General features: G+C 47.8%; 2 protein-coding genes and 1 pseudogene across 2 annotated transcripts in view; 2 read left to right on the plus strand and 1 right to left on the minus strand.

Moving 5' to 3' along the window:
- The window catches only part of LOC142259299 (uncharacterized), a 7,966-nt gene extending 1,811 nt beyond the window's left edge, over positions 1 to 6,155 (plus strand). The window contains exon 3 of the mRNA XM_075331771.1: positions 4,138 to 6,155. Coding sequence (XP_075187886.1) covers positions 4,138 to 5,243 — 1,106 coding nt within the window. The 3' untranslated portion in view covers positions 5,244 to 6,155. The remainder of the gene's footprint in view (positions 1 to 4,137) is intronic.
- Positions 6,156 to 24,624: 18,469 nt separating this feature from the next.
- LOC142259300 (uncharacterized) lies at positions 24,625 to 121,033 on the minus strand (annotated as a pseudogene).
- On the plus strand, positions 84,364 to 87,744 carry LOC142259287 (uncharacterized). Its single transcript, XM_075331766.1, has one exon. It carries the CDS (start codon positions 85,880 to 85,882, stop codon positions 86,828 to 86,830), a length of 951 nt encoding a protein of 316 aa, XP_075187881.1. The 5' UTR covers positions 84,364 to 85,879; the 3' UTR covers positions 86,831 to 87,744.
- Positions 121,034 to 121,896: the final 863 nt, after the last annotated feature.

Raw genomic sequence — 121,896 nt, forward strand, 5'->3', positions numbered from 1 at the left:
ACCCTTAGACCGGCCTAAAGGATACCTGGTTCCACCTGGTCTAATCTCGCTCAGGTACCTCACAAAACATCAAAAGTGAGTAAACAAGTTGAAAGACTCCTTGGACTGAGACTGAGTTATTCTGAGACCTGTTGTTCTATACACCCGAGCCCCAGGGCCAGCCTCACTCACGGGAGGCCACACCACCCGACTGCAGACTCCATCAGCCCCAGACGCTCGTTAAACCTGCAGTGGCGGTCACCCATAACCCTGACCGCAAACCGTGAGTGGTGGCACGACTCCTATACATATACAACTGACATACCTGTTGCCAGAGATAACCAAGTGAAGACCCTGTGGCGTCCCTGGAGGTGGAGTGATGTCCCGGAGGCGACCACTACGGGTGGGCGTCACAAGAGCAAACTGGACAAATTCACAGGCCCCCATTCTCCTAGGGCCCGGTGTTTATATGATGATTATAGGACTGCTTAAGGACCCTGTTGACATCATGTCATGTGATCAAAGATCTCTTAAAGGGAAACACACCAGTTTTTTGACTGTTAAACCAAAAGTGTCACCTTCTGCAGCTCCTGGGCTGCATTCTATGAAGGTGCACCTTGTTGCTGTCCCCACTTGCAGACCACAAAAAGAACTTTATAAAATATAACCGTTTTGTATGCTAATGAGCTTTGTTGGCCAGATGGGAGGGCTCTATTTTGGCTCCTGTCTTTACTTTTGGCCTTGCTCGCCGGCCTCCTGTCATTATTGACACGCCGCAGTCATCATGCACGCTGCTGGCCAAGTCTCGCGCAGGCTCAGTTCGCTCTGCCCATATCGCGGGCCAAGCAAAAAACAGTTTCCCTCACGTGCCGGTGATGTATCTGTGCCAGCGCGAGACTTGGCCAGCGGCGTGTATGATGACGGCGACGTGTCAATCATGACAGGAGGACGGCAAGCAAGGCCAAAAGGAGGGACAGGAGCCAAATAGAGCCTGCCCATCTGGCCAACACAGATCATTAGCATACAAAACAGTAAGATTTTATAAATTTCTTTTTGTGGTCTGCAAGTGGGGACAGCAACAAGGTGCACCTTCATAGAATGCAGCCCAGGAGCTGCAGAAGGTGACACTTTTGGTTTAATAATCAAAAAACTGGTGACAGGTTCCCTTTAATTACAGAAGTCTAAAGCTGAAAAGTCGACAGGCTGGTGTCTGTGTGTATTAACGCCAATTTTAACCAGCTTTGCCAAAATGGGCAGAGCACGGCCAGAAGAAGGGTGTGATGCCACCGCTTCTCTAATAACAAAATTATTATAATTATTATTATGATGCCACCGCTTCTCTAATTTGTAACAAACTGTGGCATTCCATATTACAGAAATCTCACTCCAGTCCCTGACATCATTTTTCAGTGTCTATGGCCGGTCTTGATGATTTGGAGCCCTAATGTTTATCTGCAGAGACCGCAAGACCCTGCTACCTACTTTGGCGTCGAACCACAGGCTTGAAAATAAGACATTAGTGTGCACACACTTAGAATTATAAGAATGGGGGAGGTGCTGGTGTAAGAGGATCAAAAATCCCTGAAAAATGCAGGAAGATCCTTGAAGTAATTAATGCATATATCTTATGAGTGGGCTCATAAAATGAATATGTGCTCCAGATGCATTAATTACTTCAAGGATCTTCCTGCATTTCTATACAGGCGATTCATTTTCCCTAACTGCCCAGGAAGGACAGGATATTCCTACCCTGAACTCCACTGTGTGTAATACTTATTATATGTTCTGAGGATTTCGATAGCGTAGGGCAATGATCAGCAGAGACGAGTTTTTGATACAAGATGTTTTATAATCTGTAACCACGGTAGATAACAACGGAACAAACACAGCAGTACAAATACACAAAATACCTTCCCGAAACGGAGCGGAGGGAATTCCCGGGGCCACGCACCGGACTCCCCCAGGGAGACCACCAGAGCGAACCCCTATACAGGGACTGTCCGGCAATCACCCCGGAAGGCCTAAATGCGCAGCAGCCGGGACACAAGGGGCAAGCGGTAAAAGTCCAGGAGTGTCCGTACGGGATGATTGTCCAGAGTGGTTACGAACCAGAGAGAACCAGGCAGAGTGCTGACCGAAGATGGCAGACGGAATCCGGGCACAGCTTGAGAAACCGGGTAAGGTCCAGAGTCGGTCGGTCGGTAGTCTTTAGGAGGATCCAAAAGCAATCAGGATTAGCAGCAGCAAAGCAGGAGCACACAGCAAGCAGTATACTCAGGCACTGGACTGGGCTGAGAGGCGGCCTTTTAAGCAGCTGGACAGGAAGTAGGGCAACAGAACCTTAAACTCCATGTTAACTGAGGGCAAGCTCATTCAAAAGAGAACTGGAAAACCTGGAAACCTGACACTGTGGAGGGAACAGGAAAAACCTCACCGTATTGCCATTTTTTTTTATTAATGCGATTAATGTGATCAAGGTCCTGGAGGACCAAAACGTTAATTGTCGCAAGTGTCGCATGTCTTTCATTTGTTGCTATCTTGCCTTCTGTATTAAAAATCTATTAGCATTGAGAAAAAGAGTTATATCTTTATTCATTCTTGCCCATTGAGAGTGCAGTGTTATATTTATGTATGAACTACAGGCTTGGGCAGGGTAACAAGAGTTATTCTCTGCTGGGCTGCTTGTTACTGTCCTTGATCACATGCTGTAGTGGAGCCAGTGTCATTTGCTCCCCTTCTGTATATGCTGGCTGGACTTTTCTATTAATGCCAGGTATAGGTTACCTATACTAGTCTGGTGAGGTGTTGTGATCCAGACTTACGGGTGGTTGTTGTGTGGTATTGCTGTGAGCTGTTCTGGTGTTAACCCTTGTTGTCTTTTTGTTGCTGCCTTCATTCTCTTGCTTTTCTCCTTAGTCTCTCACTGTTTATTTCTGTGAGTTTGCAATGTGTCCCGTCTGTCTTAGGCTGTGTCCGCACTTTGCGTTTCCACCTGCGTTTTAGGTGCTTTTTAGGTCCGTTTGAACTGCAGCGTTTTCATGCCAAAAGGCATGCGTTTTGATTTTCCAGCAAAGTCTATGGAAAATGTGGATTTCCTGTCTGCACTTTGTGTTTAAAAACGCAGCGTTTATTTTGTGGAAAAAACCATGCGTTCAAAGAAGCAGCATGTCAATTGTTTTTGCCATTTTGGGTGCGTTTTGCTAACATTGAAGTCAATGAGAAATGGCAAAAACCAAGAAACATCAAAATTCCAGCGTTTTACCTGCTTTTCAAGTGCAGAAATCATGCGTTTTGAACTTTAAAAACGCATGCTTTTTGAACATTTAAATAATGAAATCATAAGTCCCTTTACACACACACACAGTCCGACAATTTAATTAAAGAAAATTATTATTTTTTGGCTATTTTTGCGATAAATTTAATATTACCACAATAATTATATGAAATATATCTATTTCCTTTTTTTCCTTAAAAATATAGATTTTTCTTTTTTTTCCTTTTTTTCATTAAGTTTGACTGTTTCAACTTTATTAAGCAGTGTCTTTATGTTCAAAATGCATCTATCAAAACGCAATTGAAAAGCATCTAAAAAGCGCTAAAAACGCATCAAAAACGCGGTAAATACGCATGCGTTTTTAGCGCAATTTTGTGGTCAAAAGCAACTTTGGGCAAAATCAATTATTGCCAGAGGGTGCGTTTTGACATGCGTTTTGGATGACGCAAAGTGCGGACATAGCCTTAATCTGTGTTTCCATCACATGCCTGCCCCTTCCTTCCCCAGGGGTATAACAGATTAGATCTGGTCAGGAGAGTAGTAAGGCATGGGACTCCGCCATCTCCAACTTCAGGGGTAATCCAGAGGTTAGGAATAGCTTAGAGTCCCCTAGTATGAAAGACAGTATAGGAGCCCCCTGTCCCTCATTATCCTGCAGTCACATTGTGACAATCAATCAGATTACTGTAGCACATTCCAGAGAACTGGTGATAAGAATGGGAGATCCAAATTAACGAAGATGTAACTCTTAGATGTCGAAATTGGAAAACAGATTCAGAATACATGTTTTGCTAATTTAATTTCTGATGTTATGGTTTAAAAAAATAAGTGTACTTTCAAGATAATATTATTATAAACTAATAACATTGTGTTTATTTTCGCAGATGACTGTATTGGGAGTTTACATGGACCTCTAATATCTTCAGAATTTAAAACAGATGAAGAAAGTATCACACATAATACATATGAAGAGCATGCTGTTGTCCCAAATATACCTCCAGCCCTTCCTTGGAAAGCGCTATCATCTGATCTTTTCAAACAAGTCCAAAATTCCGATTTATCACAGAATTGTAAGCAAAATAAAAGTTACAGAAGAGATGTGGAACATGAAATGGCTCCTACAAGAGAGAAACCATTTTCATGTTCTCAGTGTGGGAACTGTTTTATTAAGAAATCACACCTTACTAGACATCAGAAAATTCACACAGGGGAGAAACCATTTTCATGTTCAGAATGTGGGAAATGTTTTACCAGGAAATCAAATCTTGTTGCCCATCAAAAAACTCACACAGGTGAGAAGCCATTTTCATGTTCAGAATGTGGGAAATGTTTTACTGGGAAATCAAATCTCGTTGCCCATCAAAAGGTTCACACACATGAAAATCTGTTTTCATGTCCAGAATGTGAGAAATGTTTTGCTCAAAAATCAAACCTTATTTATCATCAAAAATATCACAAAGGGGAGAAGCCATTTTCATGTTCAGAGTGTGGGAAATGTTTTATTTACAAATCAGACCTTCTTAGACATCAGAAAACTCACACAGGGGAGAAACCATTTTCATGTTCAGAGTGTGGGAAATGTTTTATTCATAAATCAAAACTTGTTAGACATCAGAAAACTCACACAGGGGAGAAGCCATATTCATGTTCAGAATGTGGGAAATGTTTTATTCTCAAATCAGAACTTGTTAGACATCAGAAAACTCACACAGGGGAGAAGCCATTTTCATGTTCAGAGTGTGGGAAATGTTTTGTTTGGAAATCAGATCTTGTTACGCATGAAATATCTCACACAGGGGAGAAGCCATTTTCATGCCTGGAATGTGGTAAATGTTTTACTAGGAAATCAACTCTTGTTAACCATGGAAAGGCTCACACAGGGGATAAACCATTTTTATGTTCTGAATGTGGAAAATGTTATTCTCAGAAATCAGATCTCATTAAACATCTGAAGAAGCCGCACAGGGAAGGAACCTTTATCATGTTGTGAATAATTGAAATGTTTAACTGGTAAATCAATTCTTATTGACCATGAGAAAACCCACACAGTAGAGGAGCCATTCTTGCATTCAGAATTGTGCAAATGTTTTTATCATTAGTCAGGTTCTGTTGTCAGATGAGTATAATGGGAGAAGCCATCATGATGTACCATAATTCAAAGGGTTTTATCCTAAAATCAATTGCTCAAGTAAGAATTGGTCAGGGAAAGCACCATTTTCTTTCTTTTTAAACTTACTGTATTATTATGACCATAAAACACACCTAGGTTTTAGAGGAGGAAAATAGGGAAAAGTATGTAGCAAAAAATATAGTCATGATGCACTTATGGCGGGGAATCTGCTGCTAACTATTATGGGGGCAATATCCCCCAATTCTATACTAATGTCCCCCATCCTGGGCCACTTTCAGTTCCATGTGTCGATCATTCTGGTGTATATGTGGTTCTTCCTGGTAAATATGTTCCCTATCTTTGTCTTCTCCTGGTGTATATGGCTCGCATCCTGGTATATCTGGCGCTTATCCTGGGCTCATCCTGGTATATAAGATCCCTATCCTGGTATATATGCCTCACATCCTGGTATGTATAGCTCTCATCCTGGTATATATGGCAATCATCATGGTATATATAGCCTTCCTTCTGGGCTCATCCTGGTATATATGATCCCCATCCTGGTATATATGGTGCTCATCCTGGTATGTATAGCTCTCATCCTGGTAAATAAGGCCCTAATCCTGGGCTCATGCTGGTGCATATGGTCCCCATCCTGGGCCCATTCTGGAATATGTCATTTACAGTGCCTACAAGTAGTATTCAACCCCCTGCAGATTTAGCAGGTTTATACATTCGGAATTAACTTGGCATTGTGACATTTGGACTGTAGATCAGCCTGGAAGTGTGAAATGCACTGCAGCAAAAAAAAATGTTATTTCTTTTTTTTTTTTTTTTTTTTTTTTTTTTTTTAAATTGTGAAAAGTTTATTCAGAGGGTCATTTATTATTCAACCCCTCAAACCACAAGAATTCTGTTTGGTTCCCCTAAAGTATTAAGAAGTATTTCAGGCACAAAGAACAATGAGCTTCACATGTTTGGATTAATTATCTCTTTTTCCAGCCTTTTCTGACTAATTAAGACCCTCCCCAAACTTGTGAACAGCACTCATACTTGGTCAACATGGGAAAGACAAAGGATCATTCCAAGGCCATCAGAGACAAGATCGTGGAGGGTCACAAGGCTGGCAAGGGGTACAAAACCCTTTCCAAGGAGTTGGGCCTACCTGTCTCCACTGTTGGGAGCATCATCCGGCAGTGGAAGGCTTATGGAACTACTGTTAGCCTTCCACGGCCTGGACAGCCTTTGAAAGTTTCCACCCGTGCCGAGGCCAGGCTTGTCCGAAGAGTCAAGGCTAACCCAAGGACAACAAGGAAGGAGCTCCGGGAAGATCTCATGGCAGTGGGGACATTGGTTTCAGTCAATACCATAAGTAACGTACTCCACCGCAATGGTCTCCGTTCCAGACGAGCCCGTAAGGTACCTTTACTTTCAAAGCGTCATGTCAAGGCTCGTCTACAGTTTGCTCATGATCACTTGGAGGACTCTGAGACAGACTGGCTCAAGGTTCTCTGGTCTGATGAGACCAAGATCGAGATCTTTGGTGCCAACCACACACGTGACGTTTCGAGACTGGATGGCACTGCATACGACCCCAAGAATACCATCCCTACAGTCAAGCATGGTGGTGGCAGCATCATGCTGTGGGGCTGTTTCTCAGCCAAGGGGCCTGGCCATCTGGTCCGCATCCATGGGAAGATGGCTAGCACGGCCTACCTGGAGATTTTGGCCAAGAACCTCTGCTCCTCCATCAAGGAACTTAAGATGGGTCATCACTTCATCTTCCAACAAGACAATGACCCAAAGCACACAGCCAAGAAAACCAAGGCCTGGTTCAAGAGGGAAAAAATCAAGGTGTTGCAGTGGCCTAGTCAGTCTCCTGACCTTAACCCAATTGAAAACTTGTGGAAGGAGCTCAAGATTAAAGTCCACATGAGACACCCAAAGAACCTAGATAACTTGGAGAAGATCTGCATGGAGGAGTGGGCCAAGATAACTCCAGAGACCTGTGCCGGCCTGATCAGGTCTTATAAAAGACGATTATTAGCTGTAATTGCAAACAAGGGTTATTCCACAAAATATTAAACCTAGGGGTTGAATAATAATTGACCCACACTTTTATGTTGAATATTTATTAAAATTTAACTGAGCAACATAACTTGTTGGTTTGTAAGATTTATGCATCTGTTAATAAATTCTGCTCTTGTTTGAAGTTTGCAGGCTCTAACTTATTTGCATCTTATCAAACCTGCTAAATCTGCAGGGGGTTGGATACTACTTGTAGGCACTGTATATATGATTCCCATCTAGTTATGTACAGGTGAAAATGGGCCCCTTACCTCTTGGGCTGCAGGTTGCACGAATGATCTATCTCCCCATGCTGTCATCCAGGTATATATCCCTCATCACACTGCAGACAAAAAAAAAATGATTATACTCACCATCCCTCTGCTCCCCCAGTGTGCGGTGTTGTCTTTGGTGACGGCAAGTGAATTCAGTGTGTAAGCGGTGCGTTGCTTGACGTCACTGCCATGCACCTGCAGTTACACACAGACATCAGCTACCGGAATATTCACTGCTCCCCACACCCAGAATTATGGACTGGAGGATCAGTGAATATTCATTCTCTAATAGCAGACACACGTAATCACCCAACTGCAGCATTAAGTTGGCGGCTGGGTGATCATGTGTGCATGCTATTAAAGAGGATGAATATTCACTGCTCCCCACACACAATTCTACCCACCCCTCGATGCCGGCTTCAGTGCTCAGAGGTAGACGGGATAATGGGAGTGAGGAGCAGTGAATATTGAAGAGTGAGTATTGAAGTATATCGCATTGTATATAATTGCATTTCAAAGCTTGTTGTTTTGTTAATAAATGCTTGTAAATATATATTCTTCATGCCTGGCTTTCTGTTGTTTAGATGTGATGATTTTGCCTCAGAACCTCGAGTTGAGGCAGAGCTGTAGACATTTCACACAAAAATGGGGAGGGGAGAATTTAATCACACTGTATCCTAGTGTCACGCTAGGTACAGAGATGTACCAAGCGCACGGCGGAAGGGAATGGAAGGGAAACCCTGTGTCTAGGAAGAAGGTGATCCCTGACTGAACCTACTGCTGCTCCCTGGGGTCCCTTATCACCCGAAATAGGTTCAGCACCTATGTGCCAAGCCGGATACCTGACCCTAGGTATCCTAATGCTGGGCCCTAAAGAGGGAACAGATGGGATGAGCTCTTTGTCAACCCCACTAAACAACTATAGAAGACACAGGGGGGACGGGACACGAGGAAATGCATGATCTACTTATCATTAATGTGTCAGGAAGGAGTTCAGCAGAGCTTTCAGCAACAACACCACAGAGGAGAACAAGCCACCTGCTTGCAACCTCGGTTTGAAGGAACTGAAAATATCGCCAGCACAATCCAACGGAAGGAATGGGAATTTAAACACAAAGGGAATACTGATAATCAACAGGTAGGTGGAAGTCGAGCTCCTGCTGGGTCCAAAAGGGAGAGAGATAAATCCAGCAGGAATGCATTCTGTACGGATACTGTGAGCATTGATGGCAAGAAACCACATGACTGTCTGTCAACCGTGACACCTAGCTATGTGGAAGATATTAAGACATTCCGGTCCCAATTCATCACACTTTTATACCAAGAAAGGTCACACAAACTTTGAAAAGTCTCACATACTTGGCTTAACTCAGAGTCGGTGAAGAGCAAGTAACATTTATGATACCTATGCTGGGGTTTTCGAAATTAATGGGGTTCTGTCACTAAGTGTTTAACTCATAATTAAATGGCAGAATAATATAAAGACAGGGACTCTGATTCCAATGATGTGTCACTTACTGGGTTGCTTGCTGTAGTTTTGATAAAACACTGTATTACCGCTAGGGAATTATCACTAGAGAACTAGTAAACCTGCTGCCATGAAAACAGAGAAGATCCAGCACTCGTGTTCAATATATATAAAACTTGACTTTTATTTATATTCCATTAAAAATCCAATATCAATCACATCCAGGATATAAAATCCCCATGAATGATGAGATGTGGTGATGGTACGCGTTTCGAGCTGACACCCTCTTAATCTCAATCCAAGTAAACCTGCTGCCATGTATTCTCTTTCTCCATAAGCTCTGTATGACCCCACCCCACCCCTGATTGGCAGCTTTCTGTCAAAGCCCATTGTACACAGCTGCCAATCAGTGGTGTGGGTGGGGTTATACACAAGAGCATTTCAAGAACTGGTAGATCTTAAGCAGATAAAACTGATTTTTATCAAAACTTCAGCAAGCAGCCAAGTAAGTGACACATCGCTGGAATAAGGGTCTCTGCTTATACAGGTCGATTGGACATACGTTACAAGTAGCTTTGTTCCTCTTAATCTATAAATCACATCCTGAAGCCATACACTATTAATTTTATATATTTAATCTGAAAAGTAAGCAGTGTTTACCTCAGAAGTGGGGAACCTCAGGCCCGCGGGAAGCATGCGGCCCGCCATGACCTTTTCTGAGGCCCCTGGGCAGATTGCGGGGGACAGCAGTGTTCAAGCCGCCACTGCTGTCTTGCAGTCCACAGGCCCTTTAAATCCCCACATGCTCTGCTTCTGCATACCAGTGGGTTCTCCCGCTGTCCAGTGCCAGCTTGCTCAGGACTTATTTTGTGGGCAGGTTTAGCGCTCTGCGCTTCCATCCCACAGCAGCTTCATAGCTTCCAGCGGCGTGTGCCCGCCCTCTGGTGGTGTGCCTCCTCTCCGGTGCTGTGAGTCTGGCGCTGCTGTGTGCCCAGCGTCTGCCCTCTGCTGCTCTGTGCCCCGTCCAGTGCTTTGTGTCCCGCCCCCCCCAGTTCTGTGTACCATCCTCCCCTCAGAGTTGCGTGCAACCCTCAATGATGTGTATCCCCCCCAGGTTTGTGTCCCCCCAGTGATGTCAGGGCTCCTCAAGAGCTGTGTGCAGCCCCCCAGTGATGTCTGTGCTCCCCCCAGTAATGTCTGTGCTCTCCCCAGTGATGTCTGTGCTCCCCAGTGATGTTTGTGCTCCCCCCAGTGATTTCTGTGCCTTCCCCCCCAGTGATGTCTGTGCCCTCCCCAGCAATGTCTGTACCCTGCAGTGATGTCTGTGCCATTCCCAGTGATTTCAAATATATAGGTGTACGGCACTCCTGGGGTTATGATTGGTGCTCAGATAGGGTCCAACTCCGTATTCATATAGAAAGAAGAATCCGGCACTCAATATTGTAGCGGAAAAAAGATGATCCCTTTAATTGGTATAATGTCAATATCATCGACGTTTCGGTCTATATGAACTTCCTCATGTATACACTGTCAAAACGTGCCGGACACAAAGAAAACAGATAATCAGCTGTGAAATGCTGTGCACAGCAGGTGAGGGATATGTGATGAGAAAGAGGCACAATGGTAAATACATTATGTTAAAAAGTATAAGCCAACCATGAATAATCAGGAGTCACTGGAGGGAAAACACCTGACCAGGTGGAGAAAGTGAATACTGCACGCCTGCGGATAGCGGTGTTGCTGTGGTGAATGGCGTGACTGAGCTGTGAAAGGGCGGGCTTTTTAAACCTCCAAGTGAGTGGTGATAGGTGCCGCGGGACCGGAAGTGATGCGGATCCTAATGGCGGCGCGCATATACATCTCGCTGAAATTTTTTTTTTTAAAAAAAAAAAAAAGATAGGTGCAAAATATATACATATAAAATTTTCAATATTATATAAACAAATACATAGGTATACTAATGGATAAAATGTGTTAACTTTAGTTAAAATCAAGAAACTCAAAGTCATTGTTTAATCCATAAGGCTTAAGAGTATTTAATTCAAATATCCATTGGCATTCTGCTCTCGACATTTTTTAATAACCCCCCCCTCTCCAGTCTTCCATTATTTTTTGGATCCCCCAAACTTGTGAACCAGAGAAGGATCCTCCATGTGTTTTCATATAATGTATAGAGAGGGGGTGTTTAGTACACTTTTTCTTCACATTTCTAATATGTTTTTATTTACAAATACAATTCGATATAGATATATATATATATATATATATATATATATAGGGTCAAAAATTATCTCAAAGAATATTGAAAACCCCAGAATTATAAAATTATCCTTTATTATAACAAAGCTAAAATTGACTCACAATAAACACATTCAATGTCTCAACTGGGTTCAGCAGTTAGGGGGTAAGTGAACAAATAGCAGTGCACAATTTATAAAGATATTCACATTATAGATATTAGAGGGTTTGTGTACAATTCATACTAATATTCGATTTTTGCCCTCCAAACCCCTGCTAAGCTCACTGTCAATCAATGGTATAGGAGCTGACTATAGAGACAAAAAGATTTTTCGTCTCTATGTCCAGTTCCAACCTTTACCCAGTTATAGACCTATAATATATAACCACAGATATCCAGATATCACCCCTAGTAACCCCTATTGATGTTTTCATTGACTGCTATTCAATATCCATATCACAGTCTTAATTAAAAAAAAAACAACACAGAGGAAAAACAGGGATGATCTTCAAAATTGGGTGCACCCTGGAATACCTTCAGGTTATTCCCAACAGAACCAAAACCCAACATATAGTGCAAACCCATCCATTGAACTGTTGATTTAAATATCGTGCACACCATGAAATGCCAAAAGAGGTCACTCCCTACAGGACAGAGACTTAATATCGGCCTAAGACCGTCATCTGAACTGTTAACTTAGAAAAATTTCCATAGTAAAACAAACACACACATATATGCCACAGATGGTATAAAATAAAAAGTCCAATAACCACAACTTGTTCCTTGATAGGATTCTTGATAAATTATTCATCTATCACACCTCCACTGGAAATTATTCTGAAGGGAAATATTTTTAAAAATATCCTTCTTCACAGAGGTAGTTGATTTCAGAAGCGTGATATGTCGCAGGTTCCTTCTGGTAATGGTTAGACACTCTGTGCTTGATAGCTTCACACTCTTTAGGATACAATTTACACCTTACACCTCGACGCGTTTCCCCCCTTGTATGATAGAGCCAAAGGGTTCATCAGGAGGTTTTATTGATCCATGAGTTTAATATCAATATTCAATATGGATCTAGAAAAGGGAGAGAGAAATATATACAGTCTCTCAGTATAGATGAAACATACTTCTTAATATATACATAAGAAGACTAATCCATTAAGGTCTTTAGCTATATAAAGCTATAAAATAGTCCCACTATTTTAGTGTTTAGGGAAAAAGATAGAAATTCCTGAAAATCAGGATAGTCCCCAAACCATTAGATACTGTGATTATCCCACTTCACATATATAAATGATCACTTCACCATTATAGGTCTACTCCATATAAAATAAAATGGAGAGCCCAAAGATACATTTATATATACCACTGTCGCCCCAAAACTACATAGGATAAACCCAGTCAGCTGATTCCAAATACACAAACAAGTACAACCAATGTCACTTACCCCAAACACCTCAGATAAAGTGTAGAGTGCCGGATAGGACCACTACATCGATAGTTCAGGGGTCACTTTATCTGAGGTGTTTGGGGTAAGTGACATGCTTGGAGTAGCAAAATCAACAGTCGGGTACATTCTGAGAAAAAAGGAATTGACTGGTGAGCTTGGGAACTCAAAAAGGCCTGGGCGTCCACGGATGACAACAGTGGTGGATGATCGCCGCATACTTTCTTTGGTGAAGAAGAACCCGTTCACAACATCAACTGAAGTCCAGAACACTCTCAGTGAAGTAGGTGTATCTGTCTCTAAGTCAACAGTAAAGAGAAGACTCCATGAAAGTAAATACAAAGGGTTCACATCTAGATGCAAACCATTCATCAATTCCAAAAATAGACAGGCCAGAGTTAAATTTGCTGAAAAACACCTCATGAAGCCAGCTCAGTTCTGGAAAAGTATTCTATGGACAGATGAGACCAAGATCAACCTGTACCAGAATGATGGGAAGAAAAAAGTTTGGAGAAGAAAGGGAACGGCACATGATCCAAGGCACACCACATCCTCTGTAAAACATGGTGGAGGCAACGTGATGGCATGGGCATGCATGGCTTTCAATGGCACTGGGTCACTTGTGTTTATTGATGACATAACAGCAGACAAGAGTAGCCGGATGAATTCTGAAGTGTACCGGGATATACTTTCAGCCCAGATTCAGCCAAATGCCGCAAAGTTGATCGGACGGCGCTTCATAGTACAGATGGACAATGACCCAAAGCATACAGCCAAAGCTACCCAGGAGTTCATGAGTGCAAAAAAGTGGAACATTCTGCAATGGCCAAGTCAATCACCAGATCTTAACCCAATTGAGCATGCATTTCACTTGCTCAAATCCAGACTTAAGACGGAAAGACCCACAAACAAGCAAGACCTGAAGGCTGCGGCTGTAAAGGCCTGGCAAAGCATTAAGAAGGAGGAAACCCAGCGTTTGGTGATGTCCATGGGTTCCAGACTTAAGGCAGTGATTGCCTCCAAAGGATTCGCAACAAAATATTGAAAATAAAAATATTTTGTTTGGGTTTGGTTTATTTGTCCAATTACTTTTGACCTCCTAAAATGTGGAGTGTTTGTAAAGAAATGTGTACAATTCCTACAATTTCTATCAGATATTTTTGTTCAAACCTTCAAATTAAACGTTACAATCTGCACTTGAATTCTGTTGTAGAGGTTTCATTTTAAATCCAATGTGGTGGCATGCAGAGCCCAACTCGCGAAAATTGTGTCACTGTCCAAATATTTCTGGACCTAACTGTATATATATAGATGTTGTTCTGTGTAGTTACCAAGTGTTTGTGTAGGAGCTGTACATGTTCTGGGTGTTGTCTGGGTGTGGCGGGGGGTGAGAGCGGTGTTGTGTGTGTGTTGCGTGTGTTGCGTTGTTTGTTGAGCGCTGTGTGTCTGTAGCGTTGTGTGTGTGTGTGTTGCGCGGTTTGTGTGGGTGTGGTGTGTTTTGGGGGGAGGTATGTTTTGTGTAATGTGTGTGTTGCATGATATGTGCGTATATTTATGTATGCCGCGGTGTTTGTGTGTTGGGTGTTGTGTTTGTGCAGCGTTGTCTGTGTGTGTGGGTGTCTGTGTAGGGCGGTGTTTGTGGTTCCCAGTGTGTGTGTGGTGTGTTGTGTGTGTTGGGGGAGGTGTGCACCTCCCATCGTGCTCCATCCGCCATGCTGCGCACCCCCCATCGTGCTCCATCCGCCATGCTGCGCACTCCCAAACGTGCTCCATCCGCCATGCTGCGCACTCCCAAACGTGGTCCATCCGCCATGCTGCGCACTCCCAAACGTGCTCCATCCCCCATGCTGCGCACTCCTCATCGTGCTCCATCCCCCATGCTGCGCACCCCCCATCGTGCACCATCCCCCATGCTGCACCAGCATCAGCCTCTCTCCTCCCAGCATCAGCCTCTCTCCTCCCAGCATCAGCCTCTCTCCTCCCAGCATCAGCCTCTCTCCTCCCAGCCTCAGCCTCCCCCAGCATCAGCCTCCCTCTCCCAGCCTTCCCAAGGATCAGCCTCTCTCCTCCCAGCCTCCGTCCTCCCAGCCTTCCCCAGCATCAGCTTTCCCCTCCCAGCCTCCCTCAGCATCAGCCTCTCTCCTCCCAGCCTCAGCCTCTCTCCTTCCAGCCTCCCCCAGCATCAGCCTCTCTCCTTCCAGCCTCCCTCAGCATCAGCCTCCCCTTCCCAGCCTTCCCCAGGATCAGCCTCTCTCCTCCCAGCCTCCTTCCTCCCAGCCTCCCCCTCCCAGCCTCCCTCAGCATCAGCCTTCCCCTCCCAGTCTCCCCCAGCATCAGCCTCCCCAAGCATCAGCCTCCACCAGCATCAACCTCTCTCCTTCCAGCCTCCCCCAGCATCAGCCTCCCCAAGCATCAGCCTCCACCAGCATCAGCCTCCCTCGTCCCAGCCTCCCCCAGCATCAGCCTCCCCCAGCATCAGCCTCCCCCTCCCAGCCTCCCCCAGCATCAGCCTCTCTCCTCCCAGCATCAGCCTCTCTCCTCCCAGCATCAGCCTCTCCTCTCTGTCCCCAGCATCAGCCTCTCTCCTCCCAGCCTTCCCCAGCATCAGCCTCTCTCCTCCCAGCCTCCCCCAGCATCAGCCTCCCCCAGCATAAGCGTCTCTTCTTCCAGCCTCCCCCAGCATCAGCCTCTCTCCTTCCAGCCTCCCCCAGCATCAGCCTCCCTCTCCCAGCCTTCCCCAGGATCAGCCTCTCTCCTCCCAGCCTCCGTCCTCCCAGCCTTCCCCAGCATCAGCTTTCCCCTCCCAGCCTCCCTCAGCATCAGCCTTCCCCAGCATCAGCCTCTCTCCTCCCAGCCTCAGCCTCTCTCCTTCCAGCCTCTCGCAGCATCAGCCTCTCTCCTTCCAGCCTCCCTCAGCATCAGCCTCCCCTTTCCAGCCTTCCCCAGGATCAGCCTCTCTCCTCCCAGCCTCCTTCCTCCCAGCCTCCCCCTCCCAGCCTCCTTCAGCATCAGCCTCCCCCTCCCAGCCTTCCCCAAGATCAGCCTCTCTGCTCCCAGCCTCCTCCAGCACGCCGTGCTCCTCTGCCGACACTCACACACCCGATCGCATACACTCACACACACCCGATCGCATACACTCACACACACCCGATCGCATACACTCACACACACCCGATCGCATACACTCACACACACAGACACTGACGATATCGCACATACGCGCTCACACTCACAACATCCGGAGATACCACATGCTTCTGGCCATGTGATCCTCCGTCAGGTCCTGGAAGGTCACAACAGCACAGTATCGAGGCCGAGAAGCAAGGGATATCGCCGGATACTGTGAGTGTGTGGATGCGATGTGATGTGTATGTGAGGTGTGTGTGAGGTGTGTGTGAGAGTGAGTGTGATCTGATGTGTGTGTATGTGTGTGTGTGTGCTGTTATGTGTGTGCGTGTGGATCTTCCGCCGCTGCAGGACCTTGATGCGCTTGTAACCAGCTGGTAACTATGCTAGCATGGTTACCAACGTATCCACACCACTCCCATGCGAGCGGGGGGCGGGGGGGGGGGAAGTACAGTACTCACCTTCGTGACAGCCGTGTCAGTTCGGGGAATGCGCGGGGGGGAGGGGGGCGGGGCCAGAGCTAGCGTGCATTGTGTGAGGGGGGCGGGGCGTGGCGTGGCCGAATTGCCAATGCCTGCAGGGTGCCGGGGCGAGAGGCCAATCTGTGGGGGGGTGGAGCCTGGGCGAGCGGCTGGCCAATCCGTGTGGGGGCGCAGCCTGGGCGAGCGGCCAATCCGTGGGGGGGCGGGGCCATGGCGAGCCCAGCGGCCAATCAGCTTTGTGTCACCGTAAGGACACAATTTTGGAGCATGACAGACAGACAGACAGACAGACAGAATAAGGCAATTATATATATAGATAGGTCTATAACTGGGTAAAGGTTGGAACTGGACATAGAGACGAAAAATCTTTTTGTCTCCTTAGTCAGCTCCTATACCATTGATTGGCAGTGAGCTTAGCAGGGGTTTTGAGGGCAAAAATCGAATATTAGTATGAATTGTACACAAACCCTCTAATATCTATAATGTGAATATCTTTATAAATTGTGCACTGCTATTTGTTCGCTTACCCCCTAACTGCTGAACCCAGTTGAGACATTGAATGTGTTTATTGTGTCTGTGAGTCAATTTTAGCTTTGTTATAATAAAGGATAATTTTATAATTCCGGGGTTTTCAATATTCTTTGAGATAATTTTTGACCCCATATATATATATATATATATATATATATATATATATATACTAGAAGGTGGCCCGATTCTACGCATCGGGTATTCTAGAATTTACGTATTGTGTAGTTAATGTATGATTTTTATTATATATATCTATATATATATATAGATGTTGTTGTGTGTAATTACCAAGTGTTTGTGTAGGGGCTGTACATGTTCTGGGTGTTGTCTGGGTGTGGCGGGGGGTGAGAGCGGTGTTGTGTGTGTGTTGCGTGTGTTGCGTTGTTTGTTGAGCGCTGTGTGTCTGTAGCGTTGTGTGTGTGTGTGTTGCGGGGTTTGTGTGGGTGTGGTGTGTTTTGGGGGAGGTATGTTTTGTGCAATGTGTGTGTTGCATGATATGTGCGTATATTTATGTATGCCGCGGTGTTTGTGTGTTGGGTGTTGTGTGTGTGCAGCGTTGTCTGTGTGTGTGGGTGTCTGTGTAGGGCGGTGTTTGTGGTTCCCAGTGTGTGTGTGGTGTGTTGTGTGTGTTGGGGGAGGTGTGCACCTCCCATCGTGCTCCATCCGCCATGCTGCGCACCCCCCATCGTGCTCCATCCGCCATGCTGCGCACTCCCAAACGTGCTCCATCCGCCATGCTGCGCACTCCCAAACGTGCTCCATCTGCCATGCTGCGCACTCCCAAACGTGCTCCATCCACCATGCTGCGCACTCCCAAACGTGCTCCATCCGCCATGCTGCGCACTCCCAAACATGCTCCATCCGCCATGCTGCGCACTCCCAAACGTGGTCCATCCGCCATGCTGCGCACTCCCAAACGTGCTCCATCCCCCATGCTGCGCACTCCTCATCGTGCTCCATCCCCCATGCTGCGCACCCCCCATCGTGCACCATCCCCCATGCTGCACCAGCATCAGCCTCTCTGCCCCCAGCATCAGCCTCTCTCCTCCCAGCATCAGCCTCTCTCCTCCCAGCATCAGCCTCTCTCCTCCCAGCATGAGCCTCTCTGTCCCCAGCATCAGCCTCTCTCCTCCCAGCCTCAGCCTCCCCCAGCATCAGCCTCCCTCTCCCAGCCTTCCCAAGGATCAGCCTGTCTCCTCCCAGCCTCCGTCCTCCCAGCCTTCCCCAGCATCAGCTTTCCCCTCCCAGCCTCCCTCAGCATCAGCCTCTCTCCTCCCAGCCTCAGCCTCTCTCCTTCCAGCCTCCCCCAGCATCAGCCTCTCTCCTTCCAGCCTCCCTCAGCATCAGCCTCCCCTTCCCAGCCTTCCCCAGGATCAGCCTCTCTCCTCCCAGCCTCATTCCTCCCAGCCTCCCCCTCCCAGCCTCCCTCAGCATCAGCCTTCCCCTCCCAGTCTCCCCCAGCATCAGCCTCCCCAAGCATCAGCCTCCACCAGCATCAGCCTCTCTCCTTCCAGCCTCCCCCAGCATCAGCCTCCCCAAGCATCAGCCTCCACCAGCATCAGCCTCCCTCGTCCCAGCCTCCCCCAGCATCAGCCTCCCCCAGCATCAGCCTCCCCCTCCCAGCCTCCCCCAGCATCAGCCTCTCTCCTCCCAGCATCAGCCTCTCTCCTCCCAGCATCAGCCTCTCCTCTCTGTCCCCAGCATCAGCCTCTCTCCTCCCAGCCTTCCCCAGCATCAGCCTTTCTCTTCCCAGCCTCCCCCAGCATCAGCCTCCCCCAGCATCAGCGTCTCTTCTTCCAGCCTCCCCCAGCATCAGCCTCTCTCCTTCCAGCCTCCCCCAGCATCAGCCTCCCTCTCCCAGCCTTCCCCAGGATCAGCCTCTCTCCTCCCAGCCTCCGTCCTCCCAGCCTTCCCCAGCATCAGCTTTCCCCTCCCAGCCTCCCTCAGCATCAGCCTTCCCCAGCATCAGCCTCTCTCCTCCCAGCCTCAGCCTCTCTCCTTCCAGCCTCCCGCAGCATCAGCCTCTCTCCTTCCAGCCTCCCTCAGCATCAGCCTCCCCTTCCCAGCCTTCCCCAGGATCAGCCTCTCTCCTCCCAGCCTCCTTCCTCCCAGCCTCCCCCTCCCAGCCTCCTTCAGCATCAGCCTTCCCCTCCCAGTCTCCCCCAGCATCAGCCTCCCCCCTCCCAGCCTTCCCCAAGATCAGCCTCTCTGCTCCCAGCCTCCTCCAGCACGCCGTGCTCCTCTGCCGACACTCACACACCCGATCGCATACACTCACACACACCCGATCACATACACTCACACACACCCGATCGCATACACTCACACACACCCGATCGCATACACTCACACACACCCGATCGCATACACTCACACACACAGACACTGACGATATCGCACATATGCGCTCACACTCACAACATCCGGAGATACCACATGCTTCTGGCCATGTGATCCTCCGTCAGGTCCTGGAAGGTCACAACAGCACAGTATCGAGGCCGAGAAGCAAGGGATATCGCCGGATGCTGTGAGTGTGTGGATGCGATGTGATGTGTATGTGAGGTGTGTGTGAGGTGTGTGTGAGAGTGAGTGTGATCTGATGTGTGTGTATGTGTGTGTGTGTGCTGTTATGTGTGTGCGTGTGGATCTTCCGCCGCTGCAGGACCTTGATGCGCTTGTAACCAGCTGGTAACTATGCTAGCATGGTTACCAACGTATCCACACCACTCCCGTGCGAGCGGGGGGCGGGGGGGAGTACAGTACTCACCACCGTGACAGCCGTGTCAGTTCGGGGAATGCGCGGGGGGGGGCGGGGCCAGAGCTAGCGTGCATTGCGTGAGGGGGGTGGGGCGTGGCCGAATTGCCAATGCCTGCAGGGTGCCGGGGCGAGAGGCCAATCTGTGGGGGGGCGGAGCCTGGGCGAGCGGCTGGCCAATCCGAATCCGTGTGGGGGCGCAGCCTGGGCGAGCGGCCAATCCGTGGGGGGGCGGGGCCATGGCGAGCCCAGCGGCCAATCAGCTTTGTGTCACCGTAAGGACACAATTTTGGAGCATGACAGACAGACAGACAGACAGACAGACAGAATAAGGCAATTATATATAGATATCGAATTGTATTTGTAAATAAAAACATATTAGAAATGTGAAGAAAAAGTGTACTAAACACCCCCTCTCTATACATTATATGAAAACACATGGAGGATCCTTCTCTGGTTCACAAGTTTGGGGGATCCAAAAAATAATGGAAGACTGGAGAGGGGGGGTTATTAAAAAATGTCGAGAGTAGAAAGCCAATGGATGTTTGAATGAAATACTCTTAAACCTTATGGATTAAACAATGACATTGAGTTTCTAGCTTTTAACTAAAGTTAATACATTTTATCCATTAGTATACCTATGTATTTGTTTATATAATATTGAAAATTTTTATATATATATTTTGCACCTATCTTTTTTTTTTTTAAAAAAAAAAATTTCAGCGAGATGTATATGCGCGCCGCCATTAGGATCCGCATCACTTCCGGTCCCGCGGCACCTATCACCACTCACTTGGAGGTTTAAAAAGCCCGCCCTTTCATAGCTCAGTCGCGCCATTCACCACAGCGACTCCGCTATCCGCAGGCGTGCAGTATTCACTTTCTCCACCTGGTCAGGTGTTTTCCCTCCAGTGACTCCTGATTAATCATAGTTGGCTTATACTTTTTAACATAATGTATTCACCATTGTGCCTCTTTCTCATCTCAGATCCCTCACCTGCTGTACACAGCATTTCACAGCTGATTATCTGTTTTCTTTGTGTCCAGCACGTTTTGACAGTGTATACATGAGGAAGGTCATAGACCGAAACGTCGATGATATTGACATTATACCAATTAAAGGGATCATCTTTTTTCCGCTACAATATTGAGTGCCGGATTCTTCTTTCTATATGAATACGGAGTTGGACCCTATCTGAGCACCAATCATAACCCCAGGAGTGCCGTACACCTATATATTTGAAATCACTGGGAATGGCACAGACATCACTGCAGGGTACAGACATTGCTGGGGAGGGCACAGACATCACTGGGGGGGAAGGCACAGAAACACTGGGGGGAGCACAGACATTACTGGGGGGAGCACAGACATCACTGGGGGGAGCACAGACATTACTGGGGAGAGCACAGACATCACTGCAGGGTACAGACATCACTGGGAATGGCACAGACATCACTGCAGGGTACAGACATTGCTGGGGAGGGCACAGACATCACTGGGGGAAAAGGCACAGAAATCACTGGGGGGAGCACAAACATCACTGGGGAGCACAGACATCACTGGGGAGAGCACAGACATTACTGGGGGGAGCACAGACATCACTGGGGGGCTGCACACAGCTCTTGAGGAGCCCTGACATCACTGGGGGGACACAAACCTGGGGAGGATACACAGCATTGAGGGTTGCACGCAACTCTGAGGGGAGGATGGTACACAGAACTGGGGGGGCGGGACACAAAGCACTGGACGGGGCACACAGCAGCAGAGGGCAGGCGCTGGACACACAGCAGCGCCAGACTCACAGCACCGGAGAGGAGGCACACCACCAGAGGGCGGGCACACGCCGCTGGAAGCTATGAAGCTGCTGTGGGATGGAAGCGCAGAGCGCTAAACCTGCCCACAAAATAAGTCCTGAGCAAGCTGGCACTGGACAGCGGGAGAACCCACTGGTATGCAGAAGCAGAGCATGTGGGGATTTAAAGGGCCGGTGGACTGCAAGACAGCAGTGGCGGCTTGAACACTGCTGTCCCCCGCAATCTGCCCAGGGGCCGCAGAGAAGGTCATGGCGGGCCGCATGCTTCCCGCAGGCCTGAGGTTCCCCACCCCTGAGGTAAACACTGCCTACTTTTCAGATTAAATATATAAAATTCATAGTGTATGGCTTCATGATGTGATTTATAGATTAAGAGGAACAAAGCTACTTGTAACGTGTGTCCAATCGACCTGTATAAGCAGAGACCCTTATTCCAGCGATGTGTCACTTACTTGGCTGCTTGCTGAAGTTTTGATAAAAATAAGTTTTATCTGCTTAAGATCTACCAGTTCTCGAAATGCTCCTCTGTGTATAACCCCGCCCACACCACTGATTGGCTGCTGTGTACAATAAGCATAGACAGAAAGCTGCCAATCAGGGGTGGGGTAGGGTTATACAGAGCTTATGGAGAACGAGAATACATGGCAGCAGGTTTACTTGGATTGAGATTAAGAGGGTGTCAGCTCGAAACGCGTACCATCACCACATGTCATCATTCATGGGGATTTTATATCCTGGATGTGATTGACATTGGATTTTTAATGGAATATAAATAAAAGTCAAGTTTTATATATATTGAACACGAGTGCTGGATCTTCTCTGTTTTCATGGCAGCAGGTTTACTAGTTCTCTAGTGATAATTCCCTAGCGGTAATATAGTGTTTTATCAAAACTACAGAAAGCAGCCCAGTAAGTGACACATCATTGGAATCAGAGTCCCTGTCTTTATATTATTCTGACGTTTAATTATGAGTTAAACACTTAGTGACAGAACCCCATTAATTCCGAAAACCCCAGCATAGGTATCACACATGTTACTTGCTCTTCACCGACTCTGAGTTAAGTCAAGTATGTGAGACTTTTCAAAGTTTGTGTGACCTTTCTTGGTATAAAAGTGTGATGAATTGGGACCGGAGTGTCTTAATAACTTCCACATATCTAGGTGTCACGGGTGACAGACAGTCATGTGGTTTCTTGCCATCAATGGTCACAGCGTCCGTACAGAATGCATTCCTGCTGGATTTATCTCTCTCCCTTTTGGACCCAGCAGGAGCTCGACTTCCACCCACCTGTTGATTATCAGTATTCCCTTTGTGTTTAAATTTCCATTCCTTCCTTTGGATTGTGCTGGTGATATTTTCAGGTCCTTCGAACCGAGGTTGCAAGCAGGTGGCTTGTTCTCCTCTGTGGTGTTGTTGCTTAAAACTCTGCTGAACTCCTTCCTGACACATTAATGATAAGTAGATCATGCATTTCCTCGTGTCCCGTCCCCCTTGTGTCTTCTATAGTTCTTTAGTGGGGTTGACAAAGAGCTCATCCCATCTGTTCCCTATTTAGGGCCCAGCATTAGGGATACCTAGGGTCAGGTATCCGGCTTGGCACATAGGTGCAAAACCTATTTCGGGTAATGAGGGACCTCGGGGACCAGCAGTAGGTTTAGTCAGGGGTCATCATCTTCCTAGACACAGGGTTTCCCTTCCATTCCCTTCCTCCGTGCGCTTGGTACTTCCCCGTACCTAGCGTGACACTAAGATACAGTGTGATTCAATTCTCCCCTCCCTATTTTTGTGTGAAATGTCTACAGCTCTGCCTCAACTCCAGAGGTTCTGAGGCAAAATCATCACATCTAAACAACAGAAAGACAGGCATGAAGAATATATATTTATAAGTATTTATTAACAAAACAGCAAGTTTTGAAATGCAATTATATACAATGTGATATACTTCAATACTCACTCTTCAATATTCACTGCTCCTCACTCCCATAATCGCGTCTACCTCTCGGCACTGAAGCCAGCATCGAGGGGTGCGTAGAATTGTGTGTGGAGAGCAGTGAATATTCATCCTCTTTAATAGCATGCACACATGATCACCCAACCGCCAACTTAATGCTGCAGCTGGGTGATCACGCGTGTCTGCTATTAGAGAATGAATATTCACTGATCCTCAAGTCCATAATTCCGGGTGTGGGGAGCAGTGAATATTCCGGTAGCTGAAGTCTGTGTGTAACTGCAGGTGCATGGCAGTGACGTCAAGCAACGCACCGCTTACACACTGAATTCACTTGCCGTCAAAGACGAGACCGCACACTGGGGGAGCAGAGGGATGATGAGTATAATCATTTTTTTTTATGTCTGCAGCATGATGAGGGATATATATACCAGGATGACGGCAGAAGCAGACACATCATTGGTGCAACCTGCATCCCAAGAAGTAAGGGGGCCCATTTTAACCTGTAAATACCAAGATGAGGAACATATATACGAGGATAAAAGATATATTCCAGAATGGGCCCAGGATGGGGATCATATACACCAGGATGAGCCCAGGATGAAGGCCATGTATACCATGATGATTGCCATATATACCAGGATGAGAGCCATATATACCAGGATAGGGATCATATATACCAGGATGAGCCCAGGATGAGGGCCATATATACCAGGATGCGAGCCATATACACCAGGATAGGACAAATATAGGGAACATATTTACCAGGAAGAATGACATATGCACCAGAATGATCGACATATATAACTCAAAGGGGCCCAGGATGGGGGACACTAATACAGAATTGGGGGATATTGCCCCCATAACAGTGTTAGCAGCACATTCCCCCCCATAAGTGCGTAATGACTACATTTTTTCCTACAATATTTTTCCCTATTTTCCTCCACTAAAACCTAGGTGCGGCTTATGGTCATAATAATACAGTAAGTTTAAAAAGAAAGAAAATGGTGCTTTCCCTGACCAATTCTTAGTGGACCAATTGATTTTTGGATAAAACCCATTGAATCGCGGTACATCATGATGATTTCTCCTATGTGACTCATCTCACAACAGGACCTGATTATTGATAAAAAAATATCTGCCAAATTCTGAATACAAGAATGATTCCTCTACTGTGTGGGTTTTCTCATAGTCGACAAGAATTGATTTACCAGTTACACATTTCAATTATTCACAACATGAAAAAGGTTTCTTTCCTGTGCAGCCTCTTCACATGTTTAACGAGATCTGATTTCTGAGAAAAACATTTCCCACATTCAGAACATAAAAATGGGTTATCTCCTGTGTGAACCATTTCATGGTCAAAAAGAGATGATTTCCTAGTAAAACATTTACCACATTCCAGGCATGAAAATGGCTTTTCCCCTGTGTGAGATCTTTGATGCGTAACAAGATGTGATTTTAGAATAAAACATTTCCCACATTCTGTACATGAAAATGGCTTCTCCCCTGTGTGAGATCTTTGATGCTCAACAAGGTATGATTTCTGGTAAAAATATTTCCCACATTCTGAACATAAAAATGGCTTCTCCCCTGTGTGATATTTTTGATGCCTAACAAGTTGTGACTTCTCGTAAAAACATTTCCCACACTCTAAACATAAAAATGGCTTCTCCCCTGTGTGAGATCTTTGATGCTTAACAAGTTTTGATTTCTGGTTAAAACATTTCCCACATTCTGAACATAAAAATAGCTTCTCCCCTGTGTGAATTCTTTGATGCCTAACAAGTTCTGATTTAGGGTTAAAACATTTCCCACATTCTGAACATGAAAATGGCTTCTCCCCTGTGTGAGTTTTCAGATGTCTAACAAGTTCTGATTTCCGAACAAAAGATTTCTCACACTCTGAACAAGACAATGGCTTCTCCCCTGTGTGATATTTTTGATGATAAATAAGGTTTGATTTTCGAGCAAAACATTTCTCACATTCTGGGCATGAAAAGGGTTTCTCCCTTGTAGGAGCGGTTTCATGTTCCATATCACTTCTGTAACTTTTATTTTGCTTACAATTCTCTGATAAATCGGAATTTTGGACTTGTTTGAAAAGATCATGTGATAAAGCTTTCCGAGGAAGGACTGGAGGTATATCTGGGACAGCAGCATGCTCTTCATATGTATCATGTGTGATACTGTCATCATCTGTTATAAATTCTGAAGATATTAGATTTCCATCTGAACCACCAATACAGTCATCTGCTAAAAATAAACACAATGTTATTATTTTTAATGATATTATCTCGAAAGTACATTTATTTTTTTAAACCATAACATCAGAAATTAAAATGAGGAAAAAAAGTATTCTGAATCTGTTTTCCAATTTCAACATCTAAGAGCTACATCTTCGTTAATTCGGATCTCCCATTCCTAGCACCAGTTCTCTGGAATGTGCTGCAGTAAATAATGTTATGGATTATCACAATGTGACTGCAGGATTATCAGGGACAGGTGGCTCCTATACTGTCCCTCATGCTAGGAGACCTTAAGCTATTCCTAACCTCTGGATTACCACTGAAGTTGGACATGGCGGAGTCCCATGCCTTACTACTCCCCTGACCAGATCAAATATGTTATAGCCCTGGGGAAGGAAGGGGCAGCAATATGATGGAAACATAGATTAAGACAGATGGGACACATTGCAAACTCACAGAAATAAGCAGTGAGGGACTAAGGAGAAAAGCAAGAGCAGGAAGGCAGCAACAAAAAGACAAAAAGGGTTAACACCAAAACAGCTCACAGCAATAATACACAACAACCACCAGTATGTCTGGAGAATAACTCTTGCTAGCCTGCCCAAGCCTGTGGTTCGACGTAAAAGCAGGTAGCAGGGTCTTGCGGGCTGTGCAGATAACCATTAGGGCTCCAGTTCATCAAGACCAGAGATGGACACTGAAAAATGATGTTAGGGACTAGAGTAAGATTTCTGGCATAGCGAATGCCACAGTTTGTTATGAATTAAAGAAGCCGTGGCATCACACCCTTCTTCTGGTCATGCTCTGCCTATTTTGGCAAAGCTGGTTAAAACTGGCGTGAACACACACACACACACACACACACACACACCAGCCTGTCTCCTCTTCAGCTTTAGACTTCTGTAAATAAGAGATCTTTGGTCACATGACATGTTGTCAAAAACGTCCTTAAGCAGTCCTAAAATCGACATATAAACACTGGGGCCCTTAGGAGAATGGGGGTCCTTTGAAATTGTCCAGTTTGCTCTCCCTTTCCTCTAATGCCAGTCCTGCATGCCAGCCTGTCTTTTGTTCAGTTCTTTTAGACTCCTGCAATTAAGAGACCTTTGGTTACATCATGTCACATGACTTTGAAATCATCAAAGGTCCTTAAACAATCAACCTTAGAATACTACTGATGGGGTCACTAAGAGAGTGGGGTTCCAGTGAAATTGCGCAATTTGACTCCTCCCAACGTTGGCTCTGACTGTAACTAGGGCTTATTTTTGGAGTAGGGCTTATATTTCAAGCATTCTCCAAAAATCCCATAAAATCATGCTAGGTCTTATTTTTGGTGTAGGTCGTATTTTTGAGGAAACAGGGTATTCATGAACCCTTTGCAGGTCTTTTAGTTGCCTTCATAATGACATAGAGAAGGCAATAGAAACAAACAGCAGAAGAAGCAGAAGCAAAGAAAATACAGCTGAAAAAACCCAGAGCAGAAAGTCTAAAAATGTAAACACAAAATTAGTGCAGAAAGTACATGAGTAGATATCTCTTACTGGATAGAGCTGGAGGAAACACATCCTGAGGAACATCGGGGTCTTCTTGTTTACAGTCAGGGCCGTATTTGCCATTAGGCACTTGAGGGCACGTGCCTAGGGCGGCGCCTTCCAGGGGGGCGGCGCCCAAACCAAAATTTAAAAAAAAAAAAAAAATTTTTTTTTTTAAATCTTCCTCCCTCCCTCTTCCAAACTCTTTATTAAATCCGGGGCCTTTTTGGAGGAGGGAGGGAGCGCACAGTCATTTATAGTCGCGTCTATAACACGCGACTATAAATGACACTGTGAGCGTGCCGGCACTTACTTCCGGGGTCAGAGGAGCTGTAATCAGCTCCCCGCCCCGACGTGCTGCCGTGCGCTCACTGTGCAGAGGTCACAGCAGCGTGAGGCCGAGCAGAGGAGGATGGGAGCCGCCGCCGAAGATGGAGCCGCCGCCGGAGATGGAGCCGCCGCCGGAGATGGAGCCGCCGCCGGAGATGGAGCCGCCGAGCAAGATGTCAGATGCCGCCGCCGCCGCCACCGCCACCGTGGAGAACGGGAGATGCAGCCTGGAGCAGGTAAGCGCTTTACAGCCGAAGACAGCGCCGAACAAGCAACCCGGGGGGGGGGCGCAACATGGAGGATGGGGGGATGGAACATGATATGGGGGCGCAACATGGAGGATGGGGGGGATGGAACATGATATGGGGGCGCAACATGGAGGATGGGGGGATGGAACATGATATGGGGGCGCAACATGGAGGATGGGGGGGATGGAACATATGGGGGCGCAACATGGAGGATGGGGGGGGTGGAACATATGGGGGCGCAACATGGAGGATGGGGGGGATGGAACATGATATGGGGGCGCAACATGGAGGATGGGGGGATGGAACATGATATGGGGGCGCAACATGGAGGATGGGGGGGATGGAACATGATATGGGGGCGCAACATGGAGGATGGGGGGATGGAACATGATATGGGGGCGCAACATGGAGGATGGGGGGGATGGAACATGATATGGGGGCGCAACATGGAGGATGGGGGGATGGAACATGATATGGGGGCGCAACATGGAGGATGGGGGGATGGAACATGATATGGGGGCGCAACATGGAGGATGGGGGGATGGAACATGATATGGGGGCGCAACATGGAGGATGGGGGGATGGAACATGATATGGGGGCGCAACATGGAGGATGGGGGGGATGGAACATGATATGGGGGCGCAACATGGAGGATGGGGGGGATGGAACATGATATGGGGGCGCAACATGGAGGATGGGGGGGATGGAACTTGATATGGGGGCGTAACATGGAGGATGGGGGGGATGGAACATGATATGGGGGCGCAACATGGAGGATGGGGGGGATGGAACATGATATGGGGGCGCAACATGGAGGATGGGGGGATGGAACATGATATGGGGGCGCAACATGGAGGATGGGGGGATGGAACATGATATGGGGGCGCAACATGGAGGATGGGGGGATGGAACATGATATGGGGGCGCAACATGGAGGATGGGGGGGATGGAACATGATGTGGGGGTGCAACATGGAGGCTGGGGGGGGATGGAACATGATATGGGGGCGCAACATGGAGGATGGGGGGGATGGAACATGATATGGGGGCGCAACATGGAGGATGGGGGATGGAACATGATATGGGGGCGCAACATGAAGGATGGGGGGATGGAACATGATATGGGGGCGCAACATGAAGGATGGGGGGATGGAACATGATATGGGGGAGCAACATGGAGGATGGGGGGATGGAACATGATATGGGGGCGCAACATGGAGGATGGGGGGATGGAACATGATATGGGGGCGCAACATGAAGGATGGGGGGATGGAACATGATATGGGGGCGCAACATGGAGGATGGGGGGATGGAACATGATATGGGGGCGCAACATGGAGGATGGGGGGATGGAACATGATATGGGGGCGCAGCATGGAGGATGGGGGGATGGAACATGATATGGGGGCGCAACATGGAGGATGGGGGGATGGAACATGATATGGGGGCGCAACATGGAGGATGGGGGGATGGAACATGATATGGGGGCGCAACATGGAGGATGGGGGGATGGAACATGATATGGGGGCGCAACATGGAGGATGGGGGGGGGGATGCAGCATGATATGGGGGTGCAACATGGAGGATGGGGGGGGGATGCAGCATGATGTGGGGGCGCAACATGGAGGATGGGGGGGATGCAGCATGATGTGGGGGCGCAACATGGAGGATGGGGGGGATGCAGCATGATGTGGGGGCGCAACATGGAGGATGGGGGGGATGCAGCATGATGTGGGGGCGCAACATGGAGGATGGGGGGGATGCCGCATAATGTGGGGGTGCAACATGGAGGATGGGGGGGATGCCGCATGATGTGGGGGCGCAACATGGAGGATGGGGGGGATGCCGCATGATGTGGGGGTGCAACATGGAGGCTGGGGGGGATGCCGCATGATATGGGGGCGCAACATGGGGGATGGAACATGATGTGGGGGCGCAGCGTGGAGGATGGGGGGGATGCCGCATGATGTGGGGGTGCAACATGGGGGATGGAACATGATGTGGGGGCGCAACATGGAGGATGGGGGGGATGCCGCATAATGTGGGGGTGCAACATGGAGGATGGGGGGGATGCCGCATGATGTGGGGGCGCAACATGGAGGATGGGGGGGATGCCGCATGATGTGGGGGTGCAACATGGGGGATGGAACATGATGTGGGGGCGCAACATGGAGGATGGGGGGGATGCCGCATAATGTGGGGGTGCAACATGGAGGATGGGGGGGATGCCGCATGATGTGGGGGCGCAACATGGAGGATGGGGGGGATGCCGCATGATGTGGGGGTGCAACATGGAGGCTGGGGGGGATGCCGCATGATATGGGGGCGCAACATGGGGGATGGAACATGATGTGGGGGCGCAGCGTGGAGGATGGGGGGGATGCCGCATGATGTGGGGGCGCAACATGGAGGATGTGGGGGCGCAACATGGAGGATGGGGGGGATGAAGCATGATGTGGGGGCGCAACATGGAGGATGAAGCATGATGTGGGGCGCAACATGGAGGATGGGGGGGATGAAGCATGATGTGGGGGCGCAGCATGGAGGATGGGGGGGATGAAGCATGATGTGGGGGCGCAGCATGGAGGATGGGGGCGATGAAGCATGATGTGGGGGCGCAGCATGGAGGATGGGGGGGATGAAGCATGATGTGGGGGCGCAACATGGAGGATGGGGGGGATGAAGCATGATGTGGGGGCGCAACATGGAGGATGTGGGGGCGCAACATGGGGATGGAGCATGATGTGGGGGTGCAGCATGGGGGATGGAGCAGAATGGGAAAATGAGGGAGGGTGGTGGACAGTATAGCAAATGGGAGTTACAGTATGGAGAATGAGAGGCATGGTATGGAGAATGGGGTAGCATGGGGGGGGGCATGGTATGGAGAATGGGGTAGCATGGGGGGGGCATGGTATGGAGAATGAGAGGCATGGTATGGAGAATGGGGTAGCACGGGGGGAGGCATGGTATGGAGAATGGGGTAGCATGGGGGGGGCATGGTATGGAGAATGGGGTAGCATGGGGGGGGGGGCATGGTATGGAGAATGGGGTAGCACGGGGGGAGGCATGGTATGGAGAATGGGAAAGCATGGGGGGTACTCTGTATGGAAGGGGAACCATGGTGGGCTTGGTATGGAGGGGGCTTGATATGGAGAAGGGGCAGCATGGGGAGCGCTCAGTTAGGAGCCTGGAAAGGCTGGGTATACATAATGCGAAGCATAAGGCTCATTATAGAGTGGGGACATCATGAGGGGGACAGTGAAGTGGGGGCTGCATGGAGAGGTGGGGACAGTGAAGGTCATAGTTCATAAGTGAGGAAGGTCTGGAGGGTATAATTCAGTGGTGAGGACAGTGGGGTTTTCATTTGAGGGGGCAGTGTAGTGGAAATGTTATAGGAGAGAATGTGGAGGCTGTATACTGTAAGTGACACGGTGTGGGGTCATTCTTTGTGCTGTGAGCTCAGTGATGGGCAGTTATTTATTCTTGGGCACAGCCTTGGGCTTACTTCGGGTGGTTACTCTTTAGTGAGAATTATGAGTCTGTCACCAGGTTTTTGCCACCTAATTTGAGAGCAGCATAATGTAGGGGCAGAGATCCTGATTCCAGTGTTGTCACTTACTGGGCTGCTTAGTGTAGTTTTGATAACATCACTGTTTAATCAGCAGTAGTTATCATTATAGGACTACTTGGTGTGCTGCAGGTAGTCCAGCATATTCATGAGCTCTGTATAACTGCGAGATCTGCAGCAGAGAAAACGACAGCAAACAGCTCAGTAAGTGACACATCGCTGGAATCAGGGGCTCTGTCTCTACATTATGCTGCTCTCAGATGGGGGAGCAAAACCTGGTGACAGATTCCCTATACGGGCACCATTGCAGTGTTTGCTGCAGCAGACCAGACAAGAGGGGAGTCTTGGGAGACGCTGGACAAAGTGTTGCTAAGAGCGATGACATTTTACTTTTACTCCCAAAATGGCAATTAATCTGCAGACACATTTATACAGGGGACGTCGCTCTGGCATATACAGTTTTACCTTAATATTATATATATGCAAACTGTTCTGTCCCCCCTGGTGCGGCCGATGTCTTGGTGCACATGTGCACCCTCCTATTTGCATATTAAAGACAGTCCCTCGCCCTTAGGTGAGTCAGTGCTGTCTAAAATCACTTAGCATTTCTGCACGTGTCCTGACACTGGAGGAGCAGAGTAGCACTCCAAGTGTCAGTGTGTGTGCGCACGCAATGTGACTGCAGTGTCCGCGTGGGTGCGCCTGCAATGTGACTGCAGTGTCCGCGTGGGTGCGCCTGCAATGTGACTGCAGTGTCCGCGTGGGTGCGCCTGCAATGTGACTGCAGTGTCCGCGTGGGTGCGCCTGCAATGTGACTGCAGTGTCCGCGTGGGTGCGCCTGCAATGTGACTGCAGTGTCCGCGTGGGTGCGCCTGCAATGTGACTGCAGTGTCCGCGTGGGTGCGCCTGCAATGTGACTGCAGTGTCCGCGTGGGTGCGCCTGCAATGTGACTGCAGTGTCCGCGTGGGTGCGCCTGCAATGTGACTGCAGTGTCCGCGTGGGTGCGCCTGCAATGTGACTGCAGTGTCCGCGTGGGTGCGCCTGCAATGTGACTGCAGTGTCCGCGTGGGTGCGCCTGCAATGTGACTGCAGTGTCCGCGTGGGTGTGCCTGCAATGTGACTGCAGTGTCCGCGTGGGTGCGCCTGCAATGGGACTGCAGTGTCCGCGTGGGTGCGCCTGCAATGTGACTGCAGTGTCTGCGTGGGTGTGCATGCAATGTGACTGCAGTGTCTGCGTGGGTGCGCCTGCAATGTGACTGCAGTGTCTGCGTGGGTGTGCATGCAATGTGACTGCAGTGTCTGCGTGGGTGCGCCTGCAATGTGACTGCAGTGTCTGCGTGGGTGCGCCTGCAATGTGACTGCAGTGTCTGCGTGGGTGCGCCTGCAATGTGACTGCAGTGTCTGCGTGGGTGCGCCTGCAATGTGACTGCAGTGTCTGCGTGGGTGCGTTTGCAATGTGACTGCAGTGTCCGCGTGGGTGCGCCTGCAATGTGACTGCAGTGTCTGCGTGGGTGCGCCTGCAATGTGACTGCAGTGTCTGCGTGGGTGCGCCTGCAATGTGACTGCAGTGTCCGCGTGGGTGCGCCTGCAATGTGACTGCAGTGTCCGCGTGGGTGCGCCTGCAATGTGACTGCAGTGTCCGCGTGGGTGCGCCTGCAATGTGACTGCAGTGTCCGCGTGGGTGCGCCTGCAATGTGACTGCAGTGTCCGCGTGGGTGCGCCTGCAATGTGACTGCAGTGTCCGCGTGGGTGCGCCTGCAATGTGACTGCAGTGTCCGCGTGGGTGCGCCTGCAATGTGACTGCAGTGTCCGCGTGGGTGCGCCTGCAATGTGACTGCAGTGTCCGCGTGGGTGCGCCTGCAATGTGACTGCAGTGTCCGCGTGGGTGCGCCTGCAATGTGACTGCAGTGTCCGCGTGGGTGCGCCTGCAATGTGACTGCAGTGTCCGCGTGGGTGCGCCTGCAATGTGACTGCAGTGTCCGCGTGGGTGCGCCTGCAATGTGACTGCAGTGTCCGCGTGGGTGCGCCTGCAATGTGACTGCAGTGTCTGCGTGGGTGCGCCTGCAATGTGACTGCAGTGTCTGCGTGGGTGCGTTTGCAATGTGACTGCAGTGTCCGCGTGGGTGCGCCTGCAATGTGACTGCAGTGTCTGCGTGGGTGCGCCTGCAATGTGACTGCAGTGTCTGCGTGGGTGCGCCTGCAATGTGACTGCAGTGTCCGCGTGTGTGCGCATGCAATGTGACTGCAGGCATGTTCTGACACCTGGTTGCTGCCTGTATTTGACTGCCGATTCAATGAGGAAGGTTGTTGAAGTGAGCAGACAGCACATCACAGCGCAGTGTCCCCCCTCCTCACTGTGCTCCTCCTGTGTTGGATGCACACATGCACTGACGCTTGGAGTGTGCCGCTGTGCTCCTCCTGTGTTGGATGCACACATGCACTGACGCTTGGAGTGTGCCGCTGTGCTCCTTCTGTGTTGTGTGCACACCCGCACTGACGCTTGGAGTGTGCCGCAGTGTTGGGTGCGGTGCAGACAGGAGATCTGGTGTTACGGTGCTTACTCCCACCACTGGATCACTATTAATCAAGACACAGGCCTGGCTAGTATTTTCCTATATTCGGTGGTAATGGTGCATCCAGGCTTAGGCCGCGCAGAAATGTCCTCATTTTCATATCAAATGTGGCTTTTTCAGTGAATATTAAAGGGAACCTGTTACACCCTTTTTCAATTTTAAACTGCCCCCAATGTCTTGTTAGTGACGTCGTGTTAAGGTCGTGACCAGTTCCTTTTAAGCTGAACTATATGGGTGGGTTTATTTCTCCACAGATCATGTCCCCCATATAAATATTTTTGCAGTCTAGGTGTCATTTTAGGGTGACCGATTCCCTTTCAGTCAGCTTAAAAATCATCTCACCTGACGAATGAAAGTTTTGCTCGTGCATCGGGTGATGGACACTGTTTAGATAAATCAGTTTCCCATCTTTGGCTGCAGTGTTAATGCTGCTTTAAAGGGGTTTTCTCACATTGGGAACTTACCCCCTATCCTTGGGATGGGGAATAACTTTCCAATCGCTGGGGGTCCGACTACCGTGGCCCCGAGTGTTTCCCAGAACCAGAACATGCAGACAGAATGGATTCCGGGAGTAAAATTTCATAGTCCTGTCTCCTGAGCTGTGCACTTAAGAGGTCTTTTGAGCAATTGTTGGGGGTCTCAAGTCCCACCTCATGATGCCCCTTCTCCCTACTGAGCCCACCTCTGCCCTACTAATCTCCTCAGAATTAATGGACCTAAACCTATAAGATCTCGTCCAAAAGTTAAGTCTACTGCCTGGGACTAATCAGTATTGTGGTTCTTATATGGTCCACAGTCTAATGATGGCTGGTAACAACTACCAGCATCTCCTTACCATTGTTAAGGACATACTGAGAGTTGTACGTTAATGCAATACATAGATGTATATGGGTCTAACCTGACACTGCACTTGATTGCTGTGTGAAGTTGGCAATGTATTCATGTACTGATGGTGGTTTTGGTGATGTATTGTCTTCAGGGTGGGTTTGGTGATGTATTATTGTATTTAGGGTGGTTTTGGTGATATTACTGTATTGACAGTAGTTCTGTTGATGTATTACTGTACTAACTGGGGTTTTGGTTACGTATTCTTGTATTTAGTGTGGTTTTAGTTATGTATTACTGTACTGATGGTGGTTCTGGTGATAGTCATGTGGCTGTTGTAATCTTTACCTTATCAGTCTTGATCCTAAAACATAGGGTCAGCGTGCTGGACTAAAAATACAGCTATCTGCATGTCTGTCAGCCGAATAAGTAATAGACTAAAGCCCCCAGTCTGATTTTTAGGCCGGCAGCTATCTTGCTCGGCTCTCCCATATACAGGAGCACTCATTCTGCCAATTGTTTCTGTGTTCTTTATTAGAGCCGCTGCTGGACATCTCCGGCAGCAGCTTATCATTTAGAGGATAATAGGATCTACACTCCGTAATTGGACATGCTGGATCCTTATTCCCCTGACAATCAGAAGTTAGAGCTCCCATTCACATTGGGCTATCAGCAGAACCTGTCGATATTGGCGGGTTTAGACAACTTTAGGTTAATGTGTATGGATGTCTTAACTACTATCTGAAGGCTCTGGGCTCTATCAGGGAATGTGCACACGTCTTGTAGATGTCTGTGAACCCCCGGAATTATTCAGACAGAAAACACTTAAGGACAGTCATCATTTTATCCTGAAGCAAATATTTATTTTTTTTTTGCTGTGGCTTCTTGGTTGTTTTTTCCAACATCTTTTAGCTACGGGATTTTACTTATTTTTTAAATGAACTAGTAAGCGGCATCCAAGCAGCAGCCGCCATATAATGGCCGGTCACAACTAGTAAGCGGCATCCAAGCAGCAGCCGCCATATAATGGCCGGTCACAACTAGTAAGCGGCATCCAAGCAGCAGCCGCCATATAATGGCCGGTCACAACTAGTAAGCGGCATCCAAGCAGTAGGCGCCATATAATGGCCGGTCACAACTAGTAAGCGGCATCCAAGCAGCAGCCGCCATATAATGGCCGGTCACAACTAGTAAGCGCATCCAAGCAGCAGGCGCCATATAATGGCCGGTCACAACTAGTAAGCGCATCCAAGCAGCAGGCGCCATATAATGGACCGGTCACAACTAGTAAGCGGCATCCAAGCAGTAGGCGCCATATAATGGACCGGTCACTGTCAGCCGCTTCATGTCTGAGGAAACCTGACGCGCTTAAAAAAAACTCCAAAGACTGAACATATGGACAGCAAGTTGTTTTACACTGCAGTGTATGAGTTCATTTCTTTAATATTTAGAGTTTGAGTTTTTTGGGCGGGTTACAGCGCGGATCTGTCTGAAAAAAAAAAAAAAAAAGCTGTGTGCACATAACCGTAATCTGACTGATCAGAAGGGGGCGCCACCACTGACAGTGCCTAGGGCAGCAAAAACCCCAAATACGGCCCTGCGTGGAGAGCAGTGAATATTTTTAGCTGCACACTGTTAGCCTTTTTGAGAGCCTTTAGGAACATTTGTGAAAGCTTTTGATACTGGATTATATTTAAATCACTAATCTCAGGTTTCCCACTGCTTTATTTACTAAAAAGCGCAGCCCCAGATTAGAGATAGGAACTCTGAAGTATATCACATTGTATATAATTGCATTTCAAATCTTGTTGTTTTGTTAATAAATGCTTGTAAATATATATTCTTCATGCCTGTCTTTCTCTATTGTCTAGATGTGATGATTTTGCCTCAGAACCTCTGGAGTTGGCGCAGAACTGTAGACATTTCACACCAAAATAGTGAGGGGAGAATTGAATCGCACTGCAGCCTAGATATGTGGAAGTTGTTAAGACGCTCTGTTCCCAAATTATCAAAGCTTTTATGCCAAAAAAAACTGTCACAAACACTTGGAAAGTTGTGCCAAGATTTGGCATTTTCACTCTAAAATTGGCAGAGCTTAGGTGGGACGGGGGCGTGACAGCACAGCTCCTTTAATTCATGACGAGCTGTGGTGTTCCCTATGCCAGAAATCTCACACCAGTCCCTGAAGGGAGTAATATTTCAAGCATGGCACGAAGAGGCACATGCCGGTGAGCACCATGTGTACCCGAACACAGCGATGCTAGATCGAGTGGTTCGGATACATAATGAACCCGATCTCCGAATTCGAACACTAATTATTTTTTTTTACAAAGTCTGTATTTGATACAAACATCAAACTTTACTATTCAGGTTCACTTATCTCTGCCCACAAACCTTTATTACAGTTTGGATTCTGGGTGTAGAAGAGACCAGAATTAAAAGGGGCCTATCTCTTTGTGAAAAGCAAGAAACATTTATGATGCAATGTACAACAGATTCAGCTCACCGTAATGATCAGTCTCAACCACCTTCTGGAGCCTGGACAAGGTGCTGCCACACCTCAGGCAAAATCCATATGAAAGAAATCCAGCTTCACAGAAAGGCGTGTTAATTTTTTTTCTTTTTTTATTTTCCTTTGGCACAAGTATAACATCACATAGCAGTCAAGGTGATAACATGACTGACGTCAACGACGTTTTTCAAGTGACACCGCACTCTTAATCAGGATGATTAAGAGTGCGGTGTCACTTGAAACGCGTCATTGACGTCGGTCATGTTATCACCTTGACTGCTATGTGCTGTTATACTTGTGTCAAAGGAAAAGAAAAAGAATTGACACGCCTTTCTGTGAAGCTGGATTTCTTTCATAAACATTTATGATAACTATGCTGGGTTTTTGTGAATTTAATAGGTTTCTGTCACTACGTGTTTACCACTTACAGTTAAGTCCAGAAACATTTGGCCAGTGACACAAATTTTGGCATTTTACCAAAACATTTTCAATATACAGTTATGTAATCAATATCTGTTCTTAAGTGCATATTCTCAGCTTTAATTTTAGGGTATTCACATCCTAATTGGAGTCAGGTTTTAGGAATTACAGCCCATAAACATGTAGCTATCTGTTTATAAAGAGACAAAAAAATAACTGGACAATTATCTCAAAAGGTCTTTAATAGTCTACATGGGATATTTCCTCATTAATCCATTATCAATTAAGCAGATAAAAGGTCTGGAGCTGATTCCAGCTGTGACATTTGCATTTGGAAGCTGTTGTTGTGAACTCACAACATGCGGTCAAAGGAGTCCTCAATGGAGGAAGAGCAGACCATCATTGGGATGAAAAAATGAGATCTAGCGGTAATGTTAGGGATGGCCAAATCAACAATTTGGTATATTCTGAAAAAAACATGAGCATACTTGAGAGTATGGGAACTCAAAGAGGTCTGGATATCTAGACAAGACAATAGAGATGGATGATTACAAAATCCTTTCCTTAGTGAAGGAAAATTCCTACACAACATACACCCAAGTGAAAAAACATTCTCAAAAAAGTAGATGTTTCAGTATCTAATAGTACCACAAAAAGAAGACTTCCTGAGTGCAAATACAAAGGATTCACTACAAGGAGCAAACCATTAATCAGCCTTAAAAATAGAAAGGCCAGCTTAGACTTTTTCAAAAAGCATCTAAAGAAGCCGCCCCAGTTCTGGAAACGTTCTATGGACAGATGAGACTAAGATCAACCTGTACCAGAATGATGGGAAGAAGGCTTGGAATGGCTCATGATCCAAAGCACACCATATCTACTGTAAATCATGGTGGAGGCAGTGTGATGGCCGGGCATGCAGGGCTAACCATGGCCCTGGGTCACTATTGTTTATTGATGATGTGACTGAAGATAGAAGGAGGCGGATGAATTCTGAAGTGCACAGGGCAAGTCTGAGTCTTTCTGCTCAGGTTCAACTAAATGCAGCAAAATTGATTGGATGGTGATTCACAGAACAGATGGACAATGACCCAAATATACTGTAAAAGCAACACAGGAGTTTTTTAAGGCAAAGAAGTGGAATATTCTGCAATGGCCGAGTCAATCACCAGATGTGAACCCCATTGAGCTGCATTGCACAAGCTTAATACAAAACTTAAGGCAAAAAGAAACACAAACAAGCAACAACTGAAGTCACTACAGTAAGGGCGGCAAAATATCACAAAGGAGGAAACCCAACGTTTGGGGATGTCCATGGCATCCAGACTTCAGGCCGTCATTGCCTGCAAAGGAATCTCTATGAAGAATTAAAAATGAACATTTTTTTTATGGTAAATAAATTTTTGCAAGTACTTTTGAGTCTCTGAAATGAGGAGGCTTTGGAGAAAAATGACTGCAATTCCTAAATGTTTCAAAGGATATTTTTATTCCAACCCTTTAATTAAACCTGAAAGTCTCCACTTCAATTGCATTTCAGTTCTTTCATTTTAACACTAGAAGTCCCAGAAAGTTCGAGCTTCCCCTGAAGTCCCGAAAGAGGGTCAAATGACAAATATAATATACTGAATAGAACTAACTAGAAACTAAATAGCTAAACTCAATGGAAAACAACAACCTCCTGTGGTGCGACAATAATGGCCTTAATTACAGAACAAAAGACGGTGATTATAGGATGTTAGCTAAAATCCTTCAGGTCATTCGACCCGTCTCTGGGTTCCAAAGGTAGAAATGTTAAATGACCCCTCTCTGGGACTTCTAGTGTTAAACCAAAAATAGCAGCTGCAGAGCTGAAGACACGGAGATTCGATCACTGTCCAGATATTTCTGGACCTAACTGTAATTAAAAATCAGAATTATATAAAGACAGGGACTCTGATTCCAATGATGTGTCACTTACTGGGCTGCTTGCTGTAGTTTTGATAAAATCACAGTACTATCGCTAGCGGATTATCACTAGAGAACTAGTAAACCTGCTGCTATGTTTCCTCCATCTCCATTAGCTCTGTATAACCCCATCCCCACCTGATTGGCAGCTTTTTGTCTATGCTCATTGTACACAGCTGCCAATCAGTGGTGTGGGAGAGTTTATGCACAGACCAGCATTTCAAGAACTGGTAGATCTTAAGCAGATAAAACTGATGTTTATCAAAACTTCAGGAAGCAGCAAAGTAAGTGACACATCCCTGGAATCAGGGTCTCTGCTTATACAGGTCGATTAGACACATGTTACAGGTAGCTTTGTTCTACTTAATCTATAAACCACATCCCGAAGCCATACACTATTAATTGTTATACATTTAACCTGAAAAGTAGGCAGTGTTTACAAAAGACATTACAAAAGGGAACAAAACAATACAGCATATCCAATTACATAAAATAAAAGGAAATATTACACCCACATACTTCCCCTCTGGTGACTCATAGCAGGGCTGAACTTCAGATAACTATAGACTGTATCTAAGGGGTACTTTGCACGCTGCGACGTCACTACTGCGATATCGTCGGGGTCAAATCGAAAGTGACGCACATCCGGCGCCGGTAACGACGTCGCAATGTGCAAAGTCTAGATGCACCGATAAACGATCGCAAAAGCGTCGAAAATCGGTGATCTGTGTAGCGTCGGTCATTTTCGTAATGTCGCACCAATAGGAGCTACGATGTTGTTCCTCGTTCCTGCGGCAGCACACACCGCTGTGTGTAAAGCCGCAGGAGCGAGTAACATCTCCTTAGGGCCGTTTCACATTTGCGCTATTTTGACGAAAACGGGTTCCGTCACACATACAGTACAGTTCATTTATTTACAGTGGAAGCACGACATCATGTGGACACAAGCGGGTACTGCATGAAACACACAAGACGCATTGTATCGCACTTCAAATGCAAATAAATGAACTGTACTACATTAGTGACAGATTCCGTTTGCGTCAAAACGCAAGTGTGAAACTAGCCTTACCTGCCTCCACCGGCTATGCGGAAGGAAGGAAAGAGGTGGGCGGGATGTTTACGTCCCGCTCATCTCTGCCCCTCCACTTCTATTGGCCACCTGCCGTGTGACGTCGCTGTGACGCCGCACGACCTGCCCCCTTATGATGGAGGCGGGTCGCCGGCCAGAGCGATGTCGCAGGGCAGGTAAGTGCTTGTGAAGCTGCCGTAGAGATAATGTTCGCTACGGCAGCTATCACAAGATATCGGATGTGCGATGGGGGCAGGTACTATCGCGCTCGGCATCGCTATCATCGTCTAGCGATGTCGCAGTGTGCGAAGTACCCCTAAGTCTTAGAAAATGATGAGATTCCAAGGCAGGAGATATTACCGTCATCTTTCCTATCACAATTTTATCTGTTCATAGATGGAAGACATTGCATAGATATTTTCATCTCTCTGGCCAATATCCATTTGGCCGGACCCCAGCCATCACCCAATGTTGCAGAACGATGTTTTGCGTTCTCCACTTTATCACAAATTTGAAAATATTACTTTCCTATCTATTATAGTTCGGCTACTTTTACACTTCGTTTTTTTGCATCAGTCACAATCCGTTGCCTTGAGAAAATACAGTATCCTGCAAAATAGTTTGCAGGATTCATTTTTTCCCCCATAGATTTGTATTAACGACAGATTGTGACTGATGGCCTTGCGTTGTATCCGCTGCGCGACGGATCAGTTGTGGAATGACTGACTGTCGGGTGGAAGGAACTGACACTGTTCATTTTTTGGAGCATCAAAAAAACGCACTGCACAGGATTCCGTCGCAATCCGTAAAGAGGTATAATGGTTGTGTATGGTGCTGGATTCCGCTGTAATCCGTCGCACAATGGAATCCAGTGCTGGATTCTGTCCTTTTCTACTGAGCATGCCCAGCATGTCTGGCACTCCCATTGGGCTGTCCCAAAAACAAATGGATCATGACGGATCCGTCGTAAAACAGTTGCAAAACGGATGAAACGGACGCGACGGATCAGTTTTTTCACAGGATTCCAGTGAATGGAATTCTGTGAAATAACTCATCCGTTTCGTCCGTTGACAGCTAAAAATGACGGATCCATTATTCAGTCGCAACGACAGACCTTTTGGATATGAAAAGACTGAAGTGTGAAAGTAGCCTTCAACTTCTGCTCTTATCTCTACCGGTCATAAATCTGTCCTTTTCTAGATTCTTGTGCATTCAAGCTGAGATTGGCCTCACATCTGCTAGAGGATTCTTTTTACTTACCTGTTTCCAAAAGAGGGGGTCAGCTTCATAGGGGTGTTGTTGAGTCTTTATGGATTTTATAACTTCTATACGACACATGACTTCATATTGATGTTTTTCCAAAATCAAGCTTTTAACTCCGTGAAAGCCAAGGTCATATTTTGGACACTTTCCTCAACTTGGTGCTTGAAGCTTTCATTAAAATAAGAAATATTACACTCCCATCTACACAAACTAACTTTAATGAAAAAGAAAACATTGCCCTAGAATCATAATACAATGATTCAGATATAGTAACTATCAGCCAACAAGGGGGATGGAATAGTCATCCAAAAAATGGATGACTATATAAGGAAGCTCAGACTATTCTTTCCAACCCCATACACTAAGGGATTACAATTATGAAGCCTTTTTCTACATTTAAAACAAAATATGTTCTCCTCATAATAAAAACTTTTGAGAAAGGAATCCTAAAGAGAAGCAACCACCATCCAACATATTGTATAATGATTTAGAAGAGACATCAGCTGGATTGACTGCAATCTACGGTAAGTAGTATTAAGGCCGCTTTACATGCAACGACATCGCTAACGTGATGTAGTTGGGGTCACGGAATTCGTGACGCACATTCGGCCTCGTTAGCGACGTTGTTGCGTTTGAAACGCACGAACGACCGTTAAGGAGCAATTTTTCTTACCTTATCATTGATCGTTGACACGCTGTCCAGTTCCCAAATATCGTTGCTGTCGCAGGACGCAGGTTGTTCCTCATTCCTGCGGCAGCACACATCGCTATGTGTGATACGGCAGGAATGAGGAACAACCTCGTACCTGCGGCTGCCCGCAATGAGGAAGGAAGGAGATGGGCAGGATGTTTGTTCCGTTCATCTCCGCCCCTCCACTTCTATTGGGCGGCCGCTTAGTGACGTCGCTGTGACACCGAACAAACCGCCCCCCTTAGAAAGGAGGCGGTTCACCGGCAACAGCGACGTCGCTAGGCAGGTAAGTCCGTGTGACGGGTGTAAGCGAGGTTGTGCGCCACGGGCAGCAATTTGCCCATGACGCACAACCGACGGGGGGCGGGTATGCACGCTAGCGATATCGATATTGCTGCGTGTAAAGCGGTCTTTAGTTTCCAAAATGTCATATTTTAATTTTTCATATAAAGAGGCATCCATTAGCACTATACATGCTGCCTTGTCTGACTTACGTCTAACCAAATAGTTGTTATTTTTTAGTTCACAATCGGCATTAAATTAATTTTTTCGTTAAATTATATACTTTATTTTAATTGGAGGAGACATAACGGTGCAGAGCCAATTGGTCCTTTTCTATCATATTCTGGAACATGTGTAATGATGGTACGTGAGATGTTACTGGATAATAATGAGGGTTTGAGACCTTTGGTTTTACATCATGGTCCCCACCAATTCTTCCAAATTACAATCCTCATCCATTTAGTTTAGCATTACAATGGTCTTCTGTTCAGAGAAGGAGAATCCTTCAAATTCATTAAAGGTTGTAAATTTATTACTAGAGTAATTATAACCTGAAACATTTCTATCCTCAGGAAAAAAATGCCAGTGACAAAATTTAAGCCCCTGTCCAAGACTTCAATCTGCTCAACCGATAAGACTGTGGGTGTCAAAATCAAAACATTATGTCACGCCAGAACGTTCAGACACTCAGCATGCAGCGTAACACAAGGGTAACCATGGAAATGGTAAAAAGGAAGGCCCTGACGATAGGGAGAGGGGACACTTCCTGCAACTCACCTGAGTTTGTACCCTATGCTCCCTAACGTCTCTATACTGGTCCTTCCCCCCATCGTCATAACATACCTAGGCACTCATGCGCCCTGGGTAGTGAGAAGGCTGGGGAGAGCAGTAGTCTCACCACTGCAATATTATAACACAAGGTAAAGGAGACAGAGGGAAAATAGACACAAAGAGGAAAAACACTTCAAGTTCTTCCAATGCAGCTAAACACCACAGCAACAATAGTCACAACTCCTCAGCTTCTTCCAAAAATGTATGGAATGTTTGATCAGTGTTGGACAAAAATAAAATACGTTTTTAGTATAGATTATTACTTATGTTGTGCTCTGATCTGGAAGAACATGGATTTTTAGCACTTTGGGAACTTAGAAAAGTTCAAAGAATGGATTAATAAAGATATAACTTGATTGCTGCCCATTATTTAGAGGAATGTAATATGTACATTGTTACATAGTTACATAGTTACTTAGGTTGAAAAAAGACCTAGGTCCATCTAGTTCAACCTTCCTCCACCAGTTGTACATTTAGTGTAATGTTCAGCAAAGATTTGGGTAACAGAAGAATGACTTTCACTATCTGCAATTATTATTTTACTTGATAAAAATAAATTGTATTCACTGATAAAGGGGAGAATGGATCAATAGAGAATTAATCAATAGATGTAAGGATAAGAAAAATTGAGATTTGTCACAATTTTTTATGGATCATTGTTGGATATTTGGCTGACAACATCCACTTGTTACACGCCTGTCCCGTGTCTGGGATCTGCCCCTTCCCCCGCTCTGTTAAACGTTCTTGTGCCCCATGTTGGGCTTTGCAAGTAGCCGGACACGCTCCATGTGCTGAGCTTAACTGGCCTATATAAGGCTACCAAGATACACACCTGTGTCCTGGTATTAAGACTATTAGTCTGTGCACAGCGACCTGTCTGCAGTCTCCAGAACATCTCCAGACTATCTGTGGCCTCCAGCACCTCAGCTACCAATCTGCCTGTGGCTTCCAGTATGTCTGCACCTGTCTGAGGTCTCCAGAACATCTCCAGACTATCTGTGGCCTCCAGCACCTCAGCTACCAATCTGCCTGTGGCTTCCAGTATGTCTGCACCTGTCTGAGGTCTCCAGAACATCTCCAGACTATCTGTGGCCTCCAGCACCTCAGCTACCAATCTGCCTGTGGCTTCCAGTATGTCTGCACCTGTCTGAGGTCTCCAGGACGTCTGCGGCTTCCAGTACCTCAGTTACCTGTCTGCCTGTGGCTTCCAGTATGTCTGTAACCTGTACCACATTCAAGTTAGTCTGCAGTTAGACTTTAGCTATTAGATGTTTATTCTTCTATGATGCACCAACGTACTGAAACGTACATAAGTTTAATTTGAAAAGAGGTACCCTGGACCACAAGTACTCAAAATGAACATCTTAATGTCCTGAATAATATGTGCCAAACAATAATCAGCTCTATGTATAGTTATTCACGTAAATCTGTGTTACATAATGCTATATGCGCATAATCAAATGTACTCAATCGTACCTACCGTAAGTTTAATTTGAAAAGAGGTACCTGGACCACAAGTATCAAAATGAACGTTGGGAAACTCAAACCTGTTATTTCAATGATGGGTATAGACTCAACCATTGAGACATACTAAAGTCTCTTATCTGCCTTCTATAAATCTTAATGTGACTATGGCTGCTCTTCATACATCAGAACATTCCTAAGACGGCAGCCTACAAATTTTACACGCATTAACATTATCCACTGTATTTAAAATGCATGAATGTTGTACTTTTCACAATGATACAACTCACTTTAGTTGCATTTTATAGATATTACAAGGATTGCAACAACTAAAATGTATGTCTAATTATCATAGTTTACTAAAACCATACTACTAAATCACCAGCCTTGATCAGGTACATAAAGCTTAATAATCCACATATTTTTAAATTATTGTAAGTTACATGATATACCGTATTTTTCGGACTATAAGACGCACCGGACCAAAAGATGCACCCTGGTTTTAGAGGAGGAAAATAGGAAAATGAAATTTTAAGAAAGAAATGTGGTCATGACCCATTGTTATGGGGCGAGGATCTGCTGCTGACACTGTTATGGGTGTAATGTCCCCAAATTCTCTACTAAGGTGCCGCATCCTGGTAATGATCCTCCTGCCTTGTATATGATCCCCATGCTTGTATACATATGTCCCTCATCCTTGTATAGCCCCATCCTGCTCTATACTGCCATCCTGGTATGTGCTCCTATCCTGCTAAATACCCCTTCCTGGCGTCATCCTGCTATATACCTCCATCCTGATGTATGGCCGCATCCTGCTATATACCCCCATCCTGGCATATGGCCACATCCTGCTCATAATATACCCCATCCTGGTGTATGGCTGCATCCTGCTATATATCCTCATCCTACTATACAGTGCCTACAAGTAGTATTCAACCCCCTGCAGATTTAGCAGGTTTACACATTCGGAATTAACTTGGCATTGTGACATTTGGACTGTAGATCAGCCTGGAAGTGTGAAATGCAGCAAAAAAGAATGTTATTTCTTTTTTTCTTTTTTTTTTACATTGTGAAAAGTTTATTCAGAGGGTCATTTATTATTGAACCCCTCAAACCACCAGAATTCTGTTTGGTTCCCGTAAAGTATTAAGAAGTATTTCAGGCACAAAGAACAATGAGCGTCACATGTTTGGATAAATTATCTCTTTTTCCAGCCTTTTCTGACTAATTAAGACCCTCCCCAAACTTGTGAACAGCACTCATACTTGGTCAACATGGGAAAGACAAAGGAGCATTCCAAGGCTATCAGAGACAAGATCGTGGAGGGTCACAAGGCTGGCAAGGGGTACAAAACCCTTTCCAAGGAGTTGAGCCTACCTGTCTCCACTGTTGGGAGCATCATCCGGAAGTGGAGGGCTTATGGAACTACTGTTAGCCTTCCACGGCCTAGACAGCCTTTGAAAGTTTCCACCCGTGCCGAGGCCAGGCTTGTCCGAAGAGTCAAGGCTAACCCAAGGACAACAAGGAAGGAGCTCCGGGAAGATCTCATGGCAGTGGGGACATTGATTTCAGTCAATACCATAAGTAACGTACTCCACCGCAATGTTCTCCGTTCCAGACGAGCCCGTAAGGTACCTTTACTTTCAAAGCGTCATGTCAAGGCTCGTCTACAGTTTGCTCATGATCACTTGGAGGACTCTGAGACAGACTGGTTCAAGGTTCTCTGGTCTGATGAGACCAAGATCGAGATCTTTGGTGCCAACCACACACGTGACGTTTGGAGACTGGATGGCACTGCATACGACCCCAAGAATACCATCCCTACAGTCAAGCATGGTGGTGGCAGCATCATGCTGTGGAGCTGTTTCTCAGCCAAGGGGCCTGGCCATCTGGTCTGCATCCATGGGAAGATGGATAGCACGGCCTACCTGGAGATTTTGGCCAAGAACCTCCGCTCCTCCATCAAGGATCTTAAGATGGGTCATCATTTCATCTTACAACAAGACAACGACCCAAAGCACACAGCCAAGAAAACCAAGGCCTGGTTCAAGAGGGAAAAAATCAAGGTGTTGCAGTGGCCTAGTCAGTCTCCTGACCTTAACCCAATTGAAAACTTGTGGAAGGAGCTCAAGATTAAAGTCCACATGAGACACCCAAAGAACCTAGATAACTTGGAGAAGATCTGCATGGAGGAGTGGGCCAAGAAAACTCCAGAGACCTGTGCCGGCCTGATCAGGTCTAATAAAAGACGATTATTAGCTGTAATTGCAAACAAGGGTTATTCCACAAAATATTAAACCTAGGGGTTGAATAATAATTGACCCACACTTTTATGTTAAAAATTTATTAAAATTTAACTGAGCAACATAACTTGTTGGTTTGTAAGATTTATGCATCTGTTAATAAATCCTGCTCTTGTTTGAAGTTTGCAGGCTCTAACTTATTTGCATCTTATCAAACCTGCTAAATCTGCAGGGGGTTGAATACTACTTGTAGGCACTGTATATCCCATCCTGCTATATACCCCCATCCTGCTATATACCCTCATCCATCCCGCTATATACCCCCATTCTGCTATATGGCCTGCATCCTGTGGCAAACAAAAAATAAACATTCATACTCGCCTTTCCTCACTTCCTGCAGCATCGCTCGTCTCCCTGTCTGTGCCAGCAGCAGTGCCGCTTACCTGTGTGGAGCCGGCCACGCTCCCTGCAGAATCACTTGTCCTCCTGACTGTGCCGGCTGCTACTGTGTGTGTACTGTGGACACATGAGCACAGCGATGACATCATCGCTGTGAGCACCGCTAGTCTCCAAACACAGCCGAGGCTGGCAGAAAGGAGGACGGGCGATGCTGCAGGGATTGTGGCGAGTATACTGATTCATTACACCCTGCGCTGATGATGATGCGCGGGGAGCAGTAAATACAGCCGCACATGATCACTCCAGGCTGTAGTTGCCAGGGGTGATCATGCTGTTTAGTATGCACGCATCCCCCGTCCATCATCCCGCCCACCTGTCAGCGCTGACTTCAGAGCTGAGAGATAATAGGCGGGATGATGGGCGTGCATATTAAATGAGCGGGCCCATGTGGTCACGGTAGGCGTTGCTACAGCCTGCTCATGCCCCAGACGACCTGCTACACCGCAGCACCCTCATTCCCCGCAGCCATACCCTACATTCAGACTATAGGACGCACCCCCCACTTACCCCCAACATTTGGGAGGAAAAAAGTGTGTCTTATAGTCCGAAAAATACGGTAATAAGCATTTATAATATGTAAACTTTCTAATATTATTATCAATTGATTAATTTAATGTCACACAATTTGTGCCTATAAGGCCCGCAACACACATCCGTGTCTCCGGTACGTGTTTGGTACGCTTTTGCACGTACCGGAGACACGTTGACCAATGTTACCCTATGGGTGATGGCACACATGCGTAAAATCACCCGGAACGTGTGTCCATGTGGTAAGTACTTGTGTGCGTTTTCCCGCACGGATGACATGTCCGTTTTTAGCGGTCAGAACGCAGGCACGGACCCGCTAAAGTCAATGGGTCCGTGCCTGCACTTGTGTGCGTTTTTAAACAAACGATGTCTGTTTTTTGTTTTGTTTTTTTGTTAAATGTCAGTATACTTACCTTTTTTTCTACTGTTCTCAGTCATCATCCCTTTGGAGCTCGGTCTTATATCTTCCCCTGTTGCATACTCACCAATCCCCAATCATCAGCGCGGCGAAGAACAGCTATTCCAAAGATACGCGGCTTCAATTAATTTGAAAAGGCCGGACGCTCATTATTCAATCTACTATTCCCTGCTTCCCCCGCCCACAGGCACCTATGATTGGTTGCAGTTAGACACGCCCACACGCTGAGTGACAGCTGTCTCACTGCAACCAATCACAGCCGCCGGTGGGCGTGTATATACTGTGCAGTAAAATAATTAATTAATTAAAAAAACGACGTGCGGTCCACCCCAATTTTGATACCAGCCAGGGTAAAGCCATACGGCTGAAGGCTGGTATTCTCAGGATGGGGAGCTCCACGTTATGGGGAGCCTCGCAGCCTAACAATATCAGTCAGCAGCCGCCCAGATCCATTTGATGCGATAGTTCTGGATCTCTACCCGGCTCTTCCCGATTTGCCCTGGTGCGTTGGCAATCGGGGTAATAAGGAGTTAATGGCAGCAGCCCATAGCTGCCATTAAGTCCTAGATTAATCATTGCAGGCGTCTATGAGACACCCCCAATGATTAACCTGTAATTTAAAGTTAATAAACACACACAACGAAAAATCCTATTTTTGCAATAAAAAAACACTAAAAAATACCCTCGTTCACCACTTTATTAAGCCCCAAAAACCCATCCATGTCCGGCGTAATCCACGGAGGTCCCGCGTCGCTTCCAGCTCTGCTACATGAAGGTGACAGGAGCTGCAGAAGAACACCGCCGCTCCTGTCCGCTCCACACAGCAAGTGAGGTGAGTAGCGTGATAAGCGCTGATGTCACTCAGGTAACTCGCTTCCACCGCTGGATCCTCCAACTGTGACAGCAAGTCGCCCGAGTGACAGCGATAAAGTCACAGGTGAGTTGCGTTTTCGGGGGAGGACTCCAGCTGGCCACTGGTAGCCTGAGTGATAGCAGCGCTAATCGCCCTGCTCACTTCAGTCACTCAGGGGATTAGCGGTCACCGGTGAGTCCTTCATGGGTGACCGCTAATCAGTACGCGACACCCAGAGAGAGCCACGGTATGACAATGAGGTCAGGTGAAGTTCACCCGAGTTCATTCTCATCGCGCAACTCTGTCTGCTGTCAGCCGACATGTAGCAACGACATTGAGCATCACACACGGATCATTTCACACGGACATTACACGTACGCTTACACAGTCATTCCACACGCACACACGGCTAGCATACGCCATCACACGGATGTCATACGTACGGGAGAAACTCCCCTGAAAAACGGAACACGGACCCGAAAAACGGAATGTGAGACACGTACGTTTTTTATGCGGAAGTGTGTTTTTGGCCTAATACATAGTGTATGAATATCCATTAAAGCACTACTTCCTTGCACAACAGATGTAAACAACATCTGAACAAAAACATGTGGGGGAGATTTTTGGTGATCACCACTGATTACCATAACTCCTATATAGGACTAGAGGGGAAATAAATCCCTGGTAGAGACTCAATAAGCATCATAAACCAAAGAAACGAGTCATTAGCACTACCTTAATGCAGAAGGTGTACAAATTTTATTAATCAATTGCATAAAATACACACAAATTAAAAACGATTCAAGGAGTGCTGGCGGAGATACAAAAAGAGAAGCATGCACCCCACTAGCTGAATATGTGTAGAAAACACATCATACCAAGGGCTGGGAATAAGAGTGTCTACAGCAATACTACAAAGAGTTTTCCTCTCTAAAATGAATGCTCCGTGGTTTGTAAGTAGAGACACAAAAATACAAAAAGGTGCCAAATATAAATTAATGCTAGGCACTAAGATCAATTGCCTCATACATAGCGTAAAATACTAAAAAATGATGATAAAGGGGGGAGAAGATGAAACTCACCCCAGGCACCAGAATAACGTAACCAAACAAATGATGCACAACAAGAGGATTAATTAGGACCCATACCCATAATAGCCAAGTCAGCAAAAGAGGGGTGCAGCTCCACAGACCCCAAAGCGTTTCGTGAGGGCTTCTTCAATGGGGGTCACAAAGGCAAAGTGTAATTCCCAGGGTATAAATACCCACCAAACAGCTGTTCCAAATCAAGCGGTAGCGACGCAAGTAACGGCGCATGCGCGGTCGGCTAGAACGAGTCGACCGGAAGCTGCGTCAGCACTCCAGTGTCCGGGTCTGAGAGGGAAAAACCCCTTCCGACGTCATGACCGGCCCGTCACTGAATGGAGGTGTCGGTAGCATGTGCGCGGCGTCATCCACGATTGGACACAGATCCCACAGGAACCATCTTGGGAAGGTCGCATCAACCCTGGATGCAGACCGTCACCATGATGGGAAGGTCAATCAGGGAGCATAGATATCATCAGCCAAAGCTCAATAGAAATAACATCAGTACAGACACATATACAAATATGAAAAGACATAATAAGTCATTACATATAACGAACCAAGAAAAGGACAAAAGATATATACAGGTAAAAATTATACAAATAGACACTAGGTTCAGAAAGCAGGCCGATGTTTATCCATAGTCCCATAGAAAAGGTTGTTGTTTTCATAGTCCATAGAATCAGGAATATATAAATAAGGGGGGGTAGCGTGGAAAAAAGTCCATTGGTAAATAGCCACAGCACTAAAAGGATTAAAAAAAAACAGGAAAAAACACACAAATTAAAAAATGTGGAAAAGAAGAACACATATCACTAATAAAGATGAATCAACAAAGAGGCGCCCTGGTGTTAACACTAGATATAGGATTCCTTTATGAGAAGGGAAAAGGGGGAAGGGGAAAAGGAGGGAGACCCGGGGGGGAGGGGGGGGGGAGAAGGGGGAACAGGAGTTATATATATAACACAGCTTCCTCCTTCCTGTGCAAATGTATTTGCATCTTTCAGACGTAAGTACATTTGAACAGCGCGCCGGGACTGGGCCCCGCCCCCGACGTGCAGCAACGTGATGAGATCAGCACCTTGCTGACGTTTTCACAGTGCTGCGGGCGTCGGCACACAGGAGACATCAGAAAGCGGTAAGCGCTCCATGGAGGAGCCGAAGAGACAGGTTTAATTAATGGGGATGAGTGAGGAGAAGCTGAGGACAAATAATGGGGAACATTTGTGAAGGAACACAGCTTTGTGACAGGCAGAGGGGGAGCGCTGTTTTCCGAGGGAGGGGGGAGGCAGGAGTTTGTAGTGATGGGGAAGTGTAATTTGTGTGTGTAGGGGGTGATGGGGGGTGCATTGTATTGTGTGTGGGGAGGGGGTAATGGAGGGTGCATTGTATTGTGTGTGGGGAGGGGTAATGGGGGGTGCATTGTATTGTGTGTGTGTGTAGTGGGTGATGGGGGTGTAATGTATTGTGTGGGGGGAGGGGTAATGGAGCGTGCATTGTATTTGTGTGTGTTTGGGTAATGGGGGTGAATTGTACTGTGTGTGTGGAGGGGTAATGGGGGTGCATTGTGTGTGTGTGTGGGTGATGGGAGTGCATTGTATTGTATGTGTGTGTATGAGGAGGGGTAATGGGGGTGCATTGTATTGTGTGTGTGTAATGGTGGTGCATTGTATTGTGTGTGGGGGGAGGGGTAATGGGGGTGCATTGTATTGTGTGCGTGTGTAATGGTGGTGCATTGTACTGTGTGTGTGCGCGTGTGTGTGGGGAGGGGTAATGGTGGTGCATTGTATTGTGTGTGTGTATGTGTAATGGGGGTGCATTGTACTGTGTGTGTGTGTAATGGGGATGCATTGCACTATGTGTGTATGTGTGTGTGTGTGTGTGTGTGTGTGGGGAGGAGTAATGGGGGTGCTTTGTATTGTGTGTGTGTGTAATGGGGGTGCATTGTACTGTGTGTGTGTGTGGTGAGAGGTAAAGGGGGTGCATTGTATTTTGTGTGTGTGTGTGTGTAATGGGGGTACATTGTACTGTGTGTGTGGAGGGGTAATGGGGGTGCATTGTATGTGTGTGGGGGGGAGGGGTAATGGGGGTGCATTGTATTATGTGTGTGTGTGGGGGGGGCGCGGAGTCATTAATTGAGGACTAATTAGTGTGATATCAGGGATATTAGTCCTGGCCTGTCCGCGCAGGTACAATTTTATTATTATTATTTATTTATAGAGCACCATTGATTCCATGGTGCTGTACATGAGAAGGGGGTTACATACAAAATACATATACAAGTTACAGTAGACAGACTAGTACAGAGGGAAGAGGGCCCTGCCCTTGCGGGCTTACATTCTATAGGATTATGGGGAGGAGACAGTAGGTGGGGTGTAGGTGGGGCGGCAGCTCCGCACGGTGGTGGGGCGGCAGCTCCGCACGGTGGTGGGGCGGCAGCTCCGCACGGTGGTGGGGCGGCAGCTCCGCACGGTGGTGGGGCAGTGAGGTCATTCAAGGTTATAGGCATTTCTGAACAGATGAGTTTTCAGGGTCCGTTTGAAGTTTGCAAGTGTAGTAGATAATCTGACGTGTTGAGGCAGTGAGTTCCAGAAGACTGGGGATGTTCGGGAGAAGTCTTGGAGGCGGTTGCATGAGGAGCGAATGAGAGAGGAGGATAGAAGGAGATCTTGGGAGGACCGGAGATTACGTTTTGGAGTGTAGTGAGAGATTAGTTCAGAGATATATGGAGGAGACAATTTGTGGATGGCTTTGTAAGTCAGTATTAGTAGTTTGAATTGGATACGATGGAAGATTGGGAGCCAATGAAGGGACATGCAGAGAGGAGAAGTGGGGTGGTAGTGAGGCGAGAGGTGGATCAGTCGGGCAGCAGGTACAATCACCTAGAGTGACTGCAGAGCTTGTAGAGTGATTAGGACACAGGTATGTGGCGGAACAATCCACAAATCAGGGAAGCAAAGAGCAGAAAATACATCAAGGTCTGCTACACACTGCAAAAATGTGTCACATAGTGCCATACAGTACTCACATAGTGCCATACAGTAGTCACATAATGCAATACAATGCTCCCATAGTGCCATACAGTGCTCACATAGTGCCATACAGTACTCACATAATGCAATACAATGCTCCCATAGTGCCATACACTTTCACATTATGCTATACAGTGCTCACATAGTGCCATACAGTACTCACATAATGCAATACAATGCTCCCATAGTGCCATACACTTTCACATTATGCCATACAGTGCTCACATAGTGCCATACAGTACTCACATAATGCCATAGTGTCACATAATGGCATACAATACACACATAATGCCATACAGTACTCACATAATGCCATACAGTACTCACATAATGCCATACAATACTCACATAATGGCATACAGTGTCACATAATGCCATACAGTGCTCACATAGCGCAATACATTGCTCACATAGCGCCATACAGTGTCACATAGTGCCATACAGTACTCACATATACAAGTGCAGAAATATATTACACATTCACCACTCTAAAAGTGGGCCTGTGTACCCCCAAATGCCAGGGCTGAATTTTAGTCCCAGTCCGGCCCTGCTTAGGGCTCATGCGCACATTGCGTCCTGGCCAGTGCAGAAATAAATGCACCCAGAGCCGGGCAATGAGAAAGAGCTCGGATGAACTTCACCCGACTTCATTGTCATCCCGCGGCTCTGTCTCTGTGTGCTGTCATGAACTCAGATGAACCTCCGATGTCAGTGCCAGGACACAGGAGTCCGCAGCAGTGACGTCAGAGCTTCACCCGATTTCACTGACATAGCGCGTCTCTCTCTCCCTGTGTCGCAGCCTGATTTGCGGTCACACGTGAAGGACTCACCTGTGATCGCAAATCCCGAGTGACTGCAGTGAGCCGCGCGATCAGCTGTGCTTTCACTCAGGTTACCCGCGGCCACAAATGCAGTCTTCCACCTGAGAGCGGTGGCCGCGAGTAACCTGAGTGACAGCACAGCTGATCGCGCGACTCACTTCAGTTGCTGCATGGCGCTCACAAGAGCGGTGGTGTTCTTTTGCCACTCCTGTCAGCTTCCGATGTAGCAGAGCTGAAAGCGTCGTTGGACCTTGCGTGGATTACGTCGGACCTGGAGGTGTTTTTAAGGGGTTAATAAAGTGGTGAAAGAGGGTGTTTTTTTGTCTATCATTGCAAATAAAGGATTTGTTGGATGTGTGTGTTTATTTTCTTTAACTTACCGATTAATCATGGAAGGTATCTCGGGGAGACGCCTGCCATGATTAACCTAGGACTTAGTGGCAGCTATGGGCTGCTGCCAATAACACCTTATTACCCCATTTGCCACCGCACCAGGCTAATTCGGGATGAGTCGGGTAGAGTCCCGGGACTGTCGCATCTAATGGATGCGGCAATTCCGGGCGGCTGCTGGCTGATATTGTTAGGCTGGGGGGCTCCCAATAACGTGGGGCTCCCAATCCAGAGAATACCAGCCTTCAGCCGTGTGGCTTTATCCTGGCTGGTATCCAAATTGGGGGGACTGCACGTCGTTTTTTTTTTATTTATTTTTTTTACTGCTCGATATAGACACGTCCACCGGCGGCTGTGATTGGTTGCAGTGAGACAGCTATCACTCAGCGTGGGGGCATGTCTGACTGCAACCAATCATAGGTGCTGGTGGGTGGGGGAAGCAGGGAATATGAGATGGATTAATGAGAGGCCAGCATTTTCAAAAAGGGAGAAGCCACCACAGTGTGAATGCTGTGCATCACCACGCCGGTGATCGTGGAGTATGAGAGAGGGGGTGGGAGGGAGAGACCGACATGGACAGAGAGAGAGATAGAGGCAGAGAGAAACCGAAAGACCTGCGTTTATTATGTTAAAAAAACATGCGGATCGCAACAAAAATGCAGTGCAAACGCACTGCTTAGTATTTTGGCAGTGTTTTTCTACAACTCATTGATTTCAATGGGTGTAGAACGCTGCCAAAACAGACAAAAGAAGTGACATGCTGCTTTTCTAAACGCAGAGATTTTGTCAAATTTTTGACAATCAAAACGCTGCGTTTCAAAAAGCATTGTGTGCACGGATTTTACATGATTCTCATAGACTTTGCTGGGGAAGCAGAATGCATGCACTTTGACAATGTGACACTGCTGCTCAAAACGCTGCAGAAACGCAAAAAAATAAGCAACGTGTGCATGAGCCCTCACTGTCAAAAGGTTTTTATGCCAAAATCTAATCTGTGACACGTCCCAATCAGTTTCACCCCATTGCTTTTAGTCTTTCCTTGTGCAAATGAGAATAGGGCTGACCCCTCTACAGTGGGACAGCCCTTCAGATATTTGTAGATGGCTATTAAGTTTCCTCTCTGGTTTTTTTTTTGCAAGCTAAACATTCCCAAATCCTGTAACCGTTCCTCATAGGACATGATTTGTAGACCTTCACCATTCTGGTCGCTCTTCTCTGAACTTGCTCCAATTTGTTGAGGTCTTTTTTAAGACGTGGTGCCCAGAATTGCAGATGAGGTCTGACCAAAGAGTAGAGGATGATAATTGCTTCATTTGATCTGGACTCTGTGCTTCTGTTAATACATTCCACAATTGTGCTTGTCTTTTTTTGCTGCTGCATCACACTGTTGACTCATGTTCAGTCTGTCATGTATTAGTATACTATTAGTAGTACTAGATTTCAAAGTGTTGACATTAATTTTTTTCACATAGGCTAAGTGATGTGGAAGACTACAAAGTAAGCTCGTAGGTTGCATGTGTGACGCCCTGGACTAGCCAGGTAGTCACAGGCATGACACCGCCCACACCCCCTCCCCTAGACAGGTCCATCCGTCAAACTGTGGACTACCGTTGGGAAACCATCATAGTCAAGTCAGTTAAAAGGTGCAGGGAAAGACAGCCGCCACCACCTGTCCGGGGAGAACACAGAAGCAGCAGCCGGCTGCGGGACCCGTCCATCCAGCCGTTTGGTTTACCGAGGACTTTGTGCATTTTTGTATCTGAGTGAGTACAACTGTGCCATCCGGCACCGCGCCGCGCCTGCGACCCTGCACCCCAGCCATCCAGACTCCCCGCATCACAACCGGGCCCCGGGATCACCAACCCCTACCCACGGAGGGGACAACACCCTAGCTGCTCCCTACCATCGCTCCCGGGATCCCCGTCACCAGCAGCGGTGGTGCCACCATCACCACGACCCGTGGGTGGCGTCACGAACAATGTTCCCCAAACAAACCACCCCTTTTCACTCACGGGCAAGAAGCGCTGCTCGAGTCCCCGGGTCCGGCCCACCGCTCGAGCCACCGAGCAGCAGCAGAGAGAAGCCCCGGACTCGCGCGTAGCGAGCTCGGCCCCTCCGCCCGCGACAACTTGGCGTCACGAACAGGATAGAACCAGTCTACCTACCGGTAGAAGTGCGCCTTGCATTCCCCGGCGGTGGCGTCCGGCCGAAAAATTCGAAGTTCCGCCATCTTTTGGCGTGAAGATTTCCCGCTCGAGCGTCTTCCCTGAGCAGTGAATGCGCGAAAGTGAAGTCCTGCCCCTGAAGCCGGAAGTGCGCAGAAGAACCAAGGGGGACGGATGGAGAGATGGCGGCGTCCTCGGGTTGGAGCGCAGGAGCGCCCGCCACCGGAGCGTCGAGGCTCTGGAGAAACAGAGGAGGAGTAGCTTTTGAAGACCGGGACCGCTGCTTGGCTGGAGCGGGAGCTGGGCCGGTTTTGCCTGAAGGTGAGGGCGCAGAGCCTGCAGCAGCTGCTAGATTGGAAGGCGGAGGTACGCAGAATCGTTGCCGTGGTGTGGCCCCGTGAGCAAGGGGCCGCTTCGGCCGTGCCGCGTCGCGATTAAGCCACACAAGCTCCTGAACCAGCCTTGATTGAGTGGGAGCCGGGGTCCGGTGCCGCAGCGGGAGGTCCAGAGAGGGTGCAGCTGATGGAGGAAGAGGTCCCGAGCACGCTACCCCCGCCATCGTTTCCAGTGGCTATCCGTGGCTCCGGAATGAGTTGCATATGGAAGGAGAACCCGATGTATCGTCCGGTACCCGACCGGGCCGACCCCCCGCGGTGGTAGCCGCCCTGAAAGCATGGAGTTTTCACCGAAAAGAAAAAAAGTTGTCCCCGTTGATACCCTCAGCATGTTGATTGTTCCGGTTATGAATGACTGAATGCTAATCACCGAGTTGTAACCTGATTGCCGTCAGTTTTCAAAAAGAACCGTTGTTCCCAGTTAAATTAAGCCCCCACTGCATGAGGAACTGCTCATGGACAAAGCCGAGAACTTGCAAGCCAGCCACGGACTTGTGGCCTTGTAAATAAGTTTTGTGGGCTGGGAACCGTTGCCGCCTCCGGAGAGGCAGGTTGGAGGAAGGACCCGCAGGGTCCGGTCACCACCAGGACCGGTGACCATCCTCCGGGGGTCAGGGGTCCTCCTTGACGTGGGGTCCCCTGAAATAGCAGCTGGGTGCGAGACACCGTACCCGTTCTCGCTCGGGTGACCTGGACCTGGACTGGGGTGAAAGGGGTGCTGCCCACTTCTTAGGGGCAGCATCAAGGTTTAGGTTGCTTGGGTGGGAGAGCGGAAGACCATCCGTTGTTAATAAAAATGTTTTTATATGTTTATATGTTAGCAACGTTTAAGAATAGCCTCCCGTCAGGGAAGATAAAAGAATGCATATTGTTTACCTGTTAATGTTTATATCTTTTGCAGTTTGAAAAATAAAACCGGTGATGGACGGGCAGCCCGCGGACAGTCTGCATTTCACCAAGGGAGAATGTGACGCCCTTGACTAGCCAGGTAGTCACAGGCATGACACCGCTCACACCCCTTCCCCTAGACAGGTCCATCCGTCAAACTTAAAAATCCTTGTTGCCTCCTCCAGGGGCTGATGTCCAAACCAGGTGGGGTGGAACCAGGCGGTTGGCCCCACGGACCGAGGAGTTCACAGTCCAGAAGGTGGGGAAAAAATGAGCAGATAGTGTCAGAGAGTCGAGGAGAGAGGAGTGAAGTGAGGAGCCCAGGGTGGGCAGGAGAGAACTAAAGTGGAGAGGAGTAGAACTGCTGGTGTCTGGGACGGAGCCCAGGCACCGTGAGCAAGGTCGGCAGACGGTGGTGGCCGTCTGCAGGAGTAGGTGCAGGTCGGTGAAACCGAAGGACCGGAGAGCGGCAGTGACCCGCCGGTACCGAGCCGGGAAGCAGAACCTGTATCAGCACAAGAGGGCAGGGCCATCGGACCCCGACCAGGCTAGAAGCCGCCGGCAAAGGTCAAATCCGAGTGTGACCGGAACCCCCGAGGTTCCCTAACTACCAAGTCCCGTCAGAAGGCAACCGCCGAACCCGTCCGGATAGAGAGCCACCGCTAAGGGCTAGAGATCCAAAGGGCCAGCGCCTGCGGGCAACGAGAGCTCCCTTGGGCCAATACACCAGGGAGTGGACTACCGTTGGGAAACCATCATAGTCAAGTCAGTTAAAAGGTGCAGGGAAAGACAGCCGCCACCACCTGTCTGGAGAGAACACAGAAGCAGCAGCCGGCTGCGGGACCCGTCCATTCAGCCGTTTGGTTTACCAAGGACTTTGTGCATTTTTGTATCTGAGTGAGTACAACTGTGCCATCCGGCACCGCGCCGTCCTTACGACCCTGCACCCCAGCCATCCAGCCTCCCCGCATCACAACCGGGCCCCGGGATCACCAACCCCTACCCACGGAGGGGACAACACCCTAGCTGCTCCCTACCATCGCTCCTGGGATCCCCGTCACCAGCAGCGGTGGTGCCACCATCACCACGACCCGTGGGTGGCGTCACGAACAATCTTCCCCAAACAAACAAACCACCCCTTTTCACTCACGGGCGAGGAGCGCTGCTCGAGTCCCCGGGTCCGGCCCACCGCTCGAGCCACCGAGCAGCAGCAGAGAGAAGCCCCGGACCCGCGCGTAGCGAGCGCGGCCCCTCCGCCCGCGACACATGTACAGCAGCTGACGCAGTGTCAGCCCGCCTGTGGAAATGCGAGTTTGCTCTGCAGTAGAACACAGCAGCCCGTGCCTACGATCAGGGTTCGGGGTGCTACCAACTTTTGCTTTTTTCACCATGTGGAGAACAGTTGGGCCAGAGCAACAGAAATTGACATGTTGCAGCTCAGAAAGCCACACCATATATCAATTTAAGGAGCAGAGAAAAGAAGCTCAGTGGGCAGGAGATTTCTATAAATCCATCCACTGTGCTTGTACTGAAAAATGGAAAAACACGCTACTTCCAAAACGTTGCAAACACTGACTGTGCACATACCCTTACAGTCCCAAACCAGATTGAGCATGGTCTTTGCTGCTGTCATGTTCTATGCTGTTTGGCTGTGACATCACTTCAACATTGCTGCAGCCAATCACAGATCTCCGTGGCTCATCCGATGTAGCTAGAACAAGTTGCTAAGGTCAGTGATTGGCTACAAGAGATGGTACTAAAGTTTCTTGTTGTGTTACACATGGGATCAAAGGGGAAAAAAAAGAGTGATTCAGGACAAGACCTTTAGTTGCAGGGCGCCCTTTGCAGATATTTTTTTTCTTTCAACTCACTATTACAAACTTTGCTATGGAAGGTTTATTCCATTTAAAGTGGTTATTTTATGAAATAAATCTATTCACAATTTTGTACAAGCTGCCATAATCATCATCTAGGTCAAATGTGTCTGACCGCAGCTTGTAAGTAATGTATTCCATGTAAGGCTGCTTTGACACATCCGGTTTGAGCAGTACGGCTCAATCCGGCTGTGAAGCCTATGCAACGGATGCGGTGAAAACACCGCATCCTTTGCATAAGTTTTTTACATGCGGCCGGTCCGGTTTTTGCCGCTTGCGGCATGCTACTGAGCATGCGCAGTGGCAAAAACCGCATGCGGCGGCCGGATGCGGTTTTTGCCGCATCGCGCCGCATCCGGCATCCATAGGGATGCATTGGGAAAAGCGCCGTATCGGTCGGATGCGGCGCGATGCGGTTTTTTTTGCTGGAGCAAAAAACGTACCAGGGAACGTTCCATCCGGCCGCCGCATCGGCTAAATCTGCCGCATGCGGCAAAAACCGGACCGAACGCAAGCCCATGCGGCACTAATTAAAGTCTATGCAGGAAAAACGCAACCGGCAGCAAAAAAAACCGGTTGCGGTTTTCCTGCAAAGTGCCGGATTGTGCCGCATTGCAAAAGCCGGATGTGTGAAAGCAGCCTAATAGGGCGGTCGTTCTATGCTTCATAACTTCTGTCAGGGCCATCAATCAGTGAGTAACGTTATACCAGGTAATAAAATGAAGAGCTAAGGCTGTGGTGCGGTCAGAGGCCGTTCTCATACCTCCTGTCCATCTGCCACACATTACACACCGGCCAGGTAATATAATGAAGAGCTAAGGATGTGGTGCGGTCAGAGGCCGTTCTCATACCTCCTGTCCGTCTGCCACACATTACACACCGGCCAGGTAATACAATGAAGAGCTAAGGATGTGGTGCGGTCAGAGGCCGTTCTCATACCTCCTGTCCATCTGCCACACATTACACACCGGCCAGGTAATACAATGAAGAGGTAAGGATGTGGTGCGGTCAGAGGCCGTTCTCATACCTCCTGTCCGTCTGCCACACATTACACACCGGCCAGGTAATACAATGAAGAGCTAAGGATGTGGTCCGATCAGAGGCCGTTCTCACACCTCCTGTCCGTCTGCCATACATTACACACCGGCCAGGTAATACAATGAAGAGCTAAGGATGTGGTCCGGTCAGAGGCCGTTCTCATACCTCCTGTCCGTCTGCCACACATTACACACTGGCCATGTAATACAATGAAGAGCTAAGGATGTGGTGCGGTCAGAGGCCGTTCTCATACCTCCTGTCCGTCTGCCATACATTACACACCGGCCAGGTAATACAATGAAGAGCTAAGGATGTGGTCCGGTCAGAGGCCGTTCTCATACCTCCTGTCCGTCTGCCACACATTACACACTGGCCATGTAATACAATGAAGAGCTAAGGATGTGGTGCGGTCAGAGGCCGTTCTCACACCTCCTGTCCATCTGCCACACATTACACACCAGCCAGGTAATACAATGAAGAGCTAAGGTTGTGGTGCGGTCAGAGGCCGTTCTCACACCTCCTGTCCATCTGCCACACTTTACACACCGGCCAGGTAATACAATGAAGAGCTAAGGATGTGGTGCGGTCAGAGGCCGTTCTCATACCTCCTGTCCGTCTGCCACACATTACACACCGGCCAGGTAATATAATGAAGAGCTGAGGATGTGGTGCGGTCAGAGGCCGTTCTCATACCTCCTGTCCGTCTGCCATACATTACACACCGGCCAGGTAATACAATGAAGAGCTAAGGATGTGGTCCGGTCAGAGGCCGTTCTCATACCTCCTGTCCGTCTGCCACACATTACACACTGGCCATGTAATACAATGAAGAGCTAAGGATGTGGTGCGGTCAGAGTCCGTTCTCATACCTCCTGTCTGTCTGCCACACATTACACACCGGCCAGGTAATACAATGAAGAGCTAAGGATGTGGTGCGGTCAGAGGCCGTTCTCATACCTCCTGTCCATCTGCCACACATTACACACCGGCCAGGTAATATAATAAAGAGCTAAGGCTGTGGTGCGGTCAGAGGCCGTTCTCATACCTCCTGTCCGTCTGCCGCACATTACACACCGGCCAGGTAATACAATGAAGAGCTAAGGATGTGGTGTGGTCACAGGCCGTTCTCATACCTCCTGTCCATCTGCCACACATTACACACCGGCTAGGTAATACAATGAAGAGCTAAGGATGTGGTGCGGTCAGAGGCCGTTCTCATACCTCCTGTCCATCTGCCACACATTACACACCGGCCAGGTAATACAATGAAGAGCTAAGGATGTGGTGCGGTCAGAGGCCATTCTCATACCTCCTGTCCATCTGCCACACATTACACACCGGCCAGGTAATACAATGAAGAGCTAAGGATGTGGTGCGGTCAGAGGCCGTTCTCACACCTCCTATATACGGATAAGGCTGCACATCAAACTTAGATAATAGTATAATGCCTCAAGCATATGGACAAATATTGGAATATACAATGAAAAATGCTACTTGCTAATTTGAACATGTGAATAATGAATTGCATACCTGCCATGAATATTAGGAAAAAGGAGATATTTAGCAATCGCATTGATCAATGTAACTGAGCCCCAAGGCCTCGTCAAGGCATATCTCTATATTGGGGACCCTAGCTCTGTGACCCTAACTGTGTGTCATCTCATTGCAATTAAAAACTGCTATGGGTGGAGAGGGGTAACTAAGGACTTTCTTATATAGGAGATGGAAAAAACATGGCCGAAAGGGGCGGAGCTGTTTTCACATTCAGAAAAAAACTACATATAACTGAATAGGATAACTGAAGTGAGCACTAATATTCACATGTTCAAATTAGCAAGTAGAATTTTTCATTGTATATTCCAATATTTGTCCATATGCTTGAGGCATTATACTATTATCTAAGTTTGATGTGCAGCCTTATCCGTATATAGTATGTAATTTTTGGCTTGCACTCATAATATATATATTAGTGCTCACTTCAGTTATCCTATTCAGTTATATGTAGTTTTTTTCTGAATGTGAACACAGCTCCGCCCCTTTCGGCCATGTTTTTTCCATCTCCTATATAAGAAAGTCCTTAGTTACCCCTCTCCACCCATAGCAGTTTTTAATTGCAATGAGATGACACACAGTTAGGGTCACAGAGCTAGGGACCCCAATATAGAGATATGCCTTGACGAGGCCTTGGAGCTCAGTTACATTGATCAATGCGATTGCTAAATATCTCCTTTTTCCTAATATTCATGGCAGGTATGCAATTCATTATTCACATGTTCAAATTAGCAAGTAGCATTTTTCATTGTATATTCCAATATTTGTCCATATGCTTGAGGCATTATACTATTATCTAAGTTTGATGTGCAGCCTTATCCGTATATAGTATGTAATTTTTGGCTTGCACTCATAATATATATATTAGTGCTCACTTCAGTTATCCTATTCAGTTCTCATACCTCCTGTCCGTCTACCACACATTACACACCGGCCAGGTAATACTATGAAGAGCTAAGGATGTGGTGCGGTCAGAGGCCGTTCTCACACCTCCTGTCCGTCTGCCACACATTACACACCGGCCAGGTAATATAATGAAGAGCTAAGGATGTGGTGCGGTCAGAGACCGTTCTCATACCTCCTGTCCGTCTGCCACACATTACACACCGGCCAGGTAATACAATGAAGAGCTAAGGATGTGGTGCGGTCAGAGGCCGTTCTCACACCTCCTGTCCGTCTGCCACACATTACACACCGGACAGGTAATAAAATGAAGAGCTAAGGATGTGGTGCGGTCAAAGGCCGGTCTCACACCTCCTGTCTGTCTGCCACACATTACACACCGGACAGGTAATAAAATGAAGAGCTAAGGATGTGGTGCGGTCAGAGGCCGGTCTCATACCTCCTGTCCGTCTGCCACACATTACATACCGGCCAGGTAATACAATGAGGAGCTAAGGATGTGGTGCGGTCAGGGGCCGGTCTCATACCTCCTGTCCGTCTGCCACACATTACACACCGGCCAGGTAATATAATGAAGAGCTAAGGATGTGGTGCGGTCAGAGGCCGTTCTCATACCTCCTGTCCATCTGCCACACATTACACACCGGCCAGGTAATACTATGAAGAGCTAAGGATGTGGTGCGGTCAGAGGCCGTTCTCACACCTCCTGTCCGTCTGCCACACATTACACACCGGCCAGGTAATATAATAAAGAGCTAAGGCTGTGGTGCGGTCAGAGACCGTTCTCATACCTCCTGTCCGTCTGCCACACATTACACACCGGCCAGGTAATACAATGAAGAGCTAAGGATGTGGTGCGGTCAGAGGCCGTTCTCACACCTCCTGTCCGTCTGCCACACATTACACACCGGACAGGTAATAAAATGAAGAGCTAAGGATGTGGTGCGGTCAGAGGCCGGTCTCATACCTCCTGTCCGTCTGCCACACATTACACACCGGCCAGGTAATAAAATGAAGAGCTAAGGATGTGGTGCGGTCAGAGGCCGTTCTCATATCTCCTGTCCGTCTGCCACACATTACAGACTGGCCATGTAATACAATGAAGAGCTAAGGATGTGGTGCGGTCAGAGGCCGTTCTCATACCTCCTGTCCGTCTGCCACACATTACACACCGGCCAGGTAATACAATGAAGAGCTAAGGATGTGGTCCGATCAGAGGCCGTTCTCACACCTCCTGTCCGTCTGCCACACATTACACACCGGCCAGGCAATACAATGAAGAGCTAAGGATGTGGTGCGGTCAGAGGCCGTTCTCATACCTCCTGTCCTTCTGCCACACATTACACACCGGCCAGGTAATACAATGAAGAGCTAAGGATGTGGTGCGGTCAGAGGCCGTTCTCATACCTCCTGTCCGTCTGCCACACATTACACACCGGCCAGGCAATACAATGAAGAGCTAAGGATGTGGTGCGGTCAGAGGCCGTTCTCATACCTCCTGTCCATCTGCCACACATTACACACCGGCCAGGTAATACAATGAAGAGCTAAGGATGTGGTGCGGAAGAGGCCGTTCTCATACCTCCTGTCCGTCTGCCACACATTACACACCGGCCAGGTAATACAATGAAGAGCTAAGGATGTGGTGCGGTCAGAGGCCGTTCTCATACCTCCTGTCCGTCTGCCACACATTACACACCGGCCAGGTAATACAATGAAGAGCTAAGGATGTGGTACGGTCAGAGGCCGTTCTCATACCTCCTGTCCATCTGCCACACATTACGGTCGCGGGCGGAGGAGGGGACGCCGCTCTCTCCCTCTGCTCGGGTCCGGCTGCTGCTGCGGCCTCTGCTGCTCGGTGGCTCGAGCGATGTGCCGGATCTCGGGGACTCGAGCGACGCTCCTCGCCCGTGAGTGAAAAGGGGTTTGGTTTGGGGGATTTATTGTCCGTGACGCCACCCACGGTTGTGGTGATTGTGTGGACACCACCGCTGCTCTGTGTGGGGATCCCGGGAGTGATGGTATGGAGCAGCTAGATGTTGGCCCTCCCCTCCGTGGGTAGGGGGTTTAGTGGTCCCGGGGCCCAATGATGGAGAGTTAGTATGGTTGACAGGCGGGTTATGGGGCCTGTTGAGGTGCAGGGGCGCAGGGGCAGCGCTGTGCCGCACGGCACGGAGGTACTCACTCAGCCCAAGGATGATGACACAGTTCACGGTAAACAAGCGGCTGGTTGGACGGCTCCCTCGGACGGCTGCGGTGTTGATGTTCCCTGCAAGTTAGCGGTGACTGTCTCTTTCCTGCACCTAAATACGGTTGTTGGTAGCGATGGATTCCCACCGGTAACCCGCTCCCCAGCTTGGATATGAGCCGGAGGAGCCCCTCTTTTGCCCGCAGGCGCTGGCCCTGAGAAACTGGTGCCCTGGCGGTGGCGGTGTCTCTCCAATATGGTTGGACAGTTGCCTTCAATCGGGACTTTGGCTGTTGGGAGACCCAGGAGGTCCCCTTCACTGACGGATTTGCAAATTCACGACGACTCCTAGCCTTGCCGGGATCCGAAAGGCCCCTGCCTATGGTGCTGGCTTCTCTTCGTATACCGCTCCGGTACCGCCGGGCCACCACCCGTCCACGGTCCATTCGGCAACCTCCGATCAGCCTCTCCTGCAAACGGTCACCCCCGTGTGCCAACCTTGCTGTCTCAGTCCGGGGCACACACCCGGACCAACTTCAGGCTCTAACTGTCACTTTCTCTTCCACCTTAACTCCTCTCTCTTGCTCCTCTACCACTTCACTTCAACTCTAAACTTCATCTCTCTACTGCACTGCACTGCACTGCACTGCCCTCCTGGTTTTCCCGCCTCCAGGACTGTGAACTCCTCGGTGGGCGGAGCCAACCGCCTGGCCCACCCCCTGGTGTGGACATCAGCCCCTGGAGGAAGACAACAAGGATTTTGTGTTCTGACCTTGGTGTTCCTGCAGGGAATGTGGGGTGTGTGGTGGTATCATGACCTGTGACCCCTGGCTTGCCCAGGGCGTCACATTACACACCGGCCAGGTAATATAATGAAGAGCTAAGGATGTGGTGCGGTCAGAGGCAGTTCTCATACCTCCTGTCCATCTGCCACACATTACACACCGGCCAGGTAATATAATGAAGAGCTAAGGCTGTGGTGCGGTAGAGGCCGTTCTCACACCTCCTGTCCGTCTGCCACACATTACACACCGGCCAGGTAATAACATGAAGAGGTAAGGCTGTGGTGCGGTAGAGGCCGTTCTCACACCTCCTGTCCGTCTGCCACACATTACACACCGGCCAGGTAATAACATGAAGAGGTAAGGCTGTGGTGCGGTAGAGGCCGTTCTCACACCTCCTGTCCGTCTGCCACACATTACACACCGGCCAGGTAATACAATGAAGAGCTAAGGATGTGGTGCGGTCAGAGGCCGTTCTCATACCTCCTGTCCATCTGCCACACATTACACACTGGCCAGGTAATATAATGAAGAGCTAAGGATGTGGTGCGGTCAGAGGCCATTCTCATACCTCCTGTCCATCTGCCACACATTACACACTGGCCAGGTAATATAATGAAGAGCTAAGGATGTGGTGCGGTCAGAGGCCGTTCTCACACCTCCTGTCCATCTGCCACACATTACACACCGGCCAGGTAATATAATGAAGAGCTAAGGATGTGGTGCGGTCAGAGGCCGTTCTCACACCTCCTGTCCATCTGCCACACATTACACACCGGCCAGGTAATACAATGAAGAGCTAAGGATGTGGTGCGGTCAGAGGCCGTTCTCATACCTCCTGTCCATCTGCCACACATTACACACCGGCCAGGTAATAAAATGAAGAGCTAAGGATGTGGTGCGGTCAGAGGCCGTTCTCACACCTCCTGTCCATCTGCCACACATTACACACCGGCCAGGTAATACAATGAAGAGCTAAGGATGTGGTGCGGTCAGAGGCCGGTCTCACACCTCCTGTCCATCTGCCACACATTACACACCGGCCAGGTAATATAATGAAGAGCTAAGGATGTGGTGCGGTCAGAGGCCGCTCTCACACCTCCTGTCCATCTGCCACACATTACACACCGGCCAGGTAATACAATGAAGAGCTAAGGATGTGGTGCGGTAGAGGCCGGTCTCACACCTCCTGTCCGTCTGCCACACATTACACACCGGCCAGGTAATACAATGAAGAGCTAAGGATGTGGTGCGGTCAGAGGCCGGTCTCACACCTCCTGTCCGTCTGCCACACATTACACACTGGCCACTGTCACAGGTCTGGCAAGTTGTGTAGCAGCAATTCCATCTTTTTAGGCCCTGTGCGCACACTGCGTTTTTTGCCACGTTTTTGGGTGCAGTTTGTTGCCCAAAACTGCATGCATTGCCTTCCCCAGCAAAGTCTATGAGAATTCAGACAGGCTGTGCACACGTTGTTTTTTTTTCCTTGCAGTTTTTGTGGAAGAAAAAAAAAAGCAGCAGCATGTCAATTCTGTTTGTCTTTTGTCCCTGCGTTTCGGAGGACGGGCAGATCAATCCCCCGCTGATTCCGGGTCATTGGGGGATTGATCCCCGATGTCTGGTCAGATGCTGGTCCCCATGTAAAGTCTATGGGGACCAGAATCCGGCACAAAGGGGTAGGAGCAAGCACTTCATACTCACCGATCACTGGCGCGGCTGTCACGCTGCTCCCGCGGCCTCTCATTCTTCTTCCTGGGCCGCTCATTAGGCTCATACATATTCATGGCTTCCCCTGCTCACTGGTGGCTGTGATTAGTTGCAGTCAGATGCGCCCCCACACTGACTGACAGCTGTCTGACTGCAACCAGACGCCGGTGGGTGGGTCTATATTGTACAGTAAAATAAATAACAGCGTGCAGTCCCCTCAATTTTGATACCCAGCGAAGATAAAGCCTCACAACTGGGGGCTTGTATTCTCAGACTGGGGAGGCCTATGGTTATTAGGCTGCCCCCCCCCCCCCCAGCCTAAAAATATCAGCCTGCAGCCTCCCGGATTGCCACATCATTAGATGTGACAATCCCAGCACTTTACCCAGATCATCTAGATTGCCCTGGTGTGATGGTAATCGGGGTAATAAGGAGTTAATAGCAGCCCATAGCTGCCACTAAGTCCTAGATTAGTGATGGCAGCGTCTCTGAGACCCCATAGAAGAGAGGAAATCCAGAAACAGCTTAATTAAAAGAAAATTTATTAAAGACAGTGAAAAAGCACGATGTGAAAAAAAGGACACCCTGCCCATCACCGCGTTTCAGACGACTGCTCTTAATCATGACAATATCAAAGTGAATGCGGCCACTTATAAAACCCACACAACCTCTGAGGGGGGGACAATCACCGTCACCGAATCATCACATCACCAAGACACGAGCAAATGACAACTTACAATGATAGAAGATTACAAGAAGCATCAATACAAACATTATATAAGTACACCCCATATAATACACAGTACAGCGAATAAGTACACCCCATATAACACACAGCACAGAGAATATATAAGTACACCCCATATAATACACAGTACAGAGAATATACACAGAGAAGCATCAATACAAACATTATATAAGTACACCCCATATAATACACAGTACAGCGAATAAGTACACCCCATATAACACACAGCACAGAGAATATATAAGTGCACCCCATATAATACACAGCACAGAGAATATATAAGTACACCCCATATAATACACAGCACAGAGAATATATAAGTACACCCCATATAATACACAGCACAGAGAATATATAAACAGAGATATCCTCTTATGTCACTTGTGGGATTCTCTCCAATAGATGAAACGTTCATATTCAGTGGATGAGGAAGAATTCTCTGTGGAGCCGACATTGCCCCGAACTCTATAAAGAAAAATGACCAATAATTAATATAATGCCACAAATTCCCATAAACTGTGTATAATGAATGCGCTGATAATCACCTGCTAATAATCACATCAGTATCAGTCACAGATCATTGTGGAATTCAGCCCTTTGTGATCTATGGCTCCAGCTTTAATATCCAATGTTCTTCCCTGTTATATAGTGACTGCTCCAATCCCCTCCTCCTGGATCTATCCCCCCGCTCCATGCCTCTAACGGGAAAAGAGGAAAGGGACCCTGGGTGCTGCTCTGCGACTCCCCCACAGACAGAGCATCGCACTCTCTACCCCCAGGCAGAGCATCGCACCCTCTTTCTCTCTCCCCCTCCCCCCAGGCAGAGCATCGCACCCTCTCTCTCTCTCCCCCTCCCAACAGGCAGAGCATCGCACCCTCTCTCTCTCTCCCCTTCCCCCCCAGGCAGAGCATCGCACCCTCTTTCTCTCTCCCTCCCCCCAGGCAGAGCATCGCACCCTCTTTCTCTCTCCCTCCCCCCAGGCAGAGCATCGCACCCTCTTTCTCTCTCCCTCCCCCCAGGCAGAGCATCGCACCCCCTCTCTCTCTCCCCCTCCCCCCAGGCAGAGCATCGCACCCCCTCTCTCTCCCCTTCCCCCCAGGCAGAGCATCGCACCCCCTCTCTCTCCCCTTCCCCCCAGGCAGAGCATCGCACCCTCTCTCTCTCTCCCCTTCCCCCCAGGCAGAGCATCGCACCCTCTCTCTCTCTCCCCTTCCCCCCAGGCAGAGCATCGCACCCTCTCTCTCTCTCCCCTTCCCCCCAGGCAGAGCATCGCACCCTCTCTCTCTCTCCCCTTCCCCCAGGCAGAGCATCGCACCCTCTCTCTCTCTCCCCTTCCCCCCAGGCAGAGCATCGCACCCTCTCTCTCCCCCTTCCCTCAGGCAGAGCATCGCACCCTCTCTCTCCCCCTTCCCTCAGGCAGAGCATCGCACCCTCTCTCTCCCTCCCCCCAGGCAGAGCATCGCACCCTCTCTCTCTCCCTCCCCCCAGGCAGAGCATCGCACCCTCTCTCTCTCCCTCACCCCAGGCAGAGCATCGCACCCTCTCTCTCTCCCTCCCCCCAGGCAGAGCATCGCACCCTCTCTCTCTCCCTCCCCCCAGGCAGAGCATCGCACCCTCTCTCTCTCCCTCCCCCCAGGCAGAGCATCGCACCCTCTCTCTCTCCCTCCCCCCAGGCAGAGCATCGCACCCTCTTTCTCTCTCCCTCCCCCCAGGCAGAGCATCGCACCCTCTCTCTCCCCCTTCCCACAGGCAGAGCATCGCACCCTCTCTCTCCCCCTTCCCACAGGCAGAGCATCGCACCCTCTCTCTCGCCCTCCCCCCAGGCAGAGCATCGCACCCTGTCTCTCTCCCTCCCCCCAGGCAGAGCATCGCACCCTCTCTCTCCCCCTTCCCCCAGGCAGAGCATCGCACCCTCTCTCTCCCCCTTCCCCCAGGCAGAGCATCGCACCCTCTCTCTCTCACCCCCTTCCCCCAGGCAGAGCATCGCACCCTCTCTCTCTCCCCCCCTTCCCCCAGGCAGAGCATCGCACCCTCTCTCCCCCCACAGTCAGAGCATCGCACCCCCTGCTGCACACTATTGCACCCAGAGACAGTGACCTACAATCTCTTTTATTTCCCCCTGAGGTTCATATGTGATAATCTCCATCAGATATTACCTCCTGTTACATCACACCCAGGGCTAGAGACAGCAACTGTGCACTGACTGCCGGCAACTACAGGCTCCTCCCACACAGGAGGCCGGTCACATGGGCGTGACGTCACAGAGGTCCCTCTGGCCACTGGGATCTAGACTCTACCATATATCTAGTGTGCGGCTCTGCAGGTGGAGGTAGGTGCAGGGTATTATATATCTAGTGTGCGGCTCTGCAGGTGGAGGTAGGTGCAGGGTATTATATATCTAGTGTGCGGCTCTGCAGGTGGAGGTAGGTGCAGGGTATTATATATCTAGTGTGCGGTTCTGCAGGTGGAGGTAGGTGCAGGGTATTATATATCTAGTGTGCGGCTCTGCAGGTGGAGGTAGGTGCAGGGTATTATATATCTAGTGTGCGGCTCTGCAGGTGGAGGTAGGTGCAGGGTATTATATATCTGTGTGCGGCTCTGCAGGTGGAGGTAGGTGCAGGGTATTATATATCTAGTGTGCGGCTCTGCAGGTGGAGGTAGGTGCAGGGTATTATATATCTGTGTGCGGCTCTGCAGGTGGAGGTAGGTGCAGGGTATTATATATCTAGTGTGCGGCTCTGCAGGTGGAGGTAGGTGCAGGGTATTATATATCTGTGTGCGGCTCTGCAGGTGGAGGTAGGTGCAGGTTATTATATATCTAGTGTGCGGCTCTGCAGGTGGAGGTAGGTGCAGGGTATTATATATCTAGTGTGCGGCTCTGCAGGTGGAGGTAGGTGCAGGGTATTATATATCTAGTGTGCGGCTCTGCAGGTGGAGGTAGGTGCAGGGTATTATATATCTAGTGTGCGGCTCTGCAGGTGGAGGTAGGTGCAGGGTATTATATATCTAGTGTGCGGCTCTGCAGGTGGAGGTAGGTGCAGGGTATTATATATCTAGTGTGCGGCTCTGCAGGTGGAGGTAGGTGCAGGGTATTATATATCTAGTGTGCGGCTCTGCAGGTGGAGGTAGCTGCAGGGTATTATATATCTAGTGTGCGGCTCTGCAGGTGGAGGTAGGTGCAGGGTATTATATATCTAGTGTGCGGCTCTGCAGGTGGAGGTAGCTGCAGGGTATTATATATCTAGTGTGCGGCTCTGCAGGTGGAGGTAGGTGCAGGGTATTATATATCTAGTGTGCGGCTCTGCAGGTGGAGGTAGGTGCAGGGTATTATATATCTAGTGTGCGGCTCTGCAGGTGGAGGTAGGTGCAGGGTATTATATATCTAGTGTGCGGCTCTGCAGGTGGAGGTAGGTGCAGGGTATTATATATCTAGTGTGCGGCTCTGCAGGTGGAGGTAGGTGCAGGGTATTATATATCTGTGTGCGGCTCTGCAGGTGGAGGTAGGTGCAGGGTATTATATATCTAGTGTGCGGCTCTGCAGGTGGAGGTAGGTGCAGGTTATTATATATCTAGTGTGCTGCTCTGCAGGTGGAGGTAGGTGCAGGGTATTATATATCTAGTGTGCGGCTCTGCAGGTGGAGGTAGGTGCAGGGTATTATATATCTAGTGTGCGGCTCTGCAGGTGGAGGTAGGTGCAGGGTATTATATATCTAGTGTGCGGCTCTGCAGGTGGAGGTAGGTGCAGGGTATTATATATCTAGTGTGCGGCTCTGCAGGTGGAGGTAGGTGCAGGGTATTATATATCTAGTGTGCGGCTCTGCAGGTGGAGGTAGGTGCAGGGTATTATATATCTAGTGTGCGGCTCTGCAGGTGGAGGTAGGTGCAGGGTATTATATATCTAGTGTGCGGCTCTGCAGGCGGAGGTAGGTGCAGGGTATTATATATCTAGTGTGCGGCTCTGCAGGCGGAGGTAGGTGCAGGGTATTATATATCTAGTGTGCGGCTCTGCAGGCGGAGGTAGGTGCAGGGTATTATATATCTAGTGTGCGGCTCTGCAGGTGGAGGTAGGTGCAGGGTATTATATATCTAGTGTGCGGCTCTGCAGGTGGAGGTAGGTGCAGGGTATTATATATCTAGTGTGCGGCTCTGCAGGTGGAGGTAGGTGCAGGGTATTATATATCTAGTGTGCGGCTCTGCAGGTGGAGGTAGGTGCAGGGTATTATATATCTAGTGTGCGGCTCTGCAGGTGGAGGTAGGTGCAGGGTATTATATATCTAGTGTGCGGCTCTGCAGGTGGAGGTAGGTGCAGGGTATTATATATCTAGTGTGCGGCTCTGCAGGTGGAGGTAGGTGCAGGGTATTATATATCTAGTGTGCGGCTCTGCAGGTGGAGGGAGAGTCCTGCATACACTAAGGCCTCTGCCACACTCACGTGAATTTCACGCACGTGCCGAGAGACACGTATTTTCCCTGCGTGTTGCGTGCAGGTAAGTACGTGTCTCTGGTACGTGCGTGACACGTGTGTTCTACGTGTGCTATCCGCGATAGCACACGTAGAACCGGTAATTATTATACTCACCTGGTCCTTCCTGATGTCCGCGCTGCTGTCCGTGGTGCTGATCCTCGGTCTCCAGCCCTCCCGTCTCCCCGCTGCTGCTGCTGCCAGGCAGTGAAGTGAATATTCAATGAGAATAATGAGCGGCGGTCGGCAGCAAGAGGCAGCAGCGGCAGAGACAGGAGGGCTGGAGAAGGTGAGTTAATGTTTTGTTTTTTTTTCAATGACATGTGTGTTTTCTCCGGCGCGTGTCACACGGGACCGCATCCACACTACACCCGTGTGGTGCGGGTGCGGGCCGTGTGACACCCGTGCTGCCGGTGAAAAAACGGACATGTCAGCGCTTTCAAAAACGCACACACGTACAAACGCACACGGACACACGTTCCGTGTGGTTTTACGTGTGTGTGCCTGCTACAATAGGGTAGCATTGGTTAAAGTGTCTCCGTGCCGCCGGTACGTGTAAAAAATGACAAACACGTGCCGGAGGCACGGATGTGTGGCGCAGGCCTAACACGGTACAAAGATATATTTTACTTGCATACACTGAGGAGCTGATCATGTGACTCCTCCCCTCCATGTGACATCATCACAGGTCCTGTAAGCACAGAGCAGCCATATATCTAGTGTGCGGCTCTGCAGGTGGAGGTAGGTGCAGGGTATTATATATCTAGTGTGCGGCTCTGCAGGTGGAGGTAGGTGCAGGGTATTATATATCTAGTGTGCGGCTCTGCAGGTGGAGGTAGGTGCAGGGTATTATATATCTAGTGTGCGGCTCTGCAGGTGGAGGTAGGTGCAGGGTATTATATATCTAGTGTGCGGCTCTGCAGGAGGAGGTAGGTGCAGGGTATTATATATCTAGTGTGCGGCTCTGCAGGTGGAGGTAGGTGCAGGGTATTATATATCTAGTGTGCGGCTCTGCAGGTGGAGGTAGGTGCAGGGTATTATATATCTAGTGTGCGGCTCTGCAGGTGGAGGTAGGTGCAGGGTATTATATATCTAGTGCGCGGCTCTGCAGGTGGAGGTAGGTGCAGGGTATTATATATCTAGTGCGCGGCTCTGCAGGAGGAGGTAGGTGCAGGGTATTATATATCTAGTGCGCGGCTCTGCAGGTGGAGGTAGGTGCAGGGTATTATATATCTAGTGCGCGGCTCTGCAGGTGGAGGTAGGTGCAGGGTATTATATATCTAGTGCGCGGCTCTGCAGGTGGAGGTAGGTGCAGGGTATTATATATCTAGTGCGCGGCTCTGCAGGTGGAGGTAGGGGCAGGGTATTATATATCTAGTGTGCGGCTCTGCAGGAGGAGGTAGGTGCAGGTTATTATATATCTAGTGTGCGGCTCTGCAGGTGGAGGTAGGTGCAGGGTATTATATATCTAGTGTGCGGCTCTGCAGGTGGAGGTAGGTGCAGGGTATTATATATCTAGTGTGCGGCTCTGCAGGTGGAGGTAGGGGCAGGGTATTATATATCTAGTGTGCGGCTCTGCAGGAGGAGGTAGGTGCAGGTTATTATATATCTAGTGTGCGGCTCTGCAGGTGGAGGTAGGTGCAGGGTATTATATATCTAGTGTGCGGCTCTGCAGGTGGAGGTAGGTGCAGGGTATTATATATCTAGTGTGCGGCTCTGCAGGTGGAGGTAGGTGCAGGGTATTATATATCTAGTGTGCGGCTCTGCAGGAGGAGGTAGGTGCAGGGTATTATATATCTAGTGTGCGGCTCTGCAGGAGGAGGTAGGTGCAGGGTATTATATATCTAGTGTGCGGCTCTGCAGGTGGAGGTAGGTGCAGGGTATTATATATCTAGTGTGCGGCTCTGCAGGTGGAGGTAGGTGCAGGGTATTATATATCTAGTGTGCGGCTCTGCAGGTGGAGGTAGGTGCAGGGTATTATATATCTAGTGCGCGGCTCTGCAGGTGGAGGTAGGTGCAGGGTATTATATATCTAGTGCGCGGCTCTGCAGGAGGAGGTAGGTGCAGGGTATTATATATCTAGTGCGCGGCTCTGCAGGTGGAGGTAGGTGCAGGGTATTATATATCTAGTGCGCGGCTCTGCAGGTGGAGGTAGGTGCAGGGTATTATATATCTAGTGCGCGGCTCTGCAGGTGGAGGTAGGTGCAGGGTATTATATATCTAGTGCGCGGCTCTGCAGGTGGAGGTAGGGGCAGGGTATTATATATCTAGTGTGCGGCTCTGCAGGAGGAGGTAGGTGCAGGTTATTATATATCTAGTGTGCGGCTCTGCAGGTGGAGGTAGGTGCAGGGTATTATATATCTAGTGTGCGGCTCTGCAGGTGGAGGTAGGTGCAGGGTATTATATATCTAGTGTGCGGCTCTGCAGGTGGAGGTAGGGGCAGGGTATTATATATCTAGTGTGCGGCTCTGCAGGAGGAGGTAGGTGCAGGTTATTATATATCTAGTGTGCGGCTCTGCAGGTGGAGGTAGGTGCAGGGTATTATATATCTAGTGTGCGGCTCTGCAGGTGGAGGTAGGTGCAGGGTATTATATATCTAGTGTGCGGCTCTGCAGGTGGAGGTAGGTGCAGGGTATTATATATCTAGTGTGCGGCTCTGCAGGAGGAGGTAGGTGCAGGGTATTATATATCTAGTGTGCGGCTCTGCAGGAGGAGGTAGGTGCAGGGTATTATATATCTAGTGTGCGGCTCTGCAGGAGGAGGTAGGTGCAGGGTATTATATATCTAGTGTGCGGCTCTGCAGGAGGAGGTAGGTGCAGGGTATTATATATCTAGTGTGCGGCTCTGCAGGTGGAGGTAGGTGCAGGGTATTATATATCTAGTGTGCGGCTCTGCAGGTGGAGGTAGGTGCAGGGTATTATATATCTAGTGTGCGGCTCTGCAGGTGGAGGCAGGTGCAGGGTATTATATATCTAGTGTGCGGCTCTGCAGGTGGAGGTAGGTGCAGGGTATTATATATCTAGTGTGCGGCTCTGCAGGTGGAGGTAGGTGCAGGGTATTATATATCTAGTGTGCGGCTCTGCAGGTGGAGGTAGGTGCAGGGTATTATATATCTAGTGTGCGGCTCTGCAGGTGGAGGTAGGTGCAGGGTATTATATATCTAGTGTGCGGCTCTGCAGGTGGAGGTAGGTGCAGGGTATTATATATCTAGTGTGCGGCTCTGCAGGTGGAGGTAGGTGCAGGTTATTATATATCTAGTGTGCGGCTCTGCAGGTGGAGGTAGGTGCAGGCTATTATATATCTAGTGTGCGGCTCTGCAGGTGGAGGTAGGAGCAGGGTATTATATATCTAGTGTGCGGCTCTGCAGGTGGAGGTAGGTGCAGGGTATTATATATCTAGTGTGCGGCTCTGCAGGTGGAGGTAGGTGCAGGGTATTATATATCTAGTGTGCGGCTCTGCAGGTGGAGGTAGGTGCAGGGTATTATATATCTAGTGTGCGGCTCTGCAGGTGGAGGTAGGTGCAGGTTATTATATATCTAGTGTGCGGCTCTGCAGGTGGAGGTAGGTGCAGGGTATTATATATCTAGTGTGCGGCTCTGCAGGTGGGTGTTTCTCCATGTGTATGGGCACATGTTGTATATAGGGGGTATATGGAGATCAGGTATATAGGAGGCTGTGTGGGGCTCACAGAGTATACAGAAACTATCTTGGGTAATAAAGTATATGAGGCTATATGGTGCACAGGCTGTATATAGAGGTCTGTATGGGGGCACAGGCTGTATATAGAGGTGTGTATGGGGGCACAGGCTGTATATAGAGGTCTGTATGGGGGCACAGGCTGTATATAGAGGTGTGTATGGGGGCACAGGCTGTATACAGAGGTGTGTATGGGGGCACAGGCTGTATATAGAGGTCTGTATGGGGGCACAGGCTGTATATAGAGGTCTGTATGGGGGCACAGGCTGTATATAGAGGTCTGTATGGGGGCACAGGCTGTATATAGAGGTCTGTATGGGGGCACAGGCTGTATATAGAGGTCTGTATGGGGGCACAGGCTGTATATAGAGGTCTGTATGGGGGCACAGGCTGTATATAGAGGTCTGTATGGGGGCACAGGCTGTATATAGAGGTCTGTATGGGGGCACAGGCTGTATATAGAGGTCTGTATGGGGGCACAGGCTGTATAGAGGTCTGTATAGGGGCTCATGCTGTATATAGGAGGCTTCCAAGTTTTGGCTATAAGTAAAGACTTTTTTTCTGGCCCCTCTTCCATAAAGGCCGGCTCTATGGAGTGTATGGGTTATTGTGGTCTTATGGACAGATACTCCGGTCTCTGCTTGGGAACTCTATAGCTCCTTCAGGGTCACCTTTGGTCTCTGCGCTGCCTCTGATTAATGCCCTCCTTGTCTGGGCTGAGAGGTTTGGTGGGCGGCCTGTCTTGGCAGGTTTATTGTGGAACCATGTTCTTTCTATTTGATGATAAGAACCCAACCCTGACTTGTTCTTCTCACCACTTTGTCTCTGACTTGTTTGGAGATCTCCTTGGTCTTCGTGGTGTTGTTTGGAGATCTCCTTGGTCTTCGTGGTGTTGGTTTGGAGATCTCCTTGATCTTCGTGGTGTTGGTTTGGAGATCTCCTTGATCTTCGTGGTGTTGGTTTGGAGATCTCCTTGGTCTTCGTGGTGTTGGTTTGGAGATCTCCTTGGTCTTCGTGGTGTTGGTTTGGAGATCTCCTTGGTCTTCGTGGTGTTGGTTTGGAGATCTCCTTGGTCTTCGTGGTGTTGGTTTGGAGATCTCCTTGGTCTTCGTGGTGTTGGTTTGGAGATCTCCTTGGTCTTCGTGGTGTTGGTTTGGAGATCTCCTTGGTCTTCGTGGTGTTGGTTTGGAGATCTCCTTGGTCTTCGTGGTGTTGGTTTGGAGATCTCCTTGGTCTTCGTGGTGTTGGTTTGGAGATCTCCTTGGTCTTCGTGGTGTTGGTTTGGAGATCTCCTTGGTCTTCGTGGTGTTGGTTTGGAGATCTCCTTGGTCTTCGTGGTGTTGGTTTGGAGATCTCCTTGGTCTTCGTGGTGTTGGTTTGGAGATCTCCTTGGTCTTCGTGGTGTTGGTTTGGAGATCTCCTTGGTCTTCGTGGTGTTGGTTTGGAGATCTCCTTGGTCTTCGTGGTGTTGGTTTGGAGATCTCCTTGGTCTTCGTGGTGTTGGTTTGGAGATCTCCTTGGTCTTCGTGGTGTTGGTTTGGAGATCTCCTTGGTCTTCGTGGTGTTGGTTTGGAGATCTCCTTGGTCTTCGTGGTGTTGGTTTGGAGATCTCCTTGGTCTTCGTGGTGTTGGTTTGGAGATCTCCTTGGTCTTCGTGGTGTTGGTTTGGAGATCTCCTTGGTCTTCGTGGTGTTGGTTTGGAGATCTCCTTGGTCTTCGTGGTGTTGGTTTGGAGATCTCCTTGGTCTTCGTGGTGTTGGTTTGGAGATCTCCTTGGTCTTCGTGGTGTTGGTTTGGAGATCTCCTTGGTCTTCGTGGTGTTGGTTTGGAGATCTCCTTGGTCTTCGTGGTGTTGGTTTGGAGATCTCCTTGGTCTTCGTGGTGTTGGTTTGGAGATCTCCTTGGTCTTCGTGGTGTTGGTTTGGAGATCTCCTTGGTCTTCGTGGTGTTGGTTTGGAGATCTCCTTGGTCTTCGTGGTGTTGGTTTGGAGATCTCCTTGGTCTTCGTGGTGTTGGTTTGGAGATCTCCTTGGTCTTCGTGGTGTTGGTTTGGAGATCTCCTTGGTCTTCGTGGTGTTGGTTTGGAGATCGCCTTGGTCTTCGTGGTGTTGGTTTGGAGATCGCCTTGGTCTTCGTGGTGTTGGTTTGGAGATCGCCTTGGTCTTCGTGGTGTTGGTTTGGAGATCGCCTTGGTCTTCGTGGTGTTGGTTTGGAGATCGCCTTGGTCTTCGTGGTGTTGGTTTGGAGATCGCCTTGGTCTTCGTGGTGTTGGTTTGGAGATCGCCTTGGTCTTCGTGGTGTTGGTTTGGAGATCGCCTTGGTCTTCGTGGTGTTGGTTTGGAGATCGCCTTGGTCTTCGTGGTGTTGGTTTGGAGATCGCCTTGGTCTTCGTGGTGTTGGTTTGGAGATCGCCTTGGTCTTCGTGGTGTTGGTTTGGAGATCGCCTTGGTCTTCGTGGTGTTGGTTTGGAGATCGCCTTGGTCTTCGTGGTGTTGTTTGGTTAGTGGTGCCTCTTGATTAATGATGTTGCAGTCTCTGTGGTCTTTCAGAGGAGGTGTGTATATACTGACAAACCCCAGGACACATAGATTGCACAGACGGCGCTGACGGCTTCTCTCCCGACTCCCCCATATACCAACACTCCAGCTTTCCTGTGGTCACTATGAGAGAGGCGCCTCCAGACTCCTAAAGCAGAGGATTATCTCCAGGAAGAAGAAACAGATCAGTCTCTGAAATTCAGCAGGCCGGATCCTTCTCTGCCCTGACGTCATCTGTCGGGAGACTCCATATATATTCTACAGCGACCAATCTCCTCCACTATCAGAAGCCGCCGCTGAATTTAGTCTGATGTATTTGAGGCCTAACAGCTTATTGGAAGCAGCCTCTGGCAGAGATTAATAGACTTTGTACATTGCAGACTCAAAAACCATCATTAGGCCTCTAATTACCATGGCAACTAAACAGATCACCATGATCAAAAATGAGTGGAGACAGGGGAGCAACGAGAATCTGCTTAATTTTCTAGACTTTTTCATGTAATATACAGAAGCCTAAGGGGAAAATGCCCCCTACAAAACATAACATGGGTTAGAAAAAAAAAAAAGAAAAATGCCTAAAGTAAACCCCCGTCCATGTAGACATTTTCCTCTTTAGTGGTGGTGATGGGGTCATTGACTGACTCCGGACAAATCTGTTTATAGAGACACAGAAGAGGATGAAGATCTCGTCCTCATCATGAAGCCATTATTTCTCTTCTCACGTGTAATGAATTTCTCCTGCAGTTTTGCTGATGCTGATTCCAGTGTCGGTAAATGAGAGGAGAATTAGAGATATGGAAGATGAGTCTATGAGGAACGTATTCAGCTGCCGACTCCGAGGAGGAAACTGCTTGTTGTGTGTGTGTGGCCTGAATATATAGGATTTATTAGTAGATAGAAAAAACTGACTTGTTATGATCTGGAACCATGGAAGACCACAATAAATCATTGGTAAAAGGTGACAAGAGCATTGGCAACTAATCCGGCCGCCATCCCCTTACTAACCATCAACACTAGAAGTAGCCGAGGGGTGAACTAACATCCTGTGCACTGCGAACCCAGCCGGAGAAGCTAGCTATCCTAAAGGAAGGAAAGATGAATAACTCTCTGTCTCAGAAAATAGACAAGAATAGCAAGCCCCCCACATTCAAAGACTGCGGTGATATAGGAAAACACAATACACAGATGATAGGATTAGCAAAAGGTGAGGCCCTACTGACTAAATAGGACATGACAGGAAAGGGACTGATGGTGGCCAGAGAAAATTCCTGCAAAAATCCAAATACCTAATAGTACAAAAAAGCCCTCAGATCACTAGATCTGAACTCCATCCTATACCAGGCTCTCTTGTCATACCAATGAATATAAAGCAGGAATCATTACAAATTTAAGAAGAAGCAAACACATGGACTTACAGGAGCAATACTCCAAACATAGCTGTAGGGAGCTTCCCAGCTAAGCAACTGAGAGGGAAGATCCATGCATGCAAATAAACTGACAACAACCACAGCAAATGACAAACTCAGGTAACAGCCAAAAGAACCAAACAACAAATAAAGAGCAAAGCACTTATCTGAGGTAGATGTGGTCTGGAGCAGGATGAAGCAGGCTGGTGAACAAGGAACAACTGACATCCGGCGTAGCCTGCTATCAGATCAGGGTTTAAATAGGCAGAGAGTTAGCAATGGAAACGCCCATAGCTCAACACACCTGGTCTCTGACCAAACCATTCCTGGCCACAAGAGGGAGCCTCACAGCAGCCAAAGCATAACTGACATTCACAACACTGACTACTGTAAAATACTAACAATAGTAACACATAATGATCCCCCCATTACTCCTGTGCCCCCGCTGCTGGGGTCCCCACCAGTCTCTGGATTTCCTGACAGTTTAGTCACTGATAACAAACGTGATCTCTGCCGTCAATCAGTGGCTGAAGCATTGACCAAAATAACCAGTGATTGGGAGCGGAGGAGACGTCTAAAGCCTGCTTTACACGTTTCAATTTATTGTGCGATCGCACCCGACACCATCGTTTGTGCGGCACGGCCGTGTCGCACAATATTGTAACCCCCGTCACACGTACTTACCTTCCAAACAACCTCGCTGTGGGCGGCGAACATCCACTTCCTGAAGGGGGAGGGACGTTTGGCATCACAGCGACGTCACACAGCGGCCGGCCAATCGAAGCGGAGGGGCGGAGATGAGCGAGACGTAAACATCCCGCCCACCTCTTTTCTTCCACATTGCCGGCGGCCGCAGGTAAGCTGCAGTTCATCGTTCGCAGGGTGTCACACGGAGCGATGTGTGCTGCCTCGGGAACATTGAACAACAGGACGTTCGATTTTTAGAAAATGAGCGACGTGTCAACAATGAACGAGAAGGTGAGTATTTCTGCTCGTTCATAGCTGTTACATGCTACGATATAACTAACGATGCCGGATGTGTGTCACTTACGACGTGACCCCGCCGACATCTCGTTAGATATATTGTAGCGTCTAAAGCCCGCTTTAGTCAGCAATTCAATTTATGTTCCAGTCCATACGAGACAAGAGCGAACGTTCTGAATCCTCATATGTTTCCCCTTATTCTCTCCAGTAATTTGTATTATTACAGCGGATTCTCTATGATGTTACATCGTCATCTTCTCCCCATTCAGGTCCCTACAATATCGGATCCTCTCAGTGGAGATCTTCTATAGAAGAGAATTCTCCTGATTGCCCCGTGAAGGATGGATATGGACAGGGACAAGATGGCGGAGAGGATATTACACCTCACCCTAGAGATCCTCTTCCGGCTTACTGGAGAGGTGAGAGATTCTGATGACGTCACATTACATCATTCTTATCTATGGGAATAACAGATGGACAGAACTGGAGAGGTGAGGACTCTGGAAATGTCTGGAGTGAGATTTATTACTGTGTCTCTCCATAACCAGGATTACACAGTAGTGAAGAAGACCTCTAGTGAGCGCTGTCAGGCCCCTGTGTCTGAGGGATGGGGAAGACCCCTGAGCCCAATCACGGGGCCTCCACCTCACCCCCCGATACATGAGGACATCAATGACCAGAAGATCCTAGAACTCACCTACAAGATGATTGAGCTGCTGACTGGAGAGGTGACACTGCTGGGAATGCTGGGACATTATACAGTAACGCTATGAAGGGATTGGGGGTGACGGTATCATTGTATGTGTCAGGTTCCTATAAGGTGTCAGGACGTCACCGTCTATTTCTCCATGGAGGAGTGGCAGTATTTAGAAGGACACAAAGATCTGTACAAGGACGTCATGATGGAGGTTCCCCAGCCCCTCACATCACCAGGTAATAGACAGGACTAAATACACACAGCCTATAATTATCTGTATGTAAGGAATGAATTCAGTCCCTGTATGTGTCTCCTCCAGGTCTATCCAGTAAGAGGACAACACCAGAGAGATGTCCCCATCCTTTTCTCCCACAGGACTGTAAACAAGAAGACCCCGATGCTCCTCCGGATGTGTCTCCTCCAGGTCTATCCAGTAAGAGGACAACACCAGAGAGATGTCCTCGTCCTCTTCTCCCACAGGACTGTAAACAAGAATACCCCGATGCTCCTCCGGATGTGTCTCCTCCAGCTCTATCCTGTAAGAGATATCTACTCATGTACTTTCTGCACTAATTTTGTGTTTATATTTTTAGGTGTTTTGCTGTTTTTCTTCCGCTATTTGTTTCTAGTGTCTTCTCTATGTCATTATGAAGACAACTCAAAGACCTGCAGAGGGTTCATAATTACTGTGTTCTCCAGTAAATCAGCTCTACTCCAAAATTAAGCCCTAGTTACAGTCATGGCCAGCTTTGGGAGGAGTCAAATTGAGCAATTTCTCAGGAGCCCCACTCTCTTATGGACTCCATCAGTTGTATTCTAAGGTTAATTGTTTAAGAAACTTTGATGACTTCAAAGTCGTGTGTGTGTGTGTGTGTGTGTGTGTGTGTGTGTGTGTGTGTGTGTGTGTGGTCACGCCAGTTTTAACCAGCTTTACCAAAATTGGCAATTCCCTTTGCCAGAAATCTCACTCCCAGTCCCTGGTGTCATTTTTCAGTGTCCATTGCTGGTCTTGATGAATTGGAGCCCAAATGTTTATCTGCACAGACCACAAGACCCTGCTACCTGCTTTGGTTACGAAGCCTTTGGATAGACCATCAACGTCATAGTCCATGACATCCCCCGTTAAATTTCCAGCATCTGTCCCGTCACTATTTTATTTTCGTCTTGGAATTGTCCATGTTGTGGACCAATGTCACAGAGATGTTTGTAGGTTATTCAACTGTCAAGGCGGTGTCAGGATCTGTGGAAAATACACTCTGCCTGCTAACTTCACTGATGTCCGTGAGCAGTGCAGGGAGACACAGGCATCAAACCACAGACAGGCAGGCTAGCAAGAGTTAATCTCTGCTGGGCTGCTATTTAGTGTTTTTGCTCACATGCTGCGGGAAGCCAGTATCATTCTCTCCCCTCCTGTATATGCTGGTTGGACTATTCCATTGATGCCAGCTATAGTTTGCCTATACTGGTCTGGTGAGGTGTTGTGATACAGACTAACGGGTGGTTGCTGTGCATTACTGCTGTGAACTGTTGTGGTGTTAACCCTTGATGTCCTTTTGTTACTGCCTTCCTGCTCTTGTTTTTCTCCTTAGTCTCTCACTGTTTGTTTCTGTGAGTTTGCAGTGTGCCTAAGTTTTAGTTTTCCCGTCTGTCTTAATCTTTAATTCCATCATACTCTTTCACTTTCCTTCCCTGGGAAATCACAGATTAGATCTAGTCAGGAGAATAGTGAGGTTACAGTACAAGGGCATCTCCACCTTCAGAGGTAATCCAGAGATTAGGGACAGCTTAGGGTCTCCTAGCGTGAGGAACAGTATAGGAGCCCACTGTCCTTTGATATCTTCACATTGTGACAATCAGTCAGATTATTTACTGTAGCACATTCCAGAGAACTGGTGCTACTGGAGAGATATCCTGGAGACAGGGGAATGGGAGGTCTGAATTAACGAAAATGTATCTCTTAAGCCTGCTTTACACGCTGCAATGTATCTTACGATGTGTCGGCGGGGTCACGTCGTAAGTGACGCACACCCGGCATTGTAAGGTACATTGCAGTGTGTGACAGGTACGTGCGATTGCGATTGAACGGTAAAACGTTCTTCGCATACACATCGTACCTTTCTCTAGAATTGCACGTCAGATTGTTCATCGTACCCGGGGTATCACACATTGCAGTGTGTGACACCCCGGGAACGATGAACAGATCTTACCTGCGTCCTGCAGCTCCCGGCCCACAATGCAGAAGGAAGGAGGTGGGCGGAATGTTTACGTCCCGCTCAGCTCCGCCCCTCCGCTTCTATTGCCCGGCTGCCGCGTGACGTCGATGTGACGCCGAACGTCCCTCCCACTCCAGGAAGTGGACGTTCGCCGCCCACATCGAGGTCGTATGGAAGGTAAGTACGTGTGACGGGGGTTAATCGTTTGTGCGGCACGTTCAACAAATTGAACGTGCCACACATACGATGGGGGCGTGGAAAATCGCATACGATATCGCATACGAAATTGCAACGTGTAAATCAGGCTTATGATCTCAAAATTGGAAAACAGATTCAGAATGATTTTTTTTTCTCTAATTTAATTTCTGCTGTTATGGTATAAAAAAAAATAAATGTACTTTCAAGATATCATTAAAAACTAGTAACATTGTGTTTATTTTTAGCAGATGACTGTATTGGGAGTTCAGATGGAAATCTAATACTTTCATCATCTGTTATGAATTCTGAAGATATCACACATGATACATATGAAGAGCATGCTGGTATCCTAGATATACTTCCAGTCCTTCCTCGGAAAGCTCTATCATCTGATCTTTCCAAACAAGTCCAAAATTCCAATTTATCACAGAATTTTAAGCAAAATAACAGTTACAGAAGGGATGTGGAACAAGAAACGGCTCCTACAAGGGAGAAACCATTTTTATGTTCAAAATGTGGGAAATGTTTTACCAGGAATTCAGATCTTGTTAACCATCAAAGATCTCATACAGGGGAGAAGCCATTTTCATGTTCCGAATGTAAGAAATGTTTTAGTCAGAAATCAAATCTTGTAACGCATCAAAAATATCACACTGGAAAGAAGCAGTTTTCATGTTCAGAATGTGGGAAATGTTTTATCCAGAAATCACACCTTGTTAGACATCACAAAAATCACACAGGGGAGAAGCCATTTTCATGTTCAGAGTGTGGGAAATGTTTTATTCAGAAATCAAAACTTGTTGTGCATCAAAGATTTCATACTGGGGAGAAGCCATTTTCATGTTCAGAATGTGGGGAATGTTTTATTCAGAAATCAGATCTTGTTTGTCATCAAAGATTTCACACAGGGGAGAAGCCATTTTTATGTTCAGAATGTGGGAAATGTTTTATTCAGAAATCAAATCTTGTTGTGCATCAACGATCTCACACAGGGGAGAAGCCATTTTCATGTTCAGAATGTGGGAAATGTTTTATTGAGAAAGCAAAACTTGTTGTGCATCAAAGATCTCACACAGGGGAGAAGCCATTTTCATGTTCAGAGTGTGGGAAATGTTTTATTCAGAAATCAAATCTTGTTGTGCATCAAAGATCTCACACAGGGGAGAAGATGTTTTCATGCTCAGAATGTGGTAAATGTTTTACTAGGAAATCAGGTCTTGTTTACCATCAAAACAATCACACAAAATAAACACTTTTTATGTTCTAAATCTGGAAAATGTAATTCTCAGAAATCAGATCTTGTTAAACAGGTGAAGAAGCCGCACAAGGAAGGAACGTTTTTCATGTTGTGAATAATTGAAATGTTTAACTGGTAAATCAAGTCTTGCTGACATCAGAAAACTAAGAGTGCAGCAGCCATTATTGTTTTCAGAATTTGGCAAATGTTTTTTTATCGTTAATGAGGTGATGCTGTCAGATGAATCACACGCGAGAAAGCATCATGATGTACTATAATTCAAAGGGTTTTATCCAAAAATTGGCTACAATTGCTCAAGTAAGAATTGGTGAGGGAAAGAAGCATTTTCTTTCTTTTTAAACTTATTGTATTTTTCTGACCATAAGACACACCTAGGTTTTGAAGAAGGAAAATAGGGAAAAAGATTGAACAAAAAATGTGGTCATGCTGCACTGATAGGGGGATCTGCTGCTGACATTGTTACGGGGGGTGCCATCCTCCAATTTCTAGCGCAATGATGACTTTCCCTTTAAATAGTGCTTATCACAAATCTGTGGCTGCCTTTTTTATTTACTAATACAGTGGAGAGCCGCAGATTAGTGAATCTTCTAAATATAATCCAGTACCAAAACTTTTGGAATTGTCCCTAATGTCCCCTGAAAGGAACTTCCAGGTTGTGAGATCCCACAACCCTCAGCAGTGTGAGCTCTACAAACCCAGAGAGAGCCTTTATGAACATTTGTAAAATGTTTTGATACTGGATTATATGTAGATAATTCACTAATCTCAGGTTGCCCACTGCTTTATTTGCTAAAAAGCGCAGCCCCAGATTGGAAATAGGAATTCTGAAGTATATCACATTGTATATAATTGCATTTCCAAACTTGTTGTTTTGTTAATAAATGCTTGTAAAATATATATTCTTCCTGCCTAGATTTCTCTATTGTTTAGATGTGATGATTTTGCCTCATCTCTGGAGTAGATATTTCACACAAAAATAGTGAGGGGTTGTCACATAGGTGTCACGGTCGGCTGACACTCCATTGGCAGCAAGTGTTGGAAAATCCCAGAGATTGACAGCACGGGTTGTTATCTGAGAGTTGTCTGTTTCTGCAGCAGTGAACTCTATGACCCTGAGAACCTGTCAGGTTTTCCCTCTGTTGCCAGCCTCTGACTTTCTTTATAAACCTCACCCTGGGATGCTTTGGGTGTGGTTTATAGTTGTTCCTGGCTGTGGTCTGCAGTGGTTGTCTCGTCTTGTTTTTCCAGATATTTCTGTGGTAGCTGCTCCTAAGAAAAGTATAAAAGTGAAATAAAATAATAATTTTATAGTATTCTATGCCACAGTTATTCAAAAAGGATATAGATAGGGTAAAATAGAGTAAATAGACCGAGAGGAAATTGTTTGTTCTTTATTTTTCCACCAAAAATAGTTATAGACACTCAAAAAAAAATAATTAAAATCAATTGTTTGATAAAGATCAATAATTAAATGATGTGCATATAAAATATTTGTGGCAGCTACAAATAAGTGCACACAAATAAAAGCCCCGGCCGGCGGCTGATGTCTGGAATACGCAGTATGATATTACTTGTATTTCAATGGTCGCAGGAAATAAGCCTTGAATAAAAATATATTAACCCTTTCACCTCCGGGCGTTTTTCCGGGTGTTTTTTTTCCTCTCTTCCGAGAGCCGTAACTTTATTTTTCCATCACTCTTATCATATGAGGGCTTGTTTTTTGCGGGACGAGTTGTACTTTTAAATGAAACCATAAGTTTTACCATATAATGTACTGTAAAACAGCAAAAAAAAATTCAAGTGTGGAAAAACTGCAAAAAAAGTGCGATCACACAATAGTTTTGGGGATATTTTATTCACCATGTTCACTATATGGTAAAACTGATGTGTTGCTGTGATGCCTGAGGTCGGTGCGACTTTGTAGACACAAAACATATATAGGGTTACTTGTATCTAAGGGGTTAAAAAAATTCACAACTCTGTCCAAAAGAAGTGGTGCACGTTTGCGCCATTTTCTGAAACCCGTAGAGTTCTCATTTTTCTGGATCTATGGCTCAGTGACTGCTTATTTTTTTACTTCTTGAGCTGATATTTTTAACGGTACCATTTTTTTGCACAGATGCTTTGTTTTGAACGCCTATTATTGCATTTTGCGCAAAATTTGCGGCGACCAAAAAAACATAATTTTGCCGTTTGTAATTTTCTTGCCGTTACGCCATTTACTGATCAGATTACATGATTTTATATTTTGATAGATCGGGCCTTTCTGAATGCGGTGATACCAAATATGTGTATGTTTTTATTTTTTTAACCCTTTAATTTTCAATGCGGTGAATGGGGGGTGATTTGAACTTTTATTTTGTTTTATTGTTTTAAATTTTTTAAAACTTTTTTTTTTCATTTTACTAGTCCCCCTAGGGGACTATAACGATCAGCAATCTGATCGCTCTACCATATCTGCATATCAGAGCTACACAGCTGAGATCTGCAGAAAAGGAGCTCTCCTGTTACACACCGCAGTCTGCCGGGTGTAAGAGGAAGTGACTCATAATAGCTACAGGTGGCATCACATGACCCTGTGCTACCATGGCAACCACCGTAAGTCACGTGATCATGTCACGTGACTTCCGATGGGGGAGGGGTAAGTGATCCTAATTGCGACACGCATATACATCAGTTGCCAGATTTTGGCAGTGAGATGTAAGGGGTTAATAGTCGCGGGTGGAACGCGATTCCACTGGCGACTAGCAGGCACACATGTCAGCTGTTGAAATCAGCTGATATGTGTGTGAATCGCCGCCGGGATTAACCTCACACGATCCATGACGTACCCAGGACGTCATGTGTTGTGAAGAGTTTAAAAAATAATTTGAATTTTTACAAAAAAACTAACTCAGTGGGTAAAGAAGTTGAACTGCACTCCCTGTGTCGACCCTTTACTACCCGTGCCCACAACACCGCCAGATACATTGGGAGAATGTGAAAAAGATAGAGAAGACGTGGAAATTCTGTCATTTTAATTAAGTTACCTCTACCCAGATATGATAAACTGAAGATTTTCCATTTAACCAGAGTGGATTCTAAATTGTCGATATACAGTTTGATATTAGTATTATATAATCTGTCCGGGAGCCTAGTCCCGTTCACTCCCAGATATTTTAAAGCTCAGGTAGCCTACTGACAGGGAGAACTCGATGCCCACAATGGCCTAGGGTGCCTCGTAGAATCATTACCTGTTTTATCCCAGTTAATAATATAACCCGATAAGTCACCCATTACTTCTACGTCTTGTATAAGTGAACCTAGGACTTGATTAGGGTTGGCTATGATCAGTAAGAGGTCATCTGCGAATGCAGCAATTTTTAACTTCCTAGAGTCAGTCTTGAGTCCCCTAAAGGTAGGGGTCTGCAACAGATAACATAGTAAAGGGTCAATAGAGAGGTTATATAAAGGAGGTGACAACAGGCACCCCTGTTTGACTCCTCAGAAGATGTCTATTGGTGGTGTGATATAACTATGTACTGTCACACAGGTGATTGCATTTGTGTGTAGGTATTGAATATATTGTTGGAATTTTGGACCGAATCCTCCCCTACCTAAAACTTCATATAAGAAGGATCATGCTACTTTGTCAAAGGCCTTTTATCATCCAGACTCACCAGTATTGCAGCCGGTTGCGATGGATCTTGGGTAAGGACAGTAGCCGTGACCGCAAATTGTATGTTTACCACACTGCTTCACCCTTGGGTAAAACTCGTCTGGGCCTCGCAGTGAAGACCCAGCAGTAGGACCTGTAAGTGGCTTGCCAGAATTTTCGCTAACAGTTTATAATTGTGGTTGAGAAGTGAGATAGGGTAGTAAGACTGAGGCAGTTGTAGGTCTTTATTTGGTTTAGGGATAACTATGGTGCGTGAATCAGTGTACCGGTCTATGGGGATCCCTTGGAGGAAAACTACATTTAAAAGATTAGTAAGGATGGATATCAGGTCAGGGGATAAAATCTTATGATATTCAGCGGTATAACCATCAGGGCCTGGAAATCTGCCATTAGACGCGCCTGCTATGGCTTGTCTTACTTTATCCTTTGTTATCCTTCAGTCTAGCATCTCCTGTTGCTCACTAGTCAGGGAAACATCTGTCTTTTTATAGTAATGCTTCAAAGAACCAGCTGCAAACAATGACATATCACCCTGGCTTTAACATATAAATCCCTTAATTCCCAGCTCACCAGATAAGGAACTTGTGACCATTATCTATTATAAATAAAGGCTACTTTACACACTGCGATATCGGTCCCGATATCGCTAGTGTGGGTACCCGCCCCCATCTGTTGCGCGACACGGGCAAATCGCATCCCGTGTCGCACAACAGCCGTCACACATACATACCTGTCCGGCGACGTCGCTGTGATGGGCGAACCGCCTCCTTTCTAAGGGGGCGGTCCGTGCGGCGTCACAGCGATGTCACTGAACCGACGCCCAATAGCAGCGGAGGGGCGGAGCTGAGCGGGACGTAACATCCCGCCCACCTCCTTCCTTCCTCATAGCGGCCGGGAGGCAGGTAAGGGGAGCTTCCTCGTTCCTGCGGCGTCACACACAGCGATGTGTGCTGCCGCAGGAACGAGGAACAACCTCGTTACTGCTGCAGTAACGAGATTTGAGAATGGACCCCCGTGTCGCCGATTAGCGATTTTGCACGTTTTTGCAACGATGCAAAATCGCTTACCGGTGTCACACGCAACGGCATCGCTAATGCGGCCGGATGTGCGTCACGAATTCCGTGACCCCAACGACTCCGCATTAGCGATGTCGCAGCGTGTAAAGCCCGCTTTAGACTTTGTTTGGTCTTCAATAAATCTTTTGTCTTCTGCCCTATTGCCCAGACAGGAGAAGCCTAGATAAAGTCTCGACAATAACTAACGCTCCCCCTCTTCACACATCAGCAGATACAGAATCATGAGTACAGAGAACTACAATTACTGATAATATCCAGCTATTAATATGAGATTAAAATTCCTATAACACGACTTATAATGAATACAGACTATTGAAAATTAATATGAGATTAATATTTTCATAACAACCTCATGTTGTGAGCCCCTGACAGAATCCAAGACCATGGCTCCCAATGGAGCAGCTATGAACTCTTTTGGGAGAGTCCCTTTGAGGGGGTCCTGTCACACCCCTGTCCTGGGTCTGGGCTCTTCTCCCTACACCACGGTCTGCTAAACTTTCTTGTGCTCCCCATTGGGCTTTGCCAGTATCCCAGCGTGCTCCATGTGTTGAGCTTCCTAGGCCTCTATAAAACCTATCAAGACATAACCTGTGCCTTGGTAGTAATGGCCACGTCTCACTAAGCGACATCGCTGCTGAGTCGCGGGTTTTGTGACGCAATAGCGATCTTGCTAGCGATGTCGCTGTGTGTGACATCCAGCACCGTCCTGGCCCCTGCTGTGAGGTCGCCGGTCGTTGCTGAATGTTCTGGACCATTTTTTTTGGTCGTTGCTCTCCCGCTGTGAAGCACACATCGCTGTGTTTGACAGCGAGAGAGCAACGATCTGAATGTGCAAGGAGCAGGGAGCTGGCTTCTGTAGACGCTGTTTACCAAGGTAACACATTGGGTAACCAAGCAAAGGCTTTGCTTGGTTACTCGATATTTCCCTTGGTTACCAGCGTCCGCAGCTTCTAGAAGCCGGCTCCCTACACACGTAGCCAAGGTACACATCAGGTAACTATTAGCAAAGCACTTTGCTTAGTAACCCGATGTGTACTATGGTTACCAAGCACAGTGTCGTTACACGGGTCGCTGGTGGCTGATCTCTGATCGCTGTGGAGATCTGCCTGATTGACAGCTCACCAGCGACCATGTAGCGACGCCCCAGCGATCCCTGTCAGGTCAGATCGCTGGTGGGATCGCTGGAGCGTCGCTAAGTGTGACGGTACCTTAAGACTTTTACTTTGTATGTGCACACTACACCAATTCTCATTATGCAGTGTGATATGTATATGCACCAATACTCGTTATGCAGTGTGATATGTATATGCACCAATACTCATTATGCAGTGTGATATGTATATACACCAATACTCGTTATGCAGTGTGATATGTATATACACCAATACTCGTTATGCAGTGTGATATGTATATACATTAATACTCATTATGCAGTGTGATATGTATATACATTAATACTCGTTATGCAGTGTGATATGTATATACATTAATACTCATTATGCAGTGTGATATGTATATACATTAATACTCATTATGCAGTGTGATATGTATATACATTAATACTCATTATGCAGTGTGATATGTATATACATTAATACTCATTATGCAGTGTGTATGTATATACATTAATACTCATTATGCAGTGTGATATGTATACGGTATATATGTCGCATGTGTTAGATATACTTTGTATTGATTTTGTCATGTATAATGAATCTGCTGATATAAGTGTCTGTTACGTCCGATATGTTGTACATTAATGTATCATTTCTGCAAATTTAAAGAACTATGTCACACCGTGATGTGAGTCACAGTTTATGAAATCCTGGCCAAAACATCAATCTGTTTAAAGGGAACCTGTCATCAGAAATTTCGCCCAAAAGCTAAAAGATTCCCCCTCTGCAGCTCCTGGGCTGCATTCTAGGAAGGTCCCTGTTATTATTGTGCCCCATGTGAGACCAAAATAAAGCCTTTATAAAGTTCTACCTTTTTGTATGCAGCTTCTGTAAATGTGACACGGGGGCGGGCTCTCTGCCGTCCGTTATTCTGCCTCCTGGTCCTGTATGCCGCCCCCATCGCTCCTTTCCATATCTGATGCACCGCCCACTGCTCCAGCCATCCCCGCGCATGCCCAATGCCAGTCTCACAGGACTGAGCAGTGTGACCGCTGGTGACGTGTGCGCAGGCAAGTGATTATGGACGGGACTGTGACTGTTATCAGCAAGTACCCGCCCATAATCTCGTGAGCGCGCAAACCTCTCCAGCATTCACACTGAGCTCAGTGTAGATGCTAGACTGTATGGGCTGCTTCCAGGGATGACGTCCCTTTGTCATGTGATAGGGGCGTGTTCGAAATACTATCACATGACAAAGGGACGTCATCCCTGGAAGCAGCCCATACAGTCTAGCATCTACACTGAGCTCAGTGTGAATGCTGGAGAGGTTTGCGCGCTCACGAGATTATGGGCGGGTACTTGCTGATAACAGTCACAGTCCCGCCCATAATCACTTGCCTGTGCACACGTCACCAGCGGTCACACTGGAGGCAGGAGGCAGAATAACGGACGGCAGAGAGCCCGCCCCCGTGACACATTTACAGAAGCTGCATACAAAAAGGTAGAACTTTATAAAGGCTTTATTTTGGTCTCACATGGGGCACAATAATAACAGGGACCTTCCTAGAATGCAGCCCAGGAGCTGCAGAGGGGGAATCTTTTAGCTTTTGGGCGAAATTTCTGATGACAGGTTCCCTTTAACACTATAAGAGATGTCAACAAATTTGCCCGACTTTTAACAGTAAAAAGGCATTTTTTCTGAAAATAAATCTGATATTGCATCTTGTGGAAAATGTATAGCCAATGACTTTATGGATTTGCAATATAATGGACAATGTGCCCTCCTGGACCTCCGGCATCTTCAGGGTGAGAACCATAGTAATCTGTCTGATGATGACATCACAGCTAATTTTGGGAATCCTTCATACTATCCATTGCAATCAAGAGTTCCGCTCTTCATTTATTCCAGCAATTAGTTGAAAAAGATCTTAAAGAACTGTCTGCTGATACTAACGTACTCCCTTATACAATGCAAATCTATATAAATATTTATACACAGCTATCAAAGAAATAAAGAATAGAAATGTCACCAGACGATCAGATGCGGCTGGAGTTGTGGTGGTTCTGGACGCCATGTTATATCGGGATCAGGTACAAACTATGAATAATCACAGAACGTATAGGACAGTCATGGCGAACCTTTTACAGGCCGAGTGCCCAAACTGTAGCCCTAAACCCAATTTTTTTTCCGAAGTGCCAACCAATCCTATCATGTAAATAATTGATTTTAATCTTACCTTTGCAGTCTTCTCTTCAGCAGGCGGCATCACGCTCATGCATGCTTACCAACATTGAAGCTGAGCCCCTGCCCTTTCCAGACACAGCAGTTGGATTGATCTTTCTGGAAAAAATTGCAGCATATTAGACAGAGATTTTAGCCTGGAATGCAATCAGATGTCACCCTGTAATCCACATCTACATTTCAAAGTCTGAACATCTTGAAATCCCATAAAGAAGTACGAGTTGATCCCCTCCCCTTTCATTGTGTAGTTATGTCCCCCTTCCTGGGCCATTTCTTGGTAAACATGTCCCCATCCTGATATATATTTCCTACATTCTGGTATATTTGTCCCCATCATGGCCCCATCCTGGTAAATATAACTCATCCTGGTAAATGTTCCCCATCCTGGTAAATGTACCCCATTCTGGCATGTTCCACCATGCTGGCAAATGTACCCCATCCTGACATATTGCCCATCCTTGTAAATGTTCCCCCATCCCGACATGTACCCCATTCCTGGTAAATGTCCTCCATCCTGGTAAATGTTCCCAATCCTGGTTAATGTACCCCCATCCAGGTAAATGTACCCCCATCCTGGTAAATGTCCACCTTCCTGGCATGTTCCCCTTCCTGGTAAACGTTCCCCATCCTGGTAAATATTCCCCATCTTAACATGTTCCCCATCCTGGTAAATGTTCCCCTTCCTGGTAAATGTACCCTATCGTGGCATGTTTCCTCCATCCTGGCATGCATGTTTCCTCCATCCTGGCATGTATGTTTCCTCCATCCTGGTATGTATGTTTTCCCCATCCTGGCATGCGTGTTTCCTCCATTTTGGCATATATGTTTCTCCATCCTGGCATGCATTGTTCCCCATCCTGGCATGTTTGTTTACCCATGCTGGCATGTATGCTTCATCCATCCTGACATGTATGTTTTCCCCATCCTGGCATGCATGTTTCCTCCATCCTGGCATGCATGTTTCCCCCCCATCCTGGCATGCATGTTTCCCCCCATCCTGGCATGCATGTTTTCCTCCATCCTGGCATGCATGTTTCCTCCATCCTGGCATGCATGTTTCCTCCATCCTGGCATGCATGTTTCCCCCCATCCTGGCATGCATGTTTTCCCCATCCTGGCATGCATGTTTTCCCCATCCTGGCATGCATGTTTTCCCCATCCTGGCATGCATGTTTCCCCCCATCCTGGCATGCATGTTTTCCCCATTCTGGCATGTATGTTTCCTCCGTTCTGGCATGCATGTTTCCCCCCATTCTGGCATGCATGTTTTCCCCCATCCTGGCATGCATGTTTCCTCCGTTCTGGCATGCATGTTTCCCCCCATTCTGGCATGCATGTTTTCCCCCATCCTGGCATGCATGTTTTCCCCATCCTGGCATGCATGTTTCCCCCCATCCTGGCATGCATGTTTTCCTCATTCTGGCATGTATGTTTCCTCCATTCTGGCATGCATGTTTCCCCCCATTCTGGCATGCATGTTTTCCCCCATCCTGGCATGCATGTTTCCCCCCAGCCTGGCATGCATGTTTTCCCCATCCTGGCATGCATGTTTCCTCCATCCTGGCATGCATGTTTTCCCCATGCTGGCATGCATGTTCCCCCCCCCCCATGCTGGCATGTGTGTTTTCCCCCAATGCTGGCATGTATGCTCCCCCCCCCCATGCTGGCATGTGTTCTCCCTCCATGCTAGCATGTGTTCTCCCCCCCATGCTGGCATGTATGTTCCCCCCCATGCTGGTATGTATGTTCCCCCCCCCATGCTGGCATGTGTTCTCCCTCCATGCTAGCATGTGTTCTCCCCCCCCATGCTGGCATGTATGTTCCCCCCCCATGCTGGCATGCGTGTTCTCCCCCCATGCTGGCACTGGCCCCCTCATCCCCCCTTGGCACAGCGGCACACAAGTTACTGTATATATAGAAGAAAAAAAAAAGCAACACACAGCTTACCTTCCTGCACACGCTCCCCCGCTGCGCGCTGCTGGGTCCTCAGTTCCCACGCGGCCAGAAGACGTCATTACGCCGGCGCCGCTCACTGACGCTCCTCCGTCTCCTAGGCAACAGACCTGCGGCCTGGGAGAGGAGAAGTGTGAGAGCGAGGAGAAATGTCCCTCCGCTCCAACACAGCTTTGATCTGCCGACGCGACTGCACCAGCAGATCAAAGCGGCAGGATCAGGCGACAGCACGCGCACCAGCAGAATGGGCTCTGCGTGTCCCTGGTGGCACACGTGCCATAGGTTCGCCATCACTGGTATAGGAAGTTGCCGTTTGATCCAATGTTGGTGTGAAAAAGATACACTCTCTAAATTGGTTGAGGAGGGTAAAGCCTTGGGGATATTTAAGGATAAATATAAGAAATATCTCATTCCTGAACAGCCGATAATTCCAGTATTTCGTGGCTTACCTAACACATACGTGTGATTCCCCCACCATTACGCCCTATTATTGCAGGAATAGGCTCTCTGAATGAAGCCCTCAGTGGTGGCTTGACGAACACGTGGGACCTTTGGTCACCAGGATTTCTGGTTATTTGAGAGACAGCACTTCAGTTCTTAATATTGTTGATAAATTTATATGGGAGAGACATTTTTCATTCTTTAGTTGTGATGTGACTTATATTCTACTAAACTCCATCATTTGGTGAAACAAGCAATAAGCTTTCATTTAGAAAAATACACTTCGTTTTTGGATGAAGGTAATGTATAATCATGGTGTTGGAATATTTATGAAGTCACAATTATTTTTCTTTGACTCTACATTTTATTTACAGTTGGAAGGAGCTCCAATGGGGTCCAGATTCTTCCCATCTCTCGCCATTCTGTACATGGCATGGTGGGAGGAGAGATTTATATATGTCATCAACCATTCATTTTCTGGTAAAATCGTTTGGTATGGTCGCTATATGGACGACTTAAGGCCACTTTACACGCAATGACATCGCTAACGCGAAGTTGTTGGGGGTCACGGAATTTGTGATGCACATCCAGCCTCGTTAGCGACGTCGTTGCATGTGACATGTACGAGCGACCGCTAACAAGCAAAAATACCTTATCGTTGCTCGTTGACACGCTCCTCCATTCCCAAATATCGTTGCTGTTGCAGGACGCAGGTTGTTCGTCGTTCCTGCGGCAGCACACATCGCTACGTGTGACACCGCAGGAACGAGGAACCTCACCTTACCTGTGACCGCCCGCAATGAGGAAGGAAGGAGGTGGGCGGGGTCGTTCTGCCCGCTCATCTCCGCCCCTCCGCTTCTATTGGGCGGCTGCTTAGTGACGTCGCTGTGATGCCGAACAAACCGCCCCCTTAGAAAGGAGGCGGTTCGCCGGTAACAGCGACGTCGCTAGGAAGGTAAGTATGTGTGACGGGTTCGAGCAATGTTGTGCGGCTGTGCGCCACGGGCAGTGGTTTGCCCGTGACGCACAACCGATGGGGCCGGGTACGCACGCTAGCGAGATCGCAGCGTGTGAAGCGGCCTTTACTGTTTACACAACTTTGCCGCTTTTCTTAACAATAATGATTGTAATTTGGGGATCACATTTGAGGGTGCAGAGACCAAAATCCCCTTTTTGGATATAATTTTAGAAGGGGTTCCCAGTACAGGCAGAGTGCGGACATTCTTATTTAGGAAAATAGTAACAGGCAATACTCTATTGCAATCTTCTAGCTGTCATCCCGCACACCATCAAGGCTATACTCTCAGGTGAGTTTACACACGCTCGTCACATATGTTCAGATGAATCTGCTTTCTGAGATGAAAGCGCAGTCATCAGACGCAGACTTATTGATCGCGGTTATAATAAAAAAACCCGAAAATCTACGTTTAGTGATTCAAGTAAAAAATTAAAAGTCTTTACTGGGTAGAGTTGGTCGTAGAGATCGTACAAATGGAGATTTATTATTAACTTTTAGCGCCCCATATAGCTTACAAATTAATAAAATAAAAGAATTCTCTCTAAATATCTATCTGTGGTTAGTCAGGACGAGACCCTGGGAAACATTCAGGGTGGGTGTAGATGTGTTGTTAGGCGGGGTAGATCCTTGGAAAACATTTTATCTCCTAGTCTTTTTCAGTCCACCTCTAGTAAATCCACCCGGCTCTCCAGTGAAGGGATCATAAATGCGCTGGTTCCGGTGTACGGTGTAATGTGTGCAAATATGCGATGAACCGCAAGATGGATTTCTCATCATGTCAAGGTGCGATTTATAATATAAAGGATTTCATAAACTGTGACTCACATCACGTTATTTACTCCATTGAATGCACCATCTGCCAGAAAAGATATATTGGTTGTACTATTGGAAAAACTAAAAAGCGAATAGCAGAACATAAAGCCAATATAAATAATAGGAACAGTTGGTATTCGGGTGCGGGCGACACTGTGTGACTGCACACAATGCAGATTGGGCAGGTATAGAAGAAGTCTCTAATCTGGCTACAGGTGGGAGATGGCAGAAGCTTCATTATCGGGAGAGGCTTTCTGGATTCTCACATTAGATACCAGAGGACCAGGGGGACTGAACCTGAAACCTGGGTTTACAATAAAGTATAAGAAACAATTCTATACAATGTTTGTGCACATTGTTTGATACTATATAATTACCTTCCAGCACACCTGGTTTGGTTAACCCTACGTAGTTGGGAATGTGTACAATTGGTTAATTCATCCTATGCAATGATTGGGCTGTGGTTTTTTTTACACTTAATATATTTGTATATAAATGAGTCCTTCCATTTTCTGTTTGTGCTATGAGTAAGGACGCACCTTGCCCCAAACATGTCGGCTTTAAAATGGATCCTGCTAAAATTTTAATCCCTGGAATAAACTTTTGATTTTTTACCGTACAGATTGTGCTGGAAATTGCCTTTCTACTCTGCATTATAGGGATTACTACTATGACACCATATAGATTAGGGATCTCTCCATGTTCTTTGGTGCAATGTTTGGTTAGATCTTCGTCTATGGACTCTTTACATTAGTACCGACCGTATTTTTCGGACTATAAGACACATCGGACCATAAGATGCACCCTGGTTTTAGAGAAGGAAAATAGGAAAATAAAATTTTAAGCAAAAAATGTGGTCATGACACATTGTTATGGGGCGAGGATCTGTTGCTGACACTATTATGGGGGTAATGTCCCCAAATTCTCTACTAAGATACCCCATCCTGGTAATGATCCTCCTGCCTTGTGTACATATTTATGTCCCTCATCCTGGTATAGCCCCATCTTGCTATATACTGCCATCCTGGTATGTGATCCCATCCTGCTATATACACCATCATCCTGCTCATATACCCACATCATCCTGCTTATATACCCCCATCATCCTGCTCATATACCCCCATCATCCTGCTATATGCCATCATCCTGTTCATATACCCCCATCATCCTGCTATATGGCATCATCCTGTTCATATAGCCCCATCATCCTGCTATATGCCATCATCCTGTTCATATACCCCCATCATCCTGCTATATGCCATCATCCTGTTCACATACCCCCATCATCCTGCTATATGCCATCATCCTGCTCATATACCCCGATCCTGCGGCACACACAAAAAATAAATAAACGTTTACACTCACCTTTCCTCGTTCCACGCAGCGTCGCTCCTCCTCCTGTCTGTGCCGGCAGTGCTGTGTTGAGCCGGCCACGTTCCATGCAGCACTACTGCGGTGTCCACCAGTCTGCCGGCACGGCTGTGAAGACACACGTGCGCACAGTGATGACGTCATCGCTGTGAGCCCCGCTAGTCTCCAGTCCACACAGCGCGGCCGGCAGACTGGAGGACATCGCGGTGCTGCAGGGGAACGGTGAGTACATTGATTCACTGCACCCCGCGCTGATGATGATGTGCGGGGAGCAGTGAATACAGCCGAGCATGATCACTCCAGGCTGTAGCTGCCAGGGGTGATCACGGCCGGCTGTTAATTATGCGCGCGTCCCCGCCCATCATCCCGCCCACCTATCAGCCCTGGCTTCAGCGCTGAGAGATGGGCGGGAGGATGGGCGTGCATATGTAATGAGCGGGCCCATGTGGTCACGGCAGGCGCTGCTGCTGCCTGCTTGTGCCCTCGATGACCTGCGCCACCACAGCACCCTCATTCCCCTCAGCCATGCCCTACATTCAGACCATTAGACGCACCCCCCACTTTCCCCCAACATTTGGGGGGAAAAAAGGGCGTCTTATGGTCCGAAAAATACAGTATATTGTATGCTCCTCTCTATTCCTCCTGCATACTTTATACATACTCTAATACTTAGTGGATAGTTATACACATAAAAGTATCCATAACTTTAGTATTACTGCTGTATATATTCCACTCTGCTTCTACCTTTCCTTCATTTATTCTGGGTGTATATATGTGCGTATTATGATGGATCTATATAGCTTTGTCCCATGGTAGACATTATTACTCTGATGTTTGCCTGTCCCCTTCTCTTCTTCATACAGACCTTGTCTTACACGCTGACCTTTGTATGTTATATTTGTATTCCATATATTTATACCTTCTGAGATATTTCTTCTGCCTCCTTTTCCTTTGGAGACTTGAATCTGTAACGGTCGTTACAAAAGTGTAAAGAAAAAAATCATTGTGTGATAGAAATTGTGTGTAATTGTGATCTAAAATGAAACCCTGATCTTATACACAGGCTGAGGATCTTATACACAGGCTGCGGAGTATAAATACTTTTTTGGAGTAAAGTTATTATGATTGTAAGATCATAATCAGCAGGTTTGGTCAGAGACACCAAGGTTTTATATAGGGGAATATAGAGGAACTGACACTGAACACACATGGGAAAACTGTGGTAGGACGATTATTGTTTCTTACACATAAATTGATAACATTTAGATGGATTCCGACAAAACGTGATTAAAGTCATTACTACAGGACGGTATGAGAAGGGCATTTATTCTAAAAGAAACGCAGGAGCCAAAAATGAGAGAATCTGGGCCCCGGGGCTGGAGACTTCGGGCTTCCAGCGTGTCAGTACAAGACGAGGTCTTTGTCCCTGTGTTACGGGGGGACCGGTAGATTAGGACCAGGGGTATATATCCCAATCGCCAGTCGGGGCCCACCGTGCTCCAGATGGTAATGCAGCTGCTGGCACCCTGTGGGTTAGGCGGAGACTATAGAGCTGGATGGCTCTGAGATAACTCAAGGAACCGGTCACGTGTGTAGGCACACGTCAGACCGGACGACAACCCAGTTAGCGTTTCGTTGGAGCGGACGCTACTCCGACCACTTGTGTAACAACACGTCAGGCCGGATGGTAACCAGTTAGCCTTGACCGAGAAAACCACTGCGACAGCGCCCTGTCGGCCACGTGTGTAAGACACGTCAGGCCGAGCGGTCCTCCGATTAGCGTTTCTGGCCACCACTCAACTGGCCACGTGTGTAAAGGACACGTTAGACCAGGTAGTCACACCAGTAGCATTTGACTGGGAAGCCGAGGAGGATAATAGGGTTCACACACCCAATCCAGGAACATCCTGTTAACTTCACAGGGGTTCTGGGGTGCGCTGTCCGTGCGCGTAGAGGGCACAACCGGACAGGTGGCGCAGCAGGTACACTGTCCGTGTGCGTAGAGGGCACTCTCGGACAGGTGACGCAACAGGTATTCTGTCCGTGTGCGTAGGAGGCACAACTGAACAGGTGATGCAGCAGTCGCAGCCCAGTTAATGCCACTGGACTGTTCTAGCACAACAGGAACGGTAGCGAGGAAGCACGGCGCCTGACCCTCATGTGCTGAGGCACGAATCTTGGCGTGACAGGAACCGTTCGCCTAGCCCTACCTACCGCTTCCAACAAGGCTTATGCCACCAAGAACTCCAAATGAAGACTGCGCACCTCCATGTTGTCTCCAGCCCCTTTTATAACCTGGGTCCGCCCCAAACCCAGGGTGGAACCACCAAGGTCCAATAGCAGAGTGCCATGTCATCAGTGACATCACATGCGACCTATCCGGAACCGCCACGTCATTGATGACCTCATGGCAGCCATGCCCCAAACACTTCACCAGTCATCATCTGACGACCAATGGTGAGGTGCCAAATCATAGGGGTGGGCCTCTACGAGCCAGTCCGGAGTTGCCACGTCATCGGGACACCTGACACTCTCTGCCCTATCAGGGCCTGCCACCTCACGAACATGCTCAGTGAGGTCCTTACCGGACCTAGCCTCTGATGCATCAAGTGCCTGAGCATGCTCAGTAGCCTGAGCAACAGGCTCAGAAATCAGACTATCAGTTTGAGCATGCTCAATAGGCACATCCCAGAACTTAGACAGCACGAAGTCCAAGCACCTGTGCAAAGAAAGAGGCTGTTAGGGTTAATTGTGGGAGCATGCTCAGTAGCCTGAACTGAGGACTTAGTCTCAGACATAACACAATCAGGCTGAGCATGCTCACTAGGCAAAACACCGGGCTTAGACTCTGGCTGGGGTAAATCGGCGCACGCATGCGCACTAGCCGCCTCTCCACACTTAGACGTGGTGGAAGGAGCAGCCAACTGGACGACCCGAGGCACAGCCAAGAACGGCAGCCGGCGCCTGGGCGCAGCAGGAACTGCAGCAGGCTGCTTGCGGCTATGGCAGCGCCGGTTCGTAACACCCTGGAGCTTCTCTACTCGGTATAACGAGACTCACTGATCTTATTCATATAAAAAGCTTCTGAGGAAAATAGAAACTGCCGAAATATGAGGAGCTTGTCTGATCTATAAGTGACTGTATAAAGAGCTATGGAGACAGCACTATTCTTCTGTATAACATATGTGATGTTGCTGTAGACCTAATATTTCTGTACATGGCGTCTCTGTATAGATAATCACTGATTATTTTGTCAAACTCGATCACATCAGATGTTCCCACAAAGAAGGAATGGATCGTAGATGGAAAAAGTAATTTGTAATATGAACATGTTTATTATTGTAGTATAGAGAAGTTACAGACATTGTTCACACATGGAGATTGTGCGCTGAAAGTAAGGGGTCGAGCGCGATGTCGAGCGCGATGTCGAGCGCGATAGTACCCGCCCCCGTCGCATATGCAATATCTTGTGATTTCTGCCATAGCGAACATTATCGCTACGGCTGCTTCACACGCACATACCTTGTCAGCGACGTCGCGGTGACTGCCGAACAATCCCTCCTTCAAGTGGGAGGTGCGTTCGGCGTCACCGTGACGTCACCGCGACGTCACGAAGCGGCCGGCCAATAGAAGCGGAGGGGCGGAGATGAGCGGGACACAACATCCCGCCCACCTCCTTCCTTCCGCATTGGCGGCGGGACGCAGGTAAGGAGAGGTTTGTCGGTCCTGCGGCTTCACACACAGCGATGTGTGGTGCTGCAGGAACGACAAACAACATTGTATCAGCAGCAGGGGCGACATTATGGAAATGAACGACGTGACACAGATCAGCGATTTTTGACTTTTATGCTCGTTCATCGTTGCTCCTAGGATTTACACATTGCGATGTCGCTACCGACGCCGGATGTGCGTAACTAACGACGTGACCCCGACGATATATCAGTAGCGATGTGGCAACGTGTAAAGTACCCCTAACTGTAATGAATGGCAGATCGCTGAGATTGGGAGTTAGGAAGAAGAGGGAGGAGGAATGTTGGGTATTTTTGGGGGAGGGTTGCAATACTCTTGTCCATATAGTGAATATAGACTAAATTAATTACCGGTAATGGGATTTTCTGGAGTCCATGACAGCAGCCACTTGCGAGAGGGATCATCCCCTTCAGAACAGGAAACCTACAGATAAAAAAGGGCGGTCCCTCTCCCTCATCAGTTGGTTTTCAGAGCATGTGAGAGGAACCACAGTGGATTTGTATGACACAAAAATAAAAGAACCAAGAAGGACCACATCCACCAAGGGGGTGAGTAAATTTATAAGGGTGAGGTGTGCGGGTGCTGTCGTGGCCTCCGAAAAATCTCAATTACCAGTAAGTAATTTAGTCTTTTCCTATCACCACGACAGCACCCACTTGAGAGACTTTCAGAGATACCGCCACCTAGGGAGAGACCACCGCTTGTAGAACTGATCTTCCGAAAGTAAGGTCTGAAGCAGAGGGTAGGTCCAATTTATAGTGATTATAGAATGTGGAAGGCGAGGACCAAGTAGCAGCCTTACATATGTGAGTGATAGAGACATCTGCTTTCTCAGCCCAGGAAGATGCCAGTGCTCGAGTAGAATGAGCTCGCACACTATGTGGCAATGGTTCTTCTTTAGCTGTATATGCCAGAGATATTGCATCCCTCATCCATCTTGCTAATGTGCTTTTTGTCACATGACACCCTTTCCTATGGCCTTGAAAGGATATGAACAAAGACCTAAGGTGTCTACAGGAGGCTGTTCTAGCAATGTACTCAAGTAAGACGTTACGGACATCCAAGGTATGGTACATATATTCCTCAGGTTTGACCGGATTAGGAAAAAATTAAGGCAAACTAATCTCCTGACTTCTGTGAAAATGGGAAGCTACCTTAGGCAAGTAAGTAGGGTCTGTTTTAAGAATAATTTTGTCAGGAAAGACCTGCAGATACGGAGGATCAATGGATAGAGCCTGGATATTGCTAATGCGGCGAGCAGAGGTTAAGGCGACCAGCAGACAGGTTTTTAAGGAAATTAGTTTATCCGAAGCTGACTGCAGGGGCTCAAAGGGGGGCCCTGTCAGGGCGTCTAACACCAGATTGAGGTCACAAGGGGGAGGATTGGGAATATGAACCAGCTGTATGCGTTCACATGCCTTAACAAAATGCATGACCCATCGATTACCAGCTATGTTAGAATTGTAGAGGGCCCCTAGAGCTTTGAGTGTATTCAGGGAAAGACCCATGTCTCGACCAGATTGGAGAAACTTCAATATAGATGAGATAAGAACTACCTCTGGAGAGTAGTTAGGAGAAAATTCAAGAAATTTTCTCCAGACTCGACTATATTGTCTGGTCGTCACCGGTTTCGTAGTGTGAAGAAGGGTATTAATCAGTTATTGGGAAAAACCATGTGCGGCTAACAACTCCCTTTCAAAGTTCATGCCGTCAAGTTCAAGCCCTTGACGTGGGGATGATGGATAGGCCCTTGGGATAGTAGATTCGGTCTGGATGGGAGAACCCAGGGGTCTGTAACCGACATGCTCGTGAGAAGGGAGAACCAAGAACGCCTGGGCCAAAAGGGCGCTATCATAATGACCCTTGCCTGTTCTTCTCTGATTTTCCTGAGAACTACCGGAAGCAGAATCATCGGGGGAAAGGCATATGCTAGGCTGAAAGTCCAGGGTATCTGCAGGGCATCTACAACAGTCGGATTGTCTGTTTTGTTTAGAGAACAGAATTGCTCCATTTGTTTGTTTCTCTTGGTGGCAAACAAATCTATCACTGGACGGCCCCACCAGTGAACAATCTAAAGAAACACTTCTCAGTTCAATTTCCATTCCCCTTGATGGAGAGTGTGGCAGCTCAGAAAATCTGCTCTGTCGTTGTCCGGCGAGAGTCAAAATCCTGGCAGCCGTTGTCACGAGAGAACCAGACCGTGTACCTTCCTGGTGGTTGATATAGGAAACTACTGTCTGGTTGTCGGAGAGGATTCGAACATGGGTCTGTTGTAGGAGAGGAAGGAACTGCACCAGTGCCTGTTCGACCGCCAGTAGTTCCTTGAAGTTGGAGGAAGTGTGCCTTTCATGGTGAGACCAGAGACCTTGTGCTATAGTGTCCCCCAAGTGAGCCCCCCACCCCCAAGGGCTGGCGTCTGTCGTCACTATATTGGTGAGATGAATGTGCCGTAGTTTTCCGGTGGTCAGGTTGGACTCTGTCATCCACCAAACAAGGGAATCCTGTGCTGCTCTGGTCAGAGTCAGACTGGACTTGAGAGCGCCACGTAGAGTTTTTGCTGCCGACAAGACCTCCCATTGTAGAGTCCTGGTATGGAGTAGTGCCCAGGGAACTGCAGGGATACAGGACGTCATGGAGTCTAATAAGGACATGCCGTTCCTTAGGGATATGTACGGATAGACCTGTATGTGTAGAATTTTTCTCTGGATTTTTTCGTCTGGTAGAGAACAACGTTGTTGACGAGAGTGCAGTAACATGCCTAGAAAAGACTGAAAGGTGGTCGGGGTTAGCTTGGATTTTTTTAGATTCAGAATCCATCCAAGTCGTTGAAGGGTAAACATAGTGTGATTGAGGCGAGTTGTACATTCATCCGTTGTTTTACCCACTATCAGGAGATCATCTAAATAAGGTATTATCAAGGTCTGACGTTCCCTTAAATGTGCTGTGACTTCTGCCATAATCTTTGTGAAAATTCGAGGAGCCAGTGAAACTCTGAAGGGCATTGCTACAAATTGAAAATGTCTTATTGATTTATTTATCAAGACAGCTATCCTTAAATATTGTTGATGATGTTGGTGGACAGGAATGTGATAAAAGATGCGTACTAAGTCTAAGGCTATGTGCGCACGTTGCGTAAATACATGCAGTTACGCTGCGCTTTGTAGCGTAGCGTAACTGCATGCGTCCTGCGTCCCTTGCACAGTCTATGGAGATTGTGCAGGGGCCGTGCGCACGTGGCGTTTTAGAGCGCAGCGCTTCGGCTACTGCTGAAGCGCTGCGTTCTAAGAAGTGACATGTCACTTCTTCCGTGCGCTTTGCCGGCAGCTCCTGCTCGGTCTATGGCAGGAGCTGCAGGCAGAGCGCATGGAATCGGCTTTTTTTTTTTCACTACGGACATTTCTGCAGCGATTTAAAGTGCACATGAGCTCTTCAGATCGCTGCAGAAATTTCTGCAGTGACTGTACGCAACGTGTCCACATAGCCTAAGATTGACATGTAACAATTGGGGAAAAGGAGTTTCGTGACTGACTGGATTGATTCCATCTTAAATGGTCGATATTTTAAGGAGAGGATCAGTTTTTTCAGATTGATTATTGTTCTATAAGAGCCATCTGGCTTTGTAACCAGAAAAAGACTAGAGTAGAAACCTTGGCCCCGTTGATGGGCACGGACCTCAACTAGGACCCGTTTTGTAAAGAGAGTGAGGACTCCAGTCACTAAAGCAGAATGTTGTTCTGACGTTTTCCTAGTAGGGGTTAAAACAAAGGATTGTGAAGGTATGGAAGTAAATTCTAAATGAAGACCTTCAAAGATGACATTGATGATGAAGGAGCTACATATAATGGTCTTCCAGATGGTACTGTAGAAGCGGAGTCTGCCTCCCACAGGGAGGTCAATGTTACTGTTTATGTTGTTTTCCCCTGAATGATGCGCCACCAAACAGGAAACCCTTGGAACCTGACGTGCGAGGATCATATTTTTCCCGGCGCTCTGACCTGATGGGCTGTAATTGACACTTTTTGTAGGATTTCCTACAGGTAGGGAAGTATGTGTTAGGGAACGCCTTCTTATTATCCCCAGCTTTAGTGAGAATGTCGTCTAACTCAGGCCCAAAAATAAACTCACCCTGACAAGGCAGTGTGCACAATTTTGTCTTTGAAGACGTGTCCCCCTTCCATGATTTTAACCACAGTGCGGGTCGAGCAGCATTAGAAGATCCCGCAGTTCGGGCCGCCAAACGTACGGAATCAGCAGAGGCGTCAGCAAGGTAGGCCGCTGCGTCCTTCAGGAGTGGGATGGACAAGAGTAACTTTTCTCTAGAAGAACCAGATTTAATTTGCTTTTCTAACTGGTATACCCATATTGACAGTGACCTAGCCGTGCAAGTTGCAGAAATGGCAGGCTTTAGTGCTGCGGCCGAGGCTTCCCAGGTTCTTTTCAGGTAAGTATCAGATTTCCTGTCAAGGGCATCCTTCAGGAAACCCATATCTTTAAATGGAAGTGCTGAATCTTAAGCTGGGTTCACACTAAACGACAGCGACAACGACGTCGCTGTTACGTCACCATTTTCTGTGACGTAGCAGCGACCTTATAAGTCGCTGTTATGATCGCTGCTTAGCTGTCAAACACAGCAGCCGAAGCAGCGATCATAACGACACGCGTCGCTGTGCTGCAACATGTGCAGAGAGCAGGGAGCCGCGCACACTGAGCGCTGGCTCCCTGCTCTCCTAGCTACAGTACACATCGGGTTAATTACATGATGTGTACTGCAGCTACATGTGCAGAGAGCAGGAGCCGGCACTGGCAGCGTGAGAGCGGCGGAGGCTGGTAACGAAGGTAAATATCAGGTAACCACCTTGGTTACCCGATGTTTACCTTGGTTACAGCTTACCGCAGCTGCCAGATGCCGGCTCCTGCTCCCTGCTCGCTTCATTTCGTCGCTCTCTCGGTGTCACACACAGCGATCTGTGCGTCACAGCGGGAGAGCGACGACCAAAAAATGAAGCTGGACATTCAGCAACGAGCGGCGACCTCACTGCAGGGGCCAGCTCGTTGCTGGATGTCACACACAGCGACAGCGACGGGACGTCGCTGCAACGTCTCAGAAAATGGTGACGTAGCAGCGACGTCGTTGTCGTTGTCGCTGTGTGACACCACCTTTAGAAGATTTTGCAACTGCCACATCCACTTTAGGCAGTTTACACCATTGAGAGAGGTCATCATCATCATCATCAAAGGGATATCGTGTTTTAGAAGAGGATGGAAGAAAGCCCCTATTATCCTGCTTCTGCCACTCCTTCCTGATTAGGGCTTTAATCGTATCGTTCACTGGGAAAGATTTACATTTCTATTGGGATAATCCTGCGAAATTAGTATCCTCAGTGGACTTAGTAGGTTTGGTATCCTGAATCCCCATGGTGGAGCGAACAGCCCTGACAAGGCCATCCATCCACTCCAGAGGAAAGCACGATTTCCCTGCTTCATCTGAGAAGGAAGAACTATCAGAGTAAGAAACGTTCGACTTGGTTTCCGAACTAAGGGCTGAGGATGAATCAGGGCGAGTAATTTATTTCCTATGTTTTTTTGATCCCTTTAACGATTTTAAAGATGACTGAACTTTGGTGCGGATAAGTTCCCTAAGATCTGCTGCTGGGGATAGGATGTAGGGGCTTCTTCCCATACAGTCTGCTTGATACAGGGCTCACAAAGTCTTTTTTTATAAGAACTGGGTAATTTTCAGGCACACAAGGGCCATTCTTTATTTTTCTGCTCGGCGGAACACTTCCTATGTACCTAAACACAGTTATAGACAAGAAGGGGGACATTAGCTATTGGAGTACTTTCACGAAGATCACTCACCCATAGCAAGAAAGACGGATACCGGAGCTAGAGACAGAGACGAGGTGATTGTCTGGCCGATTCTAGAGGGTTGAGAACCGAGATATTCATGATCCTCTTTCCTCTTGCGACCTGTAGTAATCCCTCTGGAGTGACTATCTGCACTGCTGCTTTTTCGCTTGGATGGAGCTTGGGATGGTTCCCGAGTAGTATCCCGGGATGGGGGTGATTGCGGGCTGTCCATAGCTGGAGAGGGTCGGAGCAAGCACCACTCTGTCAGGTTTCAACTTCATTTTTAAGATGGAGGACCCCACAGCCCCCTCCAGCGTCTCTTCCTCCGGATCAGATACCCCGGAAGTGCTCACAAGCACTTACAAGTTACAGCTGCGGTGACCAACCAGCGTGCAGGCGCGCAGCCAGGCACATCCGGGTCACCCTCCCCGCGCGTGCACGGCCGTGCGCAACCTGGAAGTGTCAGTACAGACACACGTGCGACGCAGTAGGGAGAGCACCTTGCCCGACCACGCTATCTCAGGAAGTCACCGGGTAGCCATGAGGGAAGCAGCACTTACCCTCCCGCAGACGTGGTTCCCCTGGCGGCCTCACCCGGACCAGAGACAACCAACGCAGGAACACTAGGAGGGCGAAGTCCACCACGGGAGCTCCACCGACCGTGCCTTCAGACCCAGAGCTCCGCCATTCCCGCAGACACCGCACGGACACTACTGGAGCCCAGGTACCTATAGGTTCCGATCCATCAGGACAGGAAACTAACTGATGAGGGAGAGGGACCGCCCTTTTTTATCTGTAGGTTTCCCGTCCTGAAGGGGCGGACCCCTCTCTCAAGTGGGTGCTGTCGTGGCGATAGGAAAATAAAAATATAACAATGTGAAATGTTCGATGCACATGGAATATTGCTTTATTTGATTTTTAGAAAACAGACATCTATTAGTAACTGCATGTATAATTCTAATGTAACTTCTAACGTGCTTTCCGTTCGTTTACTTTTACTGTCACGTTTGTGTTTTCTTGTTCAATTTGTCAAATTTATATTTTCTCCACATGTGAATTTTTTTTCCAATATATATTTTATTTCAATTTTTCACAAAACAATCGATACATATCACAATCGAAGTAACACTACGATAATATTAACAACCACCACAAAGCAAAATAAGGAAAAAGGAAAAGAAAAAAAAGATGAAAAAAAAGAAAGGGGGAAGGGGAAGACACCAATTCGGTCTATTTTATAGGTAGGAGTCAATAATACAAATACCGGTACATCAAAATCCCGTGGGACAAATAGCATGTAATGAAAATTCCCCAATTTTTCGGAATTCGTTTTCTTCTCTCTACATTATGGCCAAGTGTAAACTCATAATGAAAATGAGGATTAATTTTCCTGACAAGCTCCTCAACCGAGGGAACTGAAGGGAGTTTCCACTTTATAGCCTGACATCGTCTGGCCGAGGTAAGTAGATCAGCAATAACAGGTTTCACATTTTAGGGGAAGTTATCAAGTCCTACATCCAGGATTGTCAGTGGATCATCCATAATTACACGAACACCAGTTACAGATGAAATTAGATCAAACACCTGCTCCCAAAATACCATAACTTTAGGACAGGACCACCATACATGCCCCAGCGTGCTTTTCTGAAGACAGGCTGTCCAACAGAATGGGGAGTAATCAGGGATCATCAGAGCCATTTTGCGTGAAAACAGATACCACCTTGTATGAATTTATATAATTTGTTCTAGGTGATTTATACAAGCGGAGGTGATATAAGTCTATTCCGAGGCGCCCACCATTGTTGAGGGAAGAATGTTTTCAGCTCTTGCTCCCATTTTATCACGTATGACAACTTCAGATCTTCCAATGGGGAGCTTAAAAAACTATATAACATTGAGACCCCTTTAATATTATATTCCTCTTTTGAAAAAGTCTATGTAGATCGAGAGGAGGTGAATTGTACCCAATATCAGGTCCTGTACTAAGATGTCTCACTTGGAGGTATTGATAAATACAGCTTCAATGTAATCAAAATTTCTCAACCATCTCCGAAAAGGACGTTAACTGAGACTCTCTATAAATAGCTGCAAATTTAGAAATGCCGCTCTCTTCCCAATTAGCAAGGCTTAAATAAGGGATACGGGTTTCTAAGAATGTAATAGAAATATCCAATAAAAAAAAAAAGAGTGATTCCCTTCACCCCACCTTTTCCACCAATACCAAGGAGAGGAGATAGTGGGGAAGTAAAAAATTGCATTAGATGTTTAATTACCTCTACTTCAAAAGGCTTCAAGTAACCCATGTGAATTGTTCTTAGAGGTCAACAAATTATAATTTTCAAGTAAAACAGTTCTGACCTTCTAGGTATGATAATGACTTCTACACTTTTAAGATTTGTGATGTTTAAAAAGAATCCATTTGTGTGCAAAATATTTCCCTCATTCTACCCATGTCAAGGGTTTCTCCCCTGTGTGAATTCTTTTGTGTCTTGCAAGACTTGATGTTTGTGTAAAACGTCTCCCACACTCTGAACATGAAAAAGGCTTCTCCCCTGTGTGAGTTCTCTGATGTCTAACAAAAGCTGATTGATCTGCAAAACATTTCCCACATTCTGAACATGAAAAAGGCTTCTCCCCTGTGTGAGTTCTCTGATGTTTAACAAGACCTGATTGATTTGCAAAACATTTCCCACATTCTGAACATGAAAAAGGCTTCTCCCCTTTATGAATTGTCTGGTGTGTAAGAAAATTTGATTTTCGGTTAAAATATCTCCCACATTCTGAACATGAAAAAAGCTTCTCCCCTGTGTGAGTTCTCTGATGTCTAACAAGACCTGATTGATTTGCAAAACATTTCCTACATTCTGAACATGAAAAAGGCTTCTCCCCTGTGTGAGTTTTCTGATGTCTAACAAGATCTGATTGATATGCAAAATATTTCCCACATTCTGAACATGGAAAAGGCTTCTCCCCTGTGTGAATTGTCTGGTGTGTAAGAAGTTTTGATTTTAGGTTAAAATATCTCCCACATTCTGAACATGAAAAAGGCTTCTCCCCTGTGTGAATTCTTTGGTGACTTGCAAGGCTTGATGTTTGGGTAAAACTTCTCCCACATTCTGAACATGAAAAAGGCTTCTCCCCTGTGTGAGTTCTCTGATGTTTAACAAAACATGATTGATCTGCAAAACATTTCCTGCATTCTGAACATGAAAAAGGCTTCTCCCCTGTGTGAGTTCTCTGATGTGTAACAAGAGTTGTTTTATGTGCAAAACATTTCCCACATTCTGAACATAAATATGGTTTCTCCCCTGTGTGAGTTCTCTGATGTGTAACAAAATGTGATTTATTGCCAAAACATTTCCCACATTCTAAACATGCAAATGGCTTTTCCCCTGTGTGAGTTATCTGGTAACTAACAGATTCTGAAGAAATTCTTTTCTCCTCTGTGTCATTTTTGTTATTAATTTTTTGATATTCTGAAGTTGAAAATGGCTTATTTGCTGTAAGAGCACTTTTATTTTTAATGCTGCTTTTGTGACATTTATATTTCTTAATAGTCTGTGATGAATCAGAAGGTAGGACTTGTTTAATAAAATCAGATAATAAATCTTTGCTGTAAAGGGAAGATGATATATCTGGAATAGAGTCATTCACTTCAGTTATATCTTGTATGATATCAAGGTCATCTGATTTAAAAATTGAAGATGTCAGTTGTGCCTCTAATCTCCTGGTACAAATATCTGTCAAGAATAAAAGTTATCTTCAATAATATATACAAATTTAAAGATATATTTTATAAAATAGGTTGTAACGCTGTTACCAGCATCCCCGCACTGTCCTGCACCTTTTCCCAGGGTAGGTCTCCTAGGACTGCGCTTAGCTCACGCTCATATATTCTTAAAGGGCCAGCGTGCACCTAACCCGGAAGTTCCTCCCAACCTATGGTTAAGAGGCAATAGGTATTTAAGGCATCCTCCCCCTATGGGACGTGCTTGGGCAATGTGGTCTATCCTTAGAGATGCGTTGATAGTTGTCAGTTACCGTGCTGCTTGCTGAGTCGTATGCTGTGTGTGTTAACACGTGTTTGTTTCCTAGCATCCACTCTAGATGCTGCATCTATCTATACCAGCTGTGTCTGCCATACCTCCTGCATCTATCTATACCAGCTCTGCCTACTATATCTGCTGCACCTGCTTACACCAGCCATCCCGTCTGCACCCGACCACATCTGTGACTGTCAGTATCCAATCGTAGAACCCTGCGGTCAGCCAACACAGTACAAAGACTCTTTGGCATAGCATCTGGTGGCTACCTCTCAGCACAGGCCTATTCTCAGCATTAGAGGCTGAACATGTGAACTTATAATGAACATGGTAAATAAAAAACAATCGTGTAATTGCACTTTTTTTTTGCAATTTCACTGCACTTTGAATTTTTTCCCCATTTTTCAGTACACTATCTGATAAAATGAATAGTGTAGTTCAAAAGCACAACTCATCAGGCAAAAAAAAAATCCCTGATATGTCTATGTTGACGGAAAAATAAAAAAGCTATGCTTCTTGGAAGTTAACCCCTTCAGCCCCCAGCCTGTTTTCACCTTAAAGACCCGGCCATTTTTTGCAATTTTGACCAGTGTCACTTTGACAGGTTATAACTCTGGAACACTTCAACGGATCCTGGCGATTCTGAGATTGTTTTTTCGTGACATATTGTACTTCATGTCAGTGGTAAATTTAGGCCGATATGTTTTGCGTTTATTTGTGAAAATTTCGTAAATTTGGCGAAAATTTTGAAAATTTTGCAATTTTCAAAATTTGAAATTTTATGCCCATAAATCTGAGAGATATGTCACACAAAAAAAGTTACTAAATAACATTTCCCACATGTCTACTTTACACCAGCGCAATTTTTGAAAAAAAAAAAATTTCCGTTAGGAAGTTAGAAGGGTTCAAAGTTCATCACCAATTTCTCATTTTTCCAACAAAATTTACAAAAAAAAATTGTTTAGGTACCACATCACATTTGGAGTGATTTGAGAAACCTAGGCGACAGAAAATACCCAAAAGTGACCCAATTCTAAAATCTGCACCCCTCACTCTGCTCAAAACCACATCCAAGAAGTTTATTAACCCTTTAGGAGCTTCACAGCAACCAAAGCAATGTAGACGAAAAAATGAAAATTTTACTTTTTTAACACAAAAATGTTACTTTAGCCATAAAAATTAGTATTTTCACAAGGGTATCAGGAAAAATGCATCATAAAATGTATCGTGCATTTTCTCCTGAGTACGCAGATACCCCATATGTGGTGGTAATCAAATGTTTGGGCACACGGTAGGACTCGGAAGGCAAGGAGCGCCATTTGAATTTTTGAGTGCAAAATTAGCTGCACTCATTAGCGGACACCATGTCGGGTTTGAAGACTCCCTGAGGTGCCTAAACAATGGAGCTCCCCCACAAATGACCCCATTTTGGAAACTAGAGCCCTCAAATATTTTTTCTAGATGTTTGATGTGCACTTTGAACCCCTGGGGGCTTCACAGAAGTTTATAACGTTGAGCCGTGAAAAGAAAAAAAAATTTTCTTAACAAAAAACTGTTGCTTCAACCAGGTAGCTTTTTTTATCACAAGGGTATCAGGAAAAAATGCACCATAAAATGTATTGTGCATTTTCTCCTGAGTACGCAGATACCCCATATGTGGTGGAAATCAAATGTTTGGGCGCACGGCAGGACTCGGAAGGCAAGGAGCGCTATTTCACAGCAAAATTGGTTGGAATTATTAGCGGACGCCATGTTTCATTTGGAGACCCCCCTGAAGTGCCTAAACAATGGAGCTCCCCCACAATTGACCCCATTTTGGAAACTAGACCCCTCATGGAATTTATCTAGCTGTTTAGTGAGCACTTTGAACCCCTGGAGGCTTCACAAACGTTTGTAACGTTCAGCCGTGAAAATATTTTATTCTTTTTTTTACCACAAAATTGTTTTTTCAAACAGGTAGCTTTTTTTTCCACAAGGGTATCAGGAAAAAATGCACCATAAAATGTATTGTGCAATTTCTCCTGAGTACACAGGTACCTCATATGTGGTGGAAATCAATTGTTTGGGCGTACGGCGGGGCTCAGAAGAGAAGGAGCGCCATTTCACAGTAAAATTGATTGGAATTATTAGCAGACGCCATGTTTCATTTGGAGACCCCCTGAGGTGCCTAAACAATGGAGCTCCCCCACATGTGATCCCATTTTGGAAACTAGACCCCCCCCATACAAAAAAAATTAGTTTGGCGAAATAAAAAATACAGACATCAGTAAAAAAAAAAAAAAAAAAAAAAGAGCGCCTGCCACTAAGACCAGTGCCAAACGTGAGAGCAATGCACGAGTCTCGCATCGCATCATCCACTGCAGTCTGGAAGCGAGCAACTGCGCTGGATAATGCGATGCGAGAGGGCGGGGTGGCAGATGAGAAAGGGCGCAGCGGATGGAAGATGGGAAAGGGCACAGCGGGTGGAGGAGCGGCAGAGGATGGGAAAGGGCGCAGCGGAGGGATGATGGGAAATGGCGCAGTGGATGGATGGGAAATGGCGCAGCGGATGGATGGGAAATGGCGCAGCGGATGGATGGCAAATGGCGCAGCGGATGGATGGCAAATGGCGCAGCGGATGGAGGAGCGGCAGAGGATGGGGGGGGGGAAGGCGAGATGGGGATACCTACCTTACAGGATGGATCTAGGCAGCAGGATCACAGCAGACAGAAGAGGCAGCAGATGAAGGAGGCAACAGATCGAGGAGGGTGAGAGGGGGCAGTAGATGGAAAATGGGAGAGAGCAGGCAGCAGATCGGGGAGGGGGGCAGAGTCTGATGGGAGAGAGAGATGGCACATGGAGGAGGGGGGGCCCCGGGGGGAGGGTGGCTTGCAGCACATGTGGGGGGAGGGTGGCTTGCAGCACATGTGGGGGGAGGGTGGCTTGCTTGCAGCACATGTGGGGGGAGGGTGGCTTGCTTGCAGCACATGTGGGGGGAGGGTGGCTGGCTTGCAGCACATGTGGGGGGAGGGTGGCTGGCTTGCAGCACATGTGGGGGGAGGGTGGCTGGCTTGCAGCACATGTGGGGGGAGGGTGGCTTGCAGCACATGTGGGGGGAGGGTGGCTGGCATGTGCTGCAAGCCACCCTCCCCCCACATGTGCTGCAAGCCAGCCACCCTCCCCCCACATGTGCTGCAAGCCAGCCACCCTCCCCCCACATGTGCTGCAAGCCAGCCACCCTCCCCCCACATGTGCTGCAAGCCACCCTCCCCCCACGTGGGAGGAGGGTGGCTTGCAGCACATGGAGGAATAGGTGGTGTGGCGATGGAGAAGAAGGGGCAGCCGATGAAGGAGGCGGCGGCGGCCGCCGATCGGGAACAGTGGGGGCCGATTCGGGGGCAGCAGCGGCTGAAAAAGGTGGGTGCGGGGACAGTGGCGAGCATGGCGGCGGGGACAGCGGTGGATCGGGAGCGGCGGCGGGGACAGCGGTGGAGCGGGAGCATGGCGGCGGGGACAGCGGTGCATCGGGAGCATGGCGGCGGGGACAGCGGTGCATCGGAAGCATGGCGGCGGGGACAGCGGTGCATCGGAAGCATGGCGGCGGGGACAGCGGTGGATCGGGAGCGGCGGCGGGGACAGCGGTGAAGCGGGAGCATGGCGGCGGGGACAGCGGTGCATCGGGAGCATGGCGGCGGGGACAGCGGTGGATCGGGAGCGGCGGCGGGGACAGCGGTGAAGCGGGAGCATGGCGGCGGGGACAGCGGTGCATCGGGAGCATGGCGGCGGGGACAGCGGTGGATCGGGAGCGGCGGCGGGGACAGCGGTGCATCGGGAGCATGGCGGCGGGGACAGCGGTGCATCGGGAGCATGGCGGCGGGGACAGCGGTGCATCGGAAGCATGGCGGCGGGGACAGCGGTGCATCGGAAGCATGGCGGCGGGGACAGCGGTGCATCGGAAGCATGGCGGCGGGGACAGCGGTGGATCGTGAGCGGCGGCGGGGACAGCGGTGAAGCGGGAGCATGGCGGCGGGGACAGCGGTGCATCGGAAGCATGGCGGCGGGGACAGCGGTGCATCGGAAGCATGGTGGCGGGGACAGCGGTGAAGCGGCAGCAGCGGCGGGGCAATCTGAGACAGCGGCAGCAGCGGCGGGGCGATCGGAGACAGCGGCGGGGACAGCGGTGAAGCGGGAGCAGCGGCGGGGCGATCGGAGACAGCGGCGGTGAAGCGGGAGCAGCGGCGGGGCGATCGGAGACAGCGGCAGCAGCGGCGGGGCGATCGGAGACAGCGGCGGGGACAGCGGTGAAGCGGGAGCAGCGGCGGGGCGATCGGAGACAGCGGCGGTGAAGCGGGAGCAGCGGCGGGGCGATCGGAGACAGCGGCGGTGAAGCGGGAGCAGCGGCGGGGACAGCGGTGAAGCGGGAGCAGCGGCGGGGAGATCGGGGACAGGGGTGGGCGGCGGGGACAACAACTTACCGCTCTCCTCGGCTTCCAGGGACGGTCACAGACCGCAGATCCACATTGATTGGAGAGAGCGGTCACAAGACCGGTCTCTCCAATCAGAGCTGGGGGCGGGTGAAGCATCGATCACCCAGCTCCAGCCAATGGCCAGTGCTACAGCAGCACTGATCAGGGCTGGATTTCAATGTTCCAGCCATTTTCAATGGCTGGAACATTACAGTGGCTGTAATTGGCTGAGCGGCGTTTGTCAGCCAAGCACAGCCTCTGTAGGTTCGGGGAGGAGGCACCACCCCTCCTGAGGTCAGGCAGAGGTCCCCTCCTTCCCGAATCTACCGTTTAAGTAAACAAATTTCACTCCCCGGGGCTCCGGGACCGCGATTTCGCCATGACGTACTGAGTACGTCATGGGTCGTTTAGCACCATGTCCCCATGACGTACTCAGTACGTCCAAGGTCGTTAAGGGCTTAAAGGGTGAAAAACTAAAATTCCCCAGGGGTGAAGGTGTTAAATTTTAGAAAACCTGTGTGTGGGCTGCCCGGTCTCTATGTACCCACTGTGGGGTAATTCTAACCTCCCTCATATGTTACAGTTACCCTGTGCCCAACTCTGGATATAAACGCCCCTATCAGCGCATTCATCAGAAGGGAGAGAAGGAAGATCTATCAATAAGAGGCCGAGATTCTAGGAAGATGGAGTCATTGCTCTCAGTGGTAGAAACAATAGGAATCTTGTAGTTATGATACTTATTAATGGAGAACAAAAATAAAATAAATGATGTTACAAAGCAAGCTTTCCAGACTACTGAGGTCTCTTCATCAACTACAAGATTATTATTTTGTTTCTCCCACTGAGAGCAATCAATCTTTATTCACCTGGAGAACACGGCACCAAACTAAGAATCTAGGATGTCACCAGCATCATTACCCTCCGCTTTCTCTTAGGGGTCCACCATACTGATTAGATTCTTCTTCCCATGATTTTCTAAGTTGTCTGCCCTTTCTACGTACGCTGTCATTTTGCTTTACAGATTAGAGATCTGGGCAGCTAAGGGTCAATGTTTTCTAATTTCAGGTGATAGGATGGATCCTACCTGTAAGATCTGGCTGATACAGATCTCACTACAACAGAAGAACGTCCAATGCCCAAAATAATGGGGACAGTTTTGGGTGGAGGAGCATGTGGTGGTCTAGCAGAAGAATGGTGGTCATTTGATATGGCCAGACTACAACCCTGATAAAGCAGCCACAGCCGGTGACTGAGAAGAATCTGTGACTTCTCTGCATTTAGTGGTCACTACTCACCTGGGCGGTTATCTGCAGGAATCTCCTCTTTGCTCAGCTCATCACCCCTCACATATGTCTCTGTAGTATTAATATGGGGCAGATCTTCCCCCTGAAACAAATATTGTAAAAGTCAAAGACAGAGAAGTCCCATCTATGATCAGCTCTAATCCTGCCATCTCCACCGCTCTCATTACACAAGTATAAACCATATAATACTGGAGGATAAAACAAGACTGAGCACAAGACCTTCACAGCCGTCTACACATCATAGGGAGATTTCATGGCTCCTTCTCTCCATCTACCTGATGATCCTGAGGAACATCGGGGTCTTCTTGTTTACAGTCCTGTGGGAGAAGAGGACGGGGACATCTCTCTGGTGTTGTCCTCTTACTGGATAGAACTGGAGGAGACACATACAGGGACTGAATTCATTCCTTACATACAGATAATTATAGGCCGTGTGTATTTTGTTCTGTCTATTACCTGGTGATGTGAGGGGCTGGGGATCCTCCATCATGACGTCCTTGTACAGATCTGTGTGTCCTTCTAAATACTCCCACTCCTCCATGGAGAAATAGACGGTGACGTCCTGACACCTTATAGGAACCTGACACATACAATGATACCGTCACCCCCGATCCCTTCATAGCATTACTGTATAATGTCCCAGCATTCCCAGCAGTGTCACCTCTCCAGTCAGCAGCTCAATCATCTTGTAGGTGAGTTCTAGGATCTTCTGGTCATTGATGTCCTCATGTATCGGGGGGTGAGGTGGAGGCCCCGTGACTGGGCTCAGGGGTCTTCCCCATCCCTCAGACACAGGGGCCTGACAGCGCTCACTAGAGGTCTTCTTCACTACTGTGTAATCCTGGTTATGGAGAGACACAGTAATAAATCTCACTCCAGACATTTCCAGAGTCCTCACCTCTCCAGTTCTGTCCATCTGTTATTCCCATAGATAAGAATGATGTAATGTGACGTCATCAGAATCTCTCACCTCTCCAGTAAGCCGGAAGAGGATCTCTAGGGTGAGGTGTAATATCCTCTCCGCCATCTTGTCCCTGTCCATATCCATCCTTCACGGGGCAATCAGGAAAATTCTCTTATATAGAAGATCTCCACTGAGAGGATCCGATATTATAAGGCCCTGAATGGGAAAGAGATGAGCCGATATGTAAAATTAATGGAGATAAGTGATATAAATGAATAAATATTATTATTATTATTATTATTATTATTATTATAATAAGGGAAGTGAGATATCATTTGGGTAGGGAAAAAAATTCAACATGAAATGTGATATGTAAGTAGTAAAACCGACCGATAAAAGTAGTACATAACCATATTTTTCGGACTATAAGACACACCGGACCATAAGACGCACGCTGGTTTTAGAGGAGGAAAATAGGAAAATAAAAGTTCAAGCAAAAAATGTGGTCATGACACACTTATGGGGCGAGGATCTGCTGCTGACACTGTTATGGGGTAATGTCCTGCTCATATACTCCCCATGCTGCTCATAAACTCCCCATGCTGCTCATATACTCCCCATGCTGCTCATATACTCCCCATGCTGCTCATATACTCCCCATGCTGCTCATATACTCCCATCCTGCTCATATACTCCCCAAGCTGCACATATACTCCCCATGCTGCTCATATACTCCCCATGCTGCTCATATACTCCCCATGCTGCTCATATACTCCCCATGCTGCTCATATACCCCCCAGCCTGCTCATATACTCCCCAGCCTGCTTGTCATGGTTCGCCTCCCTGTCCACATGGCTAGGGGGCGGAGCCTTCTCTCGAGCCTCACTTCCAGACCCTGGATGCCTTAAAAGCTGGCATTTTCAGTGAATCAGTGCCGGCTATAAGCTTAGCACTGCTTTGCCTGTGATTGCTGGTCCTGTGAGTAATATCCTGATCTGTCTGTTCCTGTGCCCCCGTGCCCTTGTCTGTGTTCTGTCCCCTGGTCATCCCTCCTGTCCTCTGTCCCCTCTCCTA

Source organism: Anomaloglossus baeobatrachus, assembly GCF_048569485.1.
Source record: "Anomaloglossus baeobatrachus isolate aAnoBae1 chromosome 5 unlocalized genomic scaffold, aAnoBae1.hap1 SUPER_5_unloc_6, whole genome shotgun sequence".
Lineage (NCBI taxonomy): Eukaryota > Metazoa > Chordata > Amphibia > Anura > Aromobatidae > Anomaloglossus > Anomaloglossus baeobatrachus.

What these genes read in the sequence shown, in the direction of transcription:
- LOC142259287 (XM_075331766.1), top strand. Translation starts at nt 85,880, where the DNA reads ATGAATTCTGAAGATATCACACATGATACATATGAAGAGCATGCTGGT.